The sequence below is a fragment of the Cervus canadensis genome, chromosome 13 (genome assembly GCF_019320065.1).
Source record: "Cervus canadensis isolate Bull #8, Minnesota chromosome 13, ASM1932006v1, whole genome shotgun sequence".
Taxonomy (NCBI): Eukaryota; Metazoa; Chordata; class Mammalia; order Artiodactyla; family Cervidae; genus Cervus; species Cervus canadensis.
This window is the reverse complement of record NC_057398.1, coordinates 56,770,010-56,892,385: the sequence shown is the minus strand read 5'-3', so window position 1 is coordinate 56,892,385 and position 122,376 is coordinate 56,770,010. Positions and strand designations below refer to the sequence as shown.

Sequence of the window (122,376 nt, the reverse complement as noted above, 5' to 3'; positions counted from 1 at the left end):
TTAGGTCTGTAAATAGATTAATTTGTCAGTACACTATTGACATTAAGTTCATTTTTACTTGGAAACAATTTTCAGTTGAGGGAAGCAGAGTTCATAACTGCTCTTTCCTTAAATTCATCTGTTAAGATCAATGGGACTAGTGTTTATCTCCACTCCGGGTATCAGTGATAGGTAGAGAGTATCAGTGATAGGTAGAGAGTCTGTTAAGTTCTGCAGAAACAGTATGAAGACTGTTTGAGGTGAATTGGCAGTTAGAACAAATTTTGGAAATAGGAGAGAGGACGCATTCATGTCGACAGAAAGCTCTCAATCCCTCCCCCAAGAAAGCAGGAATCTATAATTTTGGGCCAGCTGGATAGATGAATCTTACTACTTCAGTACAGTTAGGCCCCCTGGTGAATTTTTCCTTTGGGTGAGCTTTTCTGAAACTTGACTAAAAATATCAATCATGAGGGGCTTCCCAGGTGGTGCTAGTGGTAAAGAAACCACCTGCCAATGCAGGAGACGCGAGAGATGGTTCAATCCCTGGGTTGGGAAGGTCCCCTGGTGGAGGAAATGGCAACTGGTGGGCTCCAGTCCATGGGGGTCACAAAGAGTTAGACATGACGGCACACACACATCATCTATAAAAACTGAGGCTTCAAAAATCAGTCATGAGAATCCTTGAACACATTGGGAAATAAAACCGTGTCTGAGATAGGTGGCAAGATGTTTAGAATAATGACTGGTGGTTAATTAAGTCCTAAGAGTTGTAATGAATCTAATCAGAACTCTGTAGATTGAAAAGGTATCTTCCAGCAATTCTTAAACAATTTTAGGTCCTTTAAAGGACATTTTCTAGCTTAGAACCACACTTAACTATTCTTCATCTGGTCTAGTGAGCATCCTTCCAGGGAGTTATGACTTCGGGCTTTTTATGGAGGTGTGTGATGAGCCTTCTGTACTTAGATGAGGTGTACTAGGAGACAGAGTTACAAAGTATGTTTAGTTAACAATATCTGGCCCAACATTGCTCCCCTCACTCACACACACCCCCAACCCACAGTAGCAGGTGTGTGTATTTCTGTTAGTGCTGTTTGGTTTTTCCCTGCATCGTTGAACAAGGGTATATGCTGGAAAAGTGAGTTTAATTTCTTACAGGTGTAGTCCCTACCTCAGTACTGCCCAGTAGCACTTTGTGTGATGATGGGAATGTATCTCCATTGCCCAATGTGGGAGCCCAAGTGGCTGTTGAGCATCTCCAATGTGGCCGAGGATACAAAGAAGGTATTTTTCACTTCACATAATTACTTTAAAAGTTTTAAAAGCTGCATGTGGCTAGTGGTAGTATGTCTATCTGTGAAGAGAATAAAGTTACAGAGCATACACTTAGTCTAATGAAACATCAGCCAATTTTGGAATCAGAATAAAGTTACAGAGCATATACTTAGTCTAATAAAACATCAGCCAATTTTGGAATCATCAGTCTACCTCGAATTCTCCCATAAACTGTGATAGATACAATTTATACATACAAATACTGGTGTGATTTTATTGACTAAATTATGGTTGATGTCTTTTGCACTACTTGTATTTTTTAAAGAGATATGTTAAGTTGCTTTATAATTACTTCCTGAGGTGTAACTATTATCCTTACCTGTTAGGCCACTGTGCATAACAAATAGCATTTGAGTCTTTAGTACTATCACCTGCGGCTTTCAGAATGCACACACTGAACTTTTAAGTCTCGTTGCTGTGTGCTGAAAGAATAGGTGTTAGGTGTGTGATACCCAGAAAAGGACCTGGAGGACTGCAGGAGCAGTGGATAGCAGGTACCATCTCAGCCAGTGCATCCCAGTGCTGGGGAGTTTGGTCAGGAGCCTCCTTATTTTGGGGGTCTCCGGAGGAAGTGCCTTTGGTGGCAGGGCTCCCGAGGTGTCCGGCAGCTCTGATCTGTCCCAGCGCACACTGGACATCCTGCCCGAGCAAATGTAGCTTGCAGATTGGGGCAAAAAAAAACCCAAAAAACAACAGAAAACAAAGTGCACCATGAGCATTATTAGCACAGCCAGCTTAAAATGATGAGGTGTTAACCGCATTTGTATAAATAACAGTTTCTCTAACCCCTGAATCATTACCCTGCATCTTTAATGCAATCGGTTCATAAACATCAAAGCAGGAACACCAGATTTGTATGGGGTCAGGACCAACTGGGGCTCTGAATGGAGAGACAGCTGAGAGCTGTGTCCTTTGCGTGGGCGGCCTTGCAGCTGTTAATTCACCCCGGAGCTACTAGACAGTTGCCTCTGCACACTCACAGAACCAGTCTTCAGTCTGAGGTAAAAATGGATCCCCTCCCCTGGGATGGACATAAACAATGGGTTGACATCAGCTCTCAAAACATCAGCGAGGCAGCCAGACACAGCAGTTACCCTGAAATACTGAGGAGTACCAAGCATAACATCAGGGCTGTTTCTGCATAATATTTGTCTTTGTATAATAACACTGGGCTCTCTTTAAGTGTATAGTAAATAAGCTCGAGAGTTCAGAAAGTTCAAGGTGACATTGTCCTTCTTTACAAATGGTAGAAATGATAGGAATATCTATTGCATGACAGAACTGCCATATTTTGTCCTTCATGAGGACTCCCAAGTATGCTTTTTAATGATAAATGAACCTATAATTTACATGGAATATTTTTAAAAATACCAGTATTCATTGTTAAAAATGACAAAAGGCATAATTTTGGAATCAAAACTAAGTTCAGAATTCAGTTTGGACTCTTATTAAGCCATGTGTCCTTGCAAAAATGTGAAAACTTTTTGAGGCTAGTTTGTAGCTCAGACTTCCCTGGTGGCTCAGATGGTAAAGAATCCACCTACAATGCTGGAGACCTGGGTTCAGTCCCTGGATTGGGAAGATCCCCTGGAGGAGGGCATGGCAACCCACTCTAGCATTCTTGCCTGGAGAATCCCCATGGACAGAGGACCCGGGTGGGCTACAGTCCATAGGGTCGCAAAGAGACACAGCTGAGCGAATAAGCCCATCACACATGTGGCCCAGGCATAGGGATCCATTTGTTTACATTGGAGGGAGTGGAATCATGCATGCTCAGTGGCTGTCTAGCCCAGTGCCTGCTCTGTAGGAGGGGAATTCTGAAGAAACAGTGTTATGTAGTTGGAGAACTAGGTGGTGTGCATGTAGATACAGTATTCATTTCTGAGCTATGTAATCCTAAGTATTCCTCTTCTCGATAATGAGTTCCCCCCATAAAAGTTTAAAGCCTTGCAGACAGTAGGTACTTGTGAACACCCAGTGAATCTATTTCTAAAAACCCTTCACAGGAAAAGATCTCAATTATAGAAACTACTGAGTGAACAATATAATATTATTTTTAACAGCAACAAATTATAGACAAGTTCAGTGAAAGGAGGACACATAGAAATGTCAATCAACTATGGTAACTTCCACGTGTGTGCTACCATTTAACATGAAGGCTGTGAAGACTGGTGAAATCACATGTCAAGAATGCATGTAGACTGAACCTTAAGATTAAAAGCATTATGGCTAGCTTAAGTACATTTTTCAAATGCCAGAAATTCACCAGATGAATATAAGGACATAATGCATTCTCTTTTTAAGAAAATAACTTTTGATGGTCTGAAAAGACAAGTCTCACACTGAATACCAAGATTCTGACATTTAAATGAGAGCCTAAGACATATTTACTGCCCACTTCAGCTGTTCCAGAACCCAAACTCTAAATACTAAATACTGTCTTAATACAACATTCTAAGGGTTGACAGTTGTTGTTTTAGTTGCTAAGTTTGCCTCCCCATGGACTGTACCGCGCCAGGCTTCTCTGTCCATGGGATTTCCCAGGCAAGAATATTCAACCGGTTGCCATTTCCTCCTCCAGGGGATCTTCCCTATCCAGGGATCAAATCCATGTCTCCTGCTTGGCAGGCGGATTCTTTATCACTGGAGAGATGCAATTGGTGACTGCATGAAGACTGTCCCATCAACCCTTCCAATATGAGTTGGAAGAATAAGTGATAACAGCAAATCTTTATACAGTAATTACCATGTTCCAGATACTATCTAACATTTTATAATACCTTTAACTCATCCAGTCTGTATTCCTATAACCTTGTGAAGGAGGTGCTGTTATTATCCCCAACATACAGTTAAGGGAACAGGCAGTAGTAGGTTAAATAACTTGCCTCAGCATACAAAGCCAACTAATACAATCCAAATTCCAGTCATAGACCCTGTTAAACACAACAATGATTTACTCACATTTTAGATGATATTAATGTCTTAAAGAAAGTGAGATTCTAGAAATGTATGCTTTGTTCTGGGGAAAAAAAGCATATTACATTTTTTAGTCTCATATACTCATGACATGAACCTATGGCTAGTGGAAGGTAGGGGTGGACAGCACATATCAAAAGACATTTTCTTGGGCGTTAAACAATTTCAAGACAGGCTTTATTTTGGTCAGTTTATTATGCAACATGCTATTGGAGAATTTATTATAGATCTTCTTTGAGTATGTCTGACAACTAAAATTTACTACTATCTGATTATCTGGATGCTGCAGAAATGGAACCACCTTAACTACTGGAGTGGTATCTATTGGAACATGACTGTAGCTCCTTTTATACTAAAATATGATATAACTCTGGTTGTTATACTTCATAACATTAGATGGCTCATGAAAGTGTAAGGGCTGACATTTTTGCTATTAAGAATTTAGGTATTCAAACTGCTTTCAGAGTAGATTTTAGTTTAGAATATTATTGGCCAGGGGATAACAGGTAACTAAAACTTTATAAGTTTTCCTCTGGAAAAGAAGTCAGTGGAAAATATTCTTGAGGTGATGCTTAATTGCAGTTTTTCTGTTTAAAGTATAGCCCAGTGACATCGTATGATTGTTTAACAGGCTGTGAGGAAAACATCCAGGGAAACGGAGCATGTCAGTTTTCTCCACGAATAGGAAGTTGTGAGACATACCGCCTTTCTCCTCTAGGTGGCGTGAGTTAGGCTCTCATTGAATTAACTGATTTTTTTTTTCTTTTTTTTCCCCCTCAACAACAGGAGTGTTGATTCCATTTAATTGTTGTAACTGGTCACATAACCAGATTGATCTTATAACAATATGTAGTTTAGTGACTGTAAGTAACTTAATTAACAAGGACTTCTTAAAAAACAAAAACTTGTTATCTCTAATAACTAGGTAACTAAAATCATTTTTATGTATTGCTGAAGTCTCTCTGCCTCCTAGCATGCACTCTTTTCTGAATTTATTTCTTTGGTCTTTGGTAAACAGCTTGCCATTTGATAGGAACTGCCTTTGTACTTGGAAAGACACATAGATATAGCTGAAACAATCCAAAAAACCAGAAGTAGAGGTGGTGCAGTTCTCAGGCATACCTGGTTTTGTTGCAGCCTTTACTGTTTACTAAACTGGAAAGATCAACATGTAAAAAGTCAGTATGACATGACCCGGAAGCAGCAAATGACACAAACATTCTGTTCTTTTTTTCTGTACACTAAAATGGGAAGAGGACACTTTATTTTTACCTTGCAGATTCTTTCTCTGTTGCTCACGTTCCAAAATTTAAAAGTGAGGTTGGCTGTACCCAGAATCTTGTTACAAGAAACACTTGTTAATCCCCAGTCATTTTCATCTTCATCTTCTTCTTCCTGTCCATGTGGCAGATGGGCTTTCATTGAGCTCAGAAGAATCTTGACCAGGTACCTTTCAGGGGCTTCACCTTGGGGGTGATGCATGTTTATATAAAGGCTACAATCATACAATTCAGCATTTTCAAATTATAGCTCTGATAGTGATTGCTAGAATCAGTAGCACAGGCAAAGAAAAAAAAGGCTTTAAAATATGCAAAATACTGATATATCCCTCTTGTAGCCGAGAAAAGGTGGAAATTTAACTGATGCATTGTTACAGGTTCAGATTTGAAGGTAGCTTCGTTTTAGGGCGACAGCCTGGGACGGTCCTGGTTTCTTCCTGTTGTCCCACGTGTTGATGAAAAGCGTCCTCTTCCCTCTGGTATTCAGGTTTGTGTGATGAATTATACTGTTGCCCTCGATGTGAGGACTAACCTTCTTTTCTGAGACTTTAACCAAACATCGGGAAAAGTTTGTGGCCCTTAGTCTCCATTTTTACAAACCATTACTACCGTATGGCTTTGCTTTTTACAATATTTATTAAAATATATTTACACTTTGCTTTTTAAAGGACGTATTTGCTAGGTCTTCCTCCTAATGTTTAGAAAAACTACATCCAGGTTTTCTGTTCATGTGCAGTTGCTACTGCCTGTTGGTTCTTGTTTTATTTTCATTGTTTTAATTGCAGGATAATTGAAGCAGCAGAAAGGTAGGGTTGTTTGAAACATGGTTGGTACCTTTGCTTATGGAAATTTACACATTCAAATTTTTCCACAATCTACGAGGCCCACTGAAAGGATGAAAGATTCCTTTAAAGACTGTCTATGTTAAAAGATAAAAATTCCACTTCATGTTGTCCTACTCGTTTTAATTGTGAGACTATCATTCTGTTTTCCTCTTATCCTTTGCCTTTTCTTTTCCTTCCTCATTTTTACATTTTTACTTGGTTCATACTACTCTGTCACCCTTTCCCCCCAGCAGCCTCATTCCAGTCTCTTGCTTTGTGAAGAGTCTGGGGACTGCTGACCTAGTGCAGTCAGTGAAGTAGGAGCAGAGATTTTGTAAAGGCAAGTGTCAAACCCTGCCCTAAAAACTAAGGAAACCTCTGCTGCTGGCTTCCTTTGATCAGCACTAGTGTTTCATCAAGCACATATCCATATTTTACTGTATGACCACTGTCCCCATGACATTCACTTATTTGTATCTATCACTCAATGCTATACATTGATATCAGTCACCAAGTGCTATTTCAGTGGCTGAGTTGCGCCCGGGGCAAGAACCAGAGTAACCAGCGTCTCTGGCTGATTTCTGTAAGCCCTGGCATTGACAGGATACAGGCCTCTGGAGGTTTGTTGGAAATCTGTTGTTGGAAATCTCATGGAGCTGAAGAAAATGTACAGGTGGAAGGGCCCCAAAGCCACCAGAAGTAACTCATCAACTAATCACAGGCCCAAGGTGTAAGACCAGTGTTCCCCACAGTGCATCATCAAAGTGTGAAGAGTTTCTGTCTTTAAAACCTCACAACCTGCTGATATGCTTTGCTTTCCTGTGTCCCTGTCCTGACTTCACCCCTTTATCGTTTACCACCTGTGATCTTCTCTCTCAGCTCTTTTCCTCCCTATCCTTCATCCTATGTCACTTCTTTCTTAAGATAAACCTGTAGATACAGAATGGAAACGATAATTGGATGATTTTTCTTGGGGAAAACTGTATTTCATTATTTTGAGAGGAGAGACTTGCATAGACATGTATACAGAACATGAGACAAAACATGATATGGACCAAAAAATTGTTTTTGAATCGTGTTACCAAAGATAATGGCAACCCATTCCAATATTCTAGCCTGGGAAATCCCCTGGACAGAGGAAGCCTGGGAGGCTACAGTACTTGGGGTCTGTAGAGTCAGATTCTGCACAGTCGGACACAACTGAGCAAGTAAACAAGACAAAACCAAAGATATAAGTTAGAACTTAAAAAGGCTTTTGGTATGTCTTAACATTAAAGAGTTATTTTTCATTTATCAAGTGTTAACTATTGAGAGTAAAATATAGTCAATTACATTAGCTCCATATATTTCTTTTCTGTACCTCCTGGTTTTTAAGGCTTGAAACCATTGGGGAAGCTTTCAGCATTGTTACAAATGAAGTTATTCTTCCACCAGACTTAGGAAGGACCTACTAGGTTATAAACTCTTGTCTGTGATCCTTAGGGGTAAAACTCCTCTGTAGGGGTGAGTAATTGTTTTGACATCAAGCATTTGTTTAGGGTCTTGTAGGAACTGCACGTCAGTTAAATGAATAGACCCATTAATGAGCAGAGAAGGGCTAGCGGTTGAAACAGCTGTACCCTCTACTGCTCTGATCTGGGAAACAAAGAATTCTATTTTAGGGTGTTAAATAATAAGAACTTAAACTGGAATTTGGACTTAATTGGATTTTGGTAATCACTTAGTGTTCTATTCACCAAAAGTGTATTTTCTTATCCTTTCCTCGTATAACTAGTAGGGGCAAAATATCATAACATTTAAAATAACAGTAAGCATGTGCATATAGGAACTGCATGGAAGCATTACCACGAAGCAAATTCTTATCAGCATCTTCCCTGGCTTTTTCATTCTATTTATATTGGGGAAAGATCTGACAAATTGAAGCCATGAGAGAATACAAAAGTGGTCACTAACATTTAATGAACACGTATTAAGTGCCAGGTTGTGTTAGAAGCTCTCTTGGTACCTTGTGTAATTCACAATCATCTTACGTTCTTGGTAACTGTGTGTTATCCCCATTCATAGATGAAGAAACTAACAGAAGGTGTCTGAGTAACTTGTCCAGGATCATAAAGCCAGAAAGTGACAGATATTTGAATCCAAGAAAACTTGAATCTGGAACCTACCTTCTTTTTTTTTCCAACCACAATGCTCACCTGCCACCTTGAGGGAATCAAGATGGTCTGTGGAGGTCAAATACCCATACGGCTATGGTAAACTGGGGAGACGGCTCTTGAAGTCTTACCTGTTGCATCTTCAAGGGACTGCTCACCTGAGTGAGAGAAAGGGCTCCTCCTCTCCTGCTATGCTCAAGACACTGCTCAACCACACCACTCTTACAAACCCCTCCGCTGTTCTCCCTTAAAGTAGCCTCTTATGAATAGGCCAGGAGTCTAAGGAGTTCTAAAGTAAGCAATATGTGTTCAACAAACTAAATATTATGGACAAAAGTGTGTGTATTTATATTGGGAAGGGGGTTGTCAGAAGGATTTATGGCTTAGCTTGTTTTCCTAGCAGTGATGGAGATGGACTTTTGCTGCTTTATCCACACTGGAATCTGAATCCACTTAACCTCAGGTGCGTTTACATTTATATCTTGAAGGTAGCCTCCCTAATTTGAGGGGAGGCTGAACCTATGTCCTTGGCAGAGTATGGTGCCTGAGGTAACCAGCACCTTCCAAAGCCACATCTTCACTCAGTCACTCCTGCTTTATGTTCTGTCATTGCCCCCAGGGTAAGGATATTCAGTTTTCCTCATTTGTGTCTAGCTAGATTAGAGTAGTTTGCAAACTTAACTCAAAGGGATGACAACTTGATGAAACTGCTAGCCCCATGGTAGGGCCTCTTAATTTGCTTTGACTATTGGAATGGTAGCTGGTTGTCTTAACTCCTTTCAAGCTGCTTCAATTTGCAGCTGACCGAAAGGAACACACCTATGTCGATTTATACATAATTTTCAGAATTATTCAAGGTGGTTTGGAACCATTCCTTTATGTCAGAGTTTTCCAATGTGTTTTAATAGGGAAAAATCCCCAGGAGTTCAGAATATGCTGGGTTAAAAGAGTTAAACAGGTTTGTTTTCCGTAAGAGTCAGCCTTTAACATGGTGGGAAATATGAGCCAGTGAGAGGGCAACGGTACCCAGTATCTCCTAAACTTAACTTCATCACAGAATCCTTGTTTATCAGACATGTTCTGGAACCAGTGCTTCTTAGAAATACATGATGGGTAAGAACATGGAAATGGATTCTGTTTACAAAATCCAGCTCTGCTTCTTATACCACAGTCTCTTCATCTGCAAAATAGAGATGATAATAAAAATATTTTATAGTGTCATTGTGAAGATTAAATGAACATATATACATCTAAGGATCTACCGGCTTCCCTAGTGGATCAGACAGTAAAGAATCTGCCTGCAATGCAGGAGACCTGTGTTCAATCGTTAGGTAGGGAAGATCCCCTGGAGGAGGGCACGGCAACCCACTCCGGGATTCTTGCCTGGAGAATGCCATGGACAGAGGAGCCTGGAGGGCTGTAGTCCATGGGGTCGCAAAGAGTAGGACACGACTGAGTGACTCAGCACAGCACAGCACATTACTCAGTGTAAAATGTGTCTGCTACTGTTAACTGCGGCTATTTAACTCTCTACTTACTAATATAGACCCCATACACATGGGAAGTTTAAATTCCAAAAGTTAGAGAAAGTTCCTTGTGACCTTTCTGTAATAAAAGGAACATCTAAACTACAGAATGATATAGTGGCTTTGAGTCTGGGGGAAAACTCAACAGTTGGCAGTTTAAATCATCTGTCTAGTTGGTATGGCTACAGTCATGATGAAAATGTTTTTTGAGTAAAGGTAAAAGAAAAAGAGAAGTGAGCAGGGGCAAGCATTATTTTTATTCATCTCATTTGGACTAGGTTGAAATAGAAAATGTCAAGTTATGAGTAGTGTATAACAACAGACATCAAACACTTAAAATCCTAGCTTCCTGGATATAGGCTGTGGAAAAAATGAAGTTGGTCACTCAGGTCTAGCTGGGGAAGAAGGTGAAGAGAAAGCCTTCGGCAGCAACTTAAGAGGATATCCATTCATTCAAACAGCAAAATAAATGCAATTCATTCTCTGGGTGCACAAGATAAAGTTCTGTTTCAAGTGCAGAACCAGGCTATGAACAACAAACCGTAATAAGCTTTAGGACAGAGGTGCCAGCACAGGTGCTGTGGAATCTCAGAAAACGACCACGAAGAGACCCTGACGCTGGGAAAGACAAGGCAAAAGGAGGATAAGGTGGCAGAGGATGAGAAATTAGATAGCATCACCGACTCAATGAACATGAATTTGGGCAAACTCCGGGAGATAGAGAAGGACAGGGAAGCCTGGCAGCTGCAGTCCACGGGGTCGCAAAGAGTGGAACATGACTTAGTGACTGAACTACAAAGAAGGTGGAGTTTGGATGACCTATCTCAGGGGCCAGCCTGGCCCAGAGTCAACTGTTTGATGCTCATTTGCCTAAGTGTGCGGGGTGTGTGTGTGTCGGGTGTGTGTGTGTACAATATAGAAGGGAAGACTTGCTTCTTGAGCAAGTGATCCCATCTGGGAAGCCGTGAGCAAGCCACACGAAGTAAAAATGGGAGGCTTGATCGCCTGTCCTTCACCAGACGGGTCCAAAATGACTATATAAAGTAAATACCATAAATCACTGTTGTCAGGGCGCACACTGCACCTCCTCCCTCCCTGCCCCTCAGCCATCCTCATTTCCACACCCCCTCAACGGTTCAGGGAGAGCTCGTGGTCTAAGTAAACGAGAGGACTCCTGACTGTAATCCTAGCACGTCACTTTGTTGAAGGCAAACACGTGGTTCAGGGAGAACTTATAAATCTCTCCTCCCAGGCAGGATCGTGATGTTATCTGCTGCCAGCAGAAGGTTCGCTCTGAGGGGAGCTCCAGAAGCTCCCGACGAGAGAGAGAGACAGAGACAGGGAGAGAGAGAGAGAGAGAGAGAGAGAAGGTCAGCCAGAGAGATACTGAGGGACCGAGAGAGAGGCAGAAAGAAGAGACACGGGGAAGGGCGAGAGCGCAAGTGAAGCAGGCCCGCGGAGAGGGATGGAGAGCTAGGATAACGGTCTAGGGAGCCGTTCGGGCGCAAACCGAGGGGGCTGCCCGGCTGCAGAAAGCAAGCAGGAGAGGACCTACTGCGGGCTGCCAAGTGCCTCCTGCCCTAAGCGAGAAAAGCCCACGTGGGAGAGAAATCAGGCGAGGGTGGGACGGGGTGGGAGTCCGAGGGAGCCCCTTGGCCACCCCCCTAGGAATAAAACTCCCCCGCCGGCGCGTCGCCCGGCTGCCGCTGCGGTCCGCGGGCGGCGAGAGCCACGGCGGCGGCCGCCGCTCGCCTGTTGCCGGGTTGGCGCTTGGAGCGAGAGCAGAAGGAGGAGCAGAAGGAGGGAGCTGGAGGCCGGACGCGTTCGCCAGCGGCGGCGGCGGCGGCAACGTGGAGTGAGCGGGCGGGTCGGCGCGCCGGCCGGGGTGTCGGCCCCCGCGCGCAGCTCCGGGAGCAGGATCCTCGCCGCCTCCCTGCGCGGCCTCCGCGGCCCGCGCCGGACCCGGCCGAGTCCCGGGCGCCGAGCGAAGCTCTCCCGCCTCCCCGCCGCGGGCCGGGCTCGCCCCCAGCGCGCGCACCCGGGCGCGCGCGCGCCCACACTCACACCACACACACTCACACGCACACTCACTCACACACTCACACACGTGTGCGCTCCTTCGCTCCGGAGCTGCTGCCGCTCCTGCTCTCAGCGCCGCAGTGGAAGGCAGGGCCGCGCCGCGCCGCTCCTTCTTGAAATATATAAATTGGAGCCGGCCGGCCTCGGCCGCCCCCCTGACAGCGCGGCCCGCGCCCCTCCCGCCGGCGCGCCCGCTGCCAGCCCCGGGACCTTTTCATCTCTTCCCTTTTGGCCGGAGGAGCCGAGTTCAGATTCGCCACTCCGCACCCGAAACTGACATACTGAACTCCGTTTCCTCCTGCTAAATTTATTTCTGCCTAATAGCCACTCGTCTCTTTTTTCCGCCCCCCCCTCCCCTCCATCTCGTCGCTCCAAGAAAACTTTTGCCGACTCCCTCAAGTGCAGGTTTCCCCTGCCCGTCGTGTATTAATATTTCCACTTGGGGAACGACGTTGCCTTTTCTTTTGAAAGGAATTCAAGCAAGATACCTTTTTCTCTCGGACATTGACTCTCGATTGTTTGCAAAAGTTTCGCATTAAAAAAAAAAAATCTACCTGATCTGTACTTTGAGAGTTGCTAGGTTTTTTTTTTTTTTTTCTTCTTACTTTTTTACTTAAAAGAAAAAAAAATTTTTTTCCACCTTTAAAAAAATGCACTACTGTGTGCTGAGCGCGTTTCTGCTCCTGCATCTGGTCACGGTCGCGCTCAGCCTGTCTACCTGCAGCACGCTCGACATGGACCAGTTCATGCGCAAGAGGATCGAGGCGATCCGCGGGCAGATCCTGAGCAAGCTGAAGCTCACCAGCCCCCCAGAAGACTACCCCGAACCCGAGGAGGTCCCCCCGGAGGTGATCTCCATCTACAACAGCACCAGGGACTTGCTCCAGGAGAAGGCGAGCCGGAGGGCGGCCGCCTGCGAGCGCGAGCGGAGCGACGAGGAATACTACGCCAAGGAGGTTTACAAAATAGACATGCCGCCCTTCTTACCCTCGGAAAGTAAGTACCGCTCCTCGCTTCCATTCCCCGGGGCTTAGCGCTGCCCGAGGCTTCCAGAATCGCAGCCACTCCGGGGATCGCCCTGCCCTCTGGGGTCCCCGGCTCGCTCCTTCCCCTTCTCTGGTCCTCCGTCCCACCCACCTCCTTGCCAGCTGTGTGCTTGAGAACATTAGGTTTTAAAACGTGGACTTGCGACTTTATTTTCTCCATTTCTGCCCCCCCCCCCGCCCCCAACGCCCCCGTCCTTTAGAAGGCGTTATTCTCTCTCTCTCTTTTTTTTCTTCTCCCTGGAATTCTCGACTTGGCCACCGGCTAGGAGTCAGCCCTCCTCTGTCAAACTGCAGGCGCTCCCCGGGGCCGAGTTAAACCGGGAAACCTCGGTGGGTTTGTTTTCTTTGCTCCGATTGGCCTGGAGCCCGCCGAACTGGGGCGCGAAGGGTTAAAAAAAAAAAAAAAAAGTGGCTCAAAACGAGCCTCACCGGAAGGCGCCCCATTCCGTGCCGACCTATCAGCTGATTCCGCGAGCCTTCCCTATTGTCTCTAACTCCCCGAAAAAAGTCAGCATCGCCAAGACGAAACCCGATCTGGCAACCCCTCCAAAAACCGACCTCCAACCCCTCAATTCTTGAATCTCTGACCTCGACGGGGTGTTTACATCCCCCCGCCCCCGCCAAGGCGAGATCTTGTAACCACGTCCCCTTTTGATTTCACCTGGAATGGTAGAAAGGACAGCTTCGTTTCTGACTACGTTTAAAAGAGTTTTTCCTTCCTTTTTTTTTTTTTCCAGAATCCTCTCAAACCTGCCTTCTTAAAATCGCCGGTGTAGCAAATCGTTTTTCTTAGGCGTTTATCGTTAATCTTTCTCACTCTGGAGCCCGGTGTTCCCTGCCCTTTCATAAGCTTCCTGCAGTCACTTCGTTGCATTCCTGAATCTCAGCGTAGAGGACAGCCGATTTTTTTTTTTTTTTTTAAACTGGCTTCTCTGAGGGCAGTGTCCTCAAAACCAGCTGGCATACAGTAGCCATGGAAGTGAAATGATTTATTGTTGGAGTTTCTTGGGGGGAAGGGAAGAGGGCAGTTAGCTTAGAATGATTTCCAAGTTCTTAAAAAAAGAAAAAGCAAAGAAGAAGCATATATTGATACCTGAGAGGGTTAAATACCAGGAAGAAGAAAAAGAAAGGAGAAGGAAAAAAAAAAAAAAGCTCCAACTTTTGCGTATTCCAAGTCCCAAGTCGTACACTTTTCATTGGTTGCCCATTTCTCTCCGCCCCTTTTCATGCCCTATATACTCTCTGGCTGCCTTCACAAAGTCTCTGTGTCTTGCCTGCAGAGATAATATGGCCATCTTGGTAGTTTTATCCTAGAGGTTCTAATTGCAGGGTGGTGCTTTTCTTTTTGAATATTTATATTTAGTTTGACAAGTCGTAGTTCCGGGACTTGCCATGTCTTGTATCTGATGGTCTCAGAATATCGGCTGACGTATACAACCCCAGTCTTCCTGGCGACCTCTGTTTTGCTGCAGCAGCATCTCTTGTTTAAGAGCAGAGCTGAGATAGGAGATCCTGGCAAGGGGGTCGATTTTATTATTGTAATTATGACACCATTCACCACAGTGGTGATAATATACACTCCATCTTGGTGATGCGGGGTGGGGGGAAGGCGGGTAAGGAGGGTGGGAGGAAGGAAAGCTTTCTACCTTGGATGGAGCCCTGGAGATATTAGGAAATGAAGTTCATTGTAATTTAGTGCAAAATCATTGAGACCCAACAGGGAGTTGAGTCAGTTTGCTTTCTCTAGCACGTGCGACTTTCTACTGGAATTTGGGCAGGCAGGCAGTTATGTTATGTAGAATCAGAACAAGCCAACCCTTCAGTGTTTACCTGCAACAGCTTTAATGAACTGCTGGTATTTTTATAACACAGAGGAGGTCTGATCTCTTCCTGAGATAGGGGTGGAGAGAGCAAGTTACCCAAGAGGGTGTTCATTCTTTCAAACCCTCTTCAATCTCAAGAATTGAGATGATCCCACTCAGGATCATAATCATCACCAAACTGGGAAAATTCTCAGATTATTAGAATTTCAGAGGTTGGCATTAAAGATGGGTGTGTGGATTCCCTTCTGTTTCCACTCCCAGCTACCAAAGAAATTGAAAACCTCTGATCAGCACAGGATAAAATATACACTATCAGTTTTCCTACAAAGAATGCAGGCTTCTTAAAGCCTGAAAGGAAGTTTAGGAGCAGAAAGTCTTATTAATAGCAGATTTGATACTACTGTGCTAGGACTGTGGATATTTTATAGAAAGTAGGTTAACTGATTTTCCAGCACTTTCTAGTTATACTGGAATATAGAGAACCCTTCCAAAAAAAAGAGGGGAGAAAAGAAAAAAAAAATCACTCCACCATATTTTTTAAAGGGCAAATTGAAAGGACAGCATTGGCTTATATACCAAGTCTCCCTCTTTAGGACTGTTCCGCCTAACTTTTAACTGAAGCTGCTGTGGGGAGGGAGTGCGCCTGTCATTTCTCAAAGGGAATCCGAGGACGGTCACGAGCCCCAGGGATGGAGGCATGGGAAAGATCACTGGTTCATTTTTTACCACCAACTTATTAGCGTTCAGGGAGTGACTTCAACTCAAATATTACAAATATGCTCTAATTATACTCAATGAGCTATATATCATTACAGATTCTTGATAGTCCTTTGCAGGACATTTTATACAGTTCAGACGAATATTTTTAGCAATGCAAAGTTTTAAAAGTAAAAATATAAGAGATATTGTATATGCCTTGAAGCATATTTTGTCTTAAATATTATCCTTGGACCAGTGTACTATATAAATACAGTAAATATGAATAGAACTGGCCAGGTGCCAATCTCCTAGGATAAATTTTAGTCAAGAAGGTATTTATGGGTTATAAATAATACTGTGTCAACATTTGAAGAAGGGGTCTGATTAGTTTTGAATTTATTTGTATTGATCTTTTCACATGCTGTTAGTTTAAGGCTCAAAGTGGAGTTATGCTAAGGTTAATCCACACTTTACCCAGTGGGAATTAGCGGACTTCTCATCCTTTGACAATCCACTGGAATCTCAAGGCACATCTATTCCAAAGACACTGTACTAGGCTTTAGAAATTTAGAAAGAGTGATTCCACTTATTGGAGCAAGAATCCAAATGATTAACAATTGAAATATGTAGACACTTGGACAGTCAAAAAAGGAAAAAGGACGAGACAAAACTTTTTTTTTCTTTCTTTCTCCTCTCTTTCCCATGTAACAAATTTCAGGCAGGTGTTGTGGTTCTTATTGTGGTGATGTTACCGCTTTTGCTATCCCCACCCTCAGGGAATGTTTGGCAATGTCTGGAGACATTTTTGAATGTCATGACTGGGGATGGAGAAGCCAGGGATTGCTGTTAACCACTCTAGAATGCACAGGACAGGTCCTCTTCCCACTCCCAAGCCCCTTACATCAAAAAATCATGAAATTCCCATGTGGAGAAGCCCGGTGACCCTGGGATTTATTTGGGATTGCTAAATTCTGCAGCAGCACCACCTCCAAAGTAATAACCTAAAAACAAAACATCTTTAGGATCAAAAGAACATTAACATAGAATAGACAGATAATCAGTAAGTTTTCTTAAGTAAGTTGGACTATGAATTTCACTCTTTTGTATGATATATAGTATATTTTGATGATCTTAAAGGGCTTCAAAGAGAGACATCAAAACTTCCCATTCATTTAGCCTGAGCAGTAGCGTCACTCCACCCATCTGTAACTTCCGTCAGCAGCAGTATGATATTAGTCAGGACAGAGAAAAAAGAATTATCTTGGATTTTCCTTGCAAGGAAAATAAGCAGCTCATGCTCAGGAAGAGTGGAATCTCCAAGCTACGCAATGGAAGAAAGTAAATAATCATGTTGGTTTATTCTGTCATATTGAATTAGATAAACCAAACTGTATAGCGGGAGACATCATGATGAGGTTTCTTTTGTAACTGACTCACATAAATGCTAAACGTTTAATACCAGGCAATCTTCTTTTCTATTTCCCCTGTAAATTGCCAAGTGAAATCATGGAACATAGAATGGACACAGTAGTAGCACTGTATGGTTTGGGGCAGGGGTGCAACTTACCATTCTATTCATGGATGTATCTTTTCTATGTACATATTGCTGGTGGTGGTGGTTTAGTCACTAGGTCATATCCGTCTCTTGCGACACCATGGACTGTAGCCCGCCAGGCTCCTCTGTCCATGGGATTCTCCAGGCAAGAATACTGGAGTGGGTTACTATTTCCTTCTCCAATACATTGCTGGACTGTCAACCAATTGCCCAATGAAGGAAAATACTAGCAGTTGCTAGAATACAGTAGTATTTTTGCTGGATAGTCAGGGATTATTTTTCTTTTTCTTTTATTGAACTATAGTTGATTTATAATATTGTGTTAGTTTCAGGTCTACAGCCAAGTGATAGGGATTTCATTTTTGAAGATTCTCTGTGTGTGGATGTGTGAGTGAGAGAGACACAGAGATCAAAGACAGACTTGAACCTCTTCCCTAGACTTCCCCAATGACTGAGTTACTAATACACAGCAGACAAAGTTTTAATTCTCCCACTTGTATTGAATTGCATCATTGCTTGTACTAACTCTAGTGCCTAATTGTGGTCACATTTAACTTAGGCCACGTTCTTCTCTTCCAGGGTTTCCTCTTTTCTTTCTTTTACTTTTCAAAGTCTGGGAAAAACCCTAAAAGAAATATAGTGGTTATAACTGAAGCAGTTGGGCGGTCTTTGTTGCCAAGGGAGGCCGCTCTCCTCTTCCGAGGAGTCCCTACAAACCGGATGGAGGCTGGGCTTTGTCAAGCTGGAGGAGTAGGTGGGGACCCGCTGAACTGGCAGAGGCTTCGGGAGCCGGCTGTGTCTCCACAGCGACCCCTGGGGTCGACTCAAGGAACTGCACTTTTTGAATGCTGCCTTCTCCCTAGTGAAAAGTTGATGTAACCCAGGCACAGCCTCTTTCATATAAAAAGATATGAAAGAATGACAGATCCTGTTTCCTAGCGGAAACTGAGATGTGAAAAAAGGGCTAATGACTCACTGTTAATCCCATATCAAATCTGGGTTAGAACAGAGGAGGTCACCGACTGCTAGGCCTTTGCCCAGAGATTACAACACACTTCAGGCTGCATTTTTAGAAGGTTAGGGAAGAAGAGTGGAGGAGACTGCCCCTGAGGGAGATGTGCAAACCGACCACCAAGGTGGGACTCTGGGGGTCCTTCTCCCTCCCTGGTCCCACCCACCCCTTTACAAGTTAAGTATTAAGGGGTGGGGGTGTGTGTGTGTGCGTGCATGCACGTGCACTCAGTCGTGTCTGACTCTTTGCAACCCCGTGGACTGTAACCCTCCAGGTTCTTCTGTCCATAGGGTTTCCCAGTCAAGAATACTGGAGTGGGTTGCCATTGCCTTCTCCAGGGGAATCTTCCTGACCCAGGAATCGAACCTTCGTCTCGTACGTTTCCTGCATTGGCAGGGGATTCTTGGCCACTAGCGCCCCCTGGGAAGCCCAGTATTAAGGTGAGCAGGGCGGGGAAGAGCTCTGGAAGCAGCTCCCTCAGCCTTCCTCATGGACTACTTCCGGTTCTGCTCAGCCTTCCTCGTGGAGCACTTCCGGTCCTGCTCAGCCCTCCTCCTGCAGCACCTCTGGTCCTGAGGGACCCTGCAGAGAGGGTGTGGGTTTCCCAAATGTGCTCATTCTCCCCGTATGCCGAAGGGTGGGCCCATGCTGAACAGCTCCATGAAGTGTGCGTCTGGCCGAGATAAACACAATTTCCATTGTCATTTTGAAACCATACGGTGAGCTTTGTCTTTTAATATTCTTTAAACAAGGATAGTTGTTAACCTAGGAATTGTGTCCTCCAGGTAGTTTCACTTTAATCACATACTAGGGACTCTTTGATGGGTTTGTTTAGACTGCAAAGCTTGCTTCCATCCTGTGTTTGAGAGAAATTCGAGTCGCGCTGCAACCACAAGTCGGTTTCGGTGGTTGTCACTGGTTTCGTTTCTTTTCTAACCTCCGGTAGGTTAGAACGGCTCTGCGCTGTGACCACCACCTTACTGCCAGATGGGCTTGGTGGCCTCAACTCTTCATAAACTCTCCCTGTTGACCTCTTCCCCACAGGCTCTAGATTGCCTTCCTGTTCTTCTCTCTTCTGGAATACCCGTGTGTAGAGTGGGGAACATCATTGACCCATGCCTCTTGTCTCTTCACCTGTTAAGATGAAGAAGATGCTGGCTTCCTAGGGTTGCAAAGGACTGACCATGACCTGTGTAAAGAAGTCCCCAACCCTGCCTCTGACACTTGGTGGACCTTCCTTGCAGGGTACCTATTAATCACTGATTCCCAAACACCATTGATTTTAAGGTGCACCCTTATTTTATGTGCCCTGAAGAAAGAAACATCACTGACAATTGACTATAACATGCCACTGGTTATGAGATATTAAAAAGATATTTTAGAGGTATTCCGATGTGGTTAAAAGTAACGCTCTGGGAACCACTCCCACCAGCCCAGATGTCTCAGGACCTCCATCTCATTCATTTCTGTGTAACTTTCCCTCAGAGGATCTGTTTCCGTGGCTCACTCGGATTGGTCCTTAGGTGATTTTTGCCACCCAAGAGGGTGGGAACAGAGACTGGCGGGGCTGGTAGTCTAGCAGGCCCATCACTGTCTAATCCTAACATAGGAAGGCCTTGAGAATTTTGGCTTTGTGGATAAGATCTCAGATATCTTAGATAACATCCAAGACCTTTTAGGGTCTGGTCCCTCCTTGCTTAGCATTCTGCCCCCAACTGAATCCTCTCATGAAAACCACACTCCAGCCAGATCACTCTCTTTGCCTTTACCCAAAGGGGCCGTTTATTTTCCTGCCGTCAGGCCTTTGTTTATGTTGTTTCTTCCACTTAGAGAGCCATCTTTTAACACCTTTAAGGATCCTTCGAGGTTTAGTGAGTGCCATCCCCTTATGAAACCTTCTTTGATGTTCCTCGTCATATTTAAGTAGCTCTTCCTCGGCACTCTCACAGTCCTGATACTCATCTCTATCTCAGCCTCTTTTCTTTTGCTGTAGGTAAAATCTAGCTGTGTCTTGACCTGACCTGTCTTCTTCATCACTTGGTGACCTACTTCAGAACGAGAACCCACTTGGACTTAGCTATGTTCTTACAGCTGATTGTTTTTGCTCAACCAATACTTAATAAATGAATGAGGGTTTCCCTTTAGAGAATAAGACTAAGTCACCAGAAGAAAGATCTGTGAGTTGAAAGCATTAAGACCAGGAGATGTGGAGAGATGGAAATCTTACCTCCGTTATCAGGGAAACCATGCCTGATGGATCTTGTTCCTATGCTAAAGGCAATACCAGGCCTTTCAGAACCACCCAGTTCCTGTTTCCAGTTTTGCAGATAAGAGTGAAAATGATGGTGATAATGATGATGATGAAAGCTAACCCTCAGCAGGTACATACTATGTGCCAGGCATAGTTTTAAATATTTTACATGTGTGCACGTATTTCCTTCTCACAAGTAACCCTGTATAGTTCATATGAGTATTTTCCCTGCAACATCTGAGGACATGGCTATAACTATTTCTATCAGTGATGTCTTATTGAAAGTCAGGCTTTTAGGTATAAGTAATAGAAGCCCTAAATAGAGACCATTTAGGAAATGGAGAGCATGACTTTTCCTGCCCTCTTGAAAAGTGACATAGAACATCCCTGAAAGGGTGGTGACTTTCCTCTCCTGGCAGGAATTCTATTCCTAGAAGCTCTGCATTCTTTTCCTCCAGAAGGCACTATATTTATGAATCCTTTTCTACAACCCTGGGTCTTTTTTCTTGTTTTTAACACATTCTGCTTTTATCTCTGCAGGCAGCTGATACAAATATTGTGATCTCTCAAGTCTCCTGGTCTTCATCTTGAACTGCCATCATTTCTTTGCAAAACTTTTCTAAATTTGATTGGCAGGAGATTCATCTTGTCTCTTGAAAATTGATTGGGTAAGGCAGGATGGTGTTGTCTAATGAGCACAGGCTTGAGAGCCAGACAGATCCAATAAGTAAAAGAAAGAGAATAAGTAAAAGGGAATTGCACCAGAACAATCTCAGAGGCTGAAAGGGAAAAGGGAGCTTCAAAGGCAAGAAGTCCTACGCCAGGCCGATGGAAGTTGTTAAAATGTGCTTTTGTCTGGGTGAGCCACCTGGCTGTCTCAAACTGCCTCATGGACATTTCAGCTGCTTCCTGCTGAGGGGCTTCCCAGGTGGCGCTAGTGGTAAAGAACCTGCCTACCAGTGCAGGAGACATAGACTCGGGTTTGATCCCTGAGTCAAGATCCCCGGGAGGAGGAAATGGCAACCTACTCCAGTATTCTTGCCTGGAGAATTCCATGGACAGGGGAGCCTGGCAGCCTACAGTCCATGGGGGTGCAAAGAGTCTGATACAACTGAAGCGACTTAACACACACTGCTGAATTCAGATCTTGGCTCTGCCATCGTGGCTTAGTGGCTGGGCTACAACCCCAGCACTTAAGCTGATCTCAGTTTTTTCACTTGTCATGAAGAAGATGAGGCCTGCCCCCTAGGGTCGTGGAGGATGGGTGATGATGTGCAAAGAAATTCCCAGTGTAGCTGCTTCTGGCACTTAACAGGCTTGCTTTGTAGGCAGTTATTATGCATTGAATCTCAAGCACCACTGATTTCACAATGCACCATAATTTCATATGGATCCCTAGGTTGAGAAGATCCCCTGGAGTAGGAAATGGCAACCCACTCCAGTATTCTTGAGAACCCCTTGGACAGAGGAGCGTGGCAGGCTACAGTCCTTGGGGTCGCAGAGTCAGACACGCCTGAAGCAACAGTCTGTAATTTCATATGCCAGTTAGAGCTCTCATTGCCAATTAATTAATTGTAACATGCCATTGTTTCTAAGAGGGCGTTGGGATTTCAGAGGTATTAGAATATGAAAAATACCTAGCATCAGGGAAGTCACATTCATGTTTGTGGATTGGAAGAGGAGCGGTCCATATGTATATAGCAGAGCGCTCTGTTCTAGAAACACATTGAAAATAAAATTAAGAGGGGGTGTGATATCTGCCCTCAGGAAACGTATCTATTTAGTAAACTTTCAGAGCCTCTGACTGGTAATAGCCACCTCTGGCACCAGAAACAGGAGATCTACATCCTGGATTCCTCCCAGCTGGAGTGTCTGGCTAGGCATGCTCAGTGCATTAATATCCGGTTTTCTTTTTCATTCTTTTTTTTTTTTGACATCTCAGGGTGTTGCTAGTTGTTTCAAAGGGCCTGTACATTTCTAGGGAAATTTTTTTGGAAATGATTTTAACTGATCTCTCTGAATATGCATATGAGTTACATAATACTCGCCTCTTTATCTTTCTGGGCCCTAAAGGCTGAAACCCAACAAAGATTGGGGTGCGGATGGGGGAGGATGTTGTTCATAAAAGGCTAATATGCCGAGGGGGCTTCCGGGCAGCTTGTCTCTGGGCCACGCTCGGCCCCTTCTCCCGGGTTCCTTGTCTCATCGCCTCCCCTGTTGAGAGGCTCTATTGAGAAGGTAGCCAGGATGTTTGGACCTCATCTAACTTTCATGACCAGGAACCAGCCACAGCGGTTTCTTCACTGCCAGGCAATTTATTTATTTATTACTTATTATTTTCTAACATTTTTAAAGACTTTTTTTTTTTTTTAATGCAGACCATTTTTAAAAGTTTTATTGAATTGGTTACAGTATTCTTCTTTTTCTTTTTTCTTTTTTTCTAAGTTCTGGATTTTTGGCCATGAGGCATGTGAGATCTTAGCTCTCTGACCAGGGACCCAACCCACAACCCCTGCATTAGAAGGCGAAGTCTTAACCACTGGACTGCTGGGGAAGTCCCAGGCAATTCATTTAGCAACAGACTTCAGCAACAAAATGCCATTACAGGGTAGAAGTCTCCCAGAGGAGGATGGGTGGGAAGAAGTGGAGAGGGTGGTGGGAAGTTACTGCAAAGGGTTTGAGGAGGAAATGAAAACGGAGGAGATGTTGTCCGAGAGGACAGGCCGCACTTGGGCAGCAGCAGCTGTCAATAGAGGAAGGTTCTCTCTGTTTGACGCAGCATCCTGGCTTTCCTGGAGCCACTGAGTCAAACCACTTCACTGGCGTGAGAGGACAGTGCTGTCCAAAGGGAATCGAGTTTACTGGGCTTAGGGTCTGTTAGGGGGCTTCCCTGGTGCCTCACTGGTAAAGAATCTGCCTGCAATGCAGGAGACCCTGGGTTGGGAAGACCCCTGGGTTGGGAAGGTCCCCTGGAGGATGGCATGGCAACCCACTGCAGTATTCTTGCCTGGAGACTTCCATGGACAGAGGAGCCTGGTGGGCTGCGGTCCATAGGGTCACACAGAGGTGGACACAGCAGCTGCAGCAGGGGCTGTTGGAAGGAGGGGAATGCCTTCTGGTGCCCACAAAGCTCTTCTCCGTGGACCAACCCCTTCCCTTTTTTCTCAGAAATGAGCCCTTGGATTTGGTTCTGCCTGATAAGCCAGAAATGTGGGGCTTAGATGTCCCCTTTAATCACAACAACTTGAGGAACTTAAAGCAAATGGAAAATGCTTTCTGGATGTTGCAAAGCCCAGACCTTCTGAAAATAGTTTGGATGCATTTCCAGCCTCCTCGGGCAGCTGTTTGCTCTCACACTGGCATGCGGCATGCATCTCTCTCCACGGAGAGAGTGTGGCTCTTCCTTCGAGCCTTCCTCGCGGCCTCCACGTGGCTCAGTAGAAAGCAGCATGTTCCTGAGGAAGAGACACGGTGTTTTGGAAAGGAGGGTCACGAGGCAACCATGAACCCGAGTAACACTCGGGCTGCTTTTTTGGAGATGTTAGTTTCAGGAAGCCCTGTAGCATCTTTCCAGTCTCAAGGAGGAAAAAGAAAAATGTTGTGACTTTGACCTTGGCTCAGTTCATTTGGCTTTCCCTATCTAACCCACACTACACTGACAGATTCCACATCTGTCTTGACAAGCGTGTTCACAAATAACTGCTCATTCATAACTTCAGGCTGTTGTCACAGCCCTTGTCTGTTACTCCAGCATGTGAATGAGAAGGCAGAGTTTGGTTTTAAGAGAAACATTGATCTCAGGAAGAACTGTCTACACAAGGAGACAGTAGTTTTTCATGCATTTTAAGGTCACTAAAATATATTATTGCCCATAAATGGGAATTTTCTAAGAACTATAACCTAATTTTTAAGTTTTGGAGTCATTTCAGTATTGGGAATTCAATACTTCTTAGACCAAATTCAACTAAGGTTATCCTCTCTAGATCATATGTAGCAATAACTTTATTATTCCTTCCATTGGTGGGGGGGGGGGTTTCTTCTTATGGGATTATTTATTTCCCTCTCTGGGCCCCCCAGGTGGCTCAGTGGTAAAAAATCTGCTTGCCAGTGCAGGAGACCTAGGTTCAATCCCTGGGTTGGACGATCCCTTGGAGAAGAAAACAGCAGCCCACTCCAGTGTTCTTGCCTGGATAATCCCATGGACAGAGGAGTCTGGCGGGCTACAGCCCATGGAGTTGCAAAGAGTCAGACACTACTTAGTGACTGAGCACACAGCACATTTCCCTATCCATTGGCTTCATCTCATTTTCACTTCTGTTTTGACAGCTTAAAGACTATGCCATTGAAGTTGTTCTTTCCTTATAATAAACTCCTATCTTTAAGTTGCTAGCTGAGAAAGGCCAAAAAAAGAAAGAAAAATAGGTGGGTGACTTAACTCTGATTTGACTTTAGAAGGAGGGAAAAAAAAAAAGAAGAAAATCACAGACTGAGGACATGTCTTTACAGAAGATGGATGATCTGGTAAAGGAATTGCCTGCTTGGATGTCTGTCAGGGCTTTCTGGAAGAAGGGTTTCCACATCCAAGCTTGCATCTTAGCATCTGGCTCCGGAAGTTAAGGAGAGAGAAACAGCTTTTACCCAGAAGTAGCTGGGCAGAACCAAAGGAGAATGATGGCTATCACCTAAGGTTCTCAGGCAGCAGTTCTCACCCAAGCTTTAGGTTGTTTAGTGTGTTAGTGGAGTTTGCTGTTCATATGTGTGAACTCAGTCTTGAATGGCCACTATTTCACCTACTGTGCATTTCACCTCCGTGGAATGAGGTGGCAGCCGCTGGTTTGTCTTGGAGCAAGATATATTTCGGAGGAATTCTGCTGTCAGAAAGCATCACCATCAACCATGAAACTGTGTATAGGGTCAGGTCTAGTTTCATTAATTCTTTGGCAGTTGTACCCGGATTCTAGAAAGAGAGTCTTGAGCCGAACTGACCCTGAGTCATTAGATGTTGGGGATCAGCAGTTTGTAAGAAACCTTTGCTGGGAATCCTCTGAGAGGATTAGAAACTCCCTGTCATCTCGTGCTGGGAGAGATAATGGTGCCCACTTCTGGAACTGTTGTCATCATGAGAGATATCTGTGTAGAGAACGTTTGTGTGGAGGCTGGGGAGGGGTTGAGGCAGGGACTAATTTGATGTGGAGTTTACTGCAGCATTTTTGCTGCTCCTGCTAAGTCACTCAGATGTGACTCTTTGTGACCCTATGGAGCCCGCCAGGCTCCTCTGCCCATGGGATTCTCCAGGCAAGAATACTGGGGTGGGTTGCCATGCGCTCCTCTAGGGGATCTTCCTGACCCAGGAATGGAACCTGAGTCTCTTGCATCTCCTGCATTGGCAGGCAGGTTCTTAATCACTAGCACCACCTGGGAAGCCCATTTTTAGTGATATTTAATTCTGCTTGAGATGTCATTGCAGCAAGAATGTCTTTCTCTCTGGCTAAGAGACACTTTCACGCTACATAAAAAGACTAATTACCCAGAACAGACAACACTTATGAGAGGATCGTTTCTCTGTGATCCACCTGATTGGGTTGTTTTGAGGACAAATGAACATTTTGTAAAAGGCCTTTCTAACCTCTAGGTCACAAAGTCTATACTAGTGTTTCTTGAATTCTACCAAGCAAAGGGATCGCCTGGAGTGCTAGGTGTGGATTCCCGGAACTTTGTCTTCTACCCTCCATCCAAATTATTATTCAATAGTTTTAATTTTTGCTTTTTTTTCTTGGCCATGTCTCATGGTTTGAGGGATTTTAGTTCCCCACCAGGGATCTAACCGGGGTCCTCAGTCGTGAGCTCTCATTGTCCTAATCACTGGACCACCATGGAGTTACCAAGATGATTATTCTTTAATTTCAAGGTGAGCTCCAGGTAACTGCCTCTTGACGAGATGGCCAGGTGATCTTCAAGTAGGTAGCTCAGAAGCACACTTTGGAAACCCTGTGTGTTTGGGTTTGATTGCTTTATTTCTTAGTTGTGTCATCACAGGCAAAAAGGACTCCTAGCGCTTTTATAGTTAGTTTCATTGTCTTTTAGTTATTTTATAAATTACACAAAATTTTAATTCCAGGACTGTTTCTATTTTCTGACTTACCTGAGCCATGCTCCCCCATTATCCATGAGTGAATGTATCCAGGGACTTCTTAAAATGATTGTATCTTTAAGACTATTCATGTCTCAGATTTTCCCTAGGGTTTCACATTTTAAAAAGCATTTCACATGGACCCCAAACCTTATTAATAGAAAAAGTTTACCTGTATTATAGTGTGACTTCAAACACATAGATCTTGAAAATTGATTAAAAAAAACAAAAACTAACAGTTACTTTCTTTGGCGTAAATCACCCTTATTTGCATCACTTATATCTCCATCCAATTCATGGTCTTAACTTCTGAGGCCCTGGATCAGCACCAGAGCACCCTGTTCTTTATGGTGGTGGTTTAGTCGCTCAGTCCTGTCCGACTCTTTGCAACCCAATAGTCTGTAGACTGCCAGGCTCCTCTGTCCATGGGATTTTTTCAGGCAAGAATACTGGAGTGAGTTGCCATTTCCTTTTCCAGGGGGATCTTCCCAACTTAGGGATCAAACCCATGACTCTTGCATCACAGGCAGATTCTTTAAAAACTGAGCCACTAGTGAAGCTCACCCTGTTCTTTGGCCGTGCTTAAAAACAAAACAAAATAAACAACACAAAACAAAAAGGGGAGGGAGGAAAGAAAGGATTTTAATGCTGTACTTGATAGCAGAGCGAGAGTAAACCAAAGGTGCATACTTGAGGACTGCTTGTTGGACATGACAGATGACGACAGTTAGCTTGCCTGTTCTCTCATAGACTTCCTTTGACCCGGGTGATCAGGGGTGAGTTCAGGGATCTGGATTCCATTAACAGAATCAGTATCCCTCTGCAGCACCACACAGCCACTGGCCTGAAGAAGGTGCTATTTCCCAGGAAAAGGAGTGAAATCCCCCCAGAAATGCACAGGGCCCTCGTGTGAAGAGAATGTGCTGCTGACCCAGCCACACTCTGCATGCCCTGCCTGTCTCTGGTTCTGTTCCTTGAGATTTTTATCGCAGAGAGCTTTCAGCATCTCTTTTTAGAGGTCAGATCTGAATGAGAAGATATTGTGTGCCTTGCTGATGTTGTGACATAGTTTCTACCCTGTCTGTAGCTTCCTATCTTTGCTGATGGGTGATGGGAGGGAATTTTCTCTTGGGGAGGCTGTAGAGAGGGTTCTGAAAATAAACACCGTGGTTGCTTGTGGGTGAGAACATGTGTGAGCAGATGTCAGCTGGTAGCAGCGTATGGTGGCGACGTGAGAGCAATGTGTTTCCGAGGCCTGGGTTTTGGGCCTTCATCTTCTGGGCCGTTCAGGCCGGGCACCTCCCGCATCTCAATTAAAGAGGGTTTTGACTGGCAGGTGTAATCCCCACAAGTGTGAAAATGTGTCCCTGGGATCTTGTTAGGGGGCTGAATGTTGGAGGTGGTAAGTTATAGGGCATGGAAAAAAATTTTCTTTATCTGCTTTAGAATTGAGAGAGAAACATAAAAATCTGGCCAAAAAAAAAAGGGGGGGGGGGTAGGGGGAAGTCCTCAAGATCTGTATGTTTTGTCCAAAGAAATCTTCAAGTCAGTTATGAATAGTGGTCATGCTACTTTTAGAAGACATGCCCTAGGTGAATGGAAGGTGCATGGACGGCTTTAAATTGATATAAGGAGCTGGGATGGAAGTCTGTTCATTCAGATCTGGAAGGCCATCGGGAATTCACCTATCAAATATATTAGATAACTGATATTATGATATCCCAGAGCACTTTTTATTTGTCAGTTTCTTTTAAATATCTCATTTTAATCTTTCACAAACCCTCAGGAATAGCATGATGTCAGTTTCATTTTATAGCAACAGTGGCTTAGGTGCATCGAGGCATTTGTTCAAAGATTCCAGGAGACTGTTGACAGAGCAGGGGTGTCCGTCTGCATCATCTCATGCAAAAATCTGACATTTAGTACGCATACAAGGTCTTTAAAGAAAGCAGAGTTCAGAATTTCAGGATGTCAAAAAGTATCATGGAAGATGCATGTAATCCATTCCAAGGAGGTCTAGATTTTTAAATTGTCACTAAGTAGCCCTAAACCAGTATATACTTGAATTTTTGATCCCTGATGTAGGAGTTTTCATGTGTGAATTAGAAATGGTAACAGGTGGTTTTAAGAAAACTGACATCGAGGCCAACCAAATGAAAATCAGAGTTTTACTCTTAAGAGGGAGGCTGTCTTTTGTTCAAAAGGTCAGGGCCTTTCCTATTCATCTTAAATATAAGTCAAGGTATTTATGTGACTGTTTCAGTATATAAATTGTACACTGTTATTTTAACACTAGAATGTGTTAAGGGGAACGCTATATTCAGGAGCCTGATTGCTGGTTAAGGCATGCCAAAAGGCCTGGGGTGAGAATTCACAATCCCCCAGACTTGCTTACCCTGTGGTCCCCTGGCCCTGAGCAGCGGGGCCCTTCTGCTTCTGGGGGAATGATAAATACATGCATTTAGTCCCTCTTCTGCATTGAATCTTTGTATAGCTCTGTATAGGCATCTCCTCAGTAAAATAGCTAATGACTGTGCTTTTTAAAACTCCTAGCTGTCTGCCCAGTTGTTACAACACCCTCTGGCTCAGTGGGCAGCTTGTGCTCCAGACAGTCCCAGGTTTTCTGTGGGTACCTTGGTGAGTACACTCGTCTGCTTTATATACCTCATTTGACGTAGTGATAGCCGGTCCATCTGTAGTGTTTGTCTCCTGGGTGGGGGGGACTTGTCAGAGGCAAAAGAGAATTCTGAAGTGCAGCCTCGTAGCTGGACGGTCACACAGATGCCCCCAATCTTGTAGTCAGAGTGTCTATCCGAAAAATATTCATGAATACTTTGAAGTACTCTGATGACTTGATTGTAATATGGGGAAGGATGGATTGTGGGTCTATGAGATATGTGATCCAGGGCTTCCCAAGTGATTTGATAGATTGATCTCTTGACTCCCTGGGAGGATACTCTGTGGGGGGGATTGTATGGCCAGAATGTCAAGGGTTCTTTATTTTGTTCTCTTATTTGAGCCTGTGTTCTTATTTCTGACACACAGTAATGGCTCAATGAATGTTTCTGGTACTGAACTGGAAGGGAAGAAGGAGACTTTTCTCTCCTTTGAAGTTCTAGAGGGAGGATAGTGGGAAATGTACGCTGATCATTGTTTGTGGCCTTCATACGGTCATTAATGGGTTGCATGAGAGAAGGGGCTGATCACGGTCAAGGCTTCAGTTAGCTGAACCTGAGAGCTTGCCACTGCGCCCTGATCCTCAGGGCAAGTGCAGGCCCCTCAGAGCCTAACCCCGTGTGATAGGCTGGGGTGGGGGGGAGGTCACCAAAGCCGAAGGGCTCACCCCTTTCTGATTTGGAACATTAATAAATCAGCCAGCTTTTATCGTCTGCTGAGCCATGAGACCAGAGCAAAGAACAGGTCTTAGGTGATCGTGACACTCAAACACTCTGGCCCAGGTGGTACCCTGATCCATGCTCAGGAAGGTAGGAAGTGGACTTCCTGTCCTGGCATTGGTTCCCTCTACACTTTTGAGGCCCTGAGGAAGCATGAATTATATGGATTCTAAATTCAAGTGGAGATCCCAAATAAGGACAGGAGAAATGTTTTTGTTTCCCCAATAGATGTCTGCACTCCCTGGGTTATCCTGATGTGCACTTTACCACGCCTAACCTTGAAAGTGTTAGTCACTCCGTCATGCCCGACTCTTTGTGACCCCATGAACTGCAGCCCATCAGGCTCCTCTGTCCATGGGATTTTCCAGGCAAGAATACTGGAGTGGATTGCCATTTCCTTCTCCAGAGGATCTTCCCAACCCAGGGGAAGATCTGGGTCTCCTGTACTGCAGGCAGATTCTTTACCAACTAAGCTACTAAGTTTGCTCCTTAGGAATCAAGGAGTCAAGAAATGAAATAGTTTATTTACGGTGACCTAAGCTGGGCTTTCCTCAAAAACAAAACTGATTCCATTGAGAATGTATATTTATTTGCATACAGAAGGCCTCAGAATGGCTAGAAGCTGCCATGTGAATAAAAAGAGTGAATGACTTCAAACACGCTTAAGTTCCCATTTGTAAGGCAGATTGTGTTTGGTTTTTCATCTCTAAATTTGTATTTTATTGTACTGTCTAAACCAAGGAGTTAATTGTCTGATTTTTGTTTGTTTGTTTGTTTGTTTCGTCAGCTTGTTGGAAAAGACGAGGGAAAGGGATGAGAGAAGGAAAACATGTGTTGAATTCCAGTCGCCCCACCCCGCCCCCACGTCCCTGGTACTGAAGGCATGTCAGCCTTATCCTCCCCACGTTGGTTGGGTGGCGAGGGTGGGATGAAATCCCCATTTTTCAGGGAACTCTGGCTTGGAGAGGTGAATACCTTGTCCTCAGTCATCAAACTACCAAAGGGAGGAGAAGCAAATTCGAATTCAGGTCTGGCCCATGTGCCCTCCACCACCCCACAGAGACCCCAAACTTCTTTTTTTTTTTTTTTTTGCCTTCCTTTTGTTTCCCTTGGGAATCCTATCCCATTATTATTTTATAATTTTCTTACCTACCACTTTGGATTCATTTCCTTTTCATCTTTTCCTCATAGTCAACAAGTGGAGAGGTCTACCCTTCCACTTGGCCTCGGACACGCCTTCTCACTTGGGGTTATTTTCGGTCATTTAATGGCTGCAAGCTTCCCCCTTTCTTTGGTGGAAAAACATTGGAAACCCACCCTGCCCCTCCTGAGTCTGGGAAAATCAGGAGTGTCTCAGAGGGTGTGGCCGGGGAAAGAGATCCCTGTTCAGTGGGAGGCCCTCCTGCCCCACCCAGCTTCCCGCTTGGGAGTCAAGCCTGCAGACCCTTCCAGACCTTTCATGCAAGACTGCTGAGCAGTGGGGCTCTGCAATTTTTTTTTTTTTTTTGGTCTCTGTTCTTAGAAATAGTAATTGAGTAAAAATGTAAGTGAGCCGATGCCAGGGGGCAGGCGTCCAGGGTCAGGGTGAATTTCTCCATGCTGACTGTGATTCTGAACACTCATTAAGTGGAGGTTGGCTGGTGCCAAGCGGCTCGAGGGTCATCCCTGTCACCTTGTGTGAACCGCCTCTCCATTCCAAGGAGATGTTGGGAGTGGCTGCAGGGAGTCGGGGCGGGGGGTGGTGGGGACGCCCGTGGTACCTCTGGCTTTCCTCCCTCCCTCTCTAACCTGGGTGTAGTTACCACAAGTGTCCTGACACCCATGCTTGGACTGGCAGCGCTGATGCCTCCTCAGTTTTACATCAGATCCCCTGGAGGAAGACATTGTCCTTGCTCCTCACAGCCTATGTGGCTGCTGCATCATTTTTTCCCCCCTTTAAGTTCACTCTCCTCCAAAACGTAGGTTGAGATGAGCTTAGCCTGCCTGAAGGTTTTTCTTCTAAGATAGATGAGTCCAGGAGATAAGCAGTCTGGAGGGTCTCTTCAGGAAGGAATGGGTTAAGAGTCATGAAGGCAAATCCAGCTTTGTTCTTTAAGTATTTGCTGAGCGTGATGCCTTTCGTTAGCATGGTTCAGATTTAAAGGTGGGTTTCTCAGAGCGTGGCCTGCATTTTTTTTTGTACGTTCCGAAGGGTCATCAAAGCAGATTCCCGGACCTGTCTTGAGTCAGAGTCTCTGGGGCGGGTGGAACCGAGGAGTCTGTACCTTTAAAAGGCAGTGCAGGTGCGCCTGTCCCCACTAGGCTGAGGCGGTGGAGGCTCCTATTCTGCCGGTCTGTTTACTCCAAGTCCTTCAGCCTGAAGGATTCAGATCTAGCAGGGCCTCTGTTTGATCAGCTGGTCCCGCAAGTGTGAGACCCCGAATCCATAGCGTGACCACGTTTTCACCCTGTGCTCTCCATGTCCCCAAATGCATACAACGATTGAGTTAGGTGCCGTGGTTAATCACGCTGATCACACATCACCCCTGCTTACCACCCACCACAGAGGGGCTGTGAATGTGCAGGCAGATGAGCACGTGGCGGCGGGTGGGTGCCTCCTTGGGAGGTTATGCACGTGAGTGAATGCCTCCCTGTGAGGCTGGATTGGGCAGCGCAGTTTCACAATAAATGTATAATGTGCAAGTGATGTACAATTTACAATGCCGTAGCCAATGTATAATGTTTAATTCGCTGAGGTAGTGTTTGGTCAAAGCACTGTTGACCTCTTCATGGCCTGAAATCTGTTCTGAGACATTCCATGGGGTAAGGATCTCGCCAACAATGGAATGTAAACTCTACTCACTCAGCCCAACTCAGTTCCAAGTAACTGAAGTTTTCTCCTTCCAAATAGTGTTTTGGTCTTTTTTTTTTCCAACCAGAGGTATTCGAGCAGGTGAAAATCTGACCCAGATATTAAACAGAAAAAGTTAATAATAAATGACTTGGTATTTTCTTTGTGCAACCTAGATCTGCTGTTGTTTTGATGTTGTTTTAGAACCATCCAGTATTTTGAATCCAACCACACAGTATGGCTATTCTATAACTACTGTAGTGTTTTTGACGATCAAGATAGAGAAATAGCCAGTTCTTCTATGTGCCGTGTATCACTAAACAAACCAAAAAAAAAGCATTTTTTAAAATAAACATGCCCAGAAATTGTCTTTGTGCCCCAAGTGATTTCTCTGTTATTTCTACCCGTTTGAGAGCTAGGTTGTTTGCTATGTGGTGAAGAGTAAATATAACAGTGAACTAACACCAGAGGAAGAGGCACTAACTACAGTGGTTACTTTATAGCTGCCCTAGGATTATACTGGTCAGGCTTAATAACCACTGGAAAACAGGAAGTTTATAAAGTCTTAATATTATAAGAACACTCATCACTTTGCAGATTTAAACAATGGGAATAAGCATTTTTCTATTGAAGCAGGAAAAGAATGACTAGTCGTATTCATTCTACTTCCCAGCCAGCCTTCCACTAAAAAGGTCTCTACATGCACTACAAATATAGATCTAGTTGTAAGATAGATGTCTAATGCATGCAGAGATCACAGGAAGACGAAGGTGAATACGAGACATTCTTACGATACAGTCATTCACTCCAGTGTTCATTGTCTCAATGTACTAGGCATCCATCTAGGCACTAGCGATGCCATCAGTGAATAAAACAGAAAACTTTGCCCTTGGGGAACTTCACATTTTGGAGAAAGAAGATAGACAATTAATTAAAAAGATGAGATGAGAATGGTAGAATGTGGTCAATGGGATAGGGCAGAAAATCAGAGCAACGTTGGGGAGGGGGCAGTGGGGAGGTGAGTTGCAATTTGATCAGAAATATCCTAGGAGATGAGATTAGAGAGATAATGACAGATGGGTCAGGTGGGGACTTGGAGGCCATTGCCAAGTCTGTGGTTTTTCCTCTGAATCAAGTGGGGAGAAGGGTGGTTTTAGCCAAGGGGTTCTGTGGCAAAATTGAGGACAGTGACCAAGGCGGGTGCAGGAAGCCCAGTGAGCTGGTCTTGGCAATGCACTGGGAAGGCACTCAGCACAAGGAAGTTCCAACAACTAGGAACTTCAACAAGACCTCCCTTGTGCTGAGTTCATTCTTTAACAGATAATTTGATAGGCAGGTCACAAATGGGTTCTGTATGTAGAATATGTTTTGTTTGTTTGTTTTAAATGGACACTCCTGAATTACTGGCAACCCACCCCCTTCCTTTCTGGAAAGAAGCTACCTTTGCACCTTCTGTGTATGAAAATAACCTCTTGGGTCTCCAATCTTGTGCTGACAAGTGTGGAATGGCCGCTGCTGGAGGCTCTACTTACTGGACTGCTTAGTCTTGGCCACCCTCGATTCATGACCAGGAACACAAGACACTACACTCATAGGTGACCACAGCTGGCCTCTGAGAATGACAAGCTGTCTCTTCCTGTAGGAAGTGGAAAGTCAGACTTGGAAGGCTCTTTGGATCTGTCCAGCTGTGCCTTGTACGTTTGCCTAAACTTTGGAATGAGGTCATAAGCCAGGGAATGTGTAAAACTATGTCTTTTATCAGTCAAAAAGCATTTCTGTTGGACCAGAGTTTGTGTTCCAATTTTTAAGTTTTGAGCAGCAAGACTGTACACTGGGATGTTGGTTCGATTCCTTCATCCATCTGTATAATACACGTCAATCGAGTCTACTGCATTCAGGTGCTGTGTGAGCTCTGCCGATGGATGAGTAATAGAACACAGATCCTGACTTCAGGAGCCTTCGCCTTAGTGAGGAGCTCAGGCAGACCAAACCAGCCCAACCAAACTGAGAAGCTGACACCATGTGGTTGATTATAAGTAAGGGTCTGAGAGGTCAGAAGAATTGATGGACTTGCTCTAGAGAGGTCAAGGATGCCTTCTCAGGGGGAGCTGGTATTTGCTGCTTGAAAAGATGACCTTTGGGAGGATAGTTTGGCAGTCAATCAGTAGCACTATGAAGTTTTCAGTTTTCATGAAAGGGAAGATTTGCCCTTTCATGTTTTCTCCCTCTTTGAGCTTGTATGACTCCTGTCTTGATGAATCATGAAACATCAGAAGCACTTAATGTAGTCTTTGAAAAATTGAATGTATACCTACAGGAGACCCACTATGAAATAGTAAAGCTGGAGAACGGGGCAAGATCATTATATCAGGTATTTGTTATTCAGAAGACATAATGGACCCTGGGTGTATAAAATCCATTATACAAGTTCAGAGTCATTAGAGCTTCTTTCCCCTTCTTCTTAAGGGCACATCACAAAGGTTGATCCCTCACTTATATGCTATGGATTTGTGGGTTGGCAGTAGCTCTGTTCCATGACATCTTTCATTGTGGGATCCAGGCTGAGGGAGCAGCATCTAACCTGGGCATGCTGACCTCCTGGCTGGACCGCAGGAGATGTACAGTTATCCACAACTACATTTCAGTGGCCAAGCATGACCTCAGTAGGGCCAGAAGGGGTGCAAGAAAAAGATCTGTTTGGTGGTGGGTCTAGAAAAGAGGATTTTGACCAAATGGTATAGTCTACCACAGTGTAAGTGGAGGAGTTGGGGAAAAGAGAAGGATTTCACCCATGTTAAAAACTTTGCATGTTGATGGTACGGCATGGATGGATCCACACTTTTGCTTTCTCCATGGGATTATAAGGAGCTTTATAACGGGTATTTGCTGAATACTTAGTCAGTTGGCTTTGTAAGACAGACATCAATTTCCTTCTGCTCCACTTTTATTTTATTATTATTTTTAAAGTCTTTGTTGACTTTACAAAGTCAGTTTGTTACAATATTGCTTCTGCTTTATGTTTTGGTTTTTTGGCTATGGGACATGTGGGATCTTAACTCCCTGACCACGGATGGAACCCACATCCCTGCATTGGAAGGCAGTCTTAACCACTGGACCGCCAGGGAAGTTCCCTTCATTTTTATATACAACTTATTCCTCCAACCAAAACAAGTTTGTTTGGTGTCAGAGGCACAGTTGGTAGAACTAGGTTTAGGAAGCAAGTCCTGATATGTTATGTGAAATTTATGTGTGTCAGGGAAACTCAGGCTTACCTCCAAAACATGTACTCACATCTCTTCGCCTTAGGGTCTCAGGTTGCCAATATGTTCCTGACATGCCCAGTAGTATCTGGTAAGTGTTCTTCATAATCCAGGTTAAGTGTCTATAAGACTGTAAGTCTGAAGATGCTTAGCTGTAGCTAGAGGTACCATGACTCTCCTATTTCTTATCTCTTTTGTATGAGTTCCACGCTAATTGAATGAGTTAAACATTGAGTAGTACCATGTGACTCCCTCAAATTCTATGTTACCTGAGCCTTAGTCTCCTGACAGTGACCGATGAGGTCAGGCTCCTTCCTGCTGTGTCCAGTGAGAACACTGCAGAATGACCCCGCCTGGCACGGGGCATCTCCTGTGCCCCTCTCAACCCAGGGGCAGCAGCCATCCGCTCTGAATGCCCCTGAGCATGCTGGGTAACTCCCTACTTGCAAGTTCCCCACCATCTCGGCAGCCTATTCTTAGTAGCAGCAGATGCTGAGCATCTCCATCCTGCTTTTGGGGTCAGCAGTGGGAAAAAGCAGAAAAAAATGAAAGCATTGTTTTGCACATGGCTGGACATCTGTATTTCTGAATCGCCCTGTTGTGTGGATGATGCAACTGCTGGAGCTGTTTTGCTGAATGTGAACTTTGTCCACCGACTGGACTCTAAATTGGTTTTGGATCCTTGTGAAATCTAAACGTTCAGACCATATTTTTCTAATCTTCAGTTGGACTGTATCTTTGCTCTGAAGTGGAGCTGATTCGTTTGTGTTCACGTCCACGGCAGGGGTTGCTTCTTTGTTTTTCTGCTCTGAGTTGCTTGTTTTCTCAAGGCTGCTATTTACCTCGTCCATTGTGTGTTTTCAGGAGAGCAGGAGGGCAGCTCCCTGTGGTACCGCGGCCACTGTGGCTTCAGGGATGGTTTACTCGAGTGTTATTGTTAGGGAGAGAGCTGACTGGTTTTCAGAAACTGAATAGGGGAAGCGTCAGGACCAGCTCACCCACAGGTATGCTGGTACTATGACAAAAACTTGGACTTCAGATAGCAGAGCACTCAGATCCTCTCCTGCAAGTGCTGACCCTCAGGGCTGTGGTCTCTACTTGGGTGCTCTGCTACTGAGATACTCAACTTCACTGTGTATAATATAAAAATCATAAACTCAGACTGGGGGTCCACCTCCAGACATTCTGATTTGGTTGGTCTGGGGTGGGAGCTGGCACCTTTAGTTTTAAACAGCTTCCCAGGGCATTCTGACGTGCAGCCAGATTTGAGAACCTCTGTTTTGGGAGTTTATGTAACATTTGCTACTGTGATTTTTGTCTAGCTATCCATGTCCTGTTATGAGTTTCTGCACGAATTTCTGCATGGAAAAAGGCAAAGATCTAGGTGGGCTGTTGATAAATGAAGAGGCTGGATCCTGGCTTTAGTAATAAGAAAATGAATAGTAATGATATTGATCATTGTTAGTTATTGCATACTTATATAGGCACTGTGCTAATCTTTATATTAGCCCTATAGGATAAACAGGGCTTCCCTGTTAGCGCATCTTGTAAAGAATCCACCTGTAATGCAGGAGACCCCAGTTGGATTCCTGGGTCAAGAAGTTCCCCTGGAGAAGAGATAGGCTACCCATTCCAGTATTCTTGGGCTTCCCTGGTGGCTCAGATGGTAAAAAATCTGCCTGCAATGTGGGAAACCTGGGTTCGATCCCTGACTTGGGAAGATCCCTGGAGGAGGGCATGACAACCCACTCCAGTATTCTTGCCTGGAGAATCCCCATGAACAGAGGAGCCTGGTGGGCTACAGTCCATGGGGTCACAAAGAGTCAGACATAACTGAATGACTTAGCACAGCCCAGCACATCATAGGATAAACACTACTGTTATTTTCAGTTTCATAGATGAGGAAACCGAGGCTTACAGACATCATGTAATTTCCCCACAGTCACGTAGATAACAAGTGGCAGAGCCAGAACTTGAACTTGGTCTTTCTGGCTCCAAAGCTCATCGAACTCAGTCACTCCCCTAAGACGATAAACTTAAATATGAACAAGAATATTTGGGGTGAAGGGATGCAATGTCAAGAAAGGAGAATTCACTGAGTGAAAATAATATGTTACTGTATTTAAGGGAGATCATTCTTTTCTGAAGAAGGAAGAAAAAAAAGATATATTTGGATGGCTTTCTTATTTTCTTTTGAAGCCAATATTTGTCTCCCCCAAACCTATGGAAATTCAGAGTGAGCAGCAGAACCCAATGACTTAAATGAAAATGTTGGAATTAGGCAGTGGCTTCTGAGTTTAGCTCGTCTTTACCTCCTGTATTCCCCGTTTGAGGAACGACAATGGTTGCTTCTTATCCAAACTTGTACACTGTATGGTATCCTTAAGTGATTCTCTTGTCCACACTGGGTAATTACTGAAGTGTGCAAGGTAAAATGCTGGCGTTTTTCATTGTTTTCCTCCCTATATAAGAACAACTTTTTTTTTTTTTTTTTTTTCAGGCTAGTAAATCTGAGTTCTTAAACTACTCCATTAATCCTTCAATGCCCTTTAAAAGTTCAGAATGGTACCAGACCAAGGCCCTGGAAATTCCATCTCCAGCTCTTGGCCACCCTATGTATACCCATACATGTGAAAGAATGTTGCAGATTAAGGCATCCAGTAAATATTTGTTAAGTGAGGGAGTGAATGAACTTTGCAAATATGGACCATAATAGAAATAGCATATTGCTAAGGATTTCTTGGGAAATGAGCGAGGTCTTAGTCCACTGGTCTGCTCCCAGTTTCTCCACAGGGCCACTTGGTCAGTTAGCCAACCCCTAATTCCTTCCTGGGGTAACTTTTTGTACACTACGCACAGCAATATTAATAGGGTTAAAACAGTCTTATTATCACTGACCTCTGTTTGTATCTCTCAGCCTGGATGAAAGGACACTGCCTTTTTCTTCAGTCTCAGCAGCATTTTTCATGTTATAAGTTGGTAAAATTCAGAGTCCCTAGGAGTGGAGAGAGAAAGAGGCAAGTTACTTGCCAGCCCATGGGAAAGCCAAGCCCAGCGTTGATGCATTCTTGTCGTGGATGGTCCCACGGGAACACCTAGATTAGCCCCCGCTCCCGCTGTGGGTTCAAACTGCTGTCCCTGGAGTTATAAAGGGGCAGTTGGGTCCTCAGCCAGACAGCACAAGTATTTTTAGGGCTCTTCGCCTCTCAATCTAATTTCTGCTTGAAACTTTAACACATGCAGGCTGCATAGAAATGACTTTTAAACTACTCTCTGGGTAGTGTAGGAGGGCTTGGATTAGTACCACAGCCTTTGAGCAATTTTTTTTTTTTTTATTGCTAACTATCCAACAGGCTGAACAGAGGAAATTCAAGTCTAACCCTGGAGGGACCCCTATTTAGTCATCTGTCTAGACAGACGAGTTCATATAATGGGCCTCTCTGTTTCTTTTGCTTTGTTATAACAGACGGTGGTCCCTTCCTTTCAACTCTATGAGGATGTCAACCTTTGGTTTTTTAATCCCAGCCTAATGTTGATAAGCCAAGAAAGTGACTCACACAGGAGCCAAAGATGACTCTCAAGTGTGACACAGTCTGTGATATAATAGAAAGAAAACATAGATTTTGCATAAAGGAGAATCCTGGGTAAAAATCCTGACTGTGAAATATTAGGCAAGTCACTTACCCTCTCTGAACCTCATTTTTATCTTCTTTAAAATGAGAATTAATTTTTTAAAATACTCTTAATGGTACTTAAAAAGAGAGAGATTAACACATAAAAATGCCTCGCATGTGGTAGGGAGTGAATATATTTTTTATTCATTCATTCATTCAAGGTGATCAGTAAAGACTTAACTTTTCCTGCTTTTTGTATTCTGAGAACTCTAAGAAAACCAGAAATTCCAGCCCATATTTTTAATATCAAGTCATACATTGAGCAAAGCAAGTGATAGATATTTTTTAAGCCTAGGAGAAAATTGATAGTACCAATTTCTGTTAGACAAAAGTAATATTGGAGATATCACTTAAACATTGGTAGAGGTAAATAAGGTAGAATGATACTCTCTGTTGTATCAGAAGGACTCAAAATTCTCACAACCTGCCTAAAAGAACTCTCTTTGTTAGTAACTATTTCTGCAACTAAGTGGTACATCTCTCTCCCTTGTTATTTCACTTTATTTTTAAGCATTTTGCAGGTTTTCATTATATATGGACAATATTATACATGATATACATGCACACTTATATACATATTGACCTTTGAGATATATTCCAGTTCACTTTTGTTTGCCAAATTAGGCTGCTATGAAATGAACAAAATATTAGAAAATACACCACATAGGCTCCTGATCATACTTTTGTTTTCAGTTTAAACAACATTTTTGTGTGTGTTATTTTACTGTAATCTCTTCCTGGACTGTCCCTGAAAACAGTAATGTGGAAAATATTGTTTGATTCAATTTAATTCAGTAAACATTCACTGAGCATGTACTGCCTCCAGGGCTTGCTGCCTGAATCACAGAGGTGGATAAAAATGGGGAGAGTAGGGGAGAACCCCTCTCCCCCACCAGAGGAGGCAGCATAGCTAGCCCAGGGAAAGGCACGGTGATCACAAGACACAGGTATGAGTGGAGACATCAGATTTATTTTTATAGAATAATGATTGGGCACGCTCCTTCTTTAAGTCTCAGTTTCTTAGCTCACACCAAAATGCGATAATCATGGTGGGTACATGACAGAGAGTATGTGCCTCAAAACGTGTGATGTTGCTTTTGTCAATGTTCTTCTTATTATTTTTATTGTTATTCTTCTCTTATACCTGCCCCCAAGTAGCTTATACCCTATTTGTGAAAACAAGTTGATATACCCACCACCCTACACAAAGCAGCAGAACCATTCAAAAGTTGCTGAATGGTATCTACAAGCCAAGGCCAATGGTACCAATGGTAACACAAAGATAAAATGATTGAGGCATTAAAACAACTTTAAAAAAAAAATTTGCTCTGTATTGTATGCAGATTGCTACGTGTACCTGAGCGGTGAATAGCCACAACCTCCGTATTGAAAGGGAAATAGGAAAGTCGGTGTCTCCTTCAGCTGTTAAAGGACAGAAGCAAATGATATCTGTGTTGATAGCAAAGCTTTTCACATCTCAGAGTACAGTTCTTGACGTTTCCATACATTGAAATTCCATTAGAATCCACTGCTTTACGTGGCTTCGGATACGGTATGTCTGAGTCATGTCTATTTCAATACAACTGCAATCAATAAAAAGCCCAGTAAAATGTGGTTAACCACAAGGACATCCCTCCCCGCCAGCCCCACCCCCCAATCAGCACTGTGATTCATTCAGTTTAGTGCCTCTCCCGGTCGTAGCCTCTGTATCGAGAGAGGCAGCCTTCTTCGAATACAGAGAACAGAAAGTCCCCCTCTTGGGCTGGTCTGCCCGCTCCTGTGTTGTCTCGCATGCCCCATCCTGACCCCTGGGAAGCCCCGTCCTGTTCTGGGGTGTCTGTGGCCTCATTGTCATAGGGACACAGGATAGATGTCTCCGGAGGATGTGGCCTGAGGTCCCAGCAAACCTTACCGAGTAAACAATCTTGCCCTCTCTCTGGCTTCCTGTTGCATCCTCTGTAATGGGAATCTTGAGGTCCCCACTAGCCGTCAGCTTTGTTTTCATTCCTTATGTGTCTTGTACTGCTTTTTCCCTCTTGTTCTTACGCAGTAGGGACCTCAGGCAGCCGCAGGGGTCGTGAATGCATGGGGAGCCCAGAGGGGAGGAGAGGAAGGGAGGGTGGGAGACAGGTGTGCAAAGGACGGAGGCAGCCTTCACCTGCTCGCTGTCTGGACTTGGCCATTCCTCATGGGGCAGCACCTTCCCAGGCTAGTGAAGCCAGAAGGGTGTCTGCCTTGAGCTGTCATCCTGGAAATCCCGGACCTTCCAGAATTACCCACAGGGGATGTCAGGCTTCACCATTACCTTTAACTGTCAAAGCAGACCGAGAGAAGAGTGTGCTCTATTTCCTCTATTCTTAGGACAGCGGTGTACCTTTGTTCCCGCCTAATGCTCCAAGTCCGCCTTGATATTTTTTCTCAAGGTTGCCATTTGGGAGGAGGTTTTTTTAAAAGTGCTGAGGTCGGCTATTCGGAAAGTAAGACGAAGCCGATTGAAAACGGTGTCCTGTTTCTGTACTCTTAACTGAGGGAAGTTCAGTCCTGATCAAATCAGTGAAGCCCAAAGTTTAAGTCACTAGCTGTGTTAGAATCTGATTTTACCATCTCTACTTGCTGCTAGTTAATGGAGAGAAAGGTGGACCTAAAGATGCCTAATTACACTTAACTTCTTTTACTGATGGGGGCAACCAGTCACCCTTTGCTAAGACTCTGTATCTAGTTTCTTTTATTCACAATTAGTATTTGGTCCAAAATAAACAATAACAACAAAAAGAACAATATTTATAATAATAACATTTATTACTTATATCCATGTAGTGCTTCTACCCTAGGGACCTTCCTAAGCACTTTAGAGATAACTGACTCATTTGATCCTGGCAATACTAGGTGGATATTATTATTTTCTCCATTTCACATGGGAGGAAACCAAGGCACAGAGATAGATGAAATCACTCCCCAGATCCGTAGCTAATAAGGGGAAGAAACAGGACCCCCCCCCATATCTGCCATTATCATCATCACTCCCATTAATTGACCCTTGAGCTGATCATGTGATGCAGAAGTGGCAATGCTGTGTCATGGTTGAGGGCACAAACTCTGGGATGAAAACTGCTCCAGAAAACTCTGTTTGGGGAAAGGCAGTGAGGTCTGAAAGCAGAGTCCACCTGGCTCAAAATATAGAAATCACTTATATATATGAGAAGCCTATGTGGCGAATATCCACCCACGCAGCACTCCTTTGGGATGAAACTGAAAAGAGCAGTCAACATGCCAAGTTCTCTCCAGATGACTTTTTAAAACTCACCCCTCTGATTAGCAAACAGTACAGATGTTGATAGAGTTGGAGGATTTTTAATATCTTTATTTGATTTACACAAAGCAGCCAAATGTAGTTGGCCCTGGGCTGCAGCCTATATGTGTCTGAATGCCAAGAAGCAACTGTGCTCCGCTGGGATGCCGAGCATTCCAGACCTGTTACCTTGTAAGTGTAATATTTACCAGATTTTTGCTTCATCTGGAGATGAAGAGCAGAGCTGCCCAGAGTCGGGGCGGGCCTGGCTGCTGGGAAGGGAGCTCCGTGTGCAGAGGCATCCCCGAACGAGCAGGGAGCTGGGGAGGTGAGCACAGATCTGCCAGAAACAAGCCTTTTTCCTGGCAGCCGGGAATCTAGGAAAAAATAACAGACCTTACGTGGTTGGGGTGCCCAGCAAACTCATAGGGCAGAGTGCTTTTGCTTTCACAATCCTATTTTATCCTCATGTCTCTAGGTGATAGATGCTGTCTTGTCCCCATTTTATAGATGGGGGTGATGCAGCTCAGGGCTTCCCTGATAGCTCAGTTGGTAAAGAATCCGCCTGCAATGCAGGAGACCCCACTTCGATTCCTGGATCAGGAAGATCTGCTGGAGAAGGGATAGGCTACCCACTCCAGTATTCTTGGGCTTCCCTTGTGGCTCAGCTGGTAGAGAATCCGCCTGCAATGTGGGAGATCTGGGTTCAATCCTTGGGTTGGAAAAATCCCTTGGAGAAGGGAAAGGCTACCCACTCCAGTATTCTGGCCTGGAGAATTCCACGGACTGTATAGTCCACGGGGTCACACAGAGTTGGACACGACGGAGCGACTTTTACTTTCAACGTGGTTTAGAGACATAAATAGATTGCCCAAGCTCACATATTTAGTGCTCTTCCAAAGTCTGTCTTTATTTTGACTTTAGTAAAACTGATTTGGAGAAAGGAGGTGAAGGTGGCCAAGTGGGGCTGACTCACTCCCCGTAGCCTCTCTTGGGTCTCCCTTCCTCTGACCTTCCCAGCCTCCCTGCCAGGCAGGTGTTCCTCGCTCCCTACCGGTGAGGAAACTGAGACCTAGAAAGCTGAAGAGAGGTGCCCACAGCCAGCTTTTTTAAGTGACAAAGCCAAAGCAGAATCGGGGGCTGCTGAGTCCCAGACCTTAAATCTGGCGTAATAGCACTGTCTTCATCAGCTGGCAGTGCCGAGCTTACAAACAAAAGCCCATCCTAAAACTCCGGACAAGCACCGCTCTCTGTGGTGTCCCTCGGTTGGGAGAAGGGGCTGGAGGCCATTTCAGACAGCCTAATCCTGAACCCCGTGTGTCAATAAACAGAGCTAGTAAATGAGACAGTGTGATTAAGAGTGTGTGTGCGTGTGCGTGCGCGTGTGTGTGTGTGTGGTGCACACGTGTGTCCACACACAAACAGTGAGGCAGTCACAGGCTGGAGGAGACGAGAATGATTTTCAAATCAAAGAGGTCAGCAGTTGCCACAGCAGCACATGTGTAATGAACCATATTTTACTTTCATCATCACTTCATCAGATGAGTAAATAGAGACAAGATCCCCAAGGTCAGCAAAAGGAGATGGTGAAACCGGTCTCTAGTTCTTTCTGCCCTTCCCGGATGGGGGCTGCCATCAGCACCCTCACCATAGCTGGTATTTTTTTTCTATTTTTTTGGCGTAGGAGTGTTTGACTGAAAGTGAAGCCAGAGCATTGGCAGCAGCCCCCCGCCCCCACCCGAAGTGCTCAGGGCCGTCTTCCAATGAGGCTGGAAATATAAACAGAAGAGCTAGTTTGCCTGGGGGCCCCTTGCAAGAGCCCTTATTCGCTACTGCTCCCTTGGCTTTGGGGGGGTGGGGTGGGTGATGCTTTGGTTGAATCTCACCCAAAAAGCTGTATTTTTAGCTGAAGATGGAAAATTATAAAAGCAAAGGTGTGAAATGAAGCTCTTTGGTGAGTGTTGTCAGTGGAAGAAGTCGCCCCCAGCGTAGACGAAGTCTCTCCAAGAGTCCCATCCACACTGGAGCAGGGCCCTTGACGCCCCGCGGCAGCGGCGCTGGCGAGACTGATAAAGGGACTTAGTCTTAAGCACTTGGTTTCACTCCCACACTGAAGTCGGTAGACAGGTTTCTTTCTCTGTGGAAATTCGGAATTTTTCTTTACTACCTTCACAGTGCCGCTGTGTCCTGAACTGGACATTTGTCACAGGAACTGAATCCAAAGGATGATGTTTCATCATTTCAAAGTGTGGTGGTGGTGGTGGTGGAGGGGGTCATAAATACGACAGACCTTGGTTATGCTACTATTTTGCCGAATGGATTTTGTTTCATGAGTGGATTTGGTCTCTACATCTCCTTTTCTGATTCGGTTTTGGCATCAAGTGTATACTGCCTGCCTGAGTGAGTTGGGATATTTCCCCAGTACTTTCTCTGGGATAGTCTGCATGGTTTAGAATGATGTATTTCCTAAAAGTCTAGTGAGATTCTTCTGTACAACTTCCTGGGACTAGTATTTCTTTTGTAGGACATTTCACAGAGATATTATTTTTAAATTATTTATATGCATTGTCATATAAACTCCTTCTAGTTTCTTTTTTCCCCATTCTTTTTTTCTTTTAATTTTTTTTTTTCTAAAATTGAAGTATGGTTGATTTGCAATGCTGTGTTAGTCTCTGGTATACAGCAAAGTGATTCAGTGTTATATATGTATATATATTCTTTTCCATTATAGTTTATTACAGGATATTGAATATAGTTCCCTGTGCTATACAGTAGGATCTTGTTATTTATCCAGTCTACATATAATAGTTTGCATCTGCTAATCCCAAACTCCCAACTCAATGCTCCCCCCAACCCCAAATATGGAATGCTTTGTGAATTTGCATTCACAAAGAGACCATGCAAATCTTCTCTGTGTTGTTCCCACTTTAGTATATGTGCTGCCAAAGTGAGCACTCCCCATTCTTAATGGAAATACTATTTGCATATAATGAAATGCACAGGTCTTATGTGTGCAGAAAGGGATGCCTTCAACAAAATCTTGAAGCAGAGGAGAGAGGAGTAACTTGCCTTTGGTGAAACAGCTAGTGTTTAGGGAAAGGAGTCAGGGTTAGGAAGAGGAGGATGAAAGTCACTGACTCCTGCTCCCAACATAATGCTAAGATCATCATCAAATACTGTCTTTAGTTTTCTTAGGAGCGCAGGTCTTTAATCGGCTTTCCTTTTCAAGTTCTGGTGGTATATGGAGCTATGATGTGCCCTTTCTCTTTTGATACCTCATCTCAATTATTAAAAAATATTTATTTTTATTGATTTACTTGGCTGCATCAGGCCTTCGATGTGGCATGTGGGATCTAAGTCCCTGATCAGAGATAGAACCTGGACCCCCTGCACTGGGAGCAGTGTCTTAGCCACTGGGCCACCAGGGAAACCCCCTTCATCTCAGTTTTTGAAAATTAGTATCTATGGAGGCTAGGAGGTTGTCACATGACACAAGTCTACTGTACATTATTTTCACAGTCCTCTTGGAAATAACTGGGGTTTTGAATTAAACACTAGATGGTTAGGAAAGGTTTCAAGGAAGAATAGAAAGCAAAAGGAAAGACAGTTCTCTGTCAGGAGGAAAGGAAGCCATGTGACAGACCCTCGGAAAAGTGGATACCGCCTTGGGATGTTAGAGAAGAGCTGTGCAGCTGGATTTATGATCTAAACAGAGGTTCAGTGGGAAGCCTAGAAGCACAGATGCACTCCCATTTAGACAGGATAGCCCACTGCTGTTTTGTTAATTAGAATCCTCCTGGGATTTGTAAGTGATCTTTTAGGAAGGTCAGAGCTGCAAGAGAGCATGTGTGCCTTTAAAGAAAATGTATCATCTATTGTAAATATGAATCTACATTGAGTAAAGCACAGGAACATTTGGGAATGCAGTGATAAGGTTGCTTGTGTACCCTTCAGAGGTCCCTTTTATGTTTGATGGCGAAGCAGGTGACATGGGGGAGGGAGTCACAGACCTTCATTGTTAAGAAGGCTCCTCTTGGCTGCAGAGGCAGTAAGAAGCGGCACCCCTTACATAAACTGTTTATCCCTTTAACCATGATGTCTGGAAGTTTTTTGCTGAAGAATTTTAACACAGCTACATGCCAGATTTGGTGATACGTTCTATGAGTCAGGTTTCAAGGAGTTAGAAGCTGCAACAAAATTAACCACAAGCTTCTGAAGAACTTTCCATGAAACACATTTTCAAGGAAAAACTGCTGCCTTTGGATTTCCCCACCTTAAAAGGTAGAGCGTAAACACACACTGACCAGAGAGTACCACATTCTGGAGCCTCCCAGAAATTGTGAAATAATACAAGAATGCCTTCCCTCCACCCTTCGTTTCTGCCTCACAGAGTTCATCATGCGTGGCAATTTTATGGTGGTGTGACAGTTCTGTAGAAATGAGATAAAGGGAAAATTTATTTAAGATTCATTTAAATAGTATAAAGTAATTCATGGGGTGCCCCATCCCTCAACCAAAACATCTTGATTCATTTTTTTAAAAATGAAAAAAGGAATTTTGTAGCAGACATGTTTTGAGTGCACTGGGTATGTGTCTTATTTTTTGATTACAATGGATTGTCATTTATTATTTTGTAGGGTTAGAAGTTATAACCTTTTTTTCATGTAGACAATTAAAATTGTTATGTATGTTGGAATAGAATCAGAATAACTTGAGGTGGAGAAAGCATTAATGGGTATGTGGTCTGTTTGCCAAGCTGAGAAAAGCAGGTGTGTTAAATACTCTGTGAATATAAACAAGACTGTGTGTAAATGGATTTCTCTTACCTTATGAAATGAAGTGCTAAAAGTTGTATCACTTATTGGCTATATTGTTGTTCAATCACTAAGTCATGTGGGAACTGCAGCATGACGAGCTTCCCTGTCCTTCACTATCTCCCTCAGTTCCCTCAAACTCATGTCTATTGAGTCAGTGATGTAATCAAACCATCTCATCCCCTGTCACCTTTTTCTCTTCCTTCTCTCAATCTTTCTGAGCATGAGGGTCTTTTCCAATGAGGCAGTTCTTTGCATCAGGTGGCCAAAGTATTGGAGCTTCAGCTTCATCATCAGCCCTACCCTAGATAAATGATGGAATCCTCCTAAACCTTAGTATCCTCATCTGCAAAATGGGAACAAAAACAGTGTCTACCTTGTCGAGTTTTTGTGAAGTTTGAAGGAGAGAATGCAGGTAGGAATCTGATCCGCTGCTTTTATTATTGGCAACTTACATATTAAAAGCAGACTTTGAGGCAGCGTACCTACTGTGCATGTGCTCCACCTCATTCATCCTTAAGCTCAGGGGCTGTGACAGTCCTTCACATCCCTCAGGTCTGGCCAAAAAGGGACAGAAGGCAAAACTCAAATCTGTTGGTTAAAAGGCAACTTGGGGGATGACCTGAGGGGCTTCAGGGAAGCCAGGGAGACAGATGAGGGTTGGCTACAGGTGCTTTGGGGCCGCGGGCAGGTATCATTCTTAGGACTGATGATGCTGTGGTCTCACAGACCCCTGAGAGGGCTTGGGTTTTGTGCATTGTAACCTGCAGGATCCTTCTCTGCGGTGAGGTGGGAGTCAGGATTTGGGTTTGATAATCCACTTACCAGTGCTTTCTGGTTCCAGCTCTGAGCCTCGGTTTCCTTATCTGAAGAGTGGGATAGGTACCTCAAAAGTTGTTTCTGGGGGGACAGATCAGCTTGTGTAAGCAATTGCTTGTTATCTCTGAGTGACTCTGAGGAGGTGTGGCGGGTACATTCTTCTTCAGTGAGAGTGTCAGAAAGGCTGTCACCAAACAAAGAACAAATAATGAGTGTTGGGGAGGATGTGGAGGAAAGGGAACTCTTGTGCGTTGAGGGAATGTGGTACAGCTCCTGCAGAAAACAGTATGGAGGCTCCTACAAAATTTCAAAATAGATCCAGCAATTTCACTTCTGGGTGCTCATCTAAAGAAAACAAAAATACTCATTTGAAAAGATACATGTACACTGCATGTTCTTAGCAACATTATTTACAATAGCTAAGACAAGGAAGCTACCTAAGTGTCCATGGAGAGATGAATAAAGATGTATATACATATATATATACACACATGCAATGGAATATTACTCAGCCATAAAAAAGAATAAAATCTTGCCATTTATGACAACATGAATGGACCTAGAGGGTATTATGCTAAGTGAAATAAGTCAGACAGAGAAAGACAAATACCATATGGTTTCACTTATACATGATATCTAAAGCACAAAACAAGTGAACAAACAAAGCAGAAACTGACTCATAGATTCAGAGAACAGACAGGTGGTTGCCAGAGGAGAGGGAGTGGAAAGATAAGTAAAATAGGTGAGGGAGACCAAGAGGTACAGACTACCAGTTATTATTAAATAAATAAATCTTGGGATATAATTCACAGCATTGGGAAGAGTCAATTATACTATAATAATGTTGTGTGGTGACAGGTGGTAGTGAGACTTATCATGGTGATCATTTTTCAGTGTTTAAAAATACTGAATCACCATTGTACACCTGAAACTAATATTGTAAGTCAATTATACTTCAATGTAAAAAATATATTAACAAAGAATAAGCATAAATACAGTCATGCCACCTTGCACTTATGGATTACTTTGCATTTAACAAAACCCTTTCACATACATCACCATATTTGAGCCTGACCAGAGCCCTGTAAAGTGGTCACAAGCTCTAAAGGCACAGAGAGATCTAAAACAACACAGTTTCAGAGGCAAATGGGAATTCTTACTAAGAAGTTGTAGTCCTGTGTATGGACTTTCCGACGGCTCAGATGATAAAGAATCCACCTGCCAATGCAGGAGACCTGGTTTCAATCCCTGGGTTGGAAAGATCCCCTGGAGGAGGGAATGACAACCCACTCCAGTATGCTTCCCTGGAGAATGGACAGAGAAGCCAGGCAGGCTACAGTCCATGGGGTCACAAAGAATCACACACAATTGAGCGACTCACACTTTCACGTTCACATAAACCCTTCCTCCCTTTAACCAGGTCTGAGAGTTTTGTACTGAAGGTTTTTAACACAACCACAAGGCGAGATGAAGACCAGTCTCCTCACTCAGTGGCAGCAACTTAGTTGCAACAGACAGCACTGAATCAGGAGCTAGAAACTCACACACACACATCATGTGCTTGGCTGGTAAGGAGCCATGGTGAAGGAGCAATAACACAGACGTATCACGCCTTCAAAACCTAAAGGAGGCTTTTCAGAAGCTCAGCCTCTGAACCCTCAGTGTTGTCTGTCTCCTTCCCCATATTTGCTCTTTGAGGAAAACAGAAGATTCAAGAGGCTGAAAACCAGACTTGTCTAATGAGCTTGAGCACAGTGTCACAAGTTGTCAGGATGGTCACATTTCAAAGGACATCAGGTTCTGTCATCTCTCCTTGTCCTGAGACTCTGGCTGTTCCCAGTCAGAGGTTTCGGACTCCTTCTGTGGATGGTTCTGACACTTAGAGGTGGCTCATCATTTACTGAGCTTTGGCTGTTCTTCTGGAACTTTCCACCTTGAAGAACTTCAGCATGAGCCCTTATTGGGAAGAAAGGACCATGGAGCAGTAGAAAGAGTGTGGAGTTGGGGCTAGATAGACTTGGTTTGCGATTTTCAGCCACTGCTCTAACTGCATGCATGAGCGACTTGCCTGCTCTAAACCTATCTCTTCATTTGTACAACAAGAGGCGGGTGCTGGCTCATAGCAGGCACTGTTCTTGTATGAGAGCATCTAAATGAGATGTCACTGAAGTAAAAAATGAGATCATTTCCAAGAAAGCATGTTGTAAACTGCACGTTAGTGACTTTTAATAGTAAAATCACCAGAAATCTCCTTTTACACCCGGTTTTATGTGAGTTATCCAACAGGTCAGGAAATCTAATAAGTCCATTGGGTTGGGCTCATTGGGTCCTGATACTAACAGTTATCCCCTGAGTAGGAGAGATGGGGCCAAGGACTGTGCTGGTTTGTTTGACTCCAAAGGCAAGAGAAACTACCTCCCATCTACAGTGTTTCAGAGTCTCCTGTACTTTTGACCTATGTGACTTCTTCTTTAGGAGAGTCTTCCTGGCATCAGACTCTGAGACTGGATGCTGCCTTTCCCCCTCTGCTCCCAGTGGTCTGTTGATAATATAAACTTACATTTCTTGAGCACTGGCTGTGTTCATAGTCATTACCTTAGTTAACCCTTAGAGCGATTCTTACAAGCAAGAGTGAGTATTATTACCCAGAAATGAATCTGAGTCCTCGCGCTCATCTAGCAGGTAAAATCTAAAGAGAGAACCGTCATACACAAGAGTGTTGTGGCGCCCAAAGAAGGGAGAGATGGCTTCTGCTCCGGAAGAGCTGGAAATTCTTCTGAAAAGAGAACAAACCGGGCCGGACCTTCAAGAATGAGTAGAATTTGCCAAATGTAAAGGGTTTCTAGGTGAAGGATTCATGTGGCATGGGCGTGGCGGTGTGTCAGCATTTGGCATGTTTGGAGATCAGAAATCAGATGGTGCATTTAGCGCTTGGGGCCGAGTCAACTGTGCTGAGGGAGGGTGGGCAGGGGACGGGGTTGTGCCCACAAACCTAGGAACGCAGGTTGGGGTCCCAGGGGACAAAGCAAGGCGTGCCCTGGAGTTGTCTCTTCATTTGAAAATTGTCAGGACTTTTCACTGGGTAGGGGTTAAGAGAGAGAAAAGGATGGCTGCGAAGAAAAGTGGGTTTTCCTTGTACCACGGTATCTTGACAAGCTAGAAAAGGCCACTGTGACCTTACGGGTAGGGAGTGAGTGCCCCAGCCTTGGAGTCTAGTCCCAGCCCAGGGCACTGAGCCCGGGAGAGGTTTTTGATGCCCCATAGAGATCTTCCTAGAGGTCACACCGCCGCGTCCTCATCTGGCTGACGTCTGCAGAGCCCCGCCCACACTGCGTGTAAATCCCTCCACGGGCCGAATAGCCACTGTCCCAGACCTGCGCCGCTTGCGCATTGCACTTCTCTTTTCTCACGCTTGACTTGGGAGGAAAGCTGGTCCGATGGAAGTGTGGGCAAATAGGACTGAGTCCATGCTGACTGCCTCTCCATATGTCAGACTCATTAAGGTGCTTTGGGGATTCTAGGATTTCTTCTCAGGGATAGTTTACGTTGCTAAACATGCCTTGAAGTTCATGTGTCTGTGCACCCCTTGTGCATACCCCAACATTCCTCCCTTCAGCGTTATCCTTTACGGAAACCAACGCAGCCCAAAAGGTCCACCAAGAGCAAGATGTGTCTGTCCTATGTGAGATTAGAAGCTCTGGTTAGACTCATGAGCCTGGGCTTATTAGACGCATGTGCAATTATAGTAGAGCTATATAGAAGGAAATGGCACCCCACTCCAGTACTCTTGCCTGGAAAATCCCATGGATGGAGGAGCCTGGTAGGCTATAGTCCATGGGGTCACAAAGAGTCGGACACGACTGAGCGACTTCACTTTTCACTTTGTGCTCCAGTCACTCAGTCGTGTTGCCATTACATGGACTATAGCCCGCCAGGCTCATTCATCCATGGGATTCTCTAGGCAAGAATACTGGAGTGGGTTGCCATGCCCGCCTCCAGGGCATCTTCCCAACTCAGGGATCGAACCTGTGCCTCTTGCATCTCCTGCATTGGCAGACGGGTTCTTTACCACTAGTGCCACCTGGTAAACCCCTAGTAGAGCTCTAGAGAAGGCATATTTGCCTCTGAGAGCTCCCTAGCTTCCTTCTTACAGTGAACAAGGAATAATTAATATATGATAAATTGATTTCAAAAAAGCAACTGGCTGGGCTTTGTAAAAGTCTGTCTGAGTTTGGGCTGCCCTGATTGCCTGTTCAAGGCAGAATGACTTCTGTGAGGCCATCCTGAGGGAAGAGAGGTCACAGCTGATCCCCTACATTCAGAGAAAAAATTTTACAAATGCAGTAAATGTCCGAGTAGTTGTGGAATTACTTTATACACCAAAAAGTGATTTTGTCATAGTGGCTGATAGTCAAAAAGCATCACTGAGTCTTTCATTCATTTTATGATATTGCTTTTTTAATTTTTATTTTTTATTTTTTTGCTCCACCATATGGCTTATGGGACCTTAGTTCCCTGGCTAGGGATCAAAACCATGCCCCCTCCTGCAGTGGAAACACAGAATCCCAATCACTGGACCTACGGGAAGTCCCTCTGAACCTTATGCCCACTGCCTCAGGTGGCGCTAGTGGTAAAGAACCCAGCTGCCCATGCAAGAGACAGAGAAAATGCAAGTTTGATCCCTGGGTCAGGAAGATCCCCTGGAGGAGGAAATGGCAATCCACTCCAGTATTCTTGCCTTGAGAATCCCATGGACAGAGGAGTCTGGCGGGCTGCAGTCCATGGGGTTGCACAGAGTCCGACAGGACTGAAGCGACTCAGCACACATGCACACATGCAGTTGCCTGTGGCCCAGTCTCTCCCTCATGCACTGTGGAAGATAGAGATGTCCTAAAGACATCTTAATCCCCCCACTGAAACATGGGGGCAACTGCTCCCTTCTTCCCTCTGGAATTTCTTTGTCATTCCCAAAGTACTAGTTCCAGGGAAGGTCACTCATTGTATGTCATGATCCCCAAGGTAGCTGCCTGAGCATAAGTCACGTTCTCCATCTTGGTCCCTTCTAAGCACTGTCCCTCTCAGATGCTCCCAGAGGCTGCTGGACATGTAGTGCCCTTGGCACTAGAATAGCCCTTCACAATAACAATGAACTGTTTTCACCAGAGAGCATCAGCACTGGTGGAACAGATGGTGTGTTTATTTTAATGTTTCCATATCTCTTCAAGTTGGAATACCATGAAGGCCTCAGAACTGGTCTCCCCAGTCTTCACTCAAGAATGCATTGTCTAAGAGGTTGTACGGCTCCATCAATGGATTTATATCTTACAGGAGGGGGCGGGTTCTGAGCCTGGTGTCAGAGGTTAACACCAAGGGTCCCCAGACTCATTTAAATAAAACTGGCCTCTGAACTATGGTTTCCTCAACAGTAGGATGAAGATAACACTACCTAGTTTATGGAGTTATCAGGCTCACAATGTATGTGAAAGTACATTGTAGGGCATAAAATCCTGGGAAAATGTTAGAGCTTGTGATTTACGCTGGTCGTCATCATTGAGAAAAGGATTTATCTCCATGGTGATATTTACTGGGCACTGATTATGTACCGGGAGGCATTGGGGATGGAGAAGTTTCAGTCTCTGTACTCATGAGACTTACAAAGGCTTGTCCCTCCAACACAGAGGCAACGTTCCAAGGGCCCGACTTCCCAGTGTCAGTCCCAGGGGCAGCTCGTCACAAAGGTCTAAAAAGGAGCTCTCCTATAGGTGAAATAGATGTGTGCAGACCACTTCCTGACCCTCGGGGGTCTCCAGTCGAGTGCTATAGCCAAGCAGCAGCATGACTTGCTTTCCTTGAGGAGAATTCTTGGGGTGTCTAAGAGTCCTTGAAAGGAATTGAGAAGTGTTATCAGATTTCCACTGTCAAACCTCCTCTGGCAGCAGCTGCCCTCAGGACAGTGTCACATGCTCTGTCATGCATTGTGTACTTTCTTTATTAGTGATCTTCCTGTCCGTGTACACACAAAAGCTCAATTAATGTATCCCAGTGATATTATGAAACTGGGTGTTTTCTCAGTTTTCTGACATGCATAAATCTTTCTGACATGTTGTCTATGCTTTAAGAATAGTCGAATGAAACCAGTGTAATATGACAAGAAATGGAATTTGGTCAGGGACGTAATAGACACACCCGAACCTGGTAAAACTTATTCCCTTGATTTTAGGGCATCCTTGAGTACATGCAGGTAAACCCCATGCTGGTGTTGTAGAAAGGTTCTGTCTCTCTCCCTGCGTTTGCTGCTTATTTTATTCTGGTTATGCATGTGTGTATACATCACTATGGTGCCCTGGGAGTTCTATTTGCTTCCACTCTAACACATTTAAGAAAGTGAAGTCACTCAGTCGTGTCTGACTCTTTGCGACCCCATAAACACCAGGCTTCTCCGTCCATGGGATTTTCTAGGCAAGAGTGCTAGAGTGGGTTGCCATTTCCTTCTCTAGGGAATCTTCCTGACCCAGGGATCAAACCCAGGTCTCCCACATTGTAGACAGACACTTTACCGTCTGAGCCACTAGGGAAGTCCAACACATTTAAGAAGTACTGGCTTATTCAAAGGGGCTTCCCTGGTGACTCAGGTGGTAAAGAGTCTGCCTGCAATGCCAGAGACCCAGGTTCAATCCCTGGGTCAGGAAAATCCCCTGGGGAAGGGAATGGCAACCCACTCCAGTATTCTTGCCTGGAGAATTCCATGGAGCCTGGCGGGCCGCTGTCCATGGAGTCACAAATAGTTGGACACAACTGAGTGACTTTCAAAAAGCTTTTGAAGCTTTTTCAACAAGCTCTTCTTTAGAAGATATTTAGTAAATGCTTTTTTAAGAAGTGTAGGCCAGCCCTTGGCTTAGAACTAAATAAAGGTGTTGGTCTGTGCCATCTACACATCCACCTCTGAGAAAAGAGAGTGGGGAAAGCTTCAGAAAGTGCCTGAGTTTTGACCCCTACCACCAAGACTTTGTCTTTCCTTTTTATAATTTGTTTTTAATATTATTTATTTGTTTCTGGCTGCACTGGGTCTTTGTTGCTATGTGTGGACTTTCTCTAGGTGCAGAGAGCAGGGGCTACTCTCTAGTTGTGTGCAAGAGCTTCTTGTTGTGGAGCATGGGCTCTAGGGTTAACCAGCTTCAGTAGTTGTGATACTCCGGCTTAATTGCCCTGTGGCATGTGGAATCTTCCTGGATCAGGGGTCAAACCCGAGTGCCTGCATTGGCAGGTAGATTCTTAGCCACTGGACCATCAAGAAGTCCACCACTAAGGCTTCCGAAGGCTTAGAAAGATAATAGAGCTGTAAGACAGAGCCAAAGCTTCCCCAAAGAGAAGAAACGTTTTTTCTTTTTTTCCTCAAGAATTCTCCTTCCATTCTCAAAATGACAGTGCCCTTTTCCTCTGCTGGGGTGTAAAGTAACTTGGGACCGATTGGATTCACTCTGTGGAGGTCCTGCCTTCTACTATTTAATCAGTTTTCTTTCCCAGTGTCCCTATGAGCAGATGAAAATGTGTACATGTTATACCTCTATACACCAACGTCATGAGATTGAAGCTAGATGGTAGGGCTTGCTGTCAGATAATTAAATAAAAATAAAACACTCAAACATTTCAAGGTACTTATCTGTGGCCTAGCTCTGCCTTGGAGATTCTCACTTTAAAAGCTGTGCTTTCTCCTTTTGCAAATGGTGGCTCGAACTTGAACAGAAAGCTGCTTAGCGCCCAAATGCATAAGAATTCTTAAAACAAGCATAACACCTGCGGCTCCATTCCAGAACTCGGTCATGCCACAGTTCATCTGGATTCCTATAATTCCTGTATGTTCCCATATCTTAATTGCCCATAGCTGTGTTGCCAGTACAAACAGGATGGGGGAAGAGTCCCCGCCCTTAGTGAATACATCTACCAACCCTAAGAAAGCTCCATCTTTTGAAACTCTGGTATTCTTTGTAAGGTACTGAATGACCATCTACTGAAATGCTAATAAAGATATCTGATAACTAAAAATTCCTTTCAAGCAATTCTTACTCCCTACCATCCTTCTAGTCAAGACTCAAGACTGGCATTTAGCAGAATAGTTCTGATTTTGACTCTGACCTCTGCAAAATGAATACACAGGTTCACCAAATCAGATTTCACATCCATCTGAGCATATTTGAAATGAGTAGTCAAATCAAATAAATGCATATTGAATAGGGGCACACTGTAAAGTTTGCACACAAAAAGGCCTCAGGGTATGAAACATAAGATAATGACATCTGTAAAATATAGGTTGTGTGGAAAAGACCGAAAACTTCTAATTTATTATGCACCCAAAACACATAGAAAAAATTATGAGTAGAAAGGTTAAAAGAGAGAGAGAATGAGAGTAATTCACTGTTGGGATGCATTCATAAAAGTATAAGTTCTACCATAAGGAAGGTGATCATTCTACTCTATTCTGACTTGAGAATTATGTTCAAATTTAAGGGTCCAGTTTTAAAACTGGAGCAGAGAGGAGACCATCCGTGGAGGTAAAAGGCTGTCATAATAAAAAGAAATAGGAATGTTTGCTTAGAAAAGAATGGGGGCAAGGAGACATGAAATCTGGCCTCACAATTTCTGAGTAGGGTCATGTGGAAAAGGGCGTGAATCATCTTGTGTGGCAGCCCCAGCCCCAGTAGACGGACCTTGGAGGTGAGCAGATCTCCGTCCAACATGGGGAAGAACTCTGTACAGCTGGAGCCATCAGAGACTGCAGCAGGTCATCTGCCTGAGTTTTGAGGTCTCTGTCCCTGAAGGAGTTCTAGAAGATACTCTTGTCTTGAGACAAGAGAACACTGCAGCAAGAGGGAATCAGATCCCAGGAACATGGAGAGAGCACATAATAGGTGCCAGGCAAGCCCTGTATGTGTTCTCATTTCTAAGTGCAATGAAGTTTCAGGGAGAATCAACGTTAGCTGTATTTACTTTCCTTTTCAAACGAGATAATCCAGACCATCTCTTCCTCTTCACATGTCCTCACTCCCCAGTCATGAATTTAATACATCAGCAATAATAGCCTGTCCCACTTGGTGAAGTTGGTAAATAGCTTGCAATCCTAGCAGGGTGTGCCCGTTGCTTATTAGCTTAGCTCCAGGGCAGAGCAGCAAACCAGCACAGTGACTCCAAGTAATTAGGTGATTGCCTGACAGAGAAGTCAGGCCACAAGCAAGAGGCTTACAGACAGCACAGAGACACGAGCTCCCAGTACAAGACACGCAATGGCCATTATATGCATCACCGCTATAATTTTAGGAAGATTAGAGAAAGATTTGCAAGCTAATTAGAGCCACTACACCCATTAAGCATGTCAAACAGTTCACACCAATCATCACAGAGCTCCAGGGAAAGTGCAGAGTTTCTGGAAAGGGGAATGTCTGTTTGTTCTGGGTTAGGAAAGCTCTCTACAGGGATGAGCCAGAATGTCCAACAGGGTACATTTTCATCTTTATTTTGCCAATGCTTTGTGTAATTCTGGCAAAAGATTTTACTCGTTTCTCAATCTGCAGAAGAAGATTAAAAATAAAAGGTGCCTCTCATCCATGAAGAGATTAAGGGTGAGATCCTACATTTCCAAGTTTACTTTGTTAGTGGAATCAATGCTTATTTTTTTTACAAAATTTTAAAAAATATTTGTTTCTTTGGCTGTGCCAGGCCTTAGTTGTGGCACGTGTGACCTTTGATTTTCTTTGAGGCATGCAGGATCTTTAGTTGCAGCACGTGGGATCTAGTTCCCTGACCAGGGATTGGACCTGGGTCCCCTACATTTGGGAGTGCAGAGGGTCCTAGCCACTGGCTGCCATTTGCCTTCTTTTTGTTGACTGTGTTGTGGCCATTGCTGAGATCTAGAATGGCTGTGTGGTTAACTATGTCTTGAGGTCACTGGCCATTCAGTTCAGTTCAGTTGCTCAGTCACGTCCGACTCTTTGCGACCCCATGGACTGCAGCATGCCAGGCTTCCCTGTCCATCACCAACTCCCAAACCTTGCTGCTGGAACTCATGTCCATTGAGTCATGACTGCTTTGCCCCCATTTTTTACAAGAAAAAAAAAAGCATAGATTGAAGAGAAATAAGATAAGAGAGAGAAAGTGGAGCAATGGAAGGAGAGAAGACAAGGAGGGAGAAAGAAAAAAAAAGTTTTATGTATTAAAAAATGAGACAATGGCAGAGAAGAGTGACTTTGATCACTTGGTCCAGCCAGGAGGAGAGCCTCCCACCGTGACATCATTCCTAAGGCGTGTGTCCCATGTGTGGCCCACCTGCCTGTACAAGTGGATCCAGGCGCCCCCTCCATACACAATTCTGAGCATGATGAGAAAAGTAGAGAAATCAAAATGGAATAGGTGTCTCCACGTAAGTGGAGTTTTATGACGGTGATGGAAACTTTGGAGTTGAAGCTAGGAACCCTGTGTCTGTCATAGTTCAATAAAACCAACCACCCTGGGCTGGCATCACTGTGATTTTTACTTTCTTTCTTTTTTTGGCCCCGTGTAAGAAGGGGCCCAAACAGTTCTGCTGACAGCATGCACAGTCTCAACTAGTAGCTAGATGAGGGCCAAGTCACATACACTGATGCTGACACAATTAGACTCCGGACTGCCAGCAGCATGACAGGTCTGACACCATCTGCCTCTCCGAGACACCCAGTTTCCATCAAAAGTGCTCCAGGGCTGGGTTACACTTAATAGGAGGGATGGCCGGGGAGAAAATCAGCAACCGCTAGTGATGCGCTGTTTATTCCTCAGTCATTTTGTATTAAGTTGCTGTGACTTGAGTGTCAGCAGTGCTTGGGCTGTGGGAGTGAAATCAAATCTATCCCTGTGTGCCAAGACAAATTGAAGAAAACCCCCGAACACAATCGTCTTGGTTTCTTGCTGGCCGTGTCTGTGTGCACAACAAACAGCAGCTCATTCTTGCGGCGGGTTGCTTGTCTTGCTGCACCCCAGAGGATGTCTAATGAACCCCAAACTACTTCCCTCAAAGCTGGGGACATCAGGAGTGAGGAGTCCTCATTAAGCGCTGTTGAAAGTCCACGTGGATCATTGCAGAGCTTCAGGGAACATATAGTCATTTCTGGAAAGAGGGATGAGAAGTTTGTTCTGTTTATTTGAGGAGCCTGGGGATAAGAACCAGTGGATGCTTCCCAGGCTCGAGGCATCATGCATATCTTTGTGGGGGTTCAAGAGATCGTGAGCCATCCTGACCTTAGCACTGTGTCTCTTATCGGGGAGCTTTTGCACTGAGCAACCACAGATCACCGTATCAGAGCCATTCTTTTCAGGACCATCAGTGAAAATACTAGGCTTTGCATTCAAGTTTCTGGAGCTTTTAATAGGCTAAACAGTTGTACAGGAGTTGCTTCCTTGTGCCCGTTTTTGAACAAGTGTTGAAAACACTTGTGTTGGTATTTCTGCCTGGGGTTGGATTCATGTCTTTGACTCATGGGACTCCTTTGTGCAGAAGGCAGGATATTGTGAAAAGCCAGAGCTTTTGATTGACAGGCCAGTCTTACCTTGACCTTAGCCAGAAGTTATTTCACTCTCCTTGCTCTTGATTTCTTTATCTGTGAAATGGGGATAGAAAGACCTCCTTAGCAGAAATGAAACTTGTAAAGGAGGTGTTTCCTTAGCATTCCTTAGCAGAAATGAAACAAATTCTCCAATTTATCTTAGAAAATGGGAGCGGATTGTGAAATAAAATTCTGAGGCTGAGTTGAGACTGTTCTTTTCAGGGTGGAGATGGGGGAATGGATGTATTTTATTCATCCCTAACTAGTTCATGAGATTGAAAGGAGGAGAAGCCTAGACAAGTTCATTATAGTCTATAGTGAACTTATAAACTGTAGTCTAGGGCGTTCATGCATCTGTGCTCAGTCACTAAACTGTGTCTGACTCTTTACAACCCACAGACTGTAGCCTGCCGGGCTCCTCTGGCCATGGAATTTCCCAGGCAAGAATACAAGAGCGGGTTGTCATTTCCACATCCAGGGGATCTTCCTGACCCAGGGATCAAACCTGAGTCTCTTATACCATCTTCTGCATTGGCAGAATAGTTCTTTACCATTAGCACCAACTGGGAAGCCCATGGTTTCTTTCAGTGGTCCTCAAACTTTAGGGTACATAAGAATTGCACAGGAGTTTGTTAAAATGCAGAGCATTGAGCATTACCCCATGCCCACTCATGAGAAACCTGCTATAGAATAGGATCTATACATCCACACTAAACAACAGGGCCCTGGGATGCTCTGTAAGCCTCTTACACCTTCTTCCCTACAGAGGAATCTAGCTTGTATTTAAAATTCAGTAATATACACACTTGATACCATATATTAAATAGATAACTAATAGGAACCTACTGTATTGCACAGGAAACTCTACTTAAATGATCTGGGGTGACTGAAAAGGGAAGGAAATCCAAAAAAGAGGAGATGCATGTATGTGTACACCTGGTTCACTTGGCGGTACAGCAGAAGCTAACACCGTGTTGTAAAGCAATTATATTCCAATAAAGATTAATAAGACATAAAACGAAATTCAGGCAACTAGTGAGTGCTTCAGGGAGTAAGACAAACAGAAGCTCTGGGCCTCTGACAATCCTTCATCCCCATGCTGTTGTTCAGCTGCTAAATCGTATCTGTTTGACTCTTTGTGACCCCATGGATCGCAGCATGCCAGGCTCCTCTGTCCTCCATTGTCTCTTGGAGTTTGCTCAAATTCATGTCCACGGAGCCAGTGATGCCATCCAACTGTCTCATCCTGCTGCCTCTTCTCCTTTTGCCTTCAGTCTTTCCTAGCATCAGGGTCTTTCCCAGTGAGTTGGCTCTTCTCGTCAGGTGGCCAAATTATTGGAGCTTCAGCTTCAGTATCAGCCCTTCCAGTGAATTTTCAGGGTTGATTTCCTTTACCTGGGGTAGAGTCCCCAGTCTAAGCCTTTTCTAACACCATAGTTTGAAAGCATCAATTCTTTGGCTTTCAGCCTTCTTTATGGTCCAGCTCTCACATCCATACATGACTACTAAAAAACCATAGCTTTGACTATAGGGACTTTTGTCAGTAAACTGATGTCTCTGTTTTTTAATATGCTGTCTAGGTTTGTCACAACTTTTCTTCCAAAGAGCAAGTGTCTTTTAATTTCATGGGCAGCACTAGTGGTAAAGAACCTGCCTGCCAATGCAGGAGACATAAAAGACGTGAGTTTGATCCCTGTGTCAGGAAGATCCCCTGGAGAAGGAAATGGCAATTCACTCCAGTATTCTTGCCTGGAAAATCCCATGGACAGAAGAGCCTGGCAGGCTATACAGTCCATGGGGTCATAAAGAGTCAGACATGACTGAAGCGACTGAGTATGATGCATATCTTTTACCTTTCACTTTGAACCACTGCCCTCTGACTTATCCTAGAAATTCCCCAAGGACATTGGGACCAGTGCTGGTTTCCCTTGGGAGTTCTGTGAGTGCCAGCTTCAAGAAAGCAGTTGTTAGAAATTAAGGTCTCTTTCTTCTTCTTGGCCTCTGCTAATCTGCTTGCTTTGTGAAGTAGCACTGGCCTCTCCAGTTAGCAGCCAACTGGTACCTTTTAGCACAGTGGTTCTTAAACTTTGATGGTGCGTCAGGCTTCCTTGGATAATTTGCACTTATCCCAGGTTCCCAGGTGAGGCAGATGCTGTGGTCTAAGCTTTACTAAATGCAACAAATACTCAGGGATACTTGACCCACAATTCCAATGTCTGTCACACACTTTTTTTTTTATGGTGTAAGCAGCCCAATAGAGAATAGACAACAGATAGAGATGATTGAAGCATTGCCCCCCTAAAGGCTGGACTCTGGATGTCCTTGGGTATTTCTTTCAGGCTCCAAATCTCCTCTTTTAGCCAGAGCTCCTCACATATTGGTGACGTTGTAAGACCTTTCTTCGGTTTGTGTTTTTCACTAACTTCTTTGTTAAACAGTTCTAATCCAAGCATTGTCATGGGAAGTGGAGTTGTTTGATGCAGAGGGTGTTTGGTGGGAGGATAGAATTCTCTTGTCATCCTTTCTGATGGTCAGAGTTGAGCGCAACAGGTAAATATTAAAGTCTGGTGGTGGGGAGTCTGTGAGTACAGTGGTAACTGTCCTTCCTCTCTGCAGCGGGCAGGAATCGAACACCCAGAGTCCTTGATAAACTGCCCCAGGACACTTTTCTCCTTCTCCTCTAATTCAGTTAGGTGGTGTGAGGGTTTTCTCTCTCTGTGGGACATTCAAGGAAGGCCCAAGGATCACTTAACCCCTTTGTTGCAGGATGGAAAAGGGGATAGGAAGGAACCTTTTTTGAGAGGAAATTTGTTCTAGACTCAGTTCTCAACTGTTCCATCTGCTCATTTGTGTGATCCTGACAACCTGAGTCAATACGTATGAAGTAGGGGATTATTTACCTTGTTATATAGATGAAGAAACAGGCTCTGAAAAGCTAAATGCTGTCTCTGTTGCCACATAGATAAGACTTTTTTGATTTGGGGTTAAAATTCATGTGGCCTTAAAGGAGCCCCTGCATGCAGATCCTATAATTATATGGGACTGTGGCAAGGCTCGGTCCCTGCTCCCACTGAGTTGTGTCTGATTGTTCTGTTGCATTGCTAGCCTTGGGTGAAACAGCTGCCTCTGTGCCCTCTCTGAGATGCTTCGGGTATGGGTGCCTGGCACCAGCTTTCTGGGGGGGCAGGGGGCCCAGCACCAACTCTGGGGAGGCCAGGAGTATGGAAGGGTGGCAGAGCACATGAGTGAGGCTCCATGCCCCGACTCCATCCCCGTTGTCCCAGTAGATGTCACATTTGAAGCCTAAATTCAAAGGTGAAATGATCAAGGGGTTGAAGATGGCAACCACAGAATATCAGATTCCAGTGTGAGCCTTTTCTGAGCTTGGGAACTGGTACAACTGCCATGACCACATGCCCATGAAGCCATCTCTGGGCCATGGGGAACCGAAGGACTCTTAAGTGAAGATTGCTGACCACGAGGTGCTAACATGGGGTGGAGACAATTTACAATGAGTCGATAAGTTATTTCGAACAGATGACAAGTCAACCTAGAATGCTTATGAAAGTAGCTTGTGATCAGACGCTGTCACTGGGGCATTCTGTACACCAGTGGTCCCCAACCTTTTTGGCACCAGGGACTGGTTTTGTGGAAGACAATTCTTCCAAGGGCTGGAGAGTGGGGAGGGCAGGGATGGTTTGGAGTTTATTCAAACTCATGACATTTATTGTGTACTTTATTTCTAAGGTACTAGACTTTAGAAATCAGTAGTTAGACTTCCTCCTTTTTTTTCCCCTCTGTCTATTCTCTTATGTGGGATTTAGCAGGGATTTGAGGTGAGGGGAACACTCCTCATTGGGTGACATTCTGGAATCTCCTAGGTGCAAGCGTTTTTGAGACAGGAAAGCATATGGGACAGTGGGAGGTGGGGAGGGGAGGGAGAGGTAGGGTAGGGGAGCAGAACCAGTTTGGTGGTCTGAAATCCGCAGAGCTGGCAGAAGGTGCATCTGATGGAACCAAAAAAAAAAGTGGGTCAGACATTGAAAGGAGAGTGCCAACTAGGATAAATGAGGGCAAGTTGGCAAAGGTCAAACCCGAGTCCTTGAATACCTCACAATGGGGTAGAAGCTGAGTTGAAACATCAGAGGCCTTTAGAGAGAGCTCCCATTCCAAAGGAGGACACGAGTCCTTGCAGAAGGTGGAGAAAAAATCTGCATCCCTCCCAGGCCAGGTGGTTGGATCAAGCCATTAAACACGAGCACGGGAAAGCAGCCTCAGCACCAGGCTGGTATAGAAGGGCCGTGTTCCGCTCTTTGCACCTTGCCTCTGAGAGCTTCTATGAGGTAAGGGCAGGATCATGAGCTGGGTCTGAGCAATTTGCTGTGACTTTTATTTTTTCCTCCAGTGCAGAAGTATTTGGGAAGTTGTTCAAGTACCTTAGCCAGGCTGGGGGCCGGTCACCCATAGCAGAGGACAGCTGGGGACAGCTGGGACTGACCCTTAGAAGTGGTGGTCAGTTCTTGAGTTACCAGTCTTCATCCAGTGAGCTTCTGCTCTTGGGTGGTGGAGCAGGGGTTTGGGAAAGGCGGCTGTGTCCTGCTAGCCTGGTCCCTTCGCGGCGTCATGAGTCCAAAGCCCAGGCCCTGGCGGGGAGGGAAGGGATGTCTAACTGTCATTTCACCTCCTCCGTGAACAGCTTTGACTTATAAAACGAGCACCAGATATGTGGATTTATATTATCAGGCAGTCAAAACAGCCAACACGGATATCATGGCCAGAAGGGAGGAGGGCTGATTGCCAGCTTATAGGGAGCAGAAGAGAACAACGTACTTAACTAGCCAGTGACGCCCGTAAATATTTGCAAACACCCCTTCAAAGCTCGAACGCCTAGGACCGGATCATTGGATGATTTGCTTAGAAGAAGGAGAAACAAAATTGACCTCCTGGTCTGAAGCAGCCATAAAAAGCAAGTGTGTGTACGGGCAGATGACCAGAAAGGGAAAAAAATTGTTCAAAGTTTAATAAACACAAAAGAGAATAAAAATAAATCTCAAGAGCGCTTATTTACAAACTTGATGGAAGGATAAGATTGGGGTGGCCGGGTGTGAACGCTGCATGTCTGTGGAAGTAGTTTAGGCCCCCGGGGTTGGGGGGGTGGTTTCCACTGAAAGGAAAGGGGAAACCGACAAGATTGTTTACTCTTTCTAATGACAGGAAACCCACTGAAGCAGGCTTGCCCTTTCAGGATGCTCTTTCCAAGCATGTTTGAAGCTTCTGCTCTCTAATGGGGAGGCTATGAGAAGATAAATGCAGAAACTAGGCCTGTGGAAGGTTCTGGCCAATCTGGAGAGTGTGTGAAGCCCTCCTCCCAGGCCTCTCTGCCTGGATTCCCAGCCTATTTTCAGCTGAGCTGTCAGGATGGGACCAGCCTGTTCTGGTCCGGTCCCATCCTGGGCTGGTCATGTTCCGGCAGAAAGGTTGATTTCTTCTTTTTTTTTACACAGGTGGTTGGATTTTTAATGGTACTATCTCCCGCATTTTACATTTCAATCTTAAAACAACCAAAAATGTCAGTAGGCATTGCTTTTTTGCCAAAGGCAGATGCTACAGCAATGTAAATCCAAACTATAACAAATTTGGATTTGGGGGCTGTGGCCAAGATCACTGCAGATTCTAGGAAGGATCCCTCACTGGTAACTGAATGACGTTTTGGTTCATCTCAGCATCTCATTCACAAATGATCTTACACGGGGCGTGGACAAGTAATGTTGGTGCAGCTACCTTTTCAAACTGCTGTGCTGGCGGCTCCCATGACCTTTCTGCCTGGGTGAATGTTTGCCCTCCTGAAACTGTCCAGCAAATGTTTCACATTAACGATGCAGTGCGTCAGCCCTGTGTCTGCGCAAGTGGGTTCTTTTCTCTGAAACCTGGATGCTTTAGATTTGCGGAGGTTTGTTTGTTTGATTGTTTCTGAGACTTTGGATCTACAAAGTTTCAGTTCACACAGTCATTTGTGAAGCAGTCATCAAGCAGAGCATGGTTTGAAATGCATCACTTCCCCATGAAATACTTTCTGAGTGTCAGGGGACATGGGGAAAGGATGGGGAAAAGCCTCTGTGAGGGGAAAAAGTGCAGAGCTCTTAAGAGGATGAAATGCTGGTGTGTTCCTAGCATTTGATTTTTCAGTGTAATCATCCCAGAGCAAGGATTTCCCAGGAAATCATGAAAGGTATTTATTTCTATTTTAAGATCAGCGAGATGGTACATTTATTTAATAAGAAGCTAGTCTTGCCAATAACCAGATGCTTAAGTCTTTCAAAACTCCTGTTGATGACCAACTAAGCAAACAGTGGATATTGGGTGAACTTCATATGTGCAGACTCCTGTTCTAGTAGGTGCAGAAAAATATATGGAAAATACTGTCAGTCCTCAGGATTCTTAAAATTTCACTGGGGAAAACAAAATAAGCAAGCATAATAGCAAAATAATAAAAACATTTGTAAGTGGACTGTAGCCCTCCAGACTCCTCTATCCATGGAATTCTTCTCCAGGCAAGAATACTTGAGTGGGTAGCCATTTCCTTCAGGGGATCTTCCCAGTCCAGGGGTTGAACCTGGGTCTCCCCCATTGCAGGCAGATTCTTTACCATCTGAGCCACCAGGGAAGCCCCTCCTTCCACTCCCCCCCCCCCCAAGAAAAGAAAACATTTGTAAGGGGCCATAAAAACTGAGAATGATTATGTTGTAATAATGTGACATAATTTAGGAGGGGGTAGAACATCATCGAACCACCAGAGTTGGTTGATACATTCCAGAATAATGAAAGTAAGTTTGTAGGAGATTTTCAAAGAGTATTGTAGGAATATACCTATTCTACCTATACTATAGAAACATACCTGTAACAGCTAGCCTGCCCAGTGTAGGTACTGAATAAATGGGTGTTGTATAGGAAGTATGGGGATAGAATTCAAACTTGCTTTGGTTTTGTTTTAACCTCAAGTTATATATCCAAAGGCAAAGACAGGTTACCTCAAAATAACAGGTACATTCTAGCAGCCCATGAACTTGAAACTGTCGTGGGCTGTCTGCAAATCTGTGTTTTTCATGGCTCAGAACAGAAGGCCTTGGGGTTGATTCTTTCTCTTCATTCACTGGGATTCCCTCCCACCCATGAACATTTATGCCGAATAAAGAATTTTAAGACTGGACCTGGTATCACCACTATGTGTATTTTCATTCAACTGTCCTCACCCTAGCTTCACTAGAGGGTGTATTTGGTCCTGTGTGTGTCAAAGACCAAATTATAGAAGCCAAAAAAGATGCAGTCCATGAACCTGGAGAGAGTAGAGTGTTTGGGTGCCAAAATTTCAAGGGAAAAAATACATGGGCAAACTGCTTGCCATTAGGAGCTATTTTCTTGGCACATTTGATTAAAGTGTATGCAAGCCTGACAGCTTTCTCCAGGCATCAACTGTCATGAACTTGTTCCAGTTCATAACCATTTAGGATTTTCCACCACTCCGTCAACTTTCAAAGGAGAGGGTTAACTTCATGCCCTCAAATGGAATTGGAAGTGGTTTGTTAATCCCTTTTAATCGGCTACTCCTGTAACCAAATGCACATGTTTATTTTTTTTCCTAGTTCAATTGTTAATGATATTACATTGGCCATTGGAAACGAAATCATTCTATAGATATTTCCCGTATGGTTTCTTAAGGCTGTCTAATGCTGCAGAGTCTTTTGTGAGAGAACAATGGATTTTTATCATTTTCAATGATTGCTCTAACTTTTTACAGATGCCATCCCACCCACTTTCTACAGACCGTACTTTAGAATTGTCCGATTTGACGTCTCTGCGATGGAGAAGAATGCTTCCAATTTGGTGAAGGCCGAGTTTAGAGTCTTTCGTTTACAGAACCCAAAAGCCAGAGTGCCTGAACAACGGATCGAGCTGTATCAGGTAATTTTGTTTGGGTTGTTTGAATGGGCAATGAGTTTTAAGTCTTAGGACTGAACTACAGACTGAGATTTTTCTGAACTGCTATGACATTTCATATACTCACAATCATGGGACAGGCCCTCATTTGTTATTCCTTTCACAGTGACAGCTCATTCCTGAGTTGCTCAGGAAGGCAGAACCTTTAATGTGAAGGGGGGAAGCTCTGAGCGTAAATGGCTGGAATGACCATCCTCTGGAAGGCTCCAGTCCTGAAATTCATCCCCTACTCTGGAAAGTCATATGGTGCAAGACCAATCCCTCCCCAAGGAGAGAAGTCAGCTACCTTTCTTTTCTCATCTGATGGCCATCTCTTTCTCCTTTTCTTCCCTTCCTGTTGTCTCCTCTCCATCCTTTTTACTCTCTTTTCTTCCCGTCTTTGCTACCTCCTGTCTCTTCACTAACCTCATCCAGCCTCCTCTTCCTTTCTGATTCTACTCAGGCTTTCCAGTCCATCCCCCACCAAATGAACATCCTCTGTTCACCTCTGCCCTCCATTATTTCAGGCAGCCCTGGCATCTCATCTCCCTAAGTACAGCTGCTGGGCAGCCGTGTCGAAAAGATGATGGTGATGATGGTGATGATGGTGGTGATGATAATGGTGGTGATGATGGTGATGATGGTGATGAATGATGATGATGATGGTGATGATGATGGTGGTGATGATGATGGTGATGATGGTGATGAATGATGATGGTGATGATGATGGTGATGATGGTGATGATGATGGTGATGATGATAATGGTGATGATGATGGTGGTGATGATGATGGTGATGATGGTGATGATGATGGTGATGATGCCAAGTTACTGAGAGGTGAGAGATGTTCTTAATAGCTTATTACTCATGTGGCATCAGCATGACCCAAGATCTTTAGGGGATTCTGATGCACATGAAAGCATTGCTCTAAAAGCCCTGAGTCTAGTAGGGGAGGCAGACATGGTCATAATGAAAATGTCATAGTGTCATATAAACACGGTATGTAGGGGGCAGAGTTGGAAAGATTTCACTATGGACTTGATGTTTGGGTGGGGCCTCAAGAAGCGTCTGTTAAAGCAGGATGAGGGATGATCATTCTTGACAGAAGGAGTCACCTGTGCAAAAACAGGGTCTCCCTTGAAGGGGCCTGTAGAAGATACTATAGAGATGGTGCTCAGTGCTAGGGGGTGAGGAAAGACTCAGGGAGAGAGTTGCCCTCCAGGGAAGGTATGTAAAGGGAGACAAAACAAGGGCAAGGACTGACCCAAGAAACCCAATGTTATGGAGGAAACATGTGAGACAATAAGACTGAGAAGTGGGCATATCTGAGGGAATGAGAGGAATTGACATCTGTAGGTGGAAACCTCTAATTGTCCTGGATTGTAAATGTTTGGAAATTTGGTGAAGACTTTTCTTTGCATTTATTAGGAAATTGGAAAAATTATCATACAAATAAATGTTGGTTATGAAATCTCAAGAATGAAGTTAAAGCTGTTAAGAGTTTTCAAATACTAGTTACATATGTGTTCATGAACAGTGATTCTTGCTTACTATAATGGATCCTCAGGTAACTTCCTTGGAGACCTTCGAATTTTAAGGCATGTTCTAAAAGCATCAGACAGAGTCACCTTTCTGTGTACCAGACCCTCTGCTAAGCCCTTTATTAATATTATCTCTGTTCTCACAGCTCTGCTATGAAGTTTGCATGATGAGGCATCTTTTTTTCCCCATTTATTGACATCTAATAGCCACATAACATTGTATTAGTTCAAGGTGTACAATATAAGGATTTAATATGTGTATATATTGCAAAATGATCACTACAATAAGTTCAGCTAACACCCATTGCTTCACATACTCACACGTCTGTTTTTCTTTGTGGTGAGAACTGCTAAGATTTACTCTAGTAGCAACTTTCAAATATTCCATATAGTATTACTGACTATGGTCCCTGTGTTGTACATTACATCCCTAGGACTTACTCATCTTACAGCTGTAGGAAGCTTGTGCCTTTGGACCACCTTCACCCAGTTAAAATATTCTTTCTACTCCTGTATTCTTTCTTCTTTTTACAGAAGAAGTTGCTGAGTCACAGAGAAATTAAGTCACTTGGCCAGAGTCACCGAGCTAGGAGGGGGCAGGGCTGGGATACAAGTCCAACTCTGACTCCCAAGTGTTCACTCCTCACCACATGTGCTGTTTGTAGCAAATCCTTTCCTACCTCTTTGCCTCAAAATCAGCCAGAATAGAAGAAAAATAAGAGAAACTAGGCCGGCCAGAGGGTGGAGTGATATTTGGAGGGAAAGCAAAGACTGAGTTCTCTGAAAAAGCAGCTTGATCAAAGTTAGTCAGAGATATTATAAGATGATTCGAAAATTAAAAACATGATTCCCTGTCCTCCTTTTTCTTCTTTTTTCAATTAAGCCACTCTTACATGCCTCCCTGTACAGATGGATTGTGCTCTCTGGCCCTGTTTTAATTATGTGACATGTGACTTCAGTTAATTGAAGGCAAGGTTTGTTAAGTTTTGTTGCCTGTAATGTAAGCTGCTAAATCACTATTATTCTTTGGCTCCTGACTTTTTGCCCTGAGGTGTGACCTCTGATAGCGGAATACTGATGGTTTATCTTCCTCCCAGAGGCCGTCTCATCTCCAGGAGGGGATCTGTACTTGGAGGCTGGAATTTAGAGGACCTTAATGAGTCCTCAAGGGATGTGTACATTCCCAGAGATTACTGCAGCACTGGCCGCCCCATGACATGAGCAGCAAGCTCTGTTCCAATTAAAGTCCCCAAATTGGAAAAGATGGGGCTTCCCTGGTGTCTCAGCAGTAAAGAATCTGCCTGCCAAGCAGGAGACACGGGTTTGATCCCTGAGTTGGGAAGATCCCCTGAGAAGGAGATAGCAACCCACTCCAGTATTCTTGCCTGGACAGAGGAGCCTGGTAGGCTATAGTCCATGAGGTCTCAAAGAGATGACTTAGCGACTGAACAACAACAATTGGAAAAGATACAGCTCAAGATGGAAGCCCATTGAATGGAGACTGTGACCTTGGGTTTGTTCAATGTCACTGAACACAGGAATCTGGGAAGGAGGTAGTTTTAAGGAAAATAAGGAAGACTAACATCTCCTTATCTATCTGGAGCTCAGCTATGCTGCAGTCTAACCTCCTGAAACACAGCCAAGGTCCAGAAGTAAGTCAGAGAGATCCCTGAACACCTCACAGAAGACACAGCACACGTGGAACTGAAGCACTGGAAAGGCAGCCTTTGGTCCTCTCTGGGACCAAGAAGTTTGAAGCACTGGATAGGAAGGAGTGCTGGAGGAAGACACTCTGATAGGAGGAGGTGAACCTTTAGACTTGCAGTGTTTGCCAGTGCACCCCAGTGATGCCAGTCCAGAAGATCAAGTCACAGAATGCAATGTCTCTTACGGACAATTTTCCTAAATCTTATCCTGTTTGTAGTTAACGCAATCTTTGCCTCTGTGGCACCCTACCTGTCTTCTGATACCTGCTGTGGCCTCATTGGAAATCCAATTTTGGCTTGTTTTTCTCCAACTTTCCACTTGCCTTTAGCGCATTTGGAAGTCTTTGCAGCCTTCAGTGGTAAAACTCCTTGGTATAAAACTCCCTTCTGTCAGTGGGAAGAAATGGATGCTTATGATAACAGCCTTGAATTACGTAGGTGAGGCTAAATTATATTCGGGTAATAATTTGAACGCATGCCATAAAATGCTAGAGAGTTTTATATCCAAAATTGCTTAAAGGTTATTTTGAAAAATAAAAGACTTAAATGGACAGATCTTTAGCTATTTGGAGAGCTCAACTATTCAGAAGGACAAAACCTCTGAAATTTCTAGATGCCCTTTGATTACTGTATTACTTAACACATGGCTGACAGTTTACTTCCTAGAGGAAGATAGGATCACTAGAAGAGGTTTTTAGGGTGTTTGGATGGTTATATGGATGATTTATCAGGATTATTCAGGACACTGATTTTATGCAGGGGAAGAGTATGTGGGTATGTGCTCATGCGTGCTGCCACGTGGGTGTAGGAGGTACTCCCCTTCCTATAAAAGCCCTGGGGGAGCTTCTACAAGGCCTGCCCATGGCCTCTTTCCTGGAGATTCTGATTGTCCCTGGAGAGGAAAAGATTTCCCTGTGGGCAGATGTGGTTTCTAAGAGCTCTCCTTGTGATTCAGATGCGGTCATTCGCCATGGGCATCACAGATTTGAAACATATCCCAAGGTTGGGGGTCATTCTGTCCCATACTTATAGATGCTTACTCTTTCTAGAGTCAGAATCCCAGGCAGGAAAGACCTAAGATAGCATTTCTGGGAGCATGCTCAGAGTTAGTTTCATCTGGGGTTCTGCGTCTGTTGATTTCTCCCTGCCCGGGAGAGTCAAGACACCCGAGCTTCTGTGGAAATCATGTTTAGTTTGGCAAGGCGGCTCTCTCCTTCCCCTCTCTACAGAATAGTCTGTCAGAGCCGTGATGAATGGTGGTAACATAAAACCGTCCTGTCCTCCTCCTACCCCTGACTTCTCTTATGTTCACGGACTCCAAAGAGCATATACTGGTGTGATCATGATATGACTTCAGATGGACAGCAATATCACATGGAATAGGAAAGGGATAAAGCCTTCTGATATGAAGGGAAGGAGGAGGGGGAAAAAGAGGAAAACTGATTTTTTTTTCCCAAATAGCAGTGACCCTTACTGTATTTTTAGAGATCTATGCCAAAGGCAGCCTTTATTGAAATGTGCTCCGATAAAGCTCCCGTGCTCTGGGAAATGTTTTTGAACCTACTAATATTTAGTAGAGCTCTTAGCCTTTTTGGAAAATTGAATACATCTTTATTTGATTAAGTCATGCTTGCATTTATGATTAAAATCATGCCCAGAGTTATGAGAAGGAGAAAAAATAGGAAAGAGGAATCTTCTTCAATTTGGATATCACCAGCATGAGCAAGTGAATCTGCCACCTTGGAGGAAGCTAAGTCCTCAAATTTACAAGAGAAGAAATGAGTCACAAGAAATTAATAAGTTATTTAAGGGTGTCTCTGACCTTGTGGCCACATGGGGCCACCAAGGAATACTTGTGTTTAGGGATGCTGACCTCCAAAGACCTTGGACCTTCCAGCTATTTATAGCTTCCTCTCACCAACTTATAACCTTTTCACACTTACTGCACCCTTTTTTTTTAAATTGAAGTCAAGTTGATTTACAATGTTGTGTTAGTTTCAGGTGTATAGCAAAGTGATTCAGTTATATGTATACATATATTCTTTGTCAAGTTTTCTTCCCTTATAGATTATTACAAAATATTGAGTATACGTCCCTGTGGTGTACAGTAGATCCTCAAACTCTTTTTTTTTTCTTTTTTTTTTGATCCTCAAGCTCTTAATTTACACCTACCCACCTCCGTCTTCCCTTTGGTGATGATGTTTGTTTTTTGTGTCTGTGGCTCTGTTTACTGCATTTCAAACTTTATCACCTCTAGGATAATAAGATTTGTACCTTTATCACTTTTTCAAATAGTCACTGTTTAACCGACTACCCCACATTTTATGGCCTCAAATACCAATTTTGTATCGATTTTTAGGAGTCAGAAACTTGGGCAGGACTTGACTGGGCTGTTCTCCTGCTCCATGTGGCTTTGACCTGGGTCACTTGATGGTGCTCAGGTGGCAGCTGGGCTGAACTGGGTGATCTATGATGAATTTGCTTCTAAGCTTGGAGCTGGGATGGGATGACTGAGCCCTCCTCCTCCCTAAGTAGTTTCAGGATGTACCCGTGTGGTCTTCCCAGAAGAGGGGTCAGGCTTTTTTACCTGAGGCTCAGGGGCCCAAGTGTTCAAGGCAGAAGCTGCCAGTCCACTTAGAGACAAGGTCCAAACCTAGCAGAGCTTCCCTTTCACCTTATTCTATTGATCAAATGTGCTGCAACCCAGGCGAAATTCAAAGGGAAAGGAAATAGACCCCATCTCTTGATAGAAAGAGTGTCAAAGAAGTTGCACCCATCTTTAATCTGCCACACCAACACAGTGTACAGGGTCATAGACAGAAAACTCTGAGTGAGCACCTCCTAGCATTGGTACCAGAATTACTGCCAGTCATCTCGCGATATGGAAGAAAAGCTATGACAAACCTAGACAGCATATTAAGCAACAGAGACATCACTTTGCTGACAAAGGTCCAGATAGTCAAAGCTATGGTCATGTATGGATGTGAGAGTTAGATCATAAAGAAGGCTGAACACCAAAGAATTGTGCTTTTGAACTGTGGTGCTGGAGAAGACTCTTGAGAATCCCTTCGGCTGCAGGTAGATCAAACCAGTCAATCCTAAAGGAAATCAACCCTGAATATTCATTGGAAGGACTGATGCTGAAGCTGAAGCTCCAATACTCTGGCCACCTGATGTCAAAGAGCCGACTCATTGGAAAAGACCCTGATGCTGGGACAGACTGAAAGCAGGAGAAGGGGATGACAGAGGGTGTGATGGTTGGATGGCATCACTGACTCGATGGGCCTGAGTTTGAGCAAATTCCGGAGGTAGTGAAGGACAGGGAAGCCTGGTGTGCTGCAGTCTACACTCTGCAGAGAGTCAGAGTTCAAACTTAATGACTGAACAACATAAATAATCTAGCAATATGTATCAGACTCAGCTTGTGCCTTGCAGTTGCTCAGGGTCTGGTGGAGGAACAGATGTGTAAATGGTGTTTCAACAGTACCATCTTTCTACTAATTGAAATATACCCAAGAGACTTCTAGTGTAAAATCTGGAGAATCCAGAGGAATGCCTCAGAATTCATTTCTTCCAGAAGGGAATTGTGAGGATTTGGCAACATCCTACCATCTTGGTTTGATTCCTTGGGTGGACAGGCAGATAATTCCAAGATAATACACCATCTGCCTGAATCAGGATATTTCTTTGAGCCCAGCAATACTTATAGCAGAAATATCTGAATGCATCAGCTTGAGATAGGAGTAGGTTTAGTGAATTACTCTGCACAGTATTTTCTTTCATTCACTAGTTCACTAGTCACCCTTAATGAGACAGCATGGTGTAGTGTTCATTGGTGTGAGTATTGTGATCTAAATTTTCTTAATAATTCCAGTTCAGTTGCTGTTTATTGTTAAGGGTGAAATAAAACCATGTGTACACCTGCTGGATGGAGAGTGGGCAGTCGATCTATGTTAGTTCCCTTCCTTCCTTGTTATCTCTTAGATTTTGACTTCTAAGTCTTTACTTCCTCCAAGAGGAAGAGCCTTTTACAAAATTACCTATCAAAGTCAGTTGCCAGATTATTTTTAGGTTAATTTATTAGCTTGAGGCCACTAAAAGAAAAACAGAACTCCTTGATAGGCAATGTGATATACTGGGTTGATACATCATGAAACATCAGGAGAGAAATGTCATCTTCTCACATGGGGCTGTTGTGAGACCACAGAGGTTGCTGTCAGATAGCTTGCTAGAATACAGTCTGCTAGTGGTTCTCTGTTAATCAGTAGAAGATAAATGTGTTGGGGTGAAATGAGCTCAGTGGATTTCCAAGGAAACAGATTTCCTGACCTTGGCCATAAGAAGGACAGTAGTGGTGTTTATTTTTGTAGAGATGGAGCATTCAGCTTCAGTTGAAGTTACCTTTGCCTTAACAAGAGATTCCCACCCCACCTCTACTGGATACTCTATCAGAACTTTGATGAACAAAAGTAAAATACAATCTGTCCTTCTGCTTTTCCTCATCCCTTTCTTTAATCCTTTGGATTTTATTTATTTTTTTGGACCATGCTGTATGGGTGGGATCTTAGTTCCCCAACCAGGGATTGAACCCATGCCCCCTCAAGTGGAAGCACAGAGTCCTAAGCAGTGGACCTCCAGGGAATTCCCAGTCCTTGGATTTTAATGCCTAGTTGGATTTGCGTTTAGACAGGCTTGTCGAATGTGATGATTTCTTATCTTTAGAGATCTCTTGCAAGGCTATGCAAAAACAGTGGCTAAATCTAGGTCACATCCATTTATCTCTGGCTTTAAACTGTACAGTACACATGAAATGACTTTTCAGAGTTGCAAGTGAAAGCGTGACCTGATGGTTATGGAGCAAAATAAATAAAGGAAGATTTTAGTGGGAAGGAGTGAATCACCCACCACTTTAAATAAACGTTGTATCTCATCTCTGAGAAAGATTTTAAACTATGCACACCCCTAAGGCTTTACAGTGAAAATTCAAAGTAGATGGCCTCAACTTGCTTTTTAAGGGACTCTAAAACTGCAATTCAACCCTGAATATTCACTCGCAGGACTGATACTAAACTGAAGCTACAATACTTTGGCCACCTGATGTGAAGTTGACTGATTGGGAAAGACCCTGATGCTGGGAAAGACGGAAGGCAAAAGAAGAGGGCAGCAGAGGATGAGATGGTTAGATGGTATCACCAACTAATTGGACATGAACTTGAGCAAACTCGGGGAGATAGTGGAGAACAGGGAAGCCTGGCGCACTACAGTCCATGGGGTCACAGAGAGTCAGACACGACTTGAGTGACTGAACAACAACAACAAAACTGCAGAATGAAGGATGAGGTTCTTGTCATTGCAAGGACCAGAGTACTCAATGGGGTTAATGAAAACTGCACCGTTTTCCTGATCCCAAACCCATGCATGTGCACATGCGCATATGTGCCATCATGCCTTGCACACACACACACACACACGCAAACACACACACACAGAGTTCAGCTTTCAGTTCTCATATTGCCCAAGGGTTTATAAAATATAAAGAGGTCAGCCAAGAAAACTGACTGTCTGTTAAATTAGACTTGCAAAAAATGCCACTGAAAAAAAAAGTTATACTGTGCTCCTGTTGTCTAGAATTTTACAGCATACAATCCCCTTAATACTGATCCTAACTCTGGCGCCACATTGGAGACACACGTAGTGTAGTAACCCACTTAAAAAAAAAAAGCCATGAGGTATAATAAACACTTTGTTTGCACAAGGCTATTAATATCTCAGGTTTTTGCAAACTGATCGAATGACATGCTTGCCTCGTAAGGAAATTGGATCGTTATCATTTGCATTAAGTTATGACGTTACCCAGACTCTAGGAACCCTGTGAGCAGACTGGACCCCAAAAGTGGTGCAAACAGCCACCCTTCCCCACTGTATTAAAAAAAATGTTAATAATCATGTGATTGTAACTAATAATTCTCTGTTCTTTTGCATAATGTGGCTCAGTAACCATGTTGATAATTATCACTGACATATGCATTACTAACCATGTGCAGGGCATTATTTTAAGTGCTTTATAATGATTGATTCATTTAATCACCTTAATAATCCTATTATTATCTTAATTTTACAAATGAGGAAACGGAGGCCCAGAGAAGTTGAGCAACTTGTCCAGGCCACATAACTTGGAAGATACAGAGCCAGGATTTGAACCTAGGTGGCCTAGCCCCAGAAGCTGTGCTGTTGCTTACTTTATCCTACTGGTAGGAGGATCCCAGGCTTCCGAGTTGGGCCAGTGTGGGTTCCAAGTGTGACTTTGGGGAATCTGAGAAAGGCACAGCACCGAAATGATTTCTCTATCTGTTAAAAGTAAATAAAAACACCTAGTTGGCCAGGATTTTGTAAGGCATGAGTGAATGCATGGAAATTCCTAGCACAATGAGTCTACTCAATGATTAGTAGTAGTAGTATTCCCAAAGCACTGATTTTGAACTTTTATCAGAAACCATCTCTTACATCTGCAATCTTTTCAAAATCTCTTAGAAATGAGAATTCTTACCTTAGACCCTAGCTCTCTGGGTCCTGGATATGCAGTGGCTGTCCCACGAGTTTACCTCAGGACTTATTTAAATAATATTTTCAACTCACTCTGCAGGTGGTGGTCTCATTCAATTGCTGGTGAGTAGCTCTGGGTAGGAAAGAAAAGGAACATTGCAGCCAGTCAGCCCTGGGTTCACCTTTTGCCTTTTTTTGTTTATTAATATTAGTTTTCTGCTCTTACAAATCACTCATCTCTCTGAGCCTCAGTTTTTCATCATCCGATGGAGACAACAGTTCTTGTCTAATGAGTTTCTGTGAAGAGAGCACCGCTGTAGAGTGTCTGGCACATTGGCTGTGTCAGGAGTGGATTATTTTCATCAGGGTTTTGCTTGTCATCTAGAACTTGTTTATGTTTCCCCTAGAGTGAGGTTGTGATCGTAAAACTACTCCTCGATGATGTCAGTCGTCTCTGGTTGGATGATGTCATTCATCTCTGGTTAGACAAGGTCTCCTCTGACCCATTTCCGGGGATCAGCAGAGCAGGATGATGGGAACGGTCGAGGTGTTAGCGCTCTGGATGTTTGCTTTATCAGAACTCTGACACAGCTCTGATGAGTTGGCTCTGTGATGTGTCTGGCTTTTCTTTTTGAAGAAACCTTTACAGAATGACCGACCACAGTGAGGATGTCTTTGTAGCTCTCTCTGCCTCACCACCACACAAATAGGCTTGATACCTGCTTCCTGTGTTGACTTCAATAGTTTTATTTGCATCTTATAATTGTATGCCAATTTTTCTATAACTCCACCGGGGCAAAAATTGTTCCAAAGAAGGATACATGTTTATTTCCTGGTAGCAACAGTAATCAGAATATTTGGGGGAACTTTTGTTTTAGAACTGTATTTAGAACCTACAAATACTGAACTGTGAATTCCTTCAATGGGGACAAATCTATAGTTTTGAAAGATCCTGTTGATTCTTGAAAATGGCCAAAGTTTTTGTTTTTTGTTTTTTTTGATAAATTTGTTTTATTTCAGTATTTCCACGCTTTCTGGTTTTGGCTGTGCTGGGTCTTCCCTGCGACATCCAGGCTTCTCTAGTTGCACTGCGTGGGGTCTAGAGCACGTGGGCTCAGTAGTTGCGGTCCATAGACTCTATGGTTGTAGCACATGGGCTTAGTTTCTCTGCAGCATGTGGACTCTTAGTTCCCTGGCCAGGTATTGAACCTGCATCCCCTGCACTGGAAAGCAGATTTTTTTTTTTTTTTTTTTACCACTGGACCATCAGGGAAGTCCCAGCCAACAAAGTTTTAATGAAAGTCGAAAATAAAAATAGCTAAGTTGTTTTTCCTATGTGATTTAAAGTGTTTAAAGGATGGATCCAAAATCCAACCACTTCTCTACCTCTACTAGAGTGGTCGCAAGACTTGGACTTTTGTAATGGCCTCATCTCGCTGTTTGCACCCTGGCCCCGTTCAAGGCCATTTGCAACATAGTGGTGGGGCTGATTTCTCCCAAGAGGTTGCTTAGATCCAAACCTCCTGCCCAGAGCCCTGTCGCGGCTTCTTACCTCACCCTGTGTAAGAGCCAACAGCCTTCTTGTGCCTTGTGAGGCCATCCCTGACCCACTGCTCACTCGTCCCCCAGCCCCAGCCATGACTGCCGCCACTCAGGGGGTGCTTCATCCTTCCCTCTTTGCTGCTCCTCAGACACCCTGGGCTCATCTCCTGCTCACGTCTGCAGCTGCTGTTCCTTCCACCCACAATGCTCGTTTCTGCTTCCCAGAAGCCTCTCTCTCATCATTCCTTCAGATCTTTCTTCAAATGTCACTCACTCGGAGACCTCCCTGGCCACCCCGTGTGACGTCTCAAGGTCGCTCTTCCTGACATGTACCATCCCCGTTCTTCACTGTTTGTTTCTGCTCCATACCCATGTCCTGTGGTATGCTTGATCTTCTTTATCTTCATCTTATTTATGATCTTGTCTGTACCTCTGGGGATCCCAGAACAGCACCGAGTGCATAGATGATGCTCGACAAACGTCTTTGAATATCCTGAAGGAACATTTCAAAATGAGATTTAAGTCCACGGAACACTGTGGAAATAAGAGCATAACATCATCAGGGGACTCTTGAGAAACATCATTTATTTGGATTTGGAAATTCTGCTAGATTTGTTCTAACCATAGCTATTTACGAAGAAAGAAACATGGATAGCTACCCATTTTCTGTTACTTATACAGAGCTACTTCTGGTTAAGTGAATAATAACCATGTAGATAAAATACATGCATATGTATATAATAAATTAGTGAAATTGATACTCTTGGGTAACCCATCAACATGGTAGAAAAGACAGGCTCTTTGTTTTTTTAGACTCATTACTTTAGAGTCACACCCCCTAAATTAAAGGGCTCAGCTGAATGTAAGCTGGGACTTGAATTATAGTACAGGTCACATGGGTTGTTGGGAGCCAGGAAGAAGGAGAGTGGGGTTGGATGTGTGTTCCCTAAGTATGTGTGTGTTCGTGTCAAGTTGCAGCAGAATTGGAAAGGGAGATTGAATGAGGAAATGAAGATATGGCCTCAGAGAGCTTGAAGTTTTGTTGCAGGACTGATTCACCCCATGGTAGGATACAGCCAGGTTGTTATCAGCATCCTTGGTACTGAGGTGTGTGGCTTGGCCCCAAGGACTGACTAGAACTATGGTCTTGACTTTGTTTCCCTTCAGATTCCATCACTGATGGTTGGAAGGCAGGTGCCTCTTTCCTCGCCTGTGAGGATGTGACTTGTGACTGCTTGAATCATTTTTTATGTTGTATGATTTACATCCAATGGTCTTGTGAATGCTGTTGAGCTGCAGAGCATCAGAGACTTTCCATTTACACAAAGGACTCCTTCATCCCCCAGACCTGTAGAGATGCATTTGCTTGTTTATACAGATGTGCAGTCAGCACAAAGGCCTGTGTATGGAGACTGAAAAAAAGTGAAGGAAACAATAGGGAATTATGAGGTGTTTCCATCAGAGAGGAGAGGCTTTCCTGTGTGTGCGTGTGTGTGTGTGTGTATGTATATGTATGTGTGTGTATATGTGTGTGTATGGGCTTCCCTGGTAGCTCAGCTGGTAAAGAATCTGCCTGCAATGCAGGAGACCCTGGTTCGATTCCTGGGTCTGGAAGATTCCCTGGAGAAGGGATAGGCTACCCACTCCAGTAATCTTGGGCTTCCCTGGTGGCTCAGATGGTAAAGAATCAGCCTGCAATGCAGGAGACCTGAGTTCAATCCCTGGGTTGGGGAGATCCCCGGGAGGAGGGCATGGCAACCCATTCCAGTATTCTTGCTTGGAGAATCCCCATGGACAGAGGATTCTGGCGAGCTATAGTCCATGGGGTTGCAAAGAGTTGGACACAAATAAATGACTAAGTACATGTCTGTGTATGTATTAATATATTGTGTACATGTATGTATGTGTGTGTATATATGTGTGGATGTACATTTGTGTGGGGTGTGTGTATATGTGTAGCTTGCAAGTATCATTCCCATAACGGTCATTAAAGCCCTCTGTCTGCCATACTTTATTAATTGCACTTGGATCTGTGTAACATAGGAGCATAGCAATGTGCATTACTTTGGTCAGTAAAGAGAAAGAGTTAATATCAGACATAATAATGTAGATTTCTCAGCTCCAAAGAGACTGTATTGTTAGGTGAGTCTTCCTTTCAAAGTTGATGTGCATTCTTTAGGCTTCTACTATACAGGATCTCATGAAGCTCTTATCAAGTACGTATTCCTTATAACCCGCTAGAGGGATGCCGTCACAGGAGAGCCATGGCAATTACAGGACGTGGCAACGGGAGAAGGAGGCTAAGAGCTGGGTCTGTTAGGCCACTTTTCGAAGGATTCATGTAGTATGTGAACTTGTTAGACACCCGCAAGGTGACCCAGCTTTGCTCAAGGAGGCTGCAGTTAAACAGGGCTGGGGGACTACGTTTATGCCTCATGAAGGAGAAGTCTTTATACCCAATTCTGCTCTAAGACCCCACTTTCTATTATTTGGAAATTCAGCTCTCTTGCTTTTTGTCATCATTTTCATTCCCACAATGAAATATATTAAGTAAGGTAAAATGCAGTATAAAATCATTTACATTGTCTGGTGATTCTTTGTCATCAGATAGAGATAAAGATATATAGATACAGATGTCTATCTATGAAGTCTCTGTGAAGTGTGTGTCATATGTATGTATGAAATTCTGAGTAGTTTCTATCACTTCTAAAAGATTGATTGTTCAGGGCTTATATGTCACTTGATCGTATATGTCTTTCTAATGAAGTCTGTTGTCTGTAAGAATTTACCAAAGTTAGACCATGTAAACTGCAGTGGAAAATACTCTTTGGAAGAATAAGAAAGTGCTTTTTGCTTTGAAGAACTTCCTAGTCAGATTGAGCATCTAAAAATACCCAACCCTGTCTAATGTATGAACATCTACTGTTATAAGTTGAATTATATCCCTTCAAAATAGATATGTAGGCGTCCTGACCCTCAGCACTTCAGAACATGACCTTATTTGGAAATAGGTGCATTGCAGATATAATTAGTTAACGTGAGGTTATACTGAAATAGGGTAGGCTTCTAATTTTATATGGGCAGTGTCCTTCTAAGAGGACAGCCATGTGCACATGAAAAGATGTTCAACATCTCCAATTATTATTAATAGAGAAATGCAAATCAGAACTACAGTGAGGTATCACCTGACACTGATGGCCATCAGAATGGCCATGATAAAAAAAATTTATAAATAACAAATGCTGGACAGAGTGTGGAGAAAAAGGAATCTTCCTACACTGTTGGGAATGTAAATTGGCACAGCAGCTATAGAGAACAGTATGGAGGCTCCTTAAAAAACTGAAAACAGAGCTATCATATGATCCTACAATCCCACTCCTGGGTATATATACAGAGAAAATTCTAATTGGAAAATATACGTGCATCTCAATGTTGATAGTGGCACTATTTACAATAGCTAAGACATGGAAGAACCTAAGTTAACATTGATACATGAATGGATAAAGAAGATGTAGTATAATGATATATACAATGGAATATTACTCAGCCATAAAAGAATGAAATAGTGCCATTTGCAGCAACGTGGGTGGCCCTAGAGTTTATCATACTCACGAAGTGATGGTTTATGTTTGTCTGACTTCAAAGCCTAGTGTAGGAACTTTTCCCTACCCTAATGATTTCCAAAGGCACTTGGCAAACTCCATGGGTTTTTTCAAAGAAACCTAAGGAACTATAGAGCGTATGGAATGTCTTCATCAACCCGATGAAGATATTGGATGCCTAGTGACTGGTACTATGGCAAGGATAGTTGAGATGCTGAATAGCAAAGTTAAGGTCCAGAGAGATTCTAAAGTGCTAAAAACCTAGGTCAAATAAGAACTTCAAAGTTAATGGAGACATAAGTTTAATTTGCATTTAGATTCAGAAATGAACTGTGTCAGTATATACTAGAACAGTAGTTCTCTGAATGGTCCCGAGACCAGCAGCTGGTGCATCGCCAAGGAAGATGTTAGAAATACAAGTTCTTGTGCCCCTCTTATCCCTATTATATCAGAAGCTCTAGAGATGTTTTACTGTGTGATTTCGTTTAGAGATGTTTTAATAAGCCATCTAGTTGTGTCAATGCAGGCTGAAGTTGGAGAACCACTGGCTAGAAAAACCAACCTTCCTTCTCTGCCTTCCTTCATTTCTTTGTCTTTATTCAATGTCATTCCAGAAAGGACTTGGGGTGGAAAATCTGACTTAACGGTTTGTGTAAGAACAAAGGTTTTATTTTATGAAAAGTTTAGACTCAGTGGTGTGATGTGGCTGCTGCCAAAAATAAAGAGTTGGCACTAAAAATAGTGACCAGAAGAAGGGAAGCAAGAGGCAGCCCCCTCCCCATTTGGCATATTCTCTGTATTTGCCATATTGCACTAGACTGTACCTGGAGTTTGTTGAGGAACTGGTTTTCAGAGGGATATTGAAAAGGGGTTTGACAAGGATGGCAGAGCTCCACAAACCTTGTCCTGAAGGAAGAAGTTGAGGAAAGCCCCCGCCTATGATGGGGGGCTGACAAAGAGAAGAAAGAGAACTTGGCATATTGTTCCAGAGGGCAGAAAACATACAGTGTTGGAAAGCCCCCTCCACTGGTATGAACAGGGAAAGATGTCTCCAGGCTTTTTCTGCAAGCTGTTGGCAATCCAGGTAAGTCCCTCAGGCTTTTTCTCCTCCAGCTGTAGTATTTAGATGATAAGGGCTAGAATGTCCACTTCACAGGTGTCTGTGAAGACTGAGAAATGTGACAATGTTTCAATATTTGAAAAACTAGCATAATTGTGTGATGATGAACCAATGGTACTGTTATTAACTAAGACGAGTTGATGGAAATTTTAAGTTCAAGATGAAGAAACATTTCAACCTACAGTTGGCCCAAAGAGGGATGATCTTCCTAAACAAGTAGCAAGTTCACTGTCATGAGAGGTCTTCAGATCAAGACAGAGATGTTAGAGGATGAATTGTTTTGGTTTGGAGAGATGGCCCCTAAGTGCCTCTCTGATGCTTGTATTTCATGACGCAGAGATCAGTGACTCGAGGTGAGGTAGATCTAAGAGACTGGTGCTTGGAGCTAGCAGAATGAAGGTTTAATTTGGCATTGCCTTGTCATCCTGTGCATGCCAGTGTATGCCACAGCAAACGTTTTAAACACTGAAATGCATTTAAACCTTAAGTACATTTAAGCATTAAGTACATTAAAAATCGGGCTTCCCAGGTGGCGCTAGTGGTAAAGAACCTGCCTACCAATGCAGGAGACATGAGTTGCAGGTTTGATCCCTGAGTTGGGAAGACCCCCTGGAGGAGGGCATGGCAACCCACTCCAGTATTCTTGCCTGGAGAATCCCGTGGATAGAGGAACCTGGTGGGCTACAATCCATAGGGTCGCACAGAGTCGGACAAGACTGAAGCAACTTAGCACACATGCACATTAAAAAGATTTAAAAAGTCCATCCGTGTCTCTACAGATGAACCAACTTTGTTCCTTTTTATGGCTGAGTAGTATTTCTTTGTATGTATATGCTACATCTTCTTTCTCCATTCCTCTGTCAGTGGACATGTAGGATGTTTCCATGGCCTGGCTATTGTAAATAGTGCTGCAGTAAATATTGTGGTGCATGTGGATTTTTAAATTATGTTTTTCTCTGGATATATGCCCAGTAGTGGGATTGCTGGGTCATATGGAGTTCTTTTTAAGGAACCTTCATACTGTTCCTCATACTAAGGAGGGAAGGAGAGTGGAATGGATTGGGAAATTGGGATTGGAGTATATACACTCCTGTGTTTAAAACAGATGACTAATGAGAACCTACTGTATAGCTTACGGAAACCTACTCAGTGCTCTGTGGTGACCAAAATGGAAAGGAAATCCAAAAAATAACCGCACACACATATCGCTGATTCATTTTGCTATATGGTAGAAACTAACACAACATTGTAAAGCAACTATACTCCAATAAAAATGAATTTAAAAAGAGGAGGAAACATTAAAAAAAGTAAAAAGGAACAAGATGGGCCCACACTAGATAACCTCATTTTAATTTTTCTCTCCGGCCCTATGATTAAATCTCTCCATTAAAATTCTGGTTTGAATGGGCCCCTAGGTTTTTCTATAAATCTATTGATGTCTGAATATGGAAAGTAAATTAGAATTCCCAGTGCTTACTTATAACTCTTTGCAATGTTTCATAGGAATGGAAGAGGTGTCTTCTTCGGGTTCTAAGCCAAATTCTGAATTGATTTACATCATTTTTCCTTTAAGACTAAGATGACCTCTGGCTCTATTTCTGCATCTAGAGTTATATTTCTTCTTCTTTTTTTTTTTCTTGTTCCTAAACTATTGGGTAACACTGGTGACTTTTGCCTCTCTCCACTCCCTGATTGGCTGGTTTCCAGTGTCAGAGGGATGAATGGATCCTTTTGTGCAAGGAGTTTTGTAATTTAGGGAAGGACTGAGAGCTTTGCCAAAGATAGTATGTGGGCATTTGACACATATTACAGGTAATGTGTATATATCAATAACATAATGAAGGTACCATTCAGGCATCACTGTGGGTGGTAGCTAAGTAAGAGACAGCTATATCTCATTTTTAATATATTAGATACTCTCTTCTAATTTAGTCAACAACAGTTGTTGGTCTGTTATTTAAAGAAAAAAGTAAGTTAAAGCAGGAGATTATAAAAACAAAATTGGGGGGAAGGCAGGAGGTAAACTTTTTATTTTAACTTAAAGCATATATATGTGTGTGTATATATATATGTTTAACAGACACATCCAAACACAATTTAAATGCCGAGTTTTTTTATAAAAGACCAAGGACTCTTCTTTGACTATGGCTCTGTCTGTTGCCAATCCGGGGCTTCCCAGGTGGCTTAGTATTAAAGAATCTGCCTGCCAGTGTAGGAGACATGAGAGACATAAGATCCTTGGGTCAGGAATATCCCCTGGAGAAGGAAATGACAATATTCCAATATTCCTCCCTGGAGAACCCCATGAACGAGGAGCCTGGCAGGCTACAGTCCGTAGGGTCACAAAGAGTTGGACGTGATTTAGCAACTGAACAATGACAACAAATTGCCAATCCATGTCTTATATTTTCCCTAAGCCACATCCATAGTGCGTTGTCAATGATTTCTAGTTTCTTTGAGGGAGAGAGTCATTTCAGGACATCTGCTAAGTAAACGGAGTGCAGGATCCTTCTAGATTTTTAACATATTGTTTTTTTTTTGTTTGTTTTTTTTTTTAATTTGATAGCTGTCTCTCCCACATCTAAAATTAGAAAAAAAATTATCATGGTAAAATACACATAACATAGAATTTAACTTTTAACCATTTTTTAGAGTATACAATTCAGTAGCATCAAATAAATTCACAATGCTGTCCAACCATCACCGCTATCCATTTATAGAAAAATTTTCATCATCCTAAATGGAAACTGTGCCCATAAAAAATAACTCCCCATTCCTGCTACCCCCAGCCCCTGGTCACCTTTGTCCTACTTTATATCATCATAAATTTTCCTATTCTAGGTATCTTGTGTAAGTGAAATTGTACAATATTTGTCCTTTTGTGTCTGGCTTATTTGACTTAGCATAATGTTTTCAAGATTCATCCATGTTTTAATATGTCAGCATTTCATTACTTTTCATGGCTGAGTAATATTCTATTGTATATTGTATGTGTAGACTGCATTTTCTTTATCTGTATATCTGTTGATGGACACTTGGGTTGTTTTTATCATTTAGCTATTGTGAATAATGCTGCTATGAACATTGGTATACAAGCATTTATTTGATTCCTTATTTTGAATTCTTTTGGGTATGTATCTAGGAGTAGAATTGCTAGATTATATGATAATTCCATGTTTACGTTTTTGAGGACTCACCAAACTATTTTCCAAAAAAAATCTTTTTTTAAAGAAACTTGTTTTATGAAGACTTTCTAAGGCATTCAGCTTGGTTCTCACAGAAGTAACAGCTTTCTTTACTTTTGGTCCTGTATTTCATCAGTTTCTAGACCATCTAAAGAACTTGGAAAATTACAGTATCAAGTTCAACTTGATATTGAACAGGCTTAGAAACATACAATTGATACTTGCTAAGCATGCAACTCAACTGGTAAGACCAGAAGTCCTTGGAACATACTAGAGAGTACCTTTCCACTAATGAGTCCCAGTGTGCTGTGGGCAACAGCCAATACCTATTATAGAAAAAATGGAGAATACTGGTTAATCTGGACAGTAAAACGGCGGCCAGTTAAGAGAGTTTTTACCATTCAACTAAATTATCTTTGTCATGATAAAACATATAAAGGAATTTAGAAACGATTGTGATTCTAGGAAAAAAAAAACATCTAGGACTGTTAACATCAATATACTAGTTGGGACTCTAGCAGAAGAAAGGCTGACAGAAAAGGCTAAATAGAATGGGAAGTTGAGCAAGGTGGTCATTTTTGTGTCAACTCTTGAATTTAAGAAAATTCTACTCGATAAATGCAGTGGGTTGATTTTCTTTCCTTACAACTTAATTTAGCGTGGGTGATAAATGGAGGATAAACAGGGAATACGGAGAGTGTGCCTATTCTTAGAAAATACCTTTCAAGTTAAGATTCGAGACTTTGGGATGTGATTAGAAGGTTTTCTAGCCAGTTCTGAAATTAAATCACCGAGCTGTAGGAGGAGTACTTTTATACAGCATCATCCATCCTTATTGGTGACCCAAGTGATTAAAGGTTTGGGAAACTGGCCCTCTAAATATGGGCTAAAGGAATTGGGTTTATTTAGCTTAGAGAGGGAGACTGAGCATGCTGAGGGGGACTTAATAATAGTCTCCAAGAATATGAGGGATATTCTATGAGTGATGGAAAGCAGCTGTTTCCTGTTTCCACTAAGGACTGGATGAGAAAGAATGGAGTTAAATTGCAACAAGTGGGTTTAAGAACTCCTTGGCCATAAAGTTCAAGACAACAAACCCACAAGACCAAAGTCATTTCTCTGTTTCAGAATTTGGTAGCTCACTGACTGTCTTTCTTGGTGGTTTCAATTGGCCTGTTCTTGAACTAGTAAAAAGATATGGAGGACCTTTCACCCGGGTGAGAGTATGAGGTTGTGTGATGTTGGAACTTACCAGTGTTCTGTGGCTGAGGAAGCACTTATCTTCTAGTAAGATTTAAAAAGAAAAAAAAATTCAGAATCTCTTTGCTCCTCTTTGATTTGATTTTAAAGTCAGATAATCTAGATCTACCTTCTCTATAAAGATACATTTAATTAGATTTGCTAGTGTGCATTTTTTCTGCCCATGTTGTCAATGTGGTCATGAATTTTTTAAAAAATTCTGTATTTTTAGTGAGATTCTGTGTATTTGTATATATACACATATGTGAAAAGTGAAAGTGTTAGTTGCTCAGTCCTGTCCAAATGTTTGTGACCCATGGACTGTAGCCTGCCAGGCTCCTCTGTCCATGGAATTCTCCAGGCAAGAATACTGGAGTGGATAGCCATTCCCTTCTCTGTGGGATCTTCCCAACCCAGGGATCCAACTCGGGTCTCTTGCATTGCGGGTGGATTCTTTACCATCTGAGCCACCAGGGGAGGCCCACATACAAATACACACACACATATATATGTATACAGACATATATGATATCTTAAGTTATGAGATATATACATATATCTCACAGATACATATTGAAGATATTGATATATAATAGGTATATACTTATCAGATGTAATTAATTCAACAATGAAAGAAATGTTTTGTTCTAGACAGTGCATCTAAGTATTAGGGATATGAAGATGAGTAAGATATACACTATGATAATTAGAGCTTCCCAGGTGGCACTGGGAAAAAGCTGGCTTAACACTCAACATTCAAAAAACTAAGATCATGGCATCCAGTCCCATAGGTGGGGAAACAATGGAAACAGTGACAGGCTTTATTTTCTTGGGCTCCAAAATTACTGCAGATGGTAACTGCAGCCATGAAATTAAAAGACACTTGCCCCTTGGAAGAAAAGCTATGACAAACCTAGGCAGTGTATCAAAAAGCAGAGACATTACTTTGGTGACAAAGGTCCATCTAGTCAAAGCTATGGTTTTTCCAGTAGTCATGTATGGATGTGAGAGTTGGACCATAAAGAAGGCTGAGAGTCAAAGAATTGATGCTTTTGAATTGTGGTGTTGGAGAAGACTTTTGAGAATCCTTTGGTCTGCAAGGAAATCAAGCCAGTCAATCCTGAAGGAAATCAGTCCTGAATATTCATTTAGAAGGATTGCTACTGAAGCTGAAGCTCCAGTACTTTGGCCACCAGATGCGAAGAGCCGACTCATTAGAAAAGACCCTGATGCTGGGAAAGATTGAAGACAGGAGGAGACAGGGAAGACAGAGGACAAGATGGTTGGATGGCATCACTGACTCAATAGACATGAGTTTGAGCAAGTTCCAGGAGATGGTGAAGGACAGGGAAGCCTGGAGTGCTGCAGTCCATGGGGTCGCAAAGAGTGGGACACGACTAAGTGACTGAACAACAAGTGACACTAGTGGTAAAGAATCTGCCGCCGTGCAGGAGACATGAGAGACACGGGTTCAGTCCCTGGGTCAGAAAGATCCCCTGGAGGAGGGCATGACAACCCACTCCAGTAGTCTTGTCTGGAAAACTCCATGGACAGAGGAGCCTGGTGGGCTACAATCCATAGGGTCACAAAGAGTTAGACTGATTGAACTGATTGAACTGACTTAGCATGCACATGTTAATTAGGAACAAAGCAAGTACACAAAGCGTTATGAAATAATACATCATGAAAGAAAATCAGCTAGAGAAAGAAATTTAAAGATGGAAAGGTGAGCTTTGGTAATGTTACAGATTTTAGTCAGTGAGACAGATGGAAATGCCTGAAAATGTTTTCTCAACTATTGTTTTACCCTTGTTATTCTATGTTAGGTGAATTGTACTGTTTTTCCTGAATTGGATGCGTAGTGTCTTATTTCCCCAACTGGGAGTATTTCCAAGGCAGGAAATCAAATCAAGGTTTGATTTCCAGAGGATATAACTGTTAAGTTGCATCTTGAAAGTTATAGGTATGTCAGCATTAACTACATGTATGTCCCACGTGGTTTATTTTCATCTTCTACCAACATTTACTATAATCTTATTAGAAATATTTGCCTCTGTCAGGGACTGTTTTCTGTCATCTGGAAAGGGGTAAGGGTGAATCATGATCCAAGGGGACTCTGACAACTCTTTTGGCCTTCAAGAATCCAGCATCAGAGTTGAAAAAATAACTTGGAATTGCCTTGAATCATTTGTTCACTGTGAGGCTTTGGGCAAGTTATTCAACCTCTCTGAGTTTCGGTTTCCTTCATCTACCTGACAGGATTAAATTAAATGAAATAATGTGTGCCAAACTCAGGGCCCATGTACTTAGCCCTTAAGTCATGTTTCTTTTCTTCCTGTAGTTCACAAAGGGCATCTCTTGTGTATGGTAGATCATGATTACCTCTAGATTCTCTGCACATAGTGGGGTTTGTTGCACTTGAGAGGTAGGCGTAAGGTTAGTCTAAAGATTCATGAGGGTGTCTGAGGTCCAGTTATATGATTTTTTCCCCTATTTTGTACTTACTTAATCCAGAAGAAGCTCTAATACTTTGGCCACCTGATATGAAGAGCCAACTCATTGGAAAAGACCCTGATGCTGGGAAAGGTTAAAGGCAAAAGGAGAAGGGGGCAACAGAAGATGAGATGGTTATATAGCAACACTGACTCAATGTACATGAACTTGAGCAAATTCTGGGACATAGTGAAGGACAGGGAAGCCTGACATGCTGCAGTCCTAGGCACTGCAAGGAGTTGGACACAACTTAGCGACTGAACAACAATCCAGAAAAAAAAAAAAGTCTACTATAATGCCAAATTTCCTAGGAAGTGTCTGTTGTTGGACTGCTTGAAACCAATGATGTGCACACATGGAAGGAAAATGCATTGTAAAATCTGCAGGAACACTATGCATTTTTGTTTTACAAGGTTTAAAGGGGCATAAATCAATTTTCTAGATATGCAGGCAGTCCTATTAATAGACATCGATTAAGTCAAGTGCTGTGCTTTGAGATGATATCAAATTGAAGATCCCAGCCCTGGCAAGGTTTATGAACTTGTTGGAGAGACCAAACACGTAAACATGAAGCAACCACATCACGGTTAGACTCAGTCTCAGGAAGTAAATATAAAGCAACAGGGCTTGAGCCCGTAAGTACTGAGGAAAGGCAGGATACAGGTTTGGGTAGGGATTTAATATAGTTCTTGGAGACTTAGAGTCGTGGTTTGACTGGTTCATAAAACACTATCATTTAAAGACAGACAGAAAGCTTTTTTAAAAAGCAACTTAAAATGTTCACTTCCTATAGAAACCTAAGAACAGCCTGCAGTTGCTCTTAACTTATTTGAAATAAATGCATCTTTCTAAATTGTTAGCGTTCAGGCTGATTTCCTTTCAGACTCTCCCTCCACACCATGCCAGACTGCTCCTGCCCAAATTTGTTCTTTGTCTGCGGGATGTGGAATATCCTTATAAATCATAACAAGTCACAGGGAGAGTAAAAATCCCAGCTAGAGACTTACCTCCAAAGTTGAGGCATGTCCCATATTTTATTAAAATGGTGGTGGATTTAGGAACCAAGATTAAGGCCTTTGTCTCTTTATTTGAAGAAGATTTATATTCAGAGCCTTCCGAGGGTGAGCCCGGATCCTCTGACCTGGACTGGTCCTCTGGTCCCTCCCCACATCCCAGCTCCCCATATGAAATACAGTCGGGAAGCAGAACAACAAAACCATTAACTTAATAGCATAGAATTTATGGCTGAAATCTTGCAAAGCTTGTGTCAGCAGAAGAAAATAATTACTGTCACTTTCTTTGAGACACTTGGCTTTATGGCTCCTGTCACCTTTATCAAAACACATGGCTGATTTAGTAGCTCTGTTTTTCATGGCAGATGGCCTGGTGTTACTTTTTTATGCATGTGGCTGTGCCCATGAGATGACAATACTCGGGTAGACTGGAGTGGGACTCAACTTAGATAGTGAATTGGGATTCTGTTAATAGTGTGCATTTAGTCCTGCTGTCAGTATGCCAGCTGAGCTTTTTCTCTTGCCCTTTCCTCCTCTAGATTCTCAAATCCAAAGATTTAACATCTCCAACCCAGCGCTACATCGATAGCAAAGTCGTGAAAACCAGAGCAGAGGGCGAATGGCTCTCCTTCGATGTCACCGATGCTGTTCACGAATGGCTCCACCATAAAGGTGACCACTGCTCTCTGTTTTCCTCCTTTGATGTTCAGTGATCCTAAATTATTTACAAAGCACTGGCAGGTGGAGGTGTATTAGATGCCCAGAAAAATGACCTCCTCGACTTCATGTTTTCCAGACAGAAACCTGGGATTTAAAATAAGTTTACACTGTCCCTGCTGCACCTTTGTACCATCGAATAATTACATCATCCCCAATAAAAGTGAAGAACTAGAAGCACGATTTGCAGGTAAATGAAACTTGGGCAAAGGAGGTGGGGGAGGGAAGGCGTCTGTTAATAATCTTCTGGGGGAATGAGGTCAGTTTGCGTGTGAAAATGAGATTGCAATTGTTTGGTCATTTGTTTGGTCAAAGCTATCGTTGGGGTAAGATACATGAAGGCAGAAAGGGATTGGTTTCCAGTTTACATTGCTCAAAGCATAGTGATGACTTGGCAATACTAATTGACAGACTTACCAACCTTCCAGACTCTTAAAGAACCTGTTAAGCCCTTCATTCTTCATTTAAGCAAACCAGCATTCCCTCAGTGCTAATGTTATAGAAGAAAAAGATAGCATGCATTCCAGGACATCCATTGATAATGCTCCCAAACCCAACATCAGGAATCCACCACTGGATTTCTCAGAAGGACGTCCCCTCCTGCCACAGCCTCTGTAACTAACCTGATCTGTGTCAGAACACACCCGCTTTGCTGACTGATGCCCGATATTCCAAGTGGCTTCCTTATCAGGCTTTCATAATTCGCTTGTAAACACAGAACGGAGTTTTAGTTGTCCCCCCAGTCTTGCTCACCTTTTAGTGAATTAGCCAAAAGTCGAAGGGGATGAGGAGATACCAGGAGTTCAAGTCATGTCTTCCACTAGATGACAAGTCATTGGATGATGAGAGGAGCAGAGGGTCTGGACCAATTGTGGGTGCAGCACTTGCACCATACCACCAGGTTAGGGAGCTGATCGCCCTTCCCTAACTAACCCCATCGGGGACCTCCATCCCTTGGCCGAAGGCTCCAATGGCCCTTGCTCATGGAAAAATCCTCCCAGAAGTCTAGAGATTTATTTCAGTCTCTAACCTAGTCATGATTCTTGAGAAGTACAGAGATTAAATGCTTAAGCTGGCAGTCTCTTGAGCATGCTCTGGGAAGCTCGGGTTTCTCCATCTCAGATGGAATCAGGAAAGTGTTGAGGATGCCATAAAAATCAATGAAAAAGCCCTTTCTTCACAGCTTCCCCAAACAGCATTAGGTAAGGGTGACTTCTGTTTCACTTGAACCTCATTCACTGCAGTTTAGTGTAAGGCTCCGTTTAGGTTCATGAGGAAAGTCTTTGAGTTGACCAGTCCTGGGAAGAGAGGCACCCAGCGGGTGACAAGGCATGTTCTATAGCCATGTCATCAGTCGTTGAAGGCTTGAGCACAGCCTCCACTGAGGACTGACTGAGCTACTGAGAAAGAGTGCCCTTGGACTAGAGGGCAAAGACTCCTTCTGTAGTGACTTTCATAACCAACTCGCCCTGCCTTGGACCCTGAACTGCCTTCTGACAAGAGCCCCATTTAGCCGTGTTCCTTGTCACCGGTACTCGTCCTGTCCGTTGCTGTGGGGAGTGAGCCAGCTGCTGCTGGTGCTGTGTGGTCTTCACTGCTGTTTGTGACAATAGACAAAGGGGGGGAAAAAAAAAGGTGTGGCTGATTCTACTTGATGAAGGTAAAGCTAAATGTTTATTACCCGAATGCATTTTTTCAAGGTATTGATGGCACCTCTACCTATACCAGTGGTGATCAGAAAACAATAAAGTCCACTAGGAAAAAAACCAGTGGGAAGAGCCCACATCTCCTGCTAATGTTGTTGCCCTCCTACAGACTTGAGTCCCAACAGTCCAACCGGCGGAAGAAGCGTGCCCTGGATGCAGCCTATTGCTTTAGGTAAAGGACATAAAAAGAAAACAAAAAAGGAATTGTGTTTCTGTTTAACTCCTATACTGCCTTTGCCTTTTGTTTTAGAGAAAAGGGACTTGGACCGTAACTCGTTGCTTAAAGCCGGGGATAGAAAAGCAGAGCCATCGTATTTTGTAACACCAGAGGTTTAAACAGTTATTTCTATGCTGTCCTCATCAGTTCTTTAGCAACAAACCCACTATGAAGGGAGAAAACTAACCCCTTGAGTTTCCCCCCCACCCCAAGTCTCTCTGAAGCACTTTGAGGCTGGAGGAGAAAAGGAACCCTCGACTCCCAGAGCAGAGATAGGTTTATTTGAGGAGCGTGATGGCGGCTGCCTAACTGGGGAGACTCGCCATCTGTAGGAGCCTTTCGTCTCCCTGCAGGGTGTGCATGCATGCATGTGTGCTAAATTGCCTCAGTCCTGCCTCAGTTCTGTGCGACCCTATGGACTGTAGCCCTCCAGGCTCCTCTGTCCATGGGATTCTCCAGGCAAGAACCCTGGAGTGGGTCGCCATGCCCTCCTCCAGGGTATCTTCCCGACCTAGGGATTGAACCTGCATCTCTTACATCTTCTGCATTGGCAGGCAGGTTCTTTATCATCCATGCCACCTGGCAGGGTACCCATGGTCAGATCTCCTTCACAGACAGTAACAGTGATGAGAGAGACAGAAGAAAAGTGCTGTTTTTTGTGTCTTTTGCTACAGAATACGAGAGAAGGGGGAGTAACATAAATTTATCTCCTATTCCCACATGAGTTCATGGAGGGAAAGTGTGAATGTCCTTCTGTGGTTTCTTAGTGAGCCTGGTGAGAGAAAGGCTCTTTCTTTATGTCATGAGCTATGGGGTGGTGAGAGGTCCTCACTGATAAAGTGCAAGAAAAAGGGTGTTTTTTGTTTGCTAGCGCCAGTGGTTGCACTAATAAGCAAGACTCCATGTTTCTTGATCTCTGGTTTATCCCTAGATCCAGGGCCAGGAAATGAAATAAAGGATTTTTTCTCAAAGGAAAATGCCTGAGATGGTTCTCTGTAAATAGCTGTTGTACTTCATTCATTTTGCATTTGAAAAGGCAATAGAGGCTGGATGGCAAAACTGTGCTTTGTAGGTTGGAAGGGGCTTGGTCTCCGTCTGCCACCTTTCTGCTTATGTCTCATCCTTCAAGGGAAGGGTTTGGTTTTTGAGGACACAGGTAAGAGGGTCAGAGTATAGAACTCCCAAGGGAAAGCAGTCCAGCAAAGCACCATCACACTCCATTATGAAAGTCTCTGAGATTGCTATACAACCATTAAAACCATGTCTGTGATATATGCTCATGTATGTATGTATGAAAGTCACTCAGTTGTGTCCGACTCTTTGTGACTCCATGGACTGTAGCCTGCCAGGCTCCTCTGTTCATGGAATTCTCCAGGCCGGAATACTAGAGTGGTAGTTGTTCCCTTCTCCAGGGGATCTTCTCAACCCAGGAATCAAACCCAGCTCTCTTGCATTGCTGGTGGATTCTTTACCAGCTGAGCCACCAGGGAACCCCAATGCTCATATTTACTTGTTGAATAAACAAATGAGTCATTTTTCTGGTTTGGAATAAGGGACCTGGAGTGGGACGAAAATCAGCTTTAAACTCTGCATTGCTCTTTCTTTTATCAGAAATGTGCAGGATAATTGTTGCCTACGCCCACTTTACATTGATTTCAAGAGGGATCTTGGGTGGAAATGGATTCATGAGCCTAAAGGGTACAATGCCAACTTCTGTGCTGGAGCGTGCCCATATCTGTGGAGCTCAGACACTCAGCACAGTAGGGTAAGTATAGGCTTCACTTGTCTCTTTGTTCTTGGGCTGCTGATTGTAACTGCTGACAGTTTTACTGAATAGCCTGGTGCCCTTTTGTCATCACACATAAATGGATGCTGGAGAAACCCTTTTGAATGATGAGAAAAAATTCAGGCTGTAGGTGAACTCAGAAAGCAATCCTCATGAGTTTAGACAGTAGGTCTGGCCTTTCCAATTAGCCTGTAAGCAACCTGAGGACAATTTTAATTTTCTCTTTGTTTTATGTTCTCAACAGCTGTAAGCATAAATAGGTGGAATCAATATCTTACTAAGTGTCAGATACCATTAAAATGTGCAGGGACCCAGTTCTCTAGCTGAAAAAAGGATGTGTTATCACCCCAATCAGGTCTATCATGCTAGAAAGAACACTGATGACTTCAATAGATGCTTTGGTGGACTGATTCAATGTTGTTGTTCAATCACTAAGTCATGTCTGACTCTTTGCGACCGCATGGACTGTAGCCAGTCAGGCTGTCTGTCCATGGGATTTCCCAGGCAAGAATACTGGAGTGGGGTGCCATTCCCTTCTCCAAGGGATCTTCCTGGATCAGGGATCAAACCCACATCTCCCGCATTGGCAGGTGGGTTCTTTGTCACTGACCCACCAGGGAAGCCTGAGTGCTTCACTTGCTTGCTTGTTAAGTCGCTTCAGTTATGTTCGACTCTGTGCGACCCTATGGACTATAATCCTCCAGGCTCCTCTCTCCATAGAATTCTCCAGGCAAGAATACTGGAGTGGGTTGCCATGCCTTCCTCCAGGGGATCTTCCAGACCCAGGGATCAAATCCGTGGTTTTTAAGTCTCATCTCCTGCATTGGCAGGCAGGTTCTTTACTAGTGCCACCTGATTCACTAGTGTATGACAATTATGAAATTATTTAACTTCTTTGAACCTCAGTTTCTTATCAGTAAAAAAGAATAAAAATAATTTTTTGAAATAATAATGTCCAACTCAAGAGTAGATGTGAAAAACATAAGATGATATATGTGATAATGATTTCAAAAACCAGTGTCCCTAAGTCTTTTTTAATATAACCTAGAATAAATGAGAATCTGAAAATTTTATTCAGTTACTTTGATGAGGAATGAAGTCTGATTCAGAAGTCAGGTCCCAGAGTAGATGCCATGAGTTTCCGGCCCAGATTAGCCAAGACTTTTTCTGTGTAATAATGATATTTTTCCAAATGCTTCTTTCCTGGTGCCTCGTCATGTAGAATTTTAGAGATGGAAAGGACTTGATAAGTTATCTTGTCCCACCCTGTGGTACTATCCGTAAAACAGATCAATAACGAAGACCTACCATACAGCACAGAGAACTGTGCTCAGTATTTTATAATGACATATAAGGGAAAAGAATTGGAAAAAGAATACACACACACACACACATATACACACACACACACATATATATATATATAGGGTTGACCAAAAAGTTCGTTCAGATCTTTCCATAACATCTTAACCCCAGTGATTGTTTTGGCCAGCTCAATACATATATATGTATAACTGAATCACTTTTCTGTCCATCTGAAACTAACATAGCATTTTAAATCAACTGTATTCAATAAAAAACAAAATAATCATAAGATAAAATACAAAAAATGGGTTATATTGTCCAAATCCTTCATTTTTCTAAAAAAATCAGAGTCTGTATCATGTAGATGACTTACCCAGGATCAAACAGTTGGTGACAAACCAAAGCTTAGGACGCAAGACTCCTGGTTTTATAAGCAGGCCTTCATTTGCTCTGTCTTGGCTACACATTGGGGTTATGCCTTTGTAAATCTTCTTATTAAAGGAGCATTAGAAAAATTGCCTTTCACTGCAGGGTAGGAAAATGAATCCGCTGCCAAAAAAAGATCGCATAATGCGTTCAGCTGAATTTGAGAGTTTGGGGAATATCCATTATTTTGGACAATCTGTCTTAGAAAATTCCTCTTGTGTTCAGTGGAAGAATCACGTGTTGGTGGAGGATAAAGTCTATTTATTGATAAATGCTTACGTCCACAAAACTTCCAGTTGACAGACACGGCCCCCCTTCCTTCAGCTGTTTTGCCGACTACCCTGGAGACTTTTGGCTCTCGGGACTGCCCACGTGGTTGGCCATGTGAGGGAGGCTTGCTCCTGCCTGTCCCTTTGTCTGAGCTCTCAGGCCAGGCTGCTTCAGCTGGGCTGTGGCAACAGTAGCCGTAATGTGGGAAGGCCCAGTTGCCAAGTAGAAGCATAATTCTCCTTGATACACAGAGGGAGTGTGTGAAGGCTGAGACCATGCTTGTTTTTCAAGGAGAGAGGAAGAATCACTGTCATGATCACAAATATGTGGTTTGGACAGTTACCCAAAAAGCCAGAGGTAGCTTAATAAAGTAGTCAGTGTTGGTGTGCTGAACAGATTTTCTGTCTTAGGCTGAAAATGTTGCCGTGGATCTCGAGGAAAAGGTCACTTGCTGTTTGACTAACACATTAATGGCATCCTTGGGAAGGTCTCTTCATCATCACTGAGGATGCGCCATAATTCTGTTGGTAGAAGTCATGTGCTCTTTTGATAGAGGACAGGGTTAAAGGTATAGCGCAAACTGTAGAACTTCCTTTTCATTCTGTTTTCAGACTGGCTATCCACCCCTCCAACTTACCGTTTACCACATGAAAAGTTAAATGGAGGGTTGATTATTATTAGTATGTTTTTATTATTAACATCGTTGTTCTAAGCAAAAGGTAACCAACTGGATAATTAAGAACATAGACTGTTTCTGAGGGTATTTTTTCCACATGATTGTATTTATGAAGCAATGACAAATGAAAAAAAATTTGAACTTTTTTTTCTTTTAAACGAAAATTTTAGGTGACATTAAATTGGCCCGAGAAGACACTTAGCGTAGAAATATTTCACACTGCAGACAGGTGTCTTTTGCTCTACCTAAGGATAGATTGACATTCTGCTAAGAATTTTAATAAAGAAAAAGTTATTCTCTTACTTATTTGTGTATTTGTTTCTTCACCTAGCACATGAGTCTTATTTTGTCCAGAGAAGACTTACTAGGGCTATAAGGTTTAAAAAAAAAAAAAAATGAGGTGTATAGAGTCCCTGACTGAAAGGAACTCTTCGTCTGGGTGGGAATTGAAAATATCTACTCATGAAACAACTTCAGATATGAAGCAGTGTAGTGCTGGCTTGTGCTTAGTTACTCAGTCGTGTCCATCTCTTTGTGACCCCATGGACTGTTGCTCGCTAGGCTCCTCTGTCCATGGGGATTCTCCAGGCAAGAATACTGGAGTGGGTTGCCATTCTCTCCTCCAGGGGATCTTCCCAACTCAGGGACTGAACCCAGGTCTCCCAGAATTGCAGATGGATTCTGTAGCTCAGTTGGTAAAGAATCCACCTGCAATGCAGGAGACCCCAGTTCGATTCCTGGGTTGGGAAGATCCGCTGGAGAAGGGAAAGGCTACCCACTCAGATTCTGGCCTGGAGAATTCCGTGAACTGTATAGAATTGCAAGGAGTCAGACATGACTGAGCTACTTTCACTTCACTTCACTTCTTTACCATCTGAGCCACAAGGGATGCCCAAGAATACTGGAGTGGGTAGCCTATCCCTTCTCCAGGGGAAGTTCCCAATCCAGGAATCGAACTGCATTGCAGGCAGATTTACAAGACCAAATGCCAAGTTTGGTATTTGGACCTAGTTTTCTGAGGGCCTGGGAAGTGCAGACAGCAAAGCTATGATCAAAGTAAAGACTCATTGGAAAAACTGGAAAATCTGTTGAATGAGCAATTTTGTCCAATGTATGAAAAAAGGATTCTGTGGGAAAATGATAAATTCAGGGATTCTTGGGGATGCCTCCCTATTTGACTATAATTGGAGAATAAGTAAAGTGTAAGCCCCAAATCATTTAAATCCCTACTCAGTACTGGAACTGATAACATTGTGCGATGGTTCTATTTAAAAATATCTGCCTTAGTTTTTTAAGGAATCTCCACACTGTTCTCCATAGTGGTCAGAATGGAGGGGACACATGTATGCCTATGGCCAATTCATATTGATAATTCATATTCATATTGTATGCAGAAACCATCACAATAATGTAAAGTAATAATCCTCCAATTAAATAAATAAATTTAAAAAATAACTACCCTTATTTTTGTTTGGGCCTTTCCTATGTTTTCTTTCTTCTCCTGCGTTCTTTCAGGTTCTCAGCTTATATAATACCATAAATCCAGAAGCGTCTGCTTCCCCTTGCTGTGTGTCCCAAGATTTAGAGCCGCTCACCATTCTCTACTACATTGGCAAAACACCCAAGATCGAACAGCTTTCTAATATGATTGTCAAGTCTTGCAAATGCAGCTAAGATTCTCGGAAAAGTGACAAGACGATAATCGCACGATGATGATGGTGATGATGGTGACAAAGGCAATGTTTGTAACAAGAAAACACAAGAGAGCCTTGCTTCATCAGTGTTAAAAAAAAATTGAAAAAGCGGTACTAGTTCAAACACTTTGGAAGTTTGTGTTCTGTTTGTTAAAACTGGCATCTGAAATGAAAAAAAAGTTGAAGGCTTTACTCTATATTTTACCTACTCTGTAAGTGAGAGAGACAAGAAGCAAAACCTTTTTTTTCTTAAGAAAAAAATAAACACTGGAAGTATTTGTTAGTGTTAATTATGTGAAAGAAAAAAAACAAACAAACAGGAAAATCCCGTTCAGTGGAGTTGCTGTACATATGTTCTTATCCCATGCCTCACTTGATTTTTCTGTATTGCTATGCAATAGGTATCTTTCCCATTCTTACTCTTAGAGTTAACAGTGAGTTATTTATTGTGTGTTACTATATAATGAACATTTCATTGCCCTTGGAAAATAAAACAGGTGTAAAAAAAGTGGAGACCAAATACTTTGCCAGAAACCCGTGGATGGCTTAAGGAACTTGAACTTAAACGGGCCAGCAAAAAGAGGTCATATTAACAAGATGAAAAATGCGAGTGAGATCTATTATATGACCGAGCGAGTCTGCATAAAGAGAAAGACCCTGCAAATACGTGCTCTGTACCAACTGCCCGAGGAAGCTTCTTGTAAGGTTCAAAACTGAAAAGCCTGTTAATAAAGGAAACTTTCAGTCAGATTAAGTCTGTAAGATTTTTTTGTTCTCTTTAATTGTAAATGGTTCTCTGTCAGTTTAGTCAACCAGTGAGAAGCTGAGATGTTTAGATACGTACTGGTCAAACTTCAGACCTTAAAGTATTGCTGTGTAGCTACGCTCTAGATTTTTCTTTCGTTTCGGTGTATGTGACCATACCTATATTATTACAATAGATGGGTATAGAAGCCAGTATAATTGGAAACACAACTGCGGATCTCCTTTGCAAATGATGAAATCAAAACATTAGCTACTTTATGTGTAATGTGTAAATTTTTACCATATTTTTTTAATGTTCTATAGTAACACCAACTCTGATTTAGATTGGACTTAAATTTGGGCTCTTTCTAATGATTGTTGGGAATTGTGTGTTTCCTTTAGCTGGCCAGAACTTTTGAATAAAGCCCCTGTATTTCGACTTGCACTACAAATACATGTTTGATAGTATTTGTTCCACTTGTGCTTGTTCATTGTCCATTATTATGACATAAACTACCTGAGTCCACTTGTCCTTTTTTTTTTTTTCTTTTATAAAAAGACATAGTTTTCCTTCATTTTCTAAGCATCATTACTAATCAGTTCAGACATTAACAAGCTTTTATTTTAGGAAAATTGGGGATTATAGATACACAGATAATTGAGGTGAAATGTTTTAGTTTTAGCAAGGGCTTAAGGATCTGACTGGAACTCAGAGTCTTAGTGACTGGTTTAAGAAAGGTGTCTCTAACTTGGTTTAATCAGTATTTTCACAGAATTCTGCTGTTAGGAAAAAAAGCAGACAGATCACAGGAAACAGCTTTTTCTTTAATCGAGTTTTTAGTGTTCAGGGAAAAATGGAAAGATTAACATTTTAGTTGATTTTTTTAAGGAAGAAAAAATAAACCCATGTCAGCATAAGTCATTTAGTGTATTTCACTGAAATTAAGGTTTTTATAGATGTTCTTTGAAGGTTGCAAAGGCACAAGGCAAATTCTCCCATGATCAAAAAGTCCTTTCTTTCCTCTGAATGTGACTTACCAAATCAGAGGCTAGAATTTACCTTGCCGAAATACATGATTTGCTACATTTTTGCAGAGGAGGTAACCTTGGGTTTGTAGGATATGTCAGTTTGTCAGTTGTCACTTATTTAGCTTTAGAATAATCATTAATAGTAAGACAATGGAATATTTGCAGTTTTACCTAAAGAGCAGCACAGTGAGGTGTGAATCCAGAGTGAAGTTGTTTGATATAGAATTTTTCTTGGAATTTCCTGGCCATTATTAAAATGACAGATTGGATTTGTTTGAAAACTGGAAAAGCAAGAGATAGGATGCCACAATACCAAACAACCTTTGGATTGGGTGAAACCCAATCCCAGATTGGAGTGTGTTGATTTTTTTTTTTCTCTTCCACTTTTCTATTCATTCTATGTAAATCACTTTTATTTCTGCAGGTATTTTCTTTTCAGATAGAATGACATTTTGTTTTGTATTATTTTGTCTTTCCTCATGAATGCACTGATAATATTTTAAATGCTCTATTTTAAGATATCTTGAATCTTTTTTTTTTTTTTTAGTTTGGGGGGTTCTGTAAGGCCTTTATTTCCCATAAGTAAATATTGCCATGAGACGGGAGGGAGGTGGGAGGGAATGGGGAAAATGTTAGTATGTGGGTGGGATGGGGCTACAGTTTTTCTGTGTTAAACAGCAATGCAGTTTTATGGTTGGCATGATTTTTTTTTTTAAATGGAACATAAGAATAGCTGTTTTGTATTTTGATGACTGATTACGCTGTATTTTAACACAATGTATGTCTGTTTTTGTGGTGCTCTAGTGGTAAATAAATTATTTCAATGATATGTTGATGTGTTTTTCCTGTCCATTGTGGAGATCAGAGAATGCTTCTAATGCAGAGAGCATTTAAGCTCAAGCTAGAAAAGTCATACCAGCTTTAAGATCGTGCTTTTTTTTTTCCTCAAAGAGATTCAGTCCAGAGATGTCATACTTTATAGTTCAAGAGCCAGGATGTATCTATCAAAGCCTGAAGAAAACCCTGTGCAGTCTTTTTATTCCCTTGTTTATTGCTATTTGGTAATTGTTGGAGATTTAGTTTCCATCCAGCTTGACTGTCTACCAGAAAAAAATGCAGAGAGATGTTTGGACCATGCCTTGGCTTTCTGATCCTATGTTCTGCCAACCCCAGGGCCAAAAGAACTGGTCTAGACAGTATCCCCTGCAGCCCCATAACTTGGATAGTTGCTGAGCCAGCCAGATATAACAAGAGCCATGTGCTCTTCGGGATTGATCGTTGAGAGCAGCTACTCCTCTCTCTATTTCTCCCCTACCGCTGTACCAAAAACCCCTTATTCCCGCAAGCTTCCTTGGCTGTTCCCTACGAGACCAGACTTTGCAAGCAAGTTGCCAGTCTCTTAATAAATAGAGCTAATTAAAAAAAAAGTCATTGTGGCTCTATCTGATTGCCCGCTTTATCTCATGAGAAAACTAGTTTGTGCCTGTTGTCTAAAAACATCACCTAGAAACAAACCATCCATTCAGGTGAATAGGTAGAACAGAGAATGGTTCCTTTCCTTTCCTGCCATTTGTGTTTCATCTTTTATATTCAACTCATAGAAGAAGTGTTTCACTTTGAAATAATTCGTGTGTGCTTTGCAGGGGGCTAGTACCAGGCCAGTACCACCCCACATCACCTTTATCTGACACGTGAGAATAAGAAGGTATCATAGGGTTCTGAAAAGAGTCCCCTAAGAGCTATATCAACTTGGACAAATTTGTCAGCCACTCTGAGCCTCTGTTTCCTTATCTTTAAAATGAGGAAGAAATGACCTGCTTTACAGGGCTTTGCATGTTTGTTTCTGTACCCTTCCTATTGTTAAGTAAATGGACGTCCAAAAAGTACTTTGGTGTTTGGCCTGTAGGTGATGGTCAGTAAATCATAGTCTTAACATTTCCCAAACCGAGCTGGTTTGGGCTCTGCAATCCTGTTGTAATTAACTTTTTAACGTTTGTTCAGACTTTAAGCTGGGGCCATATTTCTTCCTCTTGTTACTAAATGTGTAACCTCTAGACCCTCATCTCCTCGATGAATCAGGCCATCAGTTATTTTGGAGAATATTCTGTCACTCTGTTTCTTGACTGTTTGGTCACATGAATGACCAGAAATTGTTTCAGCTGGTGGGGAAATGTTCAGGTAAGACTCCGCTTCCAATCCACCAACTGAATTCAAAATAAGAGAGTCAAGGTGGTTAGTTGAAGGACCCGTTTTCTAAGATGATGGTTGTGAGAACTCCAGTTTGTTGAGCACCCACCAGCTATGTTCTCTGTTATCTTACTTAATCTCACATATCACCCTAGGATGTAGGGTTTTTTGATAGAATTCCATTTTACAGAGAGGTAAGCAGACTCAGAATGGTTAAATGACATGTCCAAGGTCACCCAGTCTGTAAGAGGAGGGTTGAGAACTTCGTTGTTCGATACACTAGCTACTAGTCATGTGTGACTTTCAAGCAACTGAAATGTGGTGAATCTGAACTGAGTTATTCCAAGGTATAATATACAAACCATTCTTTGAAGACTTAGGACAAAAAAGAAAGAATGTAAAATGTCTCATTACTTTTTTATATTGATTACATGTCTGAATAATACTATTTTGAATATATGGGATTAAATAAAGTATATTATTGAAATTATTTCACCTGTTTCTTTTTATTTTTTTAATACAATTATTAGAAAATTTAAACTTACACGTGGGACTTGTACCCTATGTTCTGTCTCTCCAGAATTTCTTTTTGATTCTTAGAACTTCCCCATCTCTCTGCTTACTCTGCCCATCTCTTCTTACATGCCATCTACTTTATCCATTAGAACCCTTTGCATATTGTTGTTGTTTAGTCGCTAAGTTTTGTCCGACTCTCTTCAACCTCATGGACGGCAGCACGCCAGCCTTCCCTGGCATATTAATCCTAGTTGTTTTAAATTACAGATCTGGTAATTCCAACATCCCTGCCATGTCTGCTGCCATCTGTTTCTTCATCCTTGGAGGAAGGAGGTTTGCCTGGTTTCCTCTTCTCTTTTTTGGATCCAAGAAGATTTGCTGATTTTTTTCAGTTGGTTCAGCTTTTTATTAGTTGTTAGGACAGAGTGGTGACTCCTAAGCTCCTTACACGTGGAGCCAGAAGTTCTTTCTACCTCTGTTGGACAGCTCTCTACTAGAGTAGAGAATAGAATGGTGTAGAGTTCGATAACAGCTCTGTTCAAAGACTAAGCTATTCCCATAAACTGTATGACCAGCTTTTGTTTCTGTAATTAACCTATGATTAAACAATACTGAGTCAAACACTAGGAGACTTTTTGTAGGTTGTGATTTGTTGAATGTTGCCAATTCTTTAGGGTTCAACCTATAAAACCTAGGTTCAACCTAATAGTTGGAACTGATTGACAGATGTATTAGTGAAGATACAAATATCATAGAAGCTCTACTGGCAAAGCTCTAGATAAAATTAATGGTTACCTATCAGCAAAGCACTACTAAGACAGTACAACCTATTTCTAGGGTAAAGAGACTATTGTAGCAAATATTTTCAGTTCATAGAAATCTTCATTAACGTACCTGTAATGACATTTTCTACTGTGTTGAAGTGGGCTGGGAAAGCCAAATACTCACTGTGCTCCTTCAAGTCACTGAGAAGACATTGCTTTCCTATCTGTGAATAAGCTGTACCACCTTTACTAACAGGTCTTGGAAGGGTGGATCCAGACTTTGTGTTCCAGAAGCTTATATAAGGGAGGATTTTGTTTTACAAAAAATTAAAATTGCAAATACAAAGTTAGAGTCAGAGCCTTCGAAAAGGCCCATAAAAGTGAGAAGCTACAACATTTTGAGCTGTAAGAGCTTCACTGAAACTGGCCTTGGGGCTTCGAGCTAGCACATGCCTTTGTTCCTATCAGATGGTCACCTTGTAATTCTAGCAAAAACTAAATCCCATCTCTTTTAGTCCTCTGTTAGATCACATCTTGTTGCTGATCAAAGGAGAAAAAGACCGTGGTTTTTCTAACATTCTGGATCAGAGGAATAGAAGTGATGTTATTTTTATACCTCTTTTGAAACACCCTATTAGATTGGAGATACAGTTCATATAAATATCAGGTAGTTGTATCAGGGGATACAAATAACTTCTCCTGAAATTGCAAATTTAAATTAACTTTGTTTGAAAGGAAAGAATTGCTCTGATCTCCTCCCCTCCCCCATTGGGATGATTATGCTTGTGTCCTTATTTCCCTGAAACACTTTGTAGTTGGTTTCTCTATTTCAGCAAGTAATGGCTGTTTGGAGAAGAGATGAGTGTGTTCCTGTAATTGGGCAGAGACCTAGTAAAAGGAACAGAATGTACTGAGGGAGACTGTGTGATCAAAACTAGGAAAATCAGTCAGGCCAAGAGAACAGACATAATTAAACAGCAAAGCAGGACATTAGTGGGCAAGAAAAAGGCCCAATACCATTTCTGAGGCTTTTCCCCCAAAGTGGGATTTTTGTCTCCCATAGATGCCAACCCAACTAGAAGGACACAGATGGGTGACTCAGGTGACATTGTAAAGTCTTGGCCAGCCCTAGAGATGGAAACCCTCTCCTCAGGCCCAAATCTCCATTCTGATTCATATAGAAAGTCCTGAATCTCAGGATGTTGGGAGCAAACAAGTTAAGATATTACATAATCCCATTCAGCTCTGAAGTTGATGTGAAGTCATGTAGTTTGGCTTGTCCTCAAGCATGGGTGTAACACTAATTTCTTCATATGAAGCAAAATTAAGTGAAAGTACGGAAAATGGAGGAGCACTTTCAATCAAGCAGTGGTTGTCCACTTCATGAAGTAATAAATTTTACATCACCAAGTGTGTACATCTTCTACTTGCTCACACCCTGGTGTCCTCCAAAGCCACTGGCTACATTCAGATTCCTACAAAGGTAAAATACAGAGAGAAGGTGGCATAGCAGATCTGAAGAAGACCCAGGGAGGTCTGGCAAGCCTTGACAGCAGGCTCTTACAGTCAACCATGAGGAATTATTCCTATAGAATTTTCCCCAAGGAGATTAGCTAGGTAGGTAGGTAGGTAGATAGATTTTTTTTTAACATTTATTTTAACTTTAGAATCCTTATGGGTGTAGTGCAGGAAATAATTCCAACCAAAGGTGCTAGTGAAACAGGAGGGAGGAGGGCAGGGGAGAGACAGGAGGCAGTCAATCTTTAAAAGAATGACAAAGCCCAAGGACACAACGCAAACTAATTAGAAGCAAATAGGTCAAGATGGTGGACGAGTCAACTTCCACTAGATCTTGAGCCTGAGTATATGTTCATTGTAATACATTAGCATGCTAAATGATACACCCATTAGGCCATGACAGTTCCGAGGCTAATCTTGAAAGAGTGAGTGATGTCCCAATTCCTAGAAATCTCTGCCTCCTCCCGCAAATAATTGGAATAATCTTCCCACTCATTAGGCTATGAAATTACCCAGCCCATAAAAACTGGCCATGTCATATTTCTAAACTCTCTCACTCTCTCCCTTCTTCTGAGATGGCCCATATTCTGTCTGTGGCGTGTATTTCTCCTTAAATAAATCTGTTTCTCACCTATCACTTCATTTCCAAATTCTTTTGTGACTAAGCGAGAACCTTTAATTTACTGGGAATACTAGGATCGATTCTGATTTATTTCCACTTGATCTGGGATCTGGAATAGTGATACCAGTGAACACTCAGGGCACAATGAAAGGGGGAGGAGTGAGGAGGGTCAAGGAGGCGGCCAGGAAAGGGAGGGGTTACATGGTCACCAGACTTTATGTGCATCACACATTGAGTCAGGAGATTGGTGTCTGTATATAACACCAAAGTAGCTAAACAAATGTGGTGAGAAATACAGACCAAGTTAGTCAACTGGGCTTAAGCTCAAGCAAAAGATTCAAAGGGGGAGTTCTAATGTGCCATTGTTTTTCAGTAGGTGTCTTAAGAAGTAAAGAAGCTAGTTGCATGTGTGATGTGACTGGAAGAAGTAATTCTTTTTGCTCAGTGTCTGCCCTGCTGGGCCGGGTGTTAGGAATGGTCACATCTCACGCCCAGGAGTCTCCCTCAGAACGCTGAGCCATCCCAATCCTAAATTTCCTATTCTGGATTCATCCTCATTTATCTTAATCCTCAGCACCTACTATACAACTTGTGGCTGTGGCTTAGTCGCTAAGTCATGCCTGAAGCTTTTGTGACCCCATGGACTGTAACCTGCCAGGCCCCTCTGTCCATGGGATTCTCCAGGCACGAATACTGATGTGGTTTGCCACTTTCTTCTCAGGGGATCGTCCTGATCCAGGGATTGAAACTGTATCTCTTACAATGCATGCAGATTCTTTACCAACTGACCCAGCAGGGAAGCCCACTGTACAACTTAGCTCATGACAAAAGTCAAAGAATAGCATGAGATGGGATTATACCCTCAACCCAACCACTGACACACTATCTGGGATGCAGAGATATCACTTTCAGTGTCTTTTTCAATAAAAAAAAAAAAAAAAGAGATTAGGTGATCTACAAAGTCCTTTGTCAATTTCTTTTTTTCTTTTTCCTGGTTGGTAGGATGCTCTGTGTGTTTTTCTATGATTGCACCAGTGAGCGTGAAACAACTCTTCACTACAACTCATTCAGCAAATAATTACAGAGCATATCATATACACTAGATATTTTTTCTAGGTTTTAGGTTCTAGGTTCACACAAGTGAACAAAACAGGCCCTCCAGTCTGAGCCTTCAGTAGGTGATGCTCCAGGTAGAGGGGGTTGAATTTCACTTCAGTGAAACCCTAAAGAAAGTGCTGTAATCGGCCCTCCTGCTGTATTTTCCTTGCTGCAGGCGCTGAGGCTTGGTTGACCATCTCTGGTGGAAGTGGAATCAGCAGCCACTTCTTTGGCTGATTTTAGAGGAAATGGAGAAGGAAGAAGCCCTTCTTCTTCAATACTTTCTCCAGTGGAGCCAAGCCTCTCGTTTGCCGATCCAAGATGCAGCTGGGCTATAACCCAGCACGAAGGAGTTGATAAACCGCTCTTCGTGAGGAAGAAAGACTGGAAGCATTTTGCTGTTACAAGTGGAGACTCAGCAAAGAGGGCTTCAGATGCTTATTCCACCACAGTGAATAGTAATTAGTTCTGCACCCCAGGAGCTCACAGTTTAGAGTGAAAGAAACAATGAGTCCAATTATACTTACATTGATTTTGTTGCCAGCAGTATCATCATCAACAAAATCATCACTGCAACTTACTAAGTGTGTGTATCTTGATTTATTTCCCATGGCTAACTTGTTCCATCTAAACCAATGATTCTGAACCGGGAGCTGTTTTCCCTCCTCCCCTTCCCCCCATGGGACATCTGACAAAGTCTGGAGACATTTCTGGTTGTTACAACTCAGAAAGTGCTATCGGCATTGAGGAGGTAGAGGCCAGGCATGCAGCTAAGCATCCCTCAATGCACAGGACAGTCTCCTTCGATAAAGAATTTTCTAGCCAAAATAATGTCAGTATTGCAGAGACTGAGAAACTCTGATCTAGATCAAAACTTCAGCAACATTTGGTAGTTATCAAGTATTTCACAAGACAGTAAATATTGATGAACATATTTGCAGAAATGTAGTGTGAGTAACTATAACGAATTTCCGAAATAACAGTCTAGTTACACAGTAACAGAAGTGTGAGTGTCTCTGAAAGCTTCCACCTCAACCCAAGAGTCTTTTAAAGCAAGTTACTCATTAATCTGTGTCTATTACAGAGCTCCAGTTATGACTGCATGTACTGGAATGTCATTTCAACTCCAGTGTGTTCAGAAGTCTTAAGAAGTCTCTCAGGAGAAAGCAAGCATCAGGAAACATCTTTATTAGCAGTGAAGTGGAGTAGGACCCTCTGGGACCCTCCTGGGTACCAATCCTTTCTGTGTCCCCCACTTGTTTGTAGGAAATAAGCTTCCTTGACCTTCCTTGAGCTCCAAAAGGCAGATTTGAGGAGTTGCTAATCAGGGAAAGGAAGGAATGTAGAAACTAAGGTGGAACAGTTAAGAAACAGTAATGCATCAATAAAGCAGGATAATGCATCAATAAAGCAGGGTCCGGCTTCCTCCTCCGCGGATATATGTAACAGGACCCTAGTTCTTCTGCAGGAACAAGGCCCCTACCTGGGGGGAGGATGGTAGCTTTGGGCTGAGCACACAATTCCTGGAGCACCGCCCTGTTACCTCATTACCACCCAGCCTGGAGGAAGTCTGCACACGCGGAAGAAAACAAAGACTCTGACCCCCTCCCCAAATGATTCGCCCTTTAAAAACTTTCATGGCTGTGCATAATCTTCAGAGTTCGATTTTGGACATGAGTCTGCCCTCTCCCCAGGTTGCCAGCCTCCTGAATAAAACATCCTTTCCTTTCCAGTTAACACTTTCAAGTGAATAGCAGCCAAACTCGAGTTTGGTAGCAACAGAAAATTCTATTGGGGGTGTACGAAGTTGTCTACAAAAGGCAATAATCAAAATAATTGTTGCTATTTTAAGCCACCAATTTGGGGTGGTTGGTTATACAGTGATGATAACTGAAACAGTGACTATTTTTTTTTGCTTTTGTAATTAAGTTAGATGCATGACTTTTATCACTTAAACTAAGAGCCTGTGTAAAACTGGAACTTTAATTGGATGATCTGCATGGACTCTTTTCTCTCAAAAAATAACTTTTTGAATTCAGTCTCTCAGCAACTTTTAAAAAATACATATTTATTTGGCTGCACAGGGTCTTAGTTGTGGCACACGTGAACTTCAATCTTTATTGTGGCGTGCAGGATCTTAAGTTGCAGCGTGTGAATTCTTAGCTGTGCTGTCTGGGATCTATTTCAGTGACCAGGGATTGAACTTGGCTTCCCTCATTGGGAGTGTGGAGTCTTAGCCCCTCAGCTACCAGGGAAGTCCCAGAAACTTTTAATATTAGCAGGATCTGTATAAATTGCTGGAGATTCAGAGATAAAAAGAAGTCCACAATCTCTGGCCATGAAGTTTTTAGTCTTCTGAAAGAACTAGGTATATAAATATTAATATATAAAGTACAATCTGGAAGTCAAAAGCAGTTAATTTATCCAATATTTATTGAGCACCTGTGATGTAGTATGCACTCTGTGGGTACTGGGAATATAATGGTTTTGAGATGACACACACATGGAAATGATATTAGTGGGTTATAATAATACATCGTGAAATGCATTAGAAATGTATTAAGGTTCTTAGTAACAAGCAACAGAAAATAAGTCTAGTAAAATTATTAGATCAGACCATATGAAATTGGTTTATTGTAGGTCCCATGTAGCGCTAGCAGTAAAAAATCTGTCTGCCAATGCAGGAGACGTAAGAGATGAGGGCTTGATTCCTGAGTGGGGAAGATCCCCAGGAGTAGGAAATGGCAACCCACTCCAGTATTCTTGCCTTGGAAGTCTCACGGACAGAAGAGCCTGGTGGGCTACAGTCCATGAGGTCGCAAAGAGTAGGTAGGAAATGATTGAAGGGACTGAGCGCGCACACACACACACACACACACACACACACACACACACACACACACACACACACACACACACACACACACCTGCTATGGCCAGACATTTGTGCCAATAATAGAGAACAATGTGGGCCAATTAGACCAAACTCTGTTACCCTGTTTCCTTCATAAGACATTTTGAAAAGTAGTGGGGTGGAAAAAGGTCATGATTCCTTAGGATGGGTACTCTGTCTATACACAGTGGTCCTACACCAGGGTACAAAATAGAGTCACATGGAGGAATGTAAAAACCAGAGATTCCTGTCCATCCCAGCCTACTAAATCAGGTTGTTTTTGAGATAGAGAGGGAATTATACAGTAAAAAAAAAAGAAAATCTTTCAAGGAAATCTTATGCAGTCTCATTTATCAATCACAGTTGAGTGTTGAACAACAGGATTTATACATGACATTTTTTTCACTATTAAATACTATTTTATTATTCAGTCTGCAGTTGGCTGAATTCTTGGATGTGAGAGATGAAAAGTCTTGTGTGCTTGTTTTATTGAAGTATAGTTGATTTACAATGTTGCGTTAGTTTCAAGTGTATAGCAAAGTGATTCAGATATACATATACATACACATGTATACAAATATATATACTTTTTCAGATTCTTTTCATTTATATGCCATTACAAAATACTAAACATAGTTCCCTGTGCTACACAGTATGTCCTTTTTGGTTATTTATTTTATTAATATATATCAACTGTTTATATTATACATGGATTTTCGGCTTGGGGAGTATTGACACCCCTAACTCCTACACGGTTCACTGGTCCACTGTATTGTCTAAACAAATGGGTATAAATTTATGAGAAAATGTTCATAAAAATGGGACCATTTCAATGAGAGAGTTTCCAGACACTGTAAATATTTGAAAAGTTGTCAGTCAGAAGATGAGTATTGATAATGTTGTGTGCTCATAGACTCCCACTCACGTCTCCAGGGATCTGATTGTCACAGCTCTATTCTCTGCTAAGACATGCTTGTGGTTATGTCTCGCTCTCCAAAAGCAGTATTGCCTGCCTCTAAAAAAAGAAGTATCTTTATCTCCAGTCCATTGCGTGTTGAGGTTGGGTCTCATGGGAAAATGTCAAATATCAAACATGAAATGTTTAGAAGACCAGTTTGTCATTTCCCAAAAAAGATGTATCCCAGGACGAAAAGGAGAATTGTTTCTTCACGTGATGGTGGCTGCAGGAGCTTGAAATGGAAGTTTGGCAAATGGGGTGGTCTGTGATCCATCATCTCAACTAGACATTTCCTGTGGGCCTGAGTTTTTCTATGGGAACTTTCTTGAGAGTTTCTCTGGTAGAGAGTCCTTCTCTGATGGCAGGCCTTGACTGCATGTCCTCAAATGGTGCTGAATTCTGTTTTGCTGTTGGTCTACAATCAACTCAATCTCTCATGGTAAAGAGAGCAATTCAAAATTTGTTCATTTTCCCAAAATTCAAATCAGTCTACTAATTGCTTCATCATATGTACCCAATGTAACTAGTTTTTTTGTTTAGTTTTCCAGCAGGGGGTTGGTGTCTGCCTGTGTGCCTTTATTTGATTTTTGGCTATGCTGGATCTTCATTGCTTAGTGCGGGCTTTCTGTAGTTGTGTGGGGCAGCATGGGCTTCTCTTGTTGCAGAGCACAGGCTCCAGGCATGGTGGCTTCAGTAGTTGCAGCACACTGGCTCAGTAGATGTGGCTCAAGGGCTACAGTTCCATGGCAAGTGGAATCTTCCCTGACTAGGGATTGAACCTGTGTCTGCCACACTGGCAGGCAGATTCTTATCCACTTCTCCATCAGGGAAGTCCCTGCCTATGTGGCTTTAAGGAGGATTGTTGTCTGGACTGCATTGTTATCTGAGGCAACAGGAATATTATCTGGACTTGTGGCATATGCAATGAATGTTTTCCCAACTATATAGTATTTGGTTCAAGCATCAGTTTTCCTTCCCTAGCACCTGTCTGCCAGGTGCAGAGGAAAAGAGAGTGAATAAGCAAAGAACTGATTTGTCTGTGTGGCCCAACATTTACTACTCAATTGGCTCATAGGAACCAGGTTGCCGCAATTTATTTCTAAAGAAAACAGACCCTTCAGGAGGATGTGAGTGCTTGATTGACCTCTGGAGTCCCATGACAAAAATGATAAAAATGCCAACTCACAGGACCTGGCACATATAGGTGCTCAAGATTTCCGTGTCTTTTGTCTCCGTAATTGCATTGTGTCCTTAACTCATGGCATCTTTCTTTGTAGCAAACCTCCCCTGTGAACACAGTGTCCTTACTTTCCTCAAACCTGTTGTAGCAAGGCTGTATTGATAGCTATTACCACAACAGGCAACGCTTGTGTCAAGATTCACTCCCAAAGTGAGCCCAGGTCTGTAGATCCCTCATCTGTCTTCACAGCTCTCCAATTACCCATTTCTCTTGGAAACCTACCCTGACACCAGTGCCAGGTTACCTCCAGAGTGCAGTCGGCCATTGTCTGTCTCCTTGGCAGGAAGACGAAATCTGATTTTTAGGGGCCAGGGGAGGTAGCAGTGTCCTGACTCGTGTTGAACCACTTTGGTATCCTGGGAATTGGCTCAGCTGGTTCTCTGAAAGTCGTCCGCCCCCTCGCCATAGCAGAACACAATTGCTTTTAAGGAATGTTTGGATAAAACATTTTCCAGGCCACATTTATCCCTTTGGAGGACTATGTTATATGTGACAACATTCCAATTTTGAGGCATGACTTGTGCCAATCCACACAGGCAATTAGAGCTGACACATTCCATGGGCTATTGGTCAAGCCCTCAGTAGACCAGAAAGAAAACCCACAAAGAAAAACTTTACCAATAAAGGGAACCAATTGGAGTCAGCCATGGAGCCTCAGAGCAGAAATTTCTTCCTCAATTTGTATGCTGGACATTTCTTCTATTTCACCATTTCTCCTGCCTAAATATCCCCAAGGTTAGGTGTGTTGGATGCTAATGTGGTAGGCGATACTTGGGCATTTCCCATCTGAGACACACAAAGCTCAGTGACTGTTTCAGAAGAGTAGAGTTGTTTAAAACTTTGTCACCTTCAATTTCATCAGTCATCCTGAAAGTGGCCGTCACCCCCACAGAAGTACACTGCAAGTGGTATAAAAAGAATCTCCCTACTCCCCTCTCCAGGACCACTGACCAGCATCAGCAAAACTGGAACATACGCAAATGATGAAGCAAACCAGTGTCACTCTTGGTAAAGTTGTGATGTCATTTCCCAAATATGAATCTTGTCAACGCTTACTTAACTCTTTCTTTCACATGAAGAAAATGCTATCTTGAGGTTTCTGTGATCTTTTGCAAAATAAACTAGCCATTCAAAAAAGGAAGCGTGTTCCATGGATGCTTTTGGAGATATTCACAGCTCTAGAGCACTGGTTCTGATCACTGACTTACTTTTATCGTTTGTCTTTAATTATAGGAATGTATTAATTATTAAAAATGTGTGCTGTGTGCTTAGTCACTCAGTCGTGTCTGACTCTTTGCAGCCTCATGGACTGTAGCCTGCCAGACTCCTCTGTCCACGGGGATTCTCCAGGCAAGAACACTGGAGTGGGCTGCCATGTCCTTCTCCAGGGGATCTCCGTGGGATCGAACCCATGTGTCCTGCATTACAGGTGGCTTTTTTTACCCCTGAGCCACAGGGAAAGGTCAATTAGCATAATATATTGGCACTAATTTTTAATTCATACTTTCTTCTAAAAGGGAATGAATTCATGTATTATCTCTGTTGGGCTCAAAATGGAATCTCTCCTGCGGCAAACCAGAAGTTAACTAAGCTTCTATACTCGGCTCTCCCAGTAAAGGGAAGTGTAAGTTATCATTGTTTGCTTTCTTAGCACATGTTACCTGACAAGGCACCAAGATTTCCCTTTACTCAATATGAGGAAAGGAACCTTGCAATAGCCAATCCGCTTTTCCCGAAAATAACTTCCTTGTTCCTGCTCACTTTAGTTATGAAACCCTCTCAAATTGTACTACTCTTTGCAGCTTCCATCTGTTGCCCAACTGACTGCTGCCTGATTTATGAATCACTGGCTAAGGCCAATTAAGATTTTTGACATTTACTTGACTGAATTTTGTTCTTTCACATCTGTATCAAAAAAGAGTATAAGTAGGAATTATCCATAGCTGTAAAATGAAATGCCACATTAAACCACACAAAGTTAAGATAAAGCAAATAGAAGCTACTAAATCAAGAGCAATCTGTTGTATGTGGGGTGATTTATGTTTGTTTTTTCAAATATTATCCAGTTTTAAAAGAAAATGATTATACATATGGAGAGCCTCCAGAGAAGATGAGAGGCAGTCACCTGAGGAGTATCTATGTTTTGGGTAAATATTTAAAATCCAGCCCCTAATATGTTCTTTATGGTCCCATATAGAAAAGACCATACAATAGCTCCTCTTGGAGTCAGCTGTTACTAGAATATGCCTTTCTTGATGTAACATGAAGCTTTCTTTAATGAGATTGTGAGAAAATACAGTGCGTCAATTATTTATTTTTTATTTCGGCTGCCAGTGAACTCAGAGCTAAATTTTATAATCAAGCATAGGAATTTCCTTAGCTTAAACGGCAGGAAGAATCTGCCCCCTCCTTCTGCTCCTCTGATCTCTACTGCTGAGCTCCTCTCTGTTATTTTTCTTTTGGCTGTGACACATCCTTTCTGGAGATTAGTTTGTACAATGATCTTGGAGACCAGTTTTATTATAGTCCCCATTTTTCAGATAAAGAGAGTTGGTTGATGTGAGGTTGAATAGACTGGCCAAAGTCACATAGGTTGCTATATGACGCAGCACTTCCAATCCTGGGTATATATTTGAAAAAAACAAAAATGCTAATTCAAGATATATGCATCCCAATGTTCACGGCAGTGTTATTTGTAATTGCCAATATATGGAAGCAACCTTAGTGTCCATCCACAGATAAATGGATAAAGAAGGTGTGGTATGTGTATCCAGTGGAATTCTTGTGCTGAGTGACTTCAAGTATGTCTGACTCTTTGTGACCCTGTGGACTGTATAGCCTGCCAGGCTCCTCTGTCCATGGGATTCTCCAGGCAGGAGTACTGGAGTAGGTTGCCATGCCCTTCTCTAGGGACAATGGAATACTACTCAGCCATAAAAATGAACAAAATTTTGCCGTTTGCAGAAATATGGATGGACTTGGAGAGCATTATTCTAAGTGAACTAAGTCAGACAGAGAAAGACTTTGTCTTTCTGTTCAATATACTATTCAATATCACTTATATGTGGGATCTTAAAGAATACAAAAACTACTGAATGTAACAAATAAGGCAGACTTACAGAAAATAGGCTACTGGTTACCAGTGGGGAGATGCAAAGGGGGTGGGAAAATATAGGGGTAGGGATTAATAGGTACAAATTTTTACGTACAAAATAAGCTACAAGGATATATTTTACAACAAGGGGAATATAGTAAATATTTTATAACTATAAATAGAGTATAACCTTTAAAAATTATGGATCACTATATTTTATACCAGTAATTATATAATATTCTATAACAACTAAACTTCAATAAAAAACAAGTCACATAGGTCTCAAGTGGAGGAGCTAGTATAAAAGCAGTCAGCTGTCTCCATCTATTCCCTTAGTCAGTTCAGTCACTCAGTTATGTCTGACTCTTTGTGACCCCATGGAATGCAGTGCCCCAGGCTTCCCTGTCCATCATCAACTCCTGGAGCTTGCTCAAACTCATGTGCATTGAGTTGGTGATGCCATCCAACCATCTCATCCTCTGCCATCCCCTTCTCCTCCTGCCTTCAATCTTTCCCAGCATCAGGGTCTTTTCCAATGAGTCAGTTCTTTGCATCAGGTGGCCAGAGTATTGGAACTTCAGCATCAATCCTTCCAATGAATACTCAAGATTGAATTCTTTTGGATTGACTGGTTGGATCTCCTTGCTGTCCAAGGTACTCTCAAGAGTCTTCTCCAACACCACAGTTCAAAAGCATCAATTCTTTAGCACTCAGATTTCTTTAATGGTCCAACTCGCATATCCATACTTGACTATTGGAAAAACCATAGCTCTGACTCTATGGACCTTTGTTGGTAAAATAATGTCTTTGCTTTTTAATATGCTGTCTAGGTTTGTCATAGCTTTTCTTCAAAGGAGCAATTGCCTTTTAATTTCATGGCTGCAGTCACCATCTGCAGTGATTTTGGAGCCCAACAAAATTTGTCATTATTTCCATTGTTTCCCCATCTATTTTCCATGATGTGATGGGACTGGATGCAAAGATCTTAGTTTTTTGAATGTTGAGTTTTAAGCCCACTTTTCCACTCTCCTCTTTCACTTTCATCAAGAAGCTCTTCATTTCCTCTTCCTTTTTCTGCCATAAGGGTGGTGTTCTCTGCATATCTGAGGTTATTGATATTTCTCCCAGAAATCTTGATTCTAGCTTGTATTTCATTCAGTCTGGCATTTTGCATGTTGTACTCTGCATAGAAGTTAAATAAACAGGGTGACAACATACAGCCTTGATGTAATCCTTTCCCAATTTGGAACCAGTTTGTTGTTCCATGTCTGGTTCCAACTGTTGCTTCTTGACCTGCATACAGATTTCTCAGGAGGCAGGTAAGGTGGTCTGGTATTTCCATCTCTTGAAGAATTTTCCACAATTTGTTGTGGTCCACACAGTCAAAGGTTTTAGTGTAGTCAATGAAGCAGAAGTAGATATTTTTCTGGAATTCTCTTGCTTTTTCTATGATCCAGTGGATGTTGGCAATTTGATCTCTGGTTACTCTGCCTTTTCTAAATCCCGCTTGAACATCTGGAAGTTCTCAATTCATGTACTGTTGAAGCCTAGCTTGGAGAATTTTGAGCATTACTTTGCTAGCATTTGAGATGAGTGCAATTGTGTGGTAGTTTGAGCATTCTTTGCCATTGCCTTTCTTTGGGATTGGAATGAAAACTGACCTTTTCCAGTCCTGTGGCCACTGCTGAGGTTTTCAAATTTGCTGGCATGTTGAGTGCAGCACTTTCACAGCATCATCTTTTAGGATTTGAAATAGCTCAACTGGATTTACATCAGCTCCACTAGCTTTGTTCGTGGAGCAAACAAACAAGGCCCACTTGACTTCACACTCCAGATGTCTGGCTCTAGGTGAGTGATCACACCATCATGGTTATCTGGGTCATTAAGATCTTTTTTGTATAGTTCTTCTGTGTGTTGTTGACACCTCTTCTTAATATCTTCTGCTTCTGTTGGGTCCGCACCATTTCTGTCCTTTATTGTGTCCATCTTTGCATGAAATGTTCGCTTGGTGTCTCTAATTTTCTTGAAGAGATCTCTAGTCTTTCCCATTCTGTTGTTTTGCTCTATTTCTTTGCACTGATCGCTGAGGAAGGCTTTGTTTTCTCTCCTTGCTATTCTTTGGAGCTCTGCATTCAATGGATATATCTTTCCTTTTCTCTTTTGTCTTTCACTTCTCTTCTTTTCTCAACTATTTGTAAGGCCTCCTCAGACAACCATTTTGCCTTTTTGCATTTCTTCTTCTTGGGGATGGTTTTGATCACTGCCTCCTGTAGTGTCAGGAACCTCTGTCAGTAGTTTTTCTGTCTATCTCTGTCTATCAGATCTAATCCCTTGAATCTATTTGTTATTTCCACTGTATAATCGTAAGGGATTTGATTTAGGTCATACCTAAATGGTCTAGTTGTTTTCTCTACTTTTTTCAGTTCAACTCTGAATTTTTCAATAAGGAGTTCATGATCTGAGCCACAGTCAACTTCTGGTCTTGTTTTTGCTCACTGTATAGAGCTTCTCCATCTTTGACTGCAAAGAATAAAATTAATCTGATTTTCAGTGTTGACCATCTGATTATGTCCATGTGTAGAGTCATCTCTTGTGTTGTTGGAAGAGGGTGTTTGCTATGACCAGTAAGTTCTCTTGGCAAAACTCTGTTAGCCTCTTCCCTGCTTCATTTTGTACTCCAAGGCCACACTTGCCTGTTATTCCAGGTATCTCTTGACTTCTACTTTTGCATTCCAGTTCCCTATGATGAAAAGCATATCTATTCCCTTAAGTTCCAAGCAATTCAGCAGAGAAATATATTCAAATGCTAACAGTTCTTATGTCCAAGGGTTGGATCCCGGTTCTTATTTCTCTGGTTTATTATTTTGCCTTATAATCTTCAGGTAGTAAACATACATTACTATCATACAAATAATTTTTACTCAAAAGGCAAAATCATTAAATAATATTAATAAGCTAAAGCTAGTAAGCACTGCCTACTTCATAGATTTTGGTGAGGGTGAACCAGAAGATCAGGCCCTCACTTGGTAAGGTAATGCAATAATTTTGCTAGGATTGCTGTCGGATGTGTGTCTTGGTTTTGACTGCTGACTTTCTGGAGAGCCATGAGATTGAGGGGATGAGCCCTAAAAGGACACCTGTGGGGATTTCCTTAGACAAGTGGCCAAGATGCAGTTTGGCCAGCCCTGCAGCCCTAACCCCAGGGGATCCAAGAGATTTGGTGCAGTCATCCCTGTCCCTGCTTTGAGCCTTCAGTCTGTTTCCCTTTTGTCTACTTTCTGTCATCTGCAAAGGGTCTTCTTCTAAAAACATTTCACTCATTAAAATTAGCCCCACCTTGTCTTTTAAAAGTGGATCCACATCATGCAAGTGTCTGAACGAGCATCCCTTCTCCTGGAAGTCCCCCAGGGCAAGACAGGAATAAGTGCAGTTGGTGAGATCTTGGCAGCCAAATTGACCTCGCCTGTATGTAGCTCAGATGCTTCCTCGCCACAGAAATGGGATTCCAAACCAGACCCAGTAAGAGCCAGTTGCGAAGGTTCACGGAATCTGAGCAGGGTGTTCAGCCTCATGCATAGTTTTGAGATGACTCACGACCCAGTGCTTCCTAAAAGAGACTCATTAAGTTACGGTAACATTTGAGAATGGTATTTATAGTGCCAATAGAAAAGAGGAGGGGCAGGTTATTTGGATTTTGCCTCTTGCTGTGTACCACCATGCTGGCTATTTCTCTTTTTCAGTTTTCAAGTTTTCTTTGTCCCCTGACCGAAAGCAAAGCCTGCAAGAGACTGCTTTCTGATGCCCCATGCCCCAGGGGCCCTGCCCCTGATGCCCTCAGAGCTTCTCAAGAACTCAAGTGTTCCTAGTATATCTCCCCCATCAAACCCTCACCCCAGACCCTCAAGCTGGACCCTCCAATCTGCTCTGTTCCTTCCAACAATTCTGTTCTCTGTTTATTAACAATTCGGATGGACTGTCCTGAAATGAGTGGAAATGCCAGAGGTTATTTGTTCTGGTTTCCTTCCACTGTGTATGCTCCGTTTCCGTGGCTGTCTGCTGGTTACCTAGGATATGGCCAGGAGAGGCGATGGATTGGCTGGGAGCTTGGATGGATTCCCTGAGAGGCCGTGGAGCAGGGCTTAGTGGTCAGTAAGATGCCCTATTCGAGTGCCTGATTAACCACTCCATGACCCCCCTGACTGAGTTCACAGTGTCCTGGCCAGGGTTCCAAGAGTTCTGCATATAAGCCCCTGTTTTGGTTTTTCCCCAACTGGTGGCATAAATTTGTATCTCTGCCTACCACTAAGCTACAGAATCCTCTAAAGCAATGACCATATATTATTCTGTGCTGTGCCCAGCACAGTTCAAATCACACAAAAGATGCTTATTTAGGCAGATACATGCCTAAAAGATTCTTGTTCTGTTTCTTTGGTGTTTGAAATAAACTCAGCATTTGATATTCCAGCAATGGTTTTGTTGAGAAATAAAAATGACATGCATTAATCACCTACAGGGTCAGGACCCTTTTGGGTATATTAACTTTTTTGAACTTCATAACAGTTCTGATAAACTAGGTACTATTGCCTTCAGTTTTAAATGTAAAATCACAGAGTGAGATGTAGACATTTTCCCTGAAATC

General features: G+C 42.9%; 1 protein-coding gene, 1 long non-coding RNA gene and 1 pseudogene across 3 annotated transcripts; 2 read left to right on the top strand and 1 right to left on the bottom strand.

The window, feature by feature from the left end:
• Positions 1-11,733: 11,733 nt before the first annotated feature.
• On the top strand, positions 11,734-105,524 carry TGFB2 (transforming growth factor beta 2). 2 transcript variants are annotated; one of them, XM_043485977.1, is made up of 8 exons: positions 11,734-13,151; positions 29,225-29,308; positions 68,115-68,278; positions 92,817-92,949; positions 93,074-93,184; positions 94,695-94,872; positions 96,529-96,682; positions 100,896-105,524. In XM_043485977.1, the coding sequence occupies exons 1-8, from the start codon at positions 12,806-12,808 to the stop codon at positions 101,052-101,054; spliced, it is 1,329 nt and encodes a 442-aa protein (XP_043341912.1). In that variant the 5' UTR covers positions 11,734-12,805; the 3' UTR covers positions 101,055-105,524. The 2 variants fall into 2 exon arrangements, with proteins under 2 accessions (XP_043341912.1, XP_043341913.1); XM_043485978.1 differs by lacking the exon at positions 29,225-29,308 and having other exon boundaries at positions 12,128-13,151.
• LOC122452631 lies at positions 45,975-46,074 on the bottom strand (annotated as a pseudogene).
• Positions 68,285-83,693, top strand: LOC122452403. The gene is made up of 3 exons (XR_006272680.1): positions 68,285-69,649; positions 83,429-83,432; positions 83,683-83,693. It is a non-coding gene; the product is annotated as an uncharacterized LOC122452403 (long non-coding RNA).
• Positions 105,525-122,376: the final 16,852 nt, after the last annotated feature.

Coding starts and splice junctions, on each gene's coding strand:
- TGFB2 (XM_043485977.1), top strand. CDS start 12,806: ATGCACTACTGTGTGCTGAGCGCGTTTCTGCTCCTGCATCTGGTCACG. Junction 68,279..92,816: donor AACGGATCGAGCTGTATCAG/GTAATTTTGTTT, acceptor TTCCTCCTCTAG/ATTCTCAAATCCAAAGATTT. Junction 92,950..93,073: donor CGAATGGCTCCACCATAAAG/GTGACCACTGCT, acceptor CATGTTTTCCAG/ACAGAAACCTGGGATTTAAA.